Genomic DNA, 144,179 nt, shown 5'->3' with positions numbered 1-144,179 from the left:
TACACTGAGGAGCTCATTAACATGTAATTTTTTGATGAAATCCCCCGGAATTGCTTGGCAAATCATGGGTCATCCGTTCCTTATCCATGCAGCAAATCATAATGAATAATGATGTTACCGTATGTGTTCTGGCTCCGGTTCTATTTATCTTATAGAAGATGACCCTGACTGGTTACGCTCTTGATCAGATTTACAGCACAGCAGATCAAACACCAGCACCAACACACAAGAGAAATTCTTCATTTCCATTACAAGAAGACCAGAAACCACATGGGAGTACCTCTGCAGATGAGTCTTGCATCTTAATAAAATATATATATACTTGCACAGCCATCTGATAGCAATCTATATCAGTGGCTCTTAAACTTTTTGTCTGGCGAGCTCATCGTTACATCGGCCAAGTCTCACGAACCCCCCCCCCCCCCCCCCTCTCTCTCTCTCTCTCTAAGCGGCGGAGTTTGGTTTCAAAATGTTGCGAGATGGTAATGGGAAGCACAGGGTATCAAATGTCTTCTCTCATGGATTGGCTAAGTCAACACCAAAGGCATTCATTCCAACGGCAGCCTTTGACAAAGAAAAACTTTAGAAAAAAATGTCTTCAGACTGCAAATTATTACATGACCTCTCCAATATTTTTGGCGACCCCCGCGGAAGTCCTGACCCCCAGTTTAGATAAGGAGAGTTCTTAGATAGACACGATTCAAACTTCTGAGTGCCATGGGAAGGGTATGTTTTCATATCATGGAGAGAGAGAGAGAGAGAGAGAGAGAGAGAGAGAGAGAGAGGATCATCACTATAAGCCAAAACACATTAACGTGAAACTGAAAGCACATAAAAAGAACTTTGTCCTTACAGCAGTGTACATCCACGTCTGATTGAGTTTGCAAGACTAGTAAGATGTAGCCCTCTCAAGAGTTGTATTGAATTTTTCAAACTCACTATGCCTCAGATGAACTTCAAAACACAGTCTAAGAGCAGCACATTATATATTCCGGAACCGCCACTTCAAGCAACAAAGCCGGAGAGACAGCAGCGAGCTTCGATGGCCGTTATTGTAATTGCTGAAGGTGATATTGTTGGCATAGAAATCATCTCTGTGGGGATTCATCTCAGTAGAAGCATCTCCTTCCTCCAAGTGCTCAGAGACTGACAGAGCTGAGGAGATAGTGTATCAACCTCCAGCATCCATATCAGGAATCTGGAGGGAACAGTATAGCTGTGAAGAATAATGAATTTGACCTCAAGTGGTATATGATTTTTATTGACAATCAGCATTTTCATTATTCAACATGTAAACCCACAGCCTCAGTATTTTGTGTAACATAGCCTAATGTCAAAGTCTGAAGTGCCTTGTACTGTGTCAATGGCATTTTATCCAAAGTGCAAACCTATTGACAATGTGGGGAATTTTGGAAGTCAATTTCAATATAATACTTCATGAAACTTCATCTTTGATCTGTATCATCATCTGGATGCAGGAGGTGGTTATGTGTTTGCTTTAGCGGAGGTTTGCGCTCTCTGAGTGCTTGTTTCCTTATAAGGAGGCCTTAAGGTACTGCTGTAGTCTATGTATTTACAGTATGTTATTGTTATTACAGTATGGGGGGGGGGGGGGGGGGGGGGGGGTTGATGAGTACTATTTCCAGTGCACCATGACGAGTGCTATTTCCAGTGCACCATAACGAGTGCTATTTCCAGTGCAGAAGAATATTTTTGTTTAAGCTTACACAATTAATATGCTTACAGCTCATGGAGCTATTTAAAGAGATAGCCCTAACTGTTGCCTTTCCAGATGAATGTCAACAAAATATATTCATGTATTCTGCATTAACAGCCTAACAAATCTGTTGCTCTCTCATGCATCTTCTGTTTTGTACGTTGAGTTCAAATGCCACGTGAAAACCTCTTTCCTCCCACAATTGAACCATTTGGAGCATTTCAAGCAAACAAAAAAAGGTGACACCTTGGTTCGGAGTTCAGAGAAAATAGTTGTTTTTGCCTGTGAACCGGAGTGAGCCCGGTGAGGTGTCCACAACCATGGCAACCTTGACGTGGACAAGTAGGAGGCCTTCATTCCCAGCTGCACTCCCCCAACGGACAATTACACTCATTATTGAACTTATTGTGGTAAAATTGTTATAAAATTGTTGTTAGAATTTATCTTAAAAGCTTAAAAATGGTTTCACCATGTTGTAAGTCGCTCTGGTTAAAAAGCGTTAGCCAAATGTAATCTAATGTACTGTAACAGAGTGGATTTTCCCACACCTTATAGCATGTTGATGCACTTATTGTGGTTCTTGTTTATTGTTGTAAAATTGTAAGAGAATTGCTCTTATAGCTTAAAAATGTCAAATGTCAAATGCCAAATGTAATGTAATGTAATGTAACAGAGATGATTTACCCACACCTTATAGCATGTATATAGATAGATAAATAGATGGATAAATAAGATACTTTATTGATCCCCAAGGGGAAATGTGGGTCGTAGTAGGCTACTCACTGCTCTCGGTATGTCTTGTCCAAAGTGTCCAGGCTGCTATGGAGCAGACAGGGAGAACAAAGGTGGACTCACGTGGCATGACAGCAGATTAGGAGGACCACTGGTCTGGTTCACTCAGAGAGATCTGGCACGGCTCCAGTGAATAACTGGGGCAATGATGGGCGCTTAAGCCCCTGACCACCATCGTCGAGAGGCCTCACTGGGCAGATCAGGTGATCATGTGTGTGTATGTGTGTGTGTGCGTGTGTGTGCGTGTGTGTGCGTGTGTGTGCGTGTGTGTTTGTGTGTGCGTGTGTGCGCGCGCGTGTGTGTGTGTGTGTGTGTGTGTGTGTGTGTGTTGGGGGGTGGGCATACTGTACATGGTGCTGTTATAGTAAGGAGATAGTTATTGCATCTGGGGTTAGAATCTATATGCCCAATGAACAAGGCCTGTACACATACACACACACACACACACACACACACACACATACACGCACACGCACAAAATGTAACATATACAGTACAGAACCATAGAGAGAGAGGCCTTGTGATGGAAGAAAGAAAGAAAACTATTGTTTCAATACAAACACATTCATTCACAAGGCCGCTAACCTTGAGGAAAAAAGAAGAATAAAACACCTTGGACCGATCCAAAATCCAATTAAACAACGACTAGAGATACAGTATGAACAAATATATTGGGCTGGCCTTGACTGGACGTGTCTATAGAGATGCTAATTTCTTCCCCTCCTACTTTCCTGTGAGGCGCTGAACTGAGCTCTGAGAGCCCCACTGAAAATAAAAGACGAGAGCACATTTTAACCCTTTAGACTTGAAATCTTCATGAAAAGCCAATCTTCTTGTTCAATCAACTTTTTCACAAGTCACATCAGACCTTGGCGTAACTTTAGGTTGATGTGATGAATCACATACCCGTTAGGCTGGGTGAACCCTGCCTGAACTGTCGGCGAATTTGGATTTCGCCTGGCAGCTCAGGCTGGAAACCTGCACATCTACAGTATCTCCCCTGCTTCCTGTCCACAACCTTTGGATCCAATCACAAACTAGCTTATCCAAAGACGCACCCGGATCATTGGTCTGATTGGTTGAAGGACTGTCCAAGCGTACAGAGTCATTTGAACGATGGCTCTTGTGCAGTAGAAATACAGCAGCACAGCCTCCCCAGACTAATGTTCAATCTTAAAAGAGTGAGTTTAGTATGATAGCCAGACTACACACACTTGTGGCACATTTGAGAGCCCTCCACAGGGCATGACTACTCTTCTACGGGTGTGTTCTGACGACCACTGGGCCCGGCAAGGGGAGATGCAGAGGCACGAACTGATGCTCATCTCAGCGTCACTCTACGGTGCCGTGTCGTGACCTCTGCCGGAATGTTAATTAATTGGACCTTTTTTTTTCTCTCTCTCTCTCTTCAGGACGCTGAGATATTTCCACAGGGGGTAATGAGGAAAGACCATTGGTCACGGCCACTGTTAGCTTGGTTTAGCTTTACTAAATCCGCGTCCTTTCATCGCGGAGGGGGACATATTGAGTTCCACGGAAAGGATGATGCACTGGAAAAGAGACGAAAAAACATACCGTGAAATGATCAGAATGTGCAGGTCTACACAGAGAGCATGTGGGAAATCATTGCAATCATTTGCCCATAATCCAGTTGGGTGAGTAGAGATTTGAGAGCACCAGGCATCAGCGCCCGCCGCAGACTCTTTTCTGCGATGATGGACACATAAAGAAAGCACACATGGGCTTCGTTAGTAAACAGTATAAGGTCAGTTTGCACTCTGAAGGCCCTGAAATGGACTCCAGGTTTTTAATGAAGGTTGAGCTCTTGGAGGCTAAGGGACCTTGGCTATCAAGGTCCAACATATCATATTCATCACTTTCAAATGGTCATCATGAGAAATAAAAGGTCAAACTATCTACCAGTCTGCCAGATTAGTTTATTTTTTAAAATAATGAAATAAAGTGGCAATCAAAAACATACCAAACATACCTAAACTATGGTGGGGTAAAACCAATAAAGCTGGAGGGGTAAAGCCAATAATCCTTTGCTTTTTCTGTTGCATTTCAAGTATGTGTTCCGGAGCTTATCGACAGGTTGGTTTTTTATCTCCCATGGGCCCATTCTGTCACCATCTGGCCGTGAAGTTGAAGAGCTCATACCTAATCATTACTTCCTTGTTGCCTTTCCTCAGAGGTTCTGAGCTATAGCCTACTGATGGCTGCTTCGCTTTTTTGCTTTGTAATAAAAAGATCTCCTCTTAATGTGGATGTTTTTGATTTAGTTTTTAATATGCTGGCACCCCCTAAACAAATCTATTTCAATACCCTAGACCGGTTCAAAATGAGATTTTTTGAGTTAGTGTGTGCAATTACAGTCAACAACTATAAGTGGTGTAAGTGGTGTCAACTTGAAATTACAGCACTGAACAACCTCAGGAAATAGCCATGAAGGGCTTCCCTCAGAGCCAAGCCCATGCTGCCTGCATGTCCGCTTGTTTATACTCCAGGGGGTCCATTATGTTTTGTTCTACACCTCCTCCTGCTACTCCTTCTCTTCTTCATTCTCTACACCTCCCCCTGCTCCTCTTCCTCCTCATCTTCCTCATTCTCTGTGCTTTTCACCACCAGCTGCATCTGCAGCCTTTTTATTTATTTATTTATTTTTTACTTGTTTTTTATTCCATTTATCAAGTGCAGTCATACAGTATGTCACAGATGATACAGTAAAATGCCACAGGTAAGTCTACAGAATGGTGAATTGTCCACAGATATCCTTCCTCCTAATCATGATGTGAGCGCAGCCTTTTTTTTTAATTACATGTAAACATAAATCAGACGGTTTGGTCTTGTCTGACTTTGGACCTATAGGCTGGGTGAACCCTGCCTGAACTTCCGGGGAATTTGAATTTCAAGGCTCAGGGAGCTCAGGCTGGATCTTTGGCTCCAATCAGAAACGGCCATACTCTAGTCCTGGCACGCTGTTGGCCGGTGACGCGCCGAAAACGAAACTTAAGCGACGCGAAGTGCAGTAGAAACAAAGCGCAGCCTCGCCAGACTAATGTTCAATCTTAAAAGATTGAGTTTAGTGTGGTGAAAACCAGACTACTTTGGACCAGGAGGGTTGAACAAATTCTCATCTTGTCTCCCTCCACAACCTTTTCTTTTATATGGCATAAAACATTTATGCCACTGTCTGAAAGTACATCACTATTCAGTTTGAATGTAAAACCTATAGATATATATAATCTGTGCATACACCTGAGCAGAATTCTGATCTTTGACCCGTGACATGTCATATCCCCTTAATAATTAATTTCAAATTTGAGTGTCCAACAGTATTAAATGTTAAGGACAAGAAAAACATGTCCGTACACATATTCCTCTTAGCTTACAGTAACGAATGAGATCGAACTTGAAGAGAACAAATGGAATGAATACTGACAGTAGATACATTCCTTCAACACTAATTTGATACTTTTCAGTCCATAAGGAATTATGAGAAGCACAGTTATGTCTTCTGGTGGCCATTAAAGCTGTAGACTGTGCTGTATTTTCACTTTGAGTTCAACAGTCATATATTTCTATTTCTTCAAGTATTCTTGTTCAGCAGACAAGCAGTGGAGATGTACAGTATAGTACAGTGGTTGTTTGATTCCAAGTGTTTCATCTGAAAAGTAGTCAAATATTAATGAAACCACATTAAACACACAAACACTTCAGAAAGGATTTTGATCAGCTCAGTTTGATTCTGACAGCAGGGAGATGATTGATTCAGCTATGTTTGTTGATGTAATTTTCCCAGTGAATCTTCTAAAGTGAAATATTGAAATTCCCAAAACTCAAGAGACCATTCTGATCAGCTTTGAAAAGTTGTTAAAGTGCACTGATGTTTCATTTTCTTTCTCTCTTCTCTCTCTCTTTGTATCTGTGCATCTGTGTGTGTGTGTGTGTGTGTGTGTGTGTGTGTGTGTGTGTGTGTGTGCGTGTGCGCGAATAAGGAAAGGCTTTTTCAGGAGAGACTAGTTCACTGTTTTTTTAAAGGGGAACTATGCAGAATTTTAGCTTAATTTACCATAACTGAACAGCTTTGGAGTCACTGGAATGATTTTATGTCTTTTTTCAGGATGAATGGTCACTGTTTCACTTCCATCTAGCGTCTGTGAGCGGAAAAAAACACCCTTGCAAATTTGGGCTGCTAGGCTGGTGCACTGACAAACAGTCTCGCAGTCTCATGATCATGCTCATGAAAAGGCAAGACTGACTGATTGAGGAGTGTTGTAAAATATACACGCTAAAGCTGTAGGGGAAGCTCCGCAGAGAAACCTGCAAGCGTAACACAAGCAAAAAGCGAAATAAATTGCCAAGCCTGCATAGTTTCTCTTTAAGTGTTTGATTATGTTATACATTAAATTATGTTTTGCTCTTCTGCATTGCATTACATTTTCGGAGGTGAGCTACAGTTCCCCCAGGTGTGTGTGTGTGTGTGTGTGTGTGTGTGTGTGAGGAGTGGCGCATTGGGGGAGGGGGTGGGGGCTACTATAGCCTACTACAAAGAGGTTAAATCCTGGAGGGAATATGACTATGCGAATGAATAATGCATTCAGCATTACAACCACTGCATTGCTTGTGATCTTCCTTAAATGCAAATCTTATGGAAATAAGTTCTACAGGGAAACAAGTTGTGGTGAAACAAACTCAACTCATGATCATTCAGAACTCTTGTGACTCATGACTCTCTTTCACTCCTGGATGGACCGTAATTGTCACATGGTGGCATCTGGAAGTGACCCAAAACCTGTCCCAGTAGGACTGATTAGGTGTCACGTTTTTTTTTTTTGTTGTTGAATTGCCAACTGTTGGACATGCCAGCATGAGTCCCTCTGGACCAACAGTGCAAACCGAGTGTCAAAAACATGAGTAGTATCTCAGTGTAATCACATTCACTTAACTTCCTTTCCATGGTGCATGTGCATTTTAGAGTCAAGAGATCGAATCCATGGCTTGTTTGTTAGCTTACATGTATCATGAGGAGTAACCTGCCTGGCCAAGAACTTTTCAGGCATGAGAATATGAGACAATTTCAAGGCCACCGCTAGTTAATCATTCCTTGAGTGCAATGCATTATAATTTAACATAAATAGCCAAGAGGAATCAACTGCAAGATGGAGTTTTTACATATAACTTGCAAATAAATTCTTAACATCATCTCAAATGATGACAAAGAAAGAAACATGCCTCTGCCATCCATAACTTTAAAAAGCACTGGTGACACTTGGGAGTGAAAAATGAAATATGGATCAGATAAATCCAAATCCTTCAGCCCTTTACATAATTTACATGTCGTTTTAAGTTGTGCAAAAATGTGAATTATCCATAGCCATGACTCAGGCCAGCGGTAATGAGAGAGCATCGTCTGAGTCCAGCTGTGGCTGTCGGGGAGGAAAGGGAAGGAGAAGACGCTCGGCAACGGAACTAGTGCATCATGGGAACTAGAGGTTTCCCTCTGCAGGACGCTTCAGAATATATTTTCACATTTTCATTTTCTCTTATCACGAGGATTATCCCTTGTGGAAATGTGCTTTCCAGGGATTAACACAAGATCCCAATTTTCCCATTTTTTGTGGAATTTCAAAAAAGTATTTGCATGGCCGGTGTGCCCTTATCAGCGCATTGAGAGATTTGCCATGAGAAACATACAGTACAACCACGTTCTATAGGCAGTGCACTATGGCATAGCCTCTATACATCCTATAATGTGGATGTAATCTGCATGGTCTGTAAGTTGCTCATGGCTTTTGTGAGGATGTGTAGTTGATTGAAGACAGGATGCAGTAATGGTTGTAGTTGTGAGTGAATTTCCACATGTCCCCTAAAGGCTGGTAGCCTTGCTTATTAAACAGCATACAGTATTGCAGAGATAAGGAGGTTTCATGCGCATGTAAAGAATACCACATGTGTGTGTGTGTGTGTGTGTGTGTGTGTGTGAGAGAGAGAGAGAGAGAGAGAGAGAAAGAGAGAGAGGGAGAGAGTACACTTGCACAGTTCCCAAAATGATTTATATTCATGGTAATGGGCACATCTCACCATCAAAGTCTCTCAGTATGCTTACGGCACATTGGCAAGCCAGTTTTGAGAGTGTGTGGTCATCCACCCAATAGCAATTTCTTACTTCTGACCAATAGTGATTTGTTTTGACCTACATACATGTATATACAACACATCTGTTATGTTTTAAAACACTCAGGGTATGCCTTCAAAAAGCGAAACTAGTCTAGTCTCAACTCTTGTAGGCTACTCAAGTTTTTTCAGGCGGCATAGCACCGCGCAGCAGTAAATCTGCGGTGGATTAGAAAGTTGAAGATCTGAATACATGGAATATCTCGGACATAACATTCTTCCTGCATTTGTGTAGTGTAGCCTATTGTGTTGACACATTTGATGGCTTAGGATATAGATGATTACTTTCTCTTTGGCAAACACAACATTCATGAATTATATATTTGTTAATTATTTCAGTGTGCAAATGGCAGTGTCGTATGGTGTTGTATCAAATATATTTAGCCTATGATGTGTTCTCTCTGCGAAAATAAAGTCTGTTGTGCTTAAATCGCTCTTTCCCGCATTCCTTGATCACACTTCTAGCTGTCAAAATTAACAAGGTTCAGCTGGACGTCACTGTGGCTCGAGATCACAAAATTGATTTCTTCTGGACGTACAGTAGGCCTATAATTAGCCTGACTGTGAAAACATATGTTTTTTTGTTTTGTTTTGTTTTTTTTTCTCTATACTGCTGTTCCATGTTTGGGAATGTTTGGCAGTTCCATGAATGAACACTAATTTCAGATCTCTACATGAAATGATTTCACATCAATCATGAATCAGTGAATTTCACACAGCACAGCACACAGTGAATGAATACACAAGTGAGACACACTAACCCAGTATTGGCTGCCTGCTGCAACGCCTGGGGAGCAGTGAGGAGTTTGCTCAAAGCCACTTCAGCCATGGTCCATTGCTTGGGAATTGAACTGGTTACAAATCCAAATACGCACCACACACGTTTATATTTTATTTTATTTATCTATTTTCTTCGATTTTGGGGGTGTCCTCACTTTTGGGCATTTGTCCTCCCTTTTGGGTACAAGTGTCCTACTTTTCAGTGTCATGCCGGTGGTCACCCTAATTTGATCTGAGATGGAACTGGTAGCCAGTGGAGTAGATGGAGAATAGCAGTGATGTGTGCTGATCGTTCTGAATGGGTGAGGAGACTGGCTGCAGAGTTTTGAATGTACTGCAATCTGTGAGGAGATTTAGCGAGGAGACCAAGGAAAAGAGAGTTGCAGTAATCTAGTTGATCCCGCAAAGTCCACTCAGATGTGACGCACAGCAACACATTTTTTTTTAATTTATTAGTTTATTTGTCAGGGACAATGCAGCGCACATTATTACATACATAGCTATCACAGTCAATGCCATAACAATGTCTGTGTTACATAAAAGATTTCTAGCCAGTTGGCTAATTTGCAACCCCAGTCCCTGGTCATTTTCTGTTTGCAAATTAATCTGAATGGACATTGGATAGCTAAAAAAACAAACGCTTATGTCTTGACTGCCCCATTCAGAGAGGATCCACGGCTCTTACATCACCCCCTGAGATGGAGAATGAAGCTGGCTGAGGACTTCCTGTGTGTGGGTTATTGCTTTGTGTCAAAAGATGGGAAATGCACTGGCATTCCAGCCGTGCATCAGCTAAGCCAAATATAATCCACAGGCCTGTTTTTGAGGGGTGGAGGGGGGCAGATAATTGGTTTAGATTCTTTGAAATTTAGTGTCTTTAAAAATCCTTCAGAATAAATGGGTTTTCGTGGAAAGAAAGGGTTTGTCTGGAATGGTATGGCACTCATGGCCACTGTGGGTCCCGGAAGGAAATTGCGTTGTCACGCCTTATTTGGAGTCAATTTGAGGAAGAATAATGGAGTCAGGGAGAAGTGCAGTGATCCAAATGAATTGAAGTCAACCCTGTTTTCTTCTTTCATTACTGGGGAGGGAGGAAGCCCTCCATGGTTGGGACTGTATGTATCACACTTGTGTGGAAGGACAAAAGGCTCTGGAGGAACCTGGAACGCAGCCAAACCATCAGGTCCAATCGACCCCTGCTAGTTGAGGAGCAAAAGTCCCCGGCTTCAGAATGTAAAACTTATATTGACCTATTAAAACCTATATTGTCCCCTCAAACGGGTAATTATTAGCCTGGGTGTTCCCATCCTGCCTTACACGGTGATTTCATTCACGCTGCTAATTTTCACCTGATGTTGGCGACCAATCACAGAACAGGGGAGAAAGCAAGGTCATGATGAGCTATGCACAGACGCATTTGATAGACATCCGAGGCGCCCAATGAACAGATCTGGGCATTTTTTTCAAATACGAGAAAATGAACATCAGGTTGCCAGACCACGTCTCATTTGAGAAGTGGTAGGCGCTAGCCAGGCTAGGTAATTATAGTAATAGCTCATTCACCTGGCTGAGAAATTACGGCAATTGGGGATATTGTGGACAGTCTGGGTTGACTCAGTGATACCTTGGGCCGAGTCGATCTCCCCTGTCTGGCACGCAGCATTGGAATCCATCAGACAGAACAAACACAAGGTGGGATGTTTGCTTTCCATGGGTCCCCTTCTATGCTCACAGAGATTCAAAGTGGGTATAATTATAGAGGGCAAGAGGCTGTGCTCCATAGTCAATTGCTCTCTCTCTCTCCATCTCTCTCTCTCTGTGTGTGTGTGTGTGTGTGTGTGTGTGTGTGTGTGTGTGTGTGTGTGTGTGTGTGTGTGTGTGTGTGTGTGTGTGTGTGCGCGTGCATGCATGTGTGTGCACGCATGAGTGCGTGTGTGCGCAATGTGTGTGTGTATGTGAACACGTGTGTGCGCGCGCAATGTGCGTGTGTGTGTGAGAGAGAGAGAGAGAGTGAGTGAGCGAGATAGAGAGAGATTTTCACTATATTATTTCAATCAGGAAAGGTGTACGCTATCATGGGGTCAAGGAGGCACTGAGCCACCCAGCACATTTGTCTGCCCAGATCAAAGTGTAATCATACATGCTGGATGGAAATGGAGTGGACGGGAAGCACACCGAGGACAATCACTGAAACCATCACCCACACGTTACATTAGAGGACAGCACGGCAATGGAACTACCTTTGATAAAACTGCCTGTGTAGCCCAAATGCGCCATACTACGGACTGTACATTCAAATAGTGTACAACTCCCTCCGTTTTAAACAGTCACTAGCATATTATTATTTGGGTTAAACAAGAATTTTGGATTCCTTTGTCACATTGATATCTGTTTCTCGAGGTCACCGACTCATGTCAATATGTAAAAAAAAGTGAATAATCGGTTCCACCTAGCTCTAGTTGCTGCAGCTGACAGCCAGAGCTGCAAGGCAGTTTTTCCTCAGCTACAGTGCTACACTCTGGGGGCATGTTCACAAGGCCCCATGATCATGCCACCAGAGTGTAGCACCATAGCTGCCTACAGACAGAGAAGGTAAAGGAGAGGAGTGTAGAATAACTGGGAATAACTGATAATGGCCGGGTTTCCCAAAACCGTTAAGAAGCTCTTAAGTCCTAAGAACTTCTTAGGAGCGTTCTTAGAACATTCTTACAACGCTCCTAAGAAGTTCTTAGCACTTAAGAGCTTCTTAACAATTTTGGGAAACCCGACCAATGGCAGGTTTGACAATGGCAGGTTCTACAAGGACACATCCACACAGCCAAAGCTTGTTCAGCTAGTTATCCAGCTGTGGGTGGAGATGAGCTACAGTATGTGAATACTGTATACATGGTACTACTAATAGTGTTTGAACCATTTGCCTTTCGGCCATGTTCATTTTGTGGAAAATTACCCTGGAAATCCAGAGTTCTCCCGAGAGCACAATTTGAATTGTGTTCGCAAGATACTCTGGCAACGAGCAATGATGCACGCTATGTTTACCCCAACCATCTGGGGTAACCAAACAAATCGGTATATCTGATATAGGCAGGCCAGGGGCGAGCTAAACTGATGACCACAGCGCTACAACTTTTGAAATCAGTCAACATTGGTCGTAGTGTTATCCAATTGCGTCGAAGTCCAGAATCAGACAGAGTAAACATTGTTCGAAGTGTTATCCAATTGCGTGCCGTGAAATGTTCAAAAGCATGCTTTGTGCCGCCCCTCGAGTTGGGCAATTGTATTATTTGTGGCCAACCCCTTAATCTGAAAGATTACTAGGCGTCTGGATTTTCCAGGCTACTAGAAAATAGTTTAAAGGGTACAGTAGATGTGAAAAACAAGCCTTATAGGCTACAAGATGGGGAATGTTAGGCACCATGCTGTTTAATCCTTCAACAACCTGGATAGGTCATGCAAAACAGCTGTAGTCTGAAATATCACGCTTGACAAAGAAAGGACAAACAACACACACGCGCACACACACTCATTCACACAATGGTCTAATTCTATGCATGATGCTCTCAAGTAAGGGGAGAAAAGCAATCTCTCACATCAGTCAGTGTATTAAGAGCGAACAAAGCACCCTTAACCTCATTTGACATCAGACGCATGAAATAGGGGTAAGTAATCATGTCTGATCATCTGAAGAGAAACATATACACACACACACACACACACACACACACACACACACACACACACACACACCTCTGCCCCCATCTATTCAGCAACCCCCAGAACCCACCCACACAAACAGATCAGTCGTCCTCACTCATTCTGCAGTGTCGGTTGAAAGCGGTTGAAATTGCCTTTTTTGTTTATTTATTTATTTATTTACTTTGCAGTTGGAAGCCATCTTGAAGAGATGTAAATGTGAAATGTGTTTAGAATTTAAATGTCTTTGTCCATGATGACGTCATAGCACGTAATGGAGATCATCAGCCTGGATTGTGCAGTCACAACCCCTCACTCTCACTCCCCCCCTGAGCACTCCTCAAGGCCTGTCAATAGCCTGGTAACAACAACAATGACCGGACGATTGTGATGCCTACCAGCCCAAGCCTTTATGTAAAGTGGCCGACAGGTGCAAACGACGTGCAACTTTTGCCAACAATTGCAAATCAACAAAACACATGCAAATAGACAAAACACAAATTACTTAAGAAAACATCTTCATCTTAATTTGACTACACATGAACATTGTTTAAAAAACGTGCGACAGCATTTACATTTCAGAAACGAGCTGCCAATTTACAACACATCCACAATACAAAAATGCGCTCTGAAACTGAAAACGCATACAACTGTCAGAAACTCGCTCCGAAATTCAAAAACAAAAAGGAAGTGTTTGTTGTATGGGGCCCTTAACAGGGGCGCTTAGATCAAAATGACATCTTGTCAAAGAGGGACTGGCAGTCCTGCTGGGCAGGATTTGAGGACAGCAGTTCGGTGACTGCATTGGTAAATAGCTATTTACATCTTATTTGTAGGAAAAACCAACGCACAGGTGCTGGTCACAGGATGCATAAACTTGAGAAAAATGGAGAAGACTGCACACTCTTTTCCCCATGCCAGCTTTATTGGAACAACGGTTTGGCCTGAAGCCTTTTACCAGTTTGACAGCAATGTGGAACAGTTCTGAGGGGGAAAAGGCAACACCTCCAGGTTATGACGCATGTTTTATAAAGGCTATTCCTTTAAGGTGAACTGAGCAAGTGTTCTTTTAGCTTAATTTGCCTTAACTAATCAGCTTCGGAGTCATTGGAATGGTTATTTGATTATTTCAGGTTGAATGACAGCTGTCTCGCTTCCCCCTAGCGCCTCTGAAATTACAGTAATATAGCCCCACATCATCACATACCCTTCACCATAGCTAGAGATTGGCATGGTGTTTTTTCCAGGTAGCCTATTAGCCTGTTTGATGCTCATTGAGCTCTCTCTCTCTCTGTGTGTGTGTGTGTGTGTGTGTGTGTGTGTGTGTGTGTGTGTGTGTGTGTGTGTGTGTGTGTGTGTGTGTGTGTGTGTGTGTGTGTGTGTGTGTGTGCGTGTATGTGTGTGTGTGTGTGTGTGTGTGTGTGTGTGTGTGTGTGTGTGTGTGTGCGTGCAAAAATATATATATTTAAAGTCTATCTTCCTGTATAAAGAAACTGGGAGCAATCTGTCATTGATTTTTCGCATTATCTGTATGTCAGGCCTCCGCAGACAACAGGAACCTTTTCCTTTGGCTTTAAGCCTGGCGAGATCCCACCTGTGTCATAGCCTGATGATGAGAGTCAAGAGTGTGTGGTGTCTTAAGCTGCTGGGACCTTGAATTTCCCCTTGGGGATCAATAAAGTATCTATCTATCTATCTATCTATCTATCTATCTATCTATCTATTTATCTATCTATCCATCTACATAGGAATTAGAGATGCAGCGGAGGCTAACTGTGCGTTCAGACCAAGACCGTCAAAAGCGTGAAGAGCGCCGGAAATCATTCATTTTCTATGGAGAGTCGGCGTTACCGGCGTCAAAAGCGTTATGGGCGTGAGCGTGGCTTCATGAGCTTCACGGGCGTCAAAAAAAAGTTGAACCTCAGTTAACTTTATGGTAATGAGCTATGACACGGTTCGGCGTCAACTAATCAGAATGTCAAACTCGCAGGATTGCTGCTTGTGGTTTGTTCAAATGTTTCACGTCATGGCTTTGACGCTTTCGGCGCCGAACTGGGTTGAGCGTCGGGCTATGAGCTTCACCAGCGACTTTGACGCTTTTGACGGTTTTGGTCTGAACGCACAGTAAGCGCAAGTAAGTGCAAATATCCACCTCTGAAATTTAAGAAATAGAGTTTATCCACCTCTTATCCACCTTAACAGTTTATCCAGCTTTCAAAAGAGTTTATTCACCAATTGCAACTTTTAACATGAAAAAAATGCACTGTATTTTATCCACATTCATAAAATGTACACTCATCAACACTATAGGAACCATTTAAAACCATTGGAATTTCTATAAACAATTTTCAATAACCTCCACCATCATCAAACATGTTCTGAACACCTTTTTTAAAAATCCGCTATGGAATGGCGCAGTCCTCCCTGTGATCACAGAATGCATAGTTTACCAACCTCTTATTTAACCACTACAGTACATCCCTGAGATAGGACTGTCTTGTTTAGCCTTTAGCCATTTTGTCAACTACTACTAGACTGCTGCCATAATTGCTGCAGCACCAACTAGTTTCAATTTCAACTTTTGAAATTGTTCACTGTTGAATTACTAATTGTATTGTTTTTATTTGTATGACACTTTGGACAAAAGCGTCTGCCAAATCCCATAACCATATCCATAACCATAGTGATTTTTAGTTGAGGAGTCGAGTAGGGGCCTGTGTCCACCAATTAAATTGTTTTGCGCCGACGGCGACTATTTTCTACACAAATCATATGAAGTTCAGCATACTCAGCCCCTTCAGCTCCAAAAGACCCTCGTCGCTGACCTTTCTTTCTACAGCACTCATGCTGAAGACTTAGAACAGCGCTGGGCTCGTCAATGTCACTTCTCTTATGACAACTTCACCTAGCAACAATAAAGACTTGACCAAAGCCCTCTGAAAATGAGTTTGAGGGCTAGTCTGGCTATCACCATACTAAGCTCAATCTTTTAAGATGGAACATCAGGTCAGCCAGGGTTCACCCAGCCTAGTTGAGAGCACTATCAGCACAAAAAAAAAAAAAAAAAACGGAATTGGTGGACACAGTCCCTTGATGATGAAACCCCTGGCATGTATAAATAACGCCAGTGTAGGGGAAAAATCAGTATGGTGCCTTCCCTCCAATTTGCGATCACTTATTTTCTTCTGTCCTCTGACTTCACCGAGGCTCATTCAGTGGAGCGGGGCAAACTGATGACATTCAATCAGGTTTGAGGAGGGATGTAATGTAATGCCGTTTTTCTGGGGTACACAATTTGAGGGAAAATGTGCAAGTAGCCTAGCAGTAACCACCAATGCCAATCACTTGAGTGAGATTTAACAAGGGTGAAAATAGAGACGATAATGAGGTCAGAAACAATGCAAACAAATACATTGAATCTACTCATTGGGGTAAAAATGTAGTTTTTTGGACAGCACAAATATATCACGTAGGGTATCGTTTGGGTTTAATCCGATACCGGTGCTGAATCGATACTTTTAAAATGATGCCGATGCCAAAACCGTTACTTTGTTTTTCAAACAAAATGACCAAACCAATGGTCAAAAGCTTGACACTGCTTTTCTCATTGATAAAACAAATTTGAAAATCAAATTCACCCGTATATTCAATTTGTTATCAGTACCTGTCGTTTCATTGCTTTTAGGCATAATTATTATTGACTAAACTGCCATTTCGCTTGCATGGCAGATTTTTTTGTCTTATGAATATGTTTTTTCTGTCATCTTTTGTGTCCACAATTCCTGGGACACAGACAGACTGGGCTGCATGAAACTTGTGACCATATAGAGCACAAGGGTTACACTGAACCATTGATTTTTATTTTGATCTGTCGAAACGAAAATTGATCTGTAGGACCACTATGACAATCTCTGACTGCATGCCGAGTTTTGTGAAATTCCGCTCTTGGGGGCCATACAATAAATTGATATATGTGTACATTTAGTGACTGTACACAATTAGGCCTACAGACGGTAGTGTTGAGGGAAGGGTTGCTAGATGAAGTTGAAATGTACATACACACACACACACACACACACACACACACACACATCATACCAGCCAACACTCCCGTTTTTCCCGGGTTTCTCCCATATTTTAAGGTCATCTCCCGCTGCCCTCCCGTTTTGTTGTTTCTCTTGAGAAACTCCCGTTATATGCATGGCCATCAAACTTCATTTGAAAATCACTTCATCAATCAATCTGTTAGTCTGACATCTATCAGGTTGCCAGATTGTATATGATATACACCTACACATACACAATCAATAACTTTCAATTTTCAACCCTTTTGTCATAGGCTAAAACCTGGCAACCTAATAAGGAAACGGGTGCAGACCGCGCAGCCGAGTCTCGCAAGTAAGCAGGCTAGTTGAACATCCTGCTCCAGAACTAGTTTTGGAAATAGGCTGTAGTTGGATGCATAACTAGCATAGGCTGCGTAGGCAGGTAAAAGGTTAAAGCAACGACCAGAATGCAGTGCTGAAACAGGTGTATGAAACATGTTAAATATGCAAGCACTGAAAAAAAAAAAAATGTCGGCAGATATGACACACATACACACACAGGCACATAAACGCACACAGGCACATAAACACACACACACACACACACACACACACACACACACACACACACACACACACACACACACACACACACACACACACACACACACACACACACACACACACACACACACACACACACACACACACACACACACACCCCATTACCTACAGTAAATATACAAGTATACAATGTGAATCCTGTTTGATTTCCCCCACACGGTCATCCACTTTGTGCTAAAAAAATATGCCACACAAAAAAAGTTATGTACATTTTCAATCATTGTCAACAAAACCTTCCATTAAGTTCTTAACTTTTGGTTCTTTTAACTTGCATAAAACACTCCTGTGGCTTATACACAATGTGGCTTATATGCGGGAAATTACTGTAGTGTTGCTATTACCAGAGCAATGTCCTTTCCCTTTGCAGTGTGGGCTGTACACTAAGGTGACAAATGTAAATGATTTAACAATGCCCTTGACAAGAGGCCTCGGGCTTGAAATTGAATGGACCAGACAAAATCCTTTTCTATTAGAGTTAATTAAAAATGGAGCTTGATAATGTCAGTATCACCATGACACGCAGCAAAATTATCACGAGCGATGATAGCTTTTAATCTAATACTAAATGGGTCTTTTTCCGTATATGCAATCTACCCTTTACCCTTGCTGCAGACAATTAAATGTATGCTAATAGTTTTAATTGATCACATGATTGTGTCACATTGTATCATAAATATACAACATAAAATGTATATATATGAACATACTGTATATAATATGCAACCCAAATCAGAAAAAGTTGGGACATTGTGTAAAACACAAAAAAGAAAGAAAGAAAGAAAGAAAGAAAGAAAGAAAGAAAAGCAAACAGAACATGATCATCTGTAAATCTCGTAAACCCATAAAAGGACGGTCAAATGTAGGTCATTCCATGCACAATGATTATTTTAGACAGGTGATGGCTGAAGTGGGGGGTTGAAACCATGGCAGCAGGTGTCCAGGAGGTGAGGAGATTGTAGGTCAATTGAGCATGCTCAGATCGGTAAAGAGAGGTATAGCGGGTTTGGGGGGACAGACTTCTGTGTGACCAACGCCACTGTTTGTATCCAGGTCCAGGATACTAGTATTCATCATGTTATGGTTATGATCATGGGATTTGGCACATGCTTTTGTCCAAGGCCACATGCAAATAACAATTAATACAATAGTTTAATTTAACAATAAACGATTTTAAATCTTAAGCTTGATCTGACGTTTATGGTCTACACAACAGATGCTCATCAGAAGACCGCATTGGGCATTTGGGGATTTACATCTTGATCACTTACTGTAATAGCAGGGAGCAGATCCAGTCAGTGTCCTAAAGGCCAAAGTGAGAGGTTTATATTTCATTCTGGCCACTAGGGAGCCAGTAGAGAGTAACTAGGAGAGAAGTTACATCTGTCCTCTTTGGCTGAAAACCAGGCGTGCTGCAGCATTGTGAATCAGTTGCAACGATCTTACAACCAGGCCAGCCACCCCGGAATACAATAGTCCAGCTTGGAGATAAGTTAACCATGGGATGTTGAATACATGCCAAAGCACCTTCATGTTCAGTTATCCAGAATCAATTTCCAGTTAATCAATCCTGTGATGACTTGGCTGTGTAATACGCAGTGTTGTGACATTTAAACACAACCCACCATCATTTCAATTTCAAGAAATCAATTTCAAGAAAGTCAAAGAAGTGTTTCACAGTAGCTGCTTGCTAAGTGATGAGAGGCCAAGCATTGGCCCTCTTAAAAAATAAATATTCTGAGGCCTAAATGAAAGTACAAAGTCGATGGGCATGTCGAACATATTGTGGCGATTGATCCTAAGAGGATTGTGGACATAACAAGTTGCTGATTATAGATATCAAAGCGTTCAAACTCACACTCCGTCTCCGTGACCTCCCCAACCCCTCTGTCATTTCTGTGTGGATCTTTGTGAAAGAACACACTATATGGACTAGATTCTAGGCCAAGTGGTTCCCTCTTCTGATAATCAATCTCTCATTTAGTCTCTTTCTCACTCTCTCTCTCTCTCTGTATTATTTGGTGGTATTGTTCTTCTCTCCTGATGAACGCTCTCACCTCAGGTCCCACAAAATGGCATGTAATCATAGAATGATTACAAATAGAATTACAAAGTTGCGAGGTTGATGCATTTGCAGCAACAGATTGATTACTGGTAAACTCTCTCTCTCTCTCTCTTTTACAGATGACCTTCGGCTATGTTTAAACATCACTATCCTTCTCTCTCTCTCCTCTGATAATAAAACTGTCCTTCCTTCCTTTCTTCCTCCTTCTCTTTCTTTCGACATTGCCGGCTCCTCTCTTACTACCGCCCACACATGACATTGAGGACCCACAGGCCTCTCTGTGGGGCCACTTGGGAAGCATTCGGAGGTGACACTAATAGTGTTTGGGAAAAATGAACTGAGCAAATGAATGCTCTCTGGACAATAGTCGTTCTGGTAGATGGCGGACTTGATGCTGTCTGCTGTGACGTCTGTCAGCATAGATTCTTCACTGCCCTTTCTGATGAGCTTGAAATGATATTATGAAAAAGAGAAAGATGCTGCAATGTAATCATGTAACATAAAATGTAATCAAACAAGGCATTTAACATGTAAGGAATCAAATGTGGTCAGTTGTCTGTTGGAAAAAATGGAAAAAGGTTTGCACACTTGAAATCCTTCTTTTTAGTTTTCTTGTCTTTTCTTTAGCACAGAATAATGACGTTTCGACCGTGTGGTCTTCTTCAGATTCAGTTGTCTGTTGGAACCTGTACCAAGATATGTACCGATAACAAATTCCACCAGCCTGGCTGTGTGGTCATTAAAATCAAATCAAATCCAATGTGAAGGAAAGAATGACATAGCTGTGTGCCATACATCTGTTGATGGTTCTGTCCAATTCTTTCCACAAAACTTGCCAGAGGTCTTTAAGGGGTTATTTATTATGATTATTATTATTACTATTACAATTATTTGGGGAGGGGGAGGGTAGGGTTGTGCATGCCCCCGGACTCCTCTTGTATTACTGAGCTGGAGTGGTGGTCGAGTAGTGGGTAAGGAACTGGGCCAGAGCATGCAGTAGCCTGAAAAGTTGTGGGTTTCCACAGTCGTGCCCTTGAGCAAGGCACTTAACCCGAAGTTGTTCCGGGGACAATGTAGTCCCCTATAATGTAGTTGACCCATAGATACAGACGGTTAGAAGGTTGCCGCCCCCTCTGTGGGGGAAAACATGCTAAGATCACATATGAAAGTCAATGGGCTAACTTGCTAGCAGAACACAAATGTTTTCCCCCATGGGGAGTGTTTCAGCCATGGGGGCGGTAACCACAATTATGACGAGATGCCGTCTGTATGTATGAAAGTCACTTACATATGTACATTACATATGGCAAAAAAGTCAGGGGACAGACTTTTTTCAAATTCGGATAAGAAAAAAAAATGCTGTGTGCGCGCACTTTGACTTTGACTGAGCCAAACACCCAAAGTTGGCATTGCCAACCATGATGGCAGCTAATTGCTAATTTGCCGCTCCAACAACTTGAACTTTGACCGAGGCACACTGTAAATCAGGCCTTTTGCGCCGAGTCCGGCGGCTACCACAACAGCCTAGAGCGAGGGGCGAAGCGCACGCCAATGTGGCCCTTGTACTTTGCATCCCTACTCAACCACAGAGGTCTTTGGTGATGCTCGATTACAGAAAATCAATCATCACAAAAGCACACATTGTGATACCGCTCCGCTTCTTGTGTGATGCGAATCTGGTGGGATTTTCCACTCTTGTGAATCCGCCATTATTCCTCTCCTCATAATTAATTTCCTCCCCTCTTTAATTACTGTAATGCAGCTTGAATTGAATATTACCCGGTGCTAAGCTCAGGAGCTGGAAGAAAGAGAAACGCTTTACATAGATCTTTTTTGGGGGGGGTAGGGGGGGCAGTTAATGGGTTATCACACTGGGTTTAAGCTAACTGTGTCCTCTCTTTTGATCAGTAGTAGAATCAGAGGTGAAAGCTTTGCCTGGGGTTTGAGGTGAAGTAACAGTGCAATCTTAGTGTAAATGTACATCATCACCCAGCTGTGAAACAAGTAGCAGCACTAAATCACACGTGTGGGTCTCAGTACGTGTCTATGGGGACCTACAGTAGGTTCTCTCTCTCTCTCTCTCCAACTCGCATCCCGTGTCTCTCTTATCAATAGAAAGGCAAAAGCCCCCAAAATATTATGTAAAACATGTACTGAACATCTGAGGCCATTATCAAAACAGTTGAAGGATACTGTTTAAGATGAAGTTTCAGTTGTTTCATTGCTTTTTAGCATTTGATTATGAGTGTGTGCACACAGATGCACGCACGCACGCACGCACGCACGCACACATGCAAAGAGACACACACACACACACACACGCACACATGCAAAGAGACACACACACACACACACACACACACACACATACACACACTTCCCTCTCTAGTCTTCAAACTCTCTCTACTTGGCTTTCTCACTTTCAAAGACTATGACAGCTCTTCCACTTCCTCAAGGAAAACTTGTTAGGCCAAGGAGCTACTTTTAGAAATAAATAAATAAAGACTGACAGCAATACTCTGGGGTACAACAGCATCTGCTTTCAGAGAACGCTACCCTCCCCCCCCCCCCCACCCCCCCCATTTCAAAACGTCCAGCCTTCTGCACGCTCTTAACTGCTCTTCACACTTCTCGCCTGTCAGTAGTGGGCAACAACCTTTGGGTGACACACCATCGTGACCATAACTAATTGCTTGTGGTCAGGCATGCGGATATGGACGCAATGGGCAACCCTCTCTGGATCTTGTCCTTTCTTGTGACTCCTAGTTTTTGACTGACCCCAGGAAATGAAGGATATTCTTTTCACTTTGCCACCCCACCCCATTTCTGTCTCTGTAACAGACCAAACCTCGGGATGTTGTGCCCATACAATTAGGCCGGGCATCTTCCCACCCAAAACCACAAGGTTCTTTTCCACGTTCATTTCAATGCATTGTCATTGGCTAATCAGAGCACAGTTAACGTGTCATCCTCTCTTTCTCGGGCCTCCCCATCATGGAGGTATTATATATACTGTAACTGGAGGGCGTGACTAAGTCTTAGTAAATCCGGCCAATTCATAGTAAACACCATATTGAACACTGGAGCTCCGATCCAGCGCCAGTCGGCTCGGGAAAAAGTTGCTCGGGAACGCACACCTGAGTCCAGTGGAGTGTCGCACTGAGTAATGATTGGCTGTAGGTACCCGTCCACCAACATGTGCGCGCATGAGAGCTCGTGCCCAACACGGATTTTCGTGCACGGAGCTGGTTCTAAATGCTCCATGAGGCGCTATACTTGAAAATGGCACTCGCTAACTTGCCGAAGCTAATCTACACGGCCATGACCCCCTGCTCCCCATTCAGCTCTTGGAGAACTGGTGCCGGTTCTGAAACGCTGTTGGCTGGTCTCTATTCTATAGGCTGGACTTAGAGTGAGAAGGTGATTTTGGCAGGCAGGCAGGCAGGCAGGGAGCCAAAACATTACACATTACATGGCGCTTTACAGAGTGTTAAGCATTCAGAGAGAGCCCATGAGTGACAGGGGCCAGGAACAACTCCCTAGAGTTGGGGATACATATTGGAAGAAACCTCAGACAGATCCACGACTCAAGGGCCCAACCCATCTGCCTCGGGTCAGTTTCAGTACAGTAAGGTCATTTTTAGTGTCAGAAAGTTCAAATAGTCTAGTGCAGGGTATAATTTGTTCATAGGGATTAGGAATTGTCTTAAGGAAAGAACTGGGTTGCTAGGATGCATGGGCCAGGAATCCGGGCAAGGGGACAACAACAGGCGATGAGGCGTAGGGCAGTCCTAGGGATGCCTAGGGATGAATGATGAGGGCCAGGCACAGGGATGGCTGATGACTGGTAATGGTTTACCTCACAGGTGAGGTATGGGACAAGAGAGAGAGATATGTGAGTGGGTTATTACTACAGTATAAGTCATGAATCATGATGGTTAGTGGGTGGGCAGAAACTATTTGCACCCGGGTGTTGATAATCAACAATACTATTTACACCCGGGCGCAAATATGTCTATAATCAACAATACTATTTACATCCCGGGTGTAAATAGTGTCTATAATGAACAATACTATTTACACCCAGGTGTCTATAATCAACAACACTATTTACACCCAGTTGTCTATTCGTGGCTTTCATCCGGTCCCCTTCCACAGGTGTGTGAAATCAAGCACCAAGATTATGAATGAAGACTGCATGGTGCTTACAACGGGTAACTTACAATGTATGGAAGTGATTTAATATTAATTGCCTTTTGATCAAAGGCAAGCTAGTTCAAAGAATTGTCTTCCAAGCAGAGCTACCACTGTTGACTTAAAGGCACTTAATCCTACCCCTACCCCTAACCCTATATAACCTTAACCCATGCCATGCCTAACCCGTGCAGCACTGCCTTGAAGACAACGTTGGGGGCTCAAAACACCAAGAAACCTTTCTACTCACAACTACTGAAGCCTATACTTTTACTCAACTGTACTCATAACTGAAATAAAACTAGTAAATCTTTGACAGGTTCAAAAAGCACAAACTCTTTTTTTGCCGCAAGGTAACGTCATCAAAGAAAAGAGAGAGTCGTTCGTACTTTGGCATGCAAAAAAAGAATCAAGAACATTATCCTCTATGTATATTATTTATGTTCGGGGTGGGGTTTTGATCTTGAAAAGGGTTTTTAAAAAATACAGTTACAGTAAGCCCATTGTACCCCCACCCCCAGCTGTGAGAGAGATCACACACTGGTTACAGGGCACAGGGTAGAGTTGCTGGTGATAACTAGCTAAGAGAGATGAGCTTATTCACCAAGACAAAGATTTCATTTTGTATGCTGGTTAGCATGAGCAGACATGCATGATGCATTACTATTAGAAAGTACAATGCTTTATTGACTTTATTCGTTAGCCGTTTGCCCTGCATGCTGCTGCACATATTGGACACAGATTAATTTCATTTGATATCATCTGATCATTTTGTTCTACTGTAACTGAAGCCTAAGGCGATGGTGTTCATCCATTACAGTGTTTTCCCCCTTTGAAGACCTCGCTCCTCCTGACCACAGGAGACGTCTTTGAATTGGACTCTGCTGTAAAAAGAGAAACCACGGCCTTAAATAGATGGGTAAGTCAAGAGACTCGCTGAAATCCTCAAACAAGCTTTTGTTAGCTTCGCACCCTACACTGGACTATGATTCATAATATGATTATCATCTGTTTTTGCTTTCTTCAATGTCTCGTCATGGCACGTAAGGGTAATAACTTCTGATAACTGAAATAATGGTCTGCCCCTCACTTTGCATGTAGCTGCTTAGAATTCACCATGGGAGCTTATATAATATTTTGCAATTCATCACAGTCACACTTCCGAGGAATTCTGGGTCACCGTCCCTCACCGCCCTGTTACCACACCACATGCTACTACAGTACAACGCAGGCTGTTCACCAATCCAAACATATTCCAGCAAATCGACACCTCAGGAACTCCGAGGAAACAAATTCAAGTCATGTTGCTGGTTGCCTTTGGGTTAAAAATGCACATTTGGAGGTTGCAGGCAGCAGAACTTGATAACGACCAAAAAAAATGTAGGTATCTAATTGCAAAGGAACACTTCTGCTGTTATGCTGCTGTAATATTGCACATAATTCTGCAGTATTTTTAAATATTTACAATGTGTGCCTGTGTGTGGGTGTGTCTGTGTGTATCCTGTATGTCTGTGTGCGTGCATGTGTGGTTGTGTACACTGTCAGAATGCTTAAGTGTGTACGTGTGTGTGCGTGTGTGTGTGTGTGTGTGTGTATGCATTGTGTGTATGTGTGCATGTACTAGTAAGTGCACTGTCAGAGTGCTTGTGCATAGATGTTTATATGTGTGCAGTGCACTGTGCAGCATTTGTATGTTCCTTTGTTTAGTGTCTCTGTGTGCATGTGAGTCTGCATGTGGCATTGCTGTATGTGTGTATGCATGTGTGTGTGTGTGTGTGTGTGTGTGTGTGTGTGTGTGCGCGCACGCATGCACAGTAGATGCCTTTCCCAAACTGATTTCATGTACATATTCTTAAGCACACATCCATAATCATGAACTATGGTAAAGTATACGATGTCATGAGCATCTATTCCTCATCAGCCTAGTGGGGCTATACGCCCACCAATTTACATGAACCACGGTGCTTGTGGTGTCCCGGGAATCATCAAATAAATTCCTGGGGGGGGGGCTGAGGCGGTCATAGTAGCTGTCGTAGCCTCCGTTAGGGCTGAGGCGGTCATAGTAGCTGTCGAACAAAGTGAAAATAGTTTCTGAGGTGAAGAGTAAAAGTTAAAAGTTACATGTTTACTCTCCCCTGCCTTGTAGAAGCTCTGCATGTCCAGTATTCATTACATTTAATGGTCACAGTCTCTCTTCAGACCACAGTCTTGGCAGTTTGCCACTAAATATCCTTGTTAGCCTAACAAGTCAGCTGAGACTTCTAGGCTATTTCACTGGTCTTTGATTTTTTTTTTTTTTTTTTGACAAGCGGCATACCCACATTCACAACAAACAGCAAGCATAAATTAATAGAGATGAACAGAGAGTTGATCGACCCAGCAATTTACTGTCACCCTAAACTACTGACATTGCTGCTTTTGCCACTGATTATTTGGAATCTCAGACTGGTAGCCTAACAACGGGTCCTGCCAGGAGCCCTGTTAGAGTCCATAAGTGTTGATAGAATAATGGTAGAAATAAAACTAGCCTTGCATCGCATTGCAATATCCTTTGTACTGCTTAGAAGGGAATGCTTTTGGTTTCATCATCTAGACACATTGATGCCTAATGGACTAAACGAGGAATTGTTGTTGCATTGCTTTTTATGATTTTTTATGATTTATTTGTTGAATTCTTGTGATCTATTTTTTTTCATTTGTAGAATTTATTTATGTTCATGCTAATTAATGACATCATGTGGGTGGGTACGAGTGCAGTTTGCCTGACACTGAAGAAGGGAGAACCCCGAAACGTCTGTTCGCAGGCAACAATAAAGAGAAAAAGTTACATATATTACTAGGAGTGCTGTACTCTCATTTTCTTTAAAATATTCCTTGTGCTCCCTGTAGTTGGTAGTAGGCATAGGCTATGTTTGTTCGAGCAGCACTACTAACTGGAGCAAAGTAAAATTCCGCCGCTACTGAGAAACTAGTCTTTAAAAATGTAATGTGATCATGAGATGCAAGGCTAGTTAGTTTTATTTAAAACATTATCCTATCAACACAGACGTTTACATCGATAGTCTGGCGTGATCATTCATTGGACTTAATTGGGTATACTGTGAAGTGGGTTTTTAAGGCCCAGATACACTGCCCAGACTCGAGCCAACTCCCGACGTTGGCGTCGCCTGGCGTTGGCTGCGAAACACACCACTGCGACGTCAACAGATCCCGACACCGCTTAAACTTTGTGCGCCTGCGCAAATACTCCCTGGGATAGCACCAGGGGCGCTAAGGTGGCATAGTCTCGAGAGCAGCATATAAACAAAGCACACATCACACGTGTCCGATGTCCGCTAGCCAAGAAAGTATCTTGTTGTAGTCGTAGGCTAGTAGTAGCAAAACTAGCAAGTGCTAGACTAGCCATTTCGTTTTGCAACCAACACGGACAACTAGCCTAGTAGTAAACAAAACAAACCAAACCAGCCTGTGCTACACTAGCAAACAAAGCAAGCCAAGGGGTAGCCATTTCGAGGTGCAGCAACCGACACCTCCCACACCCCGACGCCGACGCTAGCCCCGACTGAGCAAGCTCAAACTCTCCCGACGAGATCCCGACGGGACAAAAGTCTCCCGACCACCTCCGACGAACTGGGACACACCAGACCGATTTCTTCCCAACCCCATCCAACTCCTCCAGACGTCCAACCGTCGGGTTGGTGTGTCTCGTGCTTTAGTGACAATTTCCAATGACAAGTATCACACTGACTAACATGGAAATGAGATCCTATGTCCAAAATCCCGAACTACCCCTTTAAAACCAACCAGAGGTAAAAAAAAATAATAATAATAAAAAAAATAAAATCCAACCTTGCACCAACCAGGTGACTGGATAGTGTGTTGCACACCAGCTGCATGTGCGTCACCCATGCACCGTCTCACTGAGCCTCTCAAGTAGGTCTACGGTGACACTCCAAATGAGCTCTGACTCCACAGTTGCCTGGTTACAGCACAGAAGACAACTCCAGGCCTCCTGGTGATCTAGGATGATGACCGAGGCATACCAATTATGGGTGACATCTCAGCTGAGTGGACGGCCCATCAGCCTTGCAGCTAGCTGCCTTCGCTCCCGCCAGCCTGGACACCTCAAAGAGGGGCCCAATCTAAAGAGCGCAATGGAGTTCTGGGTGCCTAAGTGTCATGCTCAAACTCCCTGGATTATATTATGGTCTGGGCCTTGAGTTGTTGTATCTACATCTGATTGGGAGTGTGCTTTCAGGCGCGGATCAACGCATAAGCTAGATATGGCTGCATATGGGGCGGAGGGCTGTCCAGTGTGAAAACCCTGATGTTAGAAAATCTGTTGATAATAATAATAATAATAATACATTTTATTCAAAGGCGCCTTTCTTGGCACTCAAGGTCACCATACAGTACATACATTGAAATGGGGGAATGAATCAATGTTTCTGAGTTGGGGTGGTAGTGAATTCCAGAGACGGGGAGACGGGCAGTGGGGACAGACAGGTGTATGGAGGAAGAAGATCTTAGAGAGCCGATAGGGAGTGGGAACATGGAGGAGATCAGACAGAAATGGGGGGGGCAAGGTTGTGAATGACCTCGAAAGTAAACAGGAGGCCTTTAAATTGGATGTGGAACTGAACTGGGAGCCAGTAGAGCTGATGGAGGATAGGAGTGATGTGGTGAATGGAGGGGGTTTGGGTTCGATGTGAAGGAAGGAATTTTTCTCCTTGAAAGTGTCAGGGAGTTTTTTTTTTTTTATCTTTCTCTGTGTTCAGAGTGCCAGCAAATTAAAGCCTGGCAGACCTCGTGTGTAGCTCTGCTCCATTCCTTGGATTCCCTTCTAATAATTTATGCTGCTCACCACTTCTCTTTGCTGTAAGCCACTGCAGTTAGCCACAGTATTTTGATTGCTTCCTGGCTTCTTCAAACTTATGCACTAGACTGCATCTAAGATCATTGGGGCTGACCTCCCTCAGCTTCAAATGATCTACTGCACACGCTGTCAGAGGATGGCTGCGTCCATCATCAAAGATGCCAGCCATCCAGCTCATTCCCTCTTCCTTAAACTATTGCAACTGTGGTACAAGAATTTCACAATATAGCAAAGTACATGTGACAGTAACAATTGGAACTTGAAACTATTGTCACTATTTTATCTAAATGCATGCATGCACGCTCTGGTGTGACGGGAATGTTGGGAAAATAACATATCATTTTAGAACCTTGTTTTTGTTGCGGAATGGAATCTTATCTAGACTCCCCAGATTAATGTTCAACAGCGGCACATTCAATCACACCTGGCTCCACAAATTAAGTACCTGAACAGCCTTCCATGCATATACTGTAGCCTCTTAAGGTGTTGCCTATGGTGTTAAAATTGACTTTGCCACATCAGCTTTACCTATGATGTTGCCAATTGCTCATCAGTCAAATTAGGGCCCCATAGGCTACACATAATGAGGTTTGAATTTGCATACCTGAGTTATAAGTGGCCCCAAGGGTCAATTAGTCAAATGTGACTCTTCACTCCTGTTGAAGTGCTGGTCCTCACTCTTCAACAATGGGCTCCCAATATGCATGGTATTGGTAAGGGGATGTCATCATATGTCATCAAGATTACAACTGGTTAAGAGGGGGGGAAAAATTGAGAAACATTTTTTAACATAATAGGGTGCCGTCTATAAATGAAGAATAATGTCATAGCTCTTTCATTGTAGGGCTATGTACAACTTTACCAAAGTAGAAGTAGGTCCACACAGCCTATCTTTGCCCAGCTATAGGACTATATAGTGACGGCTTGTTGTAACAACACATAACTTTTGGTATGATGCAACTTCCTTGTCATGATCATGAGAACTCGCGGAGAACTGGGGTCCTTTCATTTGCATGAGATCACTTCTCATCAGACGAGTATAGATGGGCGCGCCGTCGCGTCATTTTGCATAACTTCTTGTTTTTCAGTCTTACTACTTGTAAAAAAGAGCCCTTTGGGCAAATAGAGTGCACGATCAATCCAAACATTGACAGACGACCGGCTAAATTGCTATTAAATCCGTTTAGCATCATTAGCATGCTACGCAAATATTTTCAAAACTGTTGCATTGAAGTTGCCTGCCAATTTCTTATTGTCTCATTAGTGGGAAAGTATTTTCCTAGACTCAAAAGGGCCTGTCCCAAGAGGAAAAAGTAGGCCTATTACTTTGAAACTCAAACACAAGTGGGGAAACCAGGCTATGATAAACTTTTTCACTTTTCTCGGCCGTCTGGCTTGGATAGATAGATAGATTGATAGATAGATAGATACTTTATTGATCCCCAAGGTGAAATTCAGGATGCAGTCAATTGGACTAGATTGGCGTGGACTTGTCTGGTTTTGTTTGTTTTTATTATATGCTTGATTTTTGTTTGTGTTGTATGTCTTGGTGTCACGGGTACGCTGGCGATTACGTCGCTCCGTCCGTCATCTTTTGTCTTGTCCCATCTTGTTTTTTTGTAAATTTGTTTGTTTCATGTCTTGTTGTCACAGGTAAGTTGGCGACTCTACCGCTCCGTTCGGCAGTGTCTTATGTATCAGTCTTGTGTGTAAAGCGCTTTGGGTTGCACTCTGTGCACGTTAAATGCGCTATACAAATAAACATTACTTACTTACTTGCTACTTACTAAACTGGCCAATGTTTAGGCTACAATATGTCCAGGCTTCAACGAGTGCTGAAGACCGCTGAAGCAGCTGACAGAAAGAGGTAGAACAATTGGAGTCTAATGTAGCCTAGCCTACAGTATGACAGTAACAATAGGCTATATTATTTACATTATTAGTGTGCTTGCAAAAGCACACTATTGTTCTTCCTATTATTATTATTATCAAATTTATTTATCTTGCAGAACATTTTTGTCTCCCTATCTTGTCCTAGGGATTTGGAGCTAGAGACGCCGTTCCACTTCTCACGCGTGCGTCCTGATGCGAGGATGGTGGCTTGTATAAAGCTTTTCGATACGCCTTGTCGTTCTCCCGTTATTCCAGTTTTTCCGGTCGATTTTTCCCCATAGGAATGAATGGAAAAGCGACTTTTGAGCGCTGATGCCCACACATTTTTCCACCTGTAGCCCAAACCGTAAGACATAAAGTCATGAAATTTGGTATGCTGATAGAGGAGACTACCCTGATTGACACCACCAGGTTTCATGCTCGCCACTCTCACGCTCTAGCGCCACCAACTGGTCAAAGATGGAAAACATGTTCATGCCCGTAACTTTTGATCCGTATGGCCGATATTGATAAAACTTATACCATTGGAATCCTCTGACTCAGCTGATTCCAACGCACCATGTGATGTAATTTTCCGCCATGATGGATTTTCCGCCATTTTGAATTTTGTTCAAAGTCAAAGTAAAGCTACCCTGGCCGCATAGTTTATCCGATCGTCATGAAACTTGGCACGCGTAATCTACAGACCAAGGTGGATCAACCGCTTTGATTTCGTCTTCATACGTCTAAGCGTTCGCCTGTGATAACCAATTAAATTCAGCGAGCGAAGCCGCCAAACAGGAAGTGCGCCTATCTTGGATATGCTGTGACGTATGAAAGCCATATTTGGTGGGATGACTTGAGACCCCATTCAAAGCACCCCCAATAAATTTGGTGTTATTTGGTCTGTCGATGGCTCTATAATTAGCAAAAACGTGAGTGTTGGTGAATGTATACTATTAATCGGAATAGCTCATCTTAAATTGCTTTAGGTCATGCCAAAAGGACATTTCAGAGTGATTTAAGATACAATGTTGATATTTTAAAAAAAAAATCTATTTATTGCCATTCTTGTAAAATGTACTGATGTGTATGCCACAGCACAGCATTGTTCTAAGTCTGAAGCATACAGTTCAATGACATCATGATTCCAAATTTGATATTATTCAATCCTCGATTGACTGACATGGGATGGTCCGCAACGGTACACCAATTGTGTAATTCTAGGCTTGTCCGCATCGTTGTCTCACCTTGAGACTGGGTAATTCTTAGAGATGCCATGGTCCCGAGGGACAAGTACGGACTTACTCGCTGTTGAATTCAATGTGTGTTCAGTTGTTATATATAGTAGACAATCACACGATGTTTCTCAGTGACGGTGTGTTTTGGATCATTTGTATTGACCTGAGCATTCTGGGTATTTCACTCAGAGGATCATATGACACCCCCACAAAGCAGGCGAAATACCGGAAGTAGAGTGGTGTGCGTGAGGCAACGAGGATTTTAATTAGAATGTAGTCCTATGGAAATCGCAGTTACACTTTCAACAGTAAGTGTGTTTAGACTTCGAATTTCGTCACATAATTTATATCATAGCCACCTAAGAGTTTACCAAAGATAACGTTGTTGTCCATTTCAATTTAATAAATGTTTCTGAATTTGGGGAGGTCTCCTTATGGAGGTTATGGGGTTATGTTTTCCATGTGTTCCTGTAGGAAAAGGTTGTGGCTTACACTTTCATAAAGTTTGTATATTTACACTTCAAATTTCGTTACACCATTTATATCATAGCCACCCTAAGGTTTAACAAAAATAACAACGTAGTCCAATGTTATTTTAATGCATTTTTCGGAATTTGAGAGGTCTAGTTATGAGGGTAGGTTAGCTAACTGCAGTTCAAATGCTAATCGCGACTAGCATCGCTAGTTGGTTTTAACTTTACCGAGGCTGTTTATACTGAATTGCAACTGCTGTTATGAAGACAGTTTGGAGCCTGGCAGACGTGAAGGCAGTGAAAGGTAATGAAATGCATGGTCCAAGTAGCCTGGGAAGCCGTCTAGTTATGAGGGTAGGTTACCTAACTGCAGTTCAAATGCTAATCGCGACTAGCATCGCTAGTTGGTTTTAACTTTACCGAGGCTGTTTATACTGATTTGCAACTGCTGTTATGAAGACAGTTTGGAGCCTGGCAGACGTGAAGGCAGTGAAAGGTAATTAAATGCATGGTCCAAGTAGCCTGGAAAGCCAAACTATGTTAACTGTAGCCTAAGTTTAATATGGAACGAGTACATGTTGCTGATATCATTTCGCAACTCATCGAGCTAGCAAGTCAAGCTAGTCTACATCAGGCAGTGCATAGATAATATTATTACACTTTTTTACAGTCAATGAAGCACCAAGTGAAAGTCAATGTTTGCTTTATATCCAGTGGCAGTGGTGCTGATGTCGTTTGAACAAGTACAGTAAACTTAGTCAGAAGATCTAAAAATATTTGCATTCATGCTAGCTGTATGGTCAATGTGCCACCTATGAATCCCCCTGTTGCAAGCTGCTGCCAAGTAGGCTGGTCATGTCTAAAGCGTGATTATTTTCAATAACTACTCCTCCTGATTGATTGTCATTGACACCGTCAGGGTATGGCTTACCAAGACAGGGAGAAAGTAAGCTGTGTATGGCAGGTGCGTGTGGTAGGCTAGGCAAGGCAGTGCTATTCCATGTAAACTGCAGTGGTGGACTGCGTGATCGCTGGTCAGGCCACCCCCAACCAGCAAAATGTGACGTGATATATATCTATATGTCTATATACTGTATCTATCTAGGATATCTGTATATATCTATGTATCTATCTATAATCTGCACTTTTTACTGCTGAACCGTGTCTTGCCCGTTTCTCTTTACTCCTCTCTCATGTCAATCTCAAGGGGGCTTGTTCAGTGGTCCCCAACGTGACGCAATAGAGTACATTGAGGGGGAAAGAAGAATCATTGCAAACCTCAAATCATTGCAACATCAAATAGGCCTACAATGGATAACAGTTTAGATGAGTAGTACCTAATGCAAATTTGTTTAATAATGCAAACCTTGCAATACGGCCTTTAACATATGTGATATTTTGGATACCCATTTCATTGCAGAGGATAGGGTAATTGTGTTTGAAGGGGACGTGACTTAACATAGGCTATAATTAACTATTTTTACGACTTGATTCAAAGCAAGGTCGGGGGCATATATTTTTTTTTTTACAGTTAAGAGTTTTCCGACACTCAATGTGTCGCTACCATGGCAGGATTTTTCTGCTTGGCTTTCGTTATGAAGCTTGACTTGACCTGTCATCGATGCTGCCCCGTCAGTGCAAACTACGCATATCCCTGCTAACTTAACTGGAAAGCTATACTGGACGCGTAACTGAAGCGTTCCGTTCGCGACGCGTACAATTCATTTTAGATGACTGGTCCATCTCCCACATCTGTTATAGCTACTTTAATAGTGGAAGCTAATTCAACACTTCAGTTCTGCACCGGATGTAGCTCCCCTGTACGCTCATGATTTGTAAAGCAGGCAACAATTCTGTTACCCTGAACATCTCATCTCCGGTAGCATTGTCCAGTTCTTTGCCAAATAAAATGATCTGAAATCTCATCATCCACGTATCTCACGTTAGCGATCAACTGGCAAGGCCAACTGGTCAGTGGAGTTTTTCCATTTCTTATGCAGCATCTGGCCCTAGCATCACTTTAACCATTTGCAGGCTAGAATGAGCGACTCTGTTAAATTGTGTGGCTTTTTTAAATTTAGCAAACAAATCTGAAAAACGAGCCACACGCACGATAGAAAGCATAGCATTCAGTGTCTTTGTTCTGGTGCAGCACATTCCGAGGTTCATGTGGAAGCGAATGCTGTCTCTTTAAAAACATATCCATTGCGTGCACCTGCATTCTGCCGTCTGCTGTCAATACAGAACAACAAACAAACAAACTTAATGTTAACGAAGTTGTTAACATTACGCCCTGAAGTAAAGTAAACTGTAGCCTATTGTTGTTTGTGCTGCAAAGAAAACTTGAATTGATATAATTGCAATATAATTATTATGGCCAAATTTCTTTTTATGAAATGATATATCAAAGCAGGTAGAAGTAACTGTAGTCACTTGACATTTCTGAGGATTTACATATTTCCATCAGGGCAGTGGTATAGAAATTCTTCAGTGGAGGGACCACACTAGTTAATCACGCCATCAACACCTTCTTACCTTTTCTTCTGTTATTACTATTCTTTAACTTTATGGTAGAAAGTGAGTCCAGCAAATTGAGAACCTAGGATCCTGTTTATGTTTATGAATGTGACTCCAGTATATGTTGAGACATAAGAGTGGAAAAGGGGGTTACATTTATATAATGCAAATGATTATGTTAACAATGTCATCGAATATGTTGTACAAACAAGAAGAGCGAAATGGTAAACTTTTAAGAAATCATCATCCACATCATAGTATGATGCTGTGTGGGGTTATGGACTTGACAGTTTTGCATGGAATTGCCCATGCAGTATATACATATTTAAGCAATATAGCACGAGTGGGAGTGGGTTGTTGCTAGATATTCCCACGGGTGTTGTTCGGCCGTAGCCTCCGGCCTCGAGGCTACGGCCGAACAACACCCGTGGGAATATCCAACAACAACCCACGATTACGAGTGCTATATTGCTTTTATACAACAATTCTACCACTTCTTTTTTGTGCTAATTTCCCATTATCATGTAAACGTTTAAATCGCTAAAACTGTCTTGTTTGTAGAACTAACTTCTCTCCGCCACAAATTTCTACTTCATGCAGGACAAACTGCCGTTACTAGTTCTAAATGGATGGTTGCTATGGCCAAAGGCCAGTCGTTAGTTCTAAAAGCACGTTGCTATGGCCAAAAGCCAGTCGTTAGTTCTATCTCTCCCGTTGTCAAGCAATGTAGAATCTAGCCTAATAAACGTTAGCTCGCATTGCGTCTGGTTAGGACATGCTTTTAGCTTTGAAACATCACTATTTTACTTAGCCTACATGCCATCCAACTAGCTAATATCCACCTCCGTCATATTCTATGTTCTGAGCGTCTGTATTTCAGCTTGGATGCAACGTGACAGTTCGGTTTACACTTGACAATTTGACATTGTATCGCGGAGTGATTTATTATTAGCTGTGAAAAGTCCGAGTGGATTATCGTGGGATATCTCAACTCATGGAACGTCTCTCGGCCAATCAGAAACAAAGAAACCGCTTCATAGAACCCAATTGTTGTATAATAAGATTTGACACATTGCAGTTTTTTAATGGTGGGGTTATTTATAAATCAAAGAATTGTGGGTAGATGTGGGTGAACTGTGCAACATGCAGTTTGTGGACATGAGGCAGACGTAACAGACAGATATTTGTGTTTGAGGGGGTGATGTGTATGTGTGTGTGTAAGTGTGTGTGTGTGTGTGTGTTTATGTGAAAGTCTTCGTTGCTGGTCAACTCAGCGACATGCAGTTTGTGGACAAGAGGCAGATGTAACGGACTGACGTTTCTGTTTGAAAGAGTTGTTTGTGTGTGTGTGTGTGTGTGTGTGTCTTTGTTGCCGTTGTACAGTATTTCTGAATATGAATGCTGTCTGGACAGGAAATGGCACAGCTTTTATCACATGCAACCAATCCAAAATCGATTTCATATTCAGAAACGTTAACCAGTAACAGCCTGGTTGCTTTGACATATCAAAACCAAATTTTATCCTATTACATCATTTGAACAGGTGAGTCGTCCTGTTTATTTTACCATCCATTTGAGGCTATAACACATTGCAACTTATTTAACAGTGAGTAAACTGCGGATGTTCCCGCATAACAGAATAGCTATAACATTAGGCTACTCGTATTTGTTCTAGAAACATGCCTAGTTCCTTAGGCTCCCTCCTTCCTTCAGTGGTTACGTGTTTCATGCTGGCTACACGAGAACAACTCATACTTAATTCAACACAAGGTCTACAGACCTTAGAGGTGTACATTTCATTTTCATACATCAAAGCGTTAGCCCTTGACAGCCAATCAAATTCTATGTTGAAGCGTCCAAACAGGAAGTGAGGTCAAATCTCGGAGACGCTTTGAGGTATTGAGACCATATTTGGCGGCATGATTTTGGACACCATCCAAAGTAGCCTCAGTAAATGTGTTGTAATTTGGCCACTAGGGGGCGCCGCAATTAGCAAAAATGCATTTTGGCTCATATCTCTTTACGTCTTTGGGATGACATCTACATTTTTACATTGGAGGTGCTCTGGGCCATACCACTGATGAATCTAGGCAACTTGTCAGGTCAGTGTAAGAATTCGGCAATCGAGGGCAACGCCGCCAAACTCGAAGCAGCTTCGCGTCTTGGCCAAACTTTGGCGCTTTGACCTGAGGACAAGCGGTCGTGTCTCCTACCGGGCGCTGTCGTGGCGCGTCTGAGCAAGCACACTTCGCACTTTCCCACCGGGAAATGCATTCTAGTTTATATGCTGTGAGCTGTCATGAATACATAATCAAAAATACAATATTTTTCTAGGCTATGTTAATATCATATTATAGTAACAATATCATAATAGTATCCATAGCCTGTGCGTGTGTCTGTGTGTGTGTGTGTGTGTGTGTGTGTGTGTGTGTGTGTGTGTGTGTGTGTGTGTGTGTGTGTGTGTAAGCCTATACGCTCCCTTCCCTGCAGGAAACAATGCTGCAGCTTATTAAGCTAAAACAAATCAGTGCTCATTCATTGAGTGCTTAATAATGCCAATGTCAATGTCAATGTCACATTTAAAAAACAACCAGTTGACCAAAGTGCTGTTTTGACTTTGGCCCCTTGTGAAACATCACATTTCCACTTCTACTGCAAGTGTCTAAAATTATGCACATGCTAATAGTATGCTGGAGAATGAAACTTACCAGTTTTATTGCATCAACTGATTCCTGTTCCCTGCTTCCCATACATTTCTCACTGCGTAATTATGGAGTGCTAGAAGCATTCTTTAGAAATGTTGGCCCATATTGATATAGCATCTTGCAGTTGATGGAGATTTGCACATATTGGGCAAGAAGCTCCCGTTCCACCGCATCCCAAGGATCTGGTGACTGTGGGGCCCTTTTTAGTACAGTAAACTCATTGTCATGTTCAAGAAACCAATTTGAAATGATTCGAGCTTTGTGATATGGTGCATTATCCTGCTTGAAGTACCCATCAGAGGATGGGTACATGGTGGTTATAAAGGGATGGACATGGCCAAGGAAACATCCCGCACACCATTACACCACCAGCAGCAGCCTGCACAGTGGTACCAAGGCATGACAGATTCATGTTCTCATTCTGTTTACTCCAAAGTCTGACTACCATCTGAATGTTCCAACAGAAATCGAGACTAATCAGACCAGGCAACATGTTTCCAGTCTTCAACTGTCCATTGTTGGTGAGCTTGTGCAAATTGTAGCCTCATTTTCCCCTTTTAAGTGGAGATGAGTGGTACCCGGTGTGGTCCATCCGCCTCAAGGTTGTGCATGTTGTGGCATCACAAATGCTTTGCTGAATACCTCGGTTGTAAACAAGGGGTTCTTTGAGTCAAGGTTGATCTTCTATATCAGCTTGAGCCAGTTGGCCCATTCTTCCCTCACCTCTGGGCATTTTCGCCCACAAGACTTGCCCCGTACCGGATGTTTTTTTCCTTTCCTAGACCATTCTTTGTAAACCCGAGAAATGGTTTTGTGTGGAAAATCCCAAAAACGGAGCAGATTGTGAAATACCCAGACTAGCCCGTCTGGCACCAACAACCATGCCACTCAAAGTTGCTTAGATCACCTTTCTTTCCCATTCTAACATTCAGTCTGGAGTTCAGGAGATTGGCTTGACCAGGGCCACACCCCTAAATGCATTGAAGCAGCTGCTACAGTATGTCTTTGGTTGATTGCATAATTGCATTAACAAGAAATTGAACAGGTGTTCCTAATTATATTTTAGGTGAGTGTATATTACTCACACATAAGTAAAAATGAAATAGAATTTAGGATATGAAGTTAGTGCAACTGAGTGTAAACTGTGCATTGTCTCCCAGAATATGATTCTCGTCTCCTGGTACAAAGGGGAATTGTTATAGCAGTCAACAGGAAGCACTTTTTTATAACGATCCTTATTACAGTGAAGTTGAAGCAACTTCCAGCTGAAAACCCTGTTGTCTGACCAATGGCAGTTAATGCAGCTGCGGTGTTGTGTTATCCATAATGGTAAGCATAAGGCTTCAGTGTACATCTAAGCACAGAGCCAGCTCTTTTAATTGGCTTGTTTAGTTTGGTGGTGGTGTTTCGTTTTCTGATGCTACTGCCCTAACAGATGGCTGCTAAGAAAGTTGCACTAGAAACAAAGGACTGATAAAACATTATCAAACAACATGTTGTTTATCTAATTATGGAAATGGGGGGAATAGGGGGGAAAACATGGCACAGAAATGTAATTCCAGCAATGGCTAAAAATAGTTCTCCTGTTTCAGCTGATTACATTCAAAGCAATTACACACACAGACACACACACACACACACATACAGTACACACCAAATAATGAGGAATCAAGACATGCATTAATTGATCCATCTGCCAAAGCTATTTGCATAAATTAGTCATAACTCTACTTAATCAAACTTAACAGAATTGCATTAAACCACACTTCTGGGTGTGTTTCATCTGCATGCATTACATGCTTCAGGCAAAGAATCAAGTAGCTTGGATGCCATTCTTGCACTGCAAAACACAGGACTCGTGTCTTTTCACACAGTTACACACACACTGGTGCCGACATGAGTGCGGTGCCCTCCGCTTTCCACATTCGATTCCATTGTTTTCAATACAACTCTGGGCACCAGTATTAAACTCTGCCGCCAGAGTGGCGCAGTGTAGATTGCGCTTGAGTTCTGTTTAGCTGGCGCCGCTAAATAAAACCAATTGTTTATCTTGTGCTTGCCAGTGGAAAATATTGGCGCTAAGATGCCTGGCAAGCGACAGCGCACTCATTTCTGATTGCGTTGATTGTGGAGTGCTTTGATGTTCCAGATCACTAGGCATCTTTGTCTTCTGTCTGTTGGCAAGTGTCTCATGGAGGTGGGCTTCAGGTACTAATTGCCTATAAGCTGCGCCTGTGTGCGTCATTATTGTCATCACTGCATTCCAATTACTTTACATTCTTTTTTACATTTTCATTATTTGTTCATTTGTTTTATTGTCTGTCTTATATGTCTTGGCGTCATGGGTACGCTGGCGATTATGCCGCTCCGTCCAGCATCTTTCGTCTTGCGTCATTTGTTATTTTCTAAATTTGTTTGTTCACGTTTTTATGTCATGGGTATGCTGGCGACTACGTGGCTCCGTTTAGCATCAATGTCTTGTGTATAAAGCACTTTGGTTGACAAATAAATTGACGTGACTTGACATTTCAGTGTCCCAACTTTTTGGTACTGTAAATGGGAAACGTTATCCAAAAGGACATTTGGAGTGCATAACATTTTCTTCTTATCTTCAAGTTTATCATCATAGGTCAAAACTCAGAGTTTTGGTGTACGTTATTTGTCTATACACATCTTTTGTTGATCAATCAAATATATGTATTTTTATTACACGTAACTTTTCAGAAGATGCTTTTATCTGGAAATGTCAACCTCAGTAGCAACCTGTTCAAAAGAAGCCTAAAATTAACTCTCTGTCTTTGGTTATATTTTGACTTAGTATTCCATATGGAACCCATCATACAGACCCGACAAAATCCTTTAGCCAAAGACATCTCTGCCAATATGGCGAGGATATCCAGCAGGAACCAATTCCTTTGACTTATCAAACAACAACATTCCCCGAAGTTTGTTTTCCTGTCCCACCTCACCTCTGATTTAACCCTGCTGCTCTCTGTTTGACCTTAGATTAGCAGAGTTAATCTCATTGTGTGTGTACGTTTGGCTATTAAGAAGCCAGATTAAATGGCTACAGATCTTTCTAGATGACTGGATAAGATTATTTCAAATATTGGCACGTAGAGGAAGTGAGGTTCTCCTGTCAAAGGAGGACTCCTAATAAATCCCGCATGCCCCACAAGTTTGTGATGGCTGACTGAATCTTCTACATTTGGAGCTGAAGCACATCACCTTGGCTCTCTAAATCTTCTAAGTCTGCGCCATGAGCGCAGTGCACTTTCAACATTAGATTACTTGGACCCCCTTTTCTCAATACATACACCAGCGGATGTGGCGGCACAGTTCAAGAGAATAGGGTTCGGGCACACGCCTTGCATTCTAGGAATATAGCCGCCATGTTGGTAGCGCACTGAACGTAATATCCATTCATTCAGATGCAGAAGACAAGAAGCAGAAATATAATATTAGCAATTCTTTTCCTCTTGCTATCGTGGGTTGCGCTGTTACACCCCACTACACAGCAACATTCAACCAAGAAGGCAAAAAATGAAGCAGCAGGAACACGCTAATAGGCAGGAGTAAATCCATAGTAAACTAAGGAGTGAGGCTGCCAATATGGCTGTGCCCGCGAAGTTTTCACGTCATGATCCCGAGCCCTATACATACACCAGCGGATGTGGCGGCACAGTTCAAGAGAATTGAATGTCAAAAGCGGAGTGCCTCGCTCATGCCAGCATTGGTGTCTGCAACCTTTGACCCTTGACAAGACTTTCAGTACACAATTAACTTTCCCATTAGCATCAAATGAGTATGCTTCTCTTGAACTACATTGTGAACTACAGAGTGTATGAACCGGCCGATGTGTCATGTGCTTTTTTAGATTAAGGCTTAAACTCAGGCATGCGTGTGGCTTGTTTTTAAAGGCCATATCTCCAGACACACTCCATGCTGTTGTTGAAGGACTTACAAAAAATAACTGCACTACTTCAAGTGTGAAAACCACAGTTTTTTGAGAATCGAAATTGCAGTTTTGGATAAATTATTTGCAGTTCATGTGCAGGAAATGCAATATTTTGGACAGGAAAATATGAATGTACTGGCATTTATCCCATAACTGCAGTGATTTTTTGTAAGGGACGGTTGCTTAGAGACATTGTTTTGTGCCCCTGAGTAGGACCACAGCAGCGAAACGACATTCTAATCCCTGCTCCATTGACGCTTGAACACGCACAAGTTCCATGAAGTGCATTGCAGTGGAATATGGCACTTGAGTCTGGGAGCAGGTGGCATCCGTTCATTTTTGAGCACATCACTTTCATGCCACTCCTACCCCCAGCGTGTCTCTGAAGAAGCCACAGTTGAAGCAGCGTGAAAATGCCACAGCTCAAAGTCAGCACAGGGGAAGGGACGCATCAAAGGGTTTGGCCAAAGACAACAGGCAGAAATACACAAACAACACAACAAAAATCCAGAAGATCGGAAGAATCGGGGTCATGAATAGGAAATTCATCCATCTAGTGCATCTGCAACATAAAAGCCTCACCAGGTTTATCGTGTTTATTGCATTTGTCTCCCAAGGCAAATTTACACCAACGAGAGGACAGGTGAGTATACAGTACATTTCCTAGAAATCAAAACCCATAATCTTGTTCTCATTACCGCCAATAGCAGATGAGGTACATGCACAGGACTGGACTAATGAAATGACCTGATTGGCAGATTGCGAGTGCCTCACAGATTCCGCCTCTGTTTATTGCCTTGTGCTTCATGAACTGACCTCTATGAGGGCCAGACGCAGGCAAACACTTTCCGTTTTCCACAGCTTCTTAATCCATGTGCAAAATGCAAATAATTACCAGGGCTATTAGCATAATGTGATCTATATCAGAGTTGCCAAATGGCTTTGTAGTGGTAATTAATGATATCATTTGGCCTATATATTCTCATTTATGATGAGCTGAGCTCAGATAAACAACTGGTCAAAAAGTCTGTGATTTTAATTGACTGGAACATACAAGAGCCTGTTGTTATGTGGAGGTTATCAGTCAAGGTCACAGAGGAGAAGATGTTTGTTTATAAATATTCTTTTTCTGTAGGTCTTGGAAAATATGTTCCTCAAATGAAAATGTGTACAAATCCAAATGCTTTCAGATGTATTGGCATGAAACTTGACTTTACACTTCTCTTTCCAGTAATAACATGCCCATGCAGTTCAACTTCCAAAGCATGGAATAAGGGTGGATATTGCTTTGGCCGAAGTTGACAGTCATCTCACACATTTGAATGACAGTACTGTGAACTACTTTCAAGACCCCCCACTGTTGTAGACAGACCCCCCCCTAAAGCCAAGCTTCTCCCCTACTGTCAGCTGATCCATACTAGAGAGGCAAAGGATGTCAATCAAACCAACGTTTCCAATCTTGTTTGGTCTGCGCTCTCATCTAAGTCTCTGACACGAATAAACACAAATTACCCCACTCATATACTGCAATACAATCGTGGCAGTGGTAGTGTACTGGTTAGGGAGCTGGGATAGCATGTAGTAGCCTGAAAGTTGTGGGTTCAATTCCCAGCTTCCACCCTTGTACCCTTGAGCATAAAAAGCCCAAGTTGCTCTGGGTACAGTGTAATACCTTGTAAAATATATGACATATGTAAGACACTTTGGACCACAGTGATGAATAAATGTGAAATGTACTGTAGAAGGGGAAACTGTATGTAACAATCCCCCAAATCCCAGTGCCTTTTTAATACATAATATTCTGTACCTTAAGCACTCTTCTTAACGGTGTTGTATTTTATAAATATTTGAATCATGTGAATGATAAATTACATTTGAAAGGAGAATTTATATTTTTAGAATGACAAGCAAAAAAAGACGGACCCATCACATCAACTCTTTATCCTCCTCATCATTATTATCTGTTATTTACGGTCCTATCAAGCATTCCACAAGCCATCTGATAAAAAAAAGCCTGTAACTACTGTCTTTAAACGAAACAACTTGCCATTGATTTACAATTGTTCACCTGTTTCTTTGAAATAGCAAGAAATGACTGGGAATAAGAATATTTCTTTTTTTTTTCACCCCGAAGGGTTGGGAAAAATCCATACTACTCTGAATTCATGGAACTCATAACTCCATGTGGTCATTAGTGAACTAAGGGAGCAGAACATGTCTAATCATTACTGATGGACTCTCAGGGCTTAGTGTTACAAGGAGAATGGAAACACTGACGCAGTGAAGAGGTAATTATGCTGGTCATAGAGACAAAGAGGTGGCTGGAAGGAGCTGCTGTGTATTTGAGAGGATGCTCTTCTCCAGTCTTTGCTGCTGAACCTAAATGACATAGGATTCCAGTGGTAATGAGGAAGCAAGCACACACACACACACACACACACACACACACACACAATCTTTATAGAACTGGACTCGTGTCTGTTTCAGTCAAAAACAAGCATGAGGTTGCTCTGCCCTGAAGAAGACCACTCTTGGTTGAAACATGTTGGCTTGTGTAATTTTTAAAAACGGACTTAAAGCCATATAAAATAAAGGCCTTTTAATTAATACCTTCTCTTTTTTATGTCTGACTGAGTGCTTGGGACCTGTGTTTTTTGTTTAGGTCATTGGATTTTTCCCTACCCCAAGAGCACCTATCACAGACTATATCTACGTGAGCGCCGAACAGAATTGATTTGCCGGAATCTGTTGTCAGAACACCTGATTGGGTCCTGCGGTTCTGCTGAAAAGAGAGGGCTGTGTGGCAAATACTGATAGGAAAGACCATGCCGTCGCACACAGCATGTGTGCAAGCGACAGCACAAGACAGGGATGTCTCTACACTGCTTTTTGTGTATGAGTGTCCTGTCCATATGTGTGTGTGCAGGTGTGCATGTGTCCACTTTTAAGCGCCAAATAATGCCCTTATCTCAGACGTTATCGTGAAGCCATCATACTACAACGAGAGCGGAAATTGAGATCTCAAGGTCGCGGTCCTAAGCAGTGACGTGTGTCTGTGCGACACAGATGCCGAGGCACATGGTACCTCTTCTTAGGGATCGACGTGTATGCAACAACACTCCCATGAGGCATCTGGCTTGTCTCTTGGCTGACAGGCACGCTGAGATACATGGGCGAGACCAAGCTCAGAACATAGAGTGCCATCTAGTCACGTTTGATTTGATTTGCCAAGACAGAACAGGACATTCTGTCAGTGCAGCATAAAATATGAGTATTTACATGGCATACAACACCCTCCACATCCAATGTATCTATAGTCTCACAATGATAGCGATGAGGTAAAAATCCAACCTTGAAGGAAAGTGTGTTTATTTAGTATTTATAGTTTGCCTCGAGTGTGTCCCTTCCTGGAAGACCCCTTGCCTTGCCATGGCTTTTGGGTAGCTCGAAGGCAGGTTTATTGATCAATCTGTCTTCACAGCCGTAGCAGTCTTTCAGAGTAAAATGTCAACAGCTATTCAAAGTGCACCATAAAGGTTGTATGTCATCCATGTGTGTGTGTGTGTGTGTGTGTGAGGGGGGAGGGGGGTGTTGTTCAGAGAGAGTGTCCACACAGCCATTGTTCCACACAGATGTTGTTCCAACACCTGTGTGGTTTATCAATACATCGACCAGTGGTCTCATTTGACAGGGGAGGCTATTAGCTACAACCTCATTTCCTAAAAAGATGGCTGAACTGTGTAAAATAAAAACAAAATAACGTGACGACCTGCAATCATGGGAACTCATGGCTAGATAGACAATGTGTCAAATGATGAAACTGGGAAATGTTACTATTTTGTGAAAGATATAGGCTTATTTTAAATCTGATGTCTGCAAAACATCTCAAAAAGTTGGGACAGTCCAAACAAGGCTGGAAAAGTTGTGTAATTGTTGGCAAGTATGGAATAAGTATGTCCTCAATTGTACTGCGAAATAACTTTTATTTTTTTTAATAAAGAGAATTGACTGTAGAATTGAATTCATCTCAGCGCCCGATCCGTACCGCCTGCCCGAAGTGCTCTATGCACGTGCACACCTGTTTAGTAGGCAACGTACGCAGAACCAACAGGTAGTTTATGTATAAAGTTCCCTGCAAAACTGTTTAATGAACCGCATACTGTACATAAAATGCCAGTTGTTCTGCCCCTCTGTCTCTGTTGGTTAATGTCCAGATGTTATTAATATGTTATGCCGATTGTAAAGCATTTTTTATGTGACAGTGGAGTGTTCTGTCTCTTGCTCCGTTACGCACACTCTCTCTCTCTCAAGCGGGACAACAGGCAATTTATGAATGCAGTTCCTAACACAGACTCTTGATGTGAGCTGCCAGTTGTTTCACTTGGCCACCAAGTATTTTACTATGGTTTAGACGCCGCACCTGTGGTAGAAATCAAGTAGGCAAATTGTTGGGCATCCTGATACATTATTATGCGCATACACAGAACCATTCGGACCGGTGTGCCAGTTTAGATGGTGAGAATATCAGATTGTGATATTTGCATAAAATCAGTGGATATCCAACAAGGGCCTGCCTACTTGTTAACACCGCTCTCTGCTCTGCCTCTGCCTCTCGAGTGCTGGAGATTCACATTTTCACCAAGCCCAGTGAGCTACAGAATTATGAATAAAGATCTTGCTGAAAACATGGACATTACCAGTTCATGTAGCCTATGCATGTCTGCTTAAGCATTATCCACGAAAATGCTCTACAAACAGGAACATTGCCCAAGTAAAACAACAAAGGTTTTGTTGGGTTTCGAACATGAGCCGAGTCGCATAGGCAAAATGTTCCCTGCAAGCAGAGAAGGAAAAGTCCAGCTTCAGAAAGTAAATGTCCTACCACATATCGGTGCCAACCATTCACTTAAACCAGCTGATTCTAGCACAACTCTTCAACCAGGTAGAGCAGCTAATTGACAAAATCACCTGTGTAAAGTGCACAGGTAGAACCAATACATATTGGATTTTTACTTTTTGAACCTGGAGTTTTCCACCTCTGGTATCAAACATCATTACCACTGCACTATGCAAAACATAAGGCTAATGTAGGCTACAGCCTTGTGGGCTTGTGGGCCTCAAACTGCTCACTAAAACTGCAGCTCGCAGTGATACACACATATCTTTACCAAATGCACCACCATTCTATTTAGCGTAGCCATTAAATTAATGTGTGTATTGTCTTGTGATGTTGTTTTGTCAGCTGATCAAGATCTACATTAACAATAGCAATATCTGAAATGAACATTTTGCAAGACCCTAAATGAGCAGTTGCCTTTTATAAAATCTAATTTAGGCTATGTGGGCTTCATAAAAGCTTCATATGTTCGTCGCAAGATAACATTAAGTCACCCGATCCATATCATTGATTGTATTTAGAGAAAACGATCAGCACCTTGCTGTAAAATATTCAATTGTTGCAATGGTAATATGGCTATAGCCTAACAATATGCGTAATGGGTTAGGCTGCGGCATAAGACAAAAATCACGATTCTGGGTTGACAGAGACATCGCCTAACCCAATATGGATCTAATGAAATTAAATCAAAGTGTTGTTGACTTGAAGCACAGGTTGAAAGTGACTGTTTGTGCTGAGATAAGCCTGCCCATTCGTTGTGTGAGATGGCCCTCAATAACAATGATAAATGATTACGTTCAATGGAAATTAACCTGTGTTAATAAAGTCCAATATATAGATAGAAATCACAACCTCATATCAGCTAATCCGTCAACATTTTCGTCCATGACATCCAAGGTTCAAATCCTACCTCTTTAGTGAAATGTTTCATTAAAAAAAAAAAAAAAAAAAAAAAAAAAACATTCATACAGCATTGTATGTATTTGTGTGGAGTATGCTTAAACGGACATGTATTAGACACGGGTGATGTTTTTAGCAATATCCATGTTGTCTCACTTGCAAACATGTCGTGAAAATGTGAATCCGGCACACCAGGGGCGGAGGCAGAGCAGAACGCTCTTAAGAAGTATACGGCAAGGCCTTAGGCTTGAATATTCACCGAATTTATGCAAATGTCAACAGTTAACCTGCTCACCATCTAAACTGGCACACCGGCAATATGGATCGGGCACTGACAGCATCCCTTCGTACCCACAGGACATCTTTCCTGTGACGGCCGCGACAGCTTGATCTTCAAGGAGCAGAAAAGTGTGCTACAGGACAGAGATGATACTGAATTCCACATTGACAAACATAACATTCTTTACTACTTACAGACAGTTAATCGTGAGTGTGATGATCAGTGCAATGGGTGTTATGACATGCAGACATGGCACAAGATTTGAGGCCATTCTAATTATGATGAGGTGCAAACATTGCAGAATGTAGTTGATGGCTGGTTGGACGTTCAACAATAAGCGTATTGTCATGCCATCAACTACATTCTGCAATGTTTGCACATCATCATAATTAGAATGGCCTCAAATCTTGTGCCATGTCTGCATGTCATAACACCCATTATGGGAAAGGTGGACGAGTCTTTCTAATGTTGTGATGTGTGCACTCAGGGAAAATCCATTCAGACTAGGAACAGAGAGACTGATGCAAGAGCAAAAGCAGCTTTACAGTTAGTACACCCAGATCTAGCAGGGCCAATGAATAGAATAGAATAGAATACTTTTTTGATCCCGTATAACCGAATTAGTGAACACACACAGCACACAGTGAACACACAGTGAGGTGAAACACACATTAACCCGGAGCAGTGAGCTGCCTGCCCAACCAGCTCGGGGAGCAGTGAGGGGTTAGGTGCCTTGCTCAAGGGCACTTCAGCCGTGGACTGCTCGGGGATCGAACCAGCAATCCTCCGGTCACAAGCCCGAAACCCTAACCAGTAGGCCACGGCTGCCCCCAATGGACCAGAGATGGGTATAGGTGGGTCTAATCATTCACTGATGATTATCCCAGTGTACTGATTGCGTGCTCTCTAGAACGGCGTTTCTCAAACTGTGGGGCATGCCCCACTACTGGGGCGCAGAGACATGCCGGGTGGGGCGAGAGCTGACTAGCCTGACCAGCGTCTGGATTTCTAGGCTACGAGCTGACGTGAGAAACGGGAGATTTTTCTTTCTGTAGCCTAAGCCTTCCTTTATTGATAATTATGAGCATGCACCTCTATCTCACAAAACACACACACACAAGGTAATCTAGACTCTTGTATGATTGATCAGATGAAAATAGTCTATCCCCATAGTCCGAAAAAAATAAATAATGACTGACGTCGGTATTTTAATTGCAGCGGAAACAAAACAAACGTTCATGATCGGCGAGATGAGCGCAGTGAAATTGGCCCTTTTTCTTTATTTTTGGATATTGGCCTTTGTTTGAGGCAAAGATTGACACTTTGTCAATGACAAATAACTGATGTTATTTGTAATAACTAATGTTTTTTGTAATAACTGATGTTATTTGTCACAATTTTTGGACTGATATGTATCTGTAGCATCCAGACACTAGACAGAGCCTAGCCGATACCCTCCTAGAGAAAGGAAGAAACCAAGCTATCTGACTGAATATATCACTGAAGGTAAGAAAGAACTCTGATGAACATATTACTGTTGACACTAAAAATGACCTTACTGTATTGTAACTGACCCTAGGCCGATGGGTTTGGCCCTTGAGTCGTGGATCTGTTTGAGGTTTCTTCCTATATGTATCTCCAATTCTAGGGAGTTTTCCCTCGCCCCTGTCACTCATGGGCTCTCTCTGAATGTTTAACACTCTGTAAAGCGCCATGAGACATGTGTAATGTTTTGGCGCTCTATAAGTGAAATTAAATTGAAGAAAATTGAAACAGACTGATGTGTAATGTACCCCTATCATTCAGGGAGGCAGTACCTCAACTGAATCGAAAGAATGGGTTAGTGTAATGGATCAGATGCAATAAGAATGACTAATTTACCCTGACCAGTTTACCTGAGGAAAGGACTGCAATGCAGGACAGATTGGTGTATGTAATTAAGAGTGATTGTGATGGATCAGACAGATAGAAGGCACATTATGTAGCCAAAGGGTACAGTCAAACGATAGGCATAGATCACAAGGAGACTTTTTCTCCTTCTGCAAACTTGATTAGTATCAGGGTGTTAATGCAAAAAGTACAGTATAGCACAGGAGAATTTGATTTTGCACCAGATGGACGTCAAAACGACCTATCTACATGCACCAATAGATTGTGAGATTTCTATCGAGCGGCCTGAAGGGTTATGAGACTAATCCCAGTACAAATGCAAAGTTGGTGTGCAAGCTGAAAAAGTCACTTTATGGATTAAACAGTCAGGCAGAAATGATGATCATGATAACATTGATGATGTGATCATCGCTGACAGTGATGAAAATGCACTGACGTTTGTGAAAGTTGTGAATTCAAAATGAAAGATATGGGTCAACTGGAACATTTCCTTGGTATCAATTTTGACCAGTGTGATGAATGTGGGAAAATGTCACAATGGGAGATATGTTGAACAATTACTTGAAAGGTTTAGCATGCAAGATTGTAAGCCTAGAGCCTCTGGTCTCATGGAAAACAAAAAAGCAGTCCACTGTTGCATTGTCAACTGGTGAAAAAGAGTACATGGCATGCAACTATACAACTAGGCCTACTAATTGTACAACTGCTGGAAGGTACTGATGTCAATATGTGCCACCAAGGGTATTTGAGGATAAACGTGGCACAAATAGCAATCCTGTAAGCAGACATATGCAAACATGTTGACATAAAGTATCATTTAGTGAGGTCAACTGTGAATGATGGTAATGTGAGTCTGGAATGTTGCCCAACCGATGAACTGGTTGCAGATGCATTGACAAAATTGAGGTTGGTGAAGTTTGCCAAGTTCACGTTTGGAGAATAAATGTAGAATGTTAGATGGCACACAGATGAAATTGGTGTTTTCGGTTATTTTAAGTTAACAATGTGAGTGCAAGTGGAGGCGTTGACATGTATGGAATATGTAACTCAGTTGTACAATGAGAGAACATATAATTGGTTACAAAACGTGTTGGCAGGTAAGAGCCAATGAAGTGTGTTAATAAGGGCACGTGATGCCCGAGTATAAAGTCGTGTGTTACGCCACAATATATATTCTTTTCCTGAATTTCCCACAAAGTGTATATCGAGTGCAATTCCTCTGTCAGCTTATTAAGTCAATGACAGAAAAATCGGGGATGTGCACGAGTCTACGTTCGTGTGAACTCTGACAACAGTACAGACAACAGACGGAGGAACATTTTTTATAACTAAGATTAATCAGAAACATCAGTGGTTTTTAGAAGAGACTCCGAGAGAGGCAGTCTGTCAGAAGTAAACATGGGAAGGTATTCATAACTCTGTTGAAAGATGTATGTGCAATTCATAATAAATGGAACATTATACGCTATTATTCCACCCTTCCTTCCTAACACTTTCTCCTCCAAGCACATTTTAAGTTAGCCTACTTACAACTCGTTGACACCAGACCCCTCTCAATTGAGTGCGGGTCTGGGAACGGTTTACTGACTTACGACGTCCAGCAGGAGCGTTACAAGCAATGAAAGCTGAAATTGATGCATTAAACCTTACCAAATCTTTTCAGAAGTGTAGCAATCTTGTAAACTAAGGTTTTATATGCAGTTGTTTGCTAATTGCCAAAGAAATATACGGCTACTCTCTATGTAAGTCGCTTTGGATAAAAGCGTCGGCCAAATGAATGAATGTAGCCTAATGTAATGAATTTGATGGTCCCCATTCCAAACCTATGTTAAGATTAGGGAGGTTCTCCATATCCCACCATAGGCTGAGCAGACCAATAGAGGCTACGTCAGTTTTATGGTTAGCGGAGGGCACTATAAGTGGCGGTTGGAGTTTATCAGTGGAGCAGACCTCTAAAAGATAAGGATACGATGATCATCTGAATTGGCTTAGTATAGGCAGAACGCTCACACACGCATAGACTACTCCAGCTGATCCTTCCTGTCGGTGCAGAGCACTCCGGCACTTCGGTCAAGTCAGATGTTTCTGACAAAAGCTGTACGAGAGATGCGCCTCGGAGCTTCTGTGCGCTTTGGTGATTTCTTTCCATTTCTGCTTATGTGACACACTCGACAGACTTTCGGGAACGACTTTTGCGAACTTTACCTCTCCATTTGGATATTGTAGGAACAGTCCAATATAAAAGATTTTTTTTTTTTCAAATGGATGTCTACTCGTCAAAACTGTCACATGCTGTGGATGTCGGAGTTAGCGCGTATCTACTTCTCATTGGTAAGTACGATGCGAATTCAGTTATTTAAATTATTGGAAAATTGAAGCCTAAAACAAAGCTGTCATCTATAATAAGTGGTTCTATTCAGCGAGGTTACTACTGATCACTCCTGAGGCAAATTCCATGGTCAGTTTGGCTGTACTGAGACAGCCGTTAGCTGATGAATTAGTTTAATAAGCAATGGCGGTAAAATCAGTCAAATCTGAGTAAGTTTGCCGCGGTGGCTTGTATGAAGTAGTGGACAACAGCCAGTCAACTGTGAATAGCATTAATGTTAATGCCGTAGCAAAGAATGGCTCAAGCTGGTTCGACTGGTAGCAGTGAAGGTAAAAACAGGTGCTTAGATTCATTACAGTTACGCACGCACGCACTCTCTCTCTCTCTTTCTCTCTCTCTCTCTCTCTCTCTAATTTCTCACACACTCTCCCACTCCCACTGTTTCTCTGAGGTTGATGCAAAGGTTAGATTTAACATCCAAGGTAACAGGGTGGACGCTGTGAAATTAATAACAAATGGTCACAATAGTAAGTTACAACAACCTAGAAAATGTCAGGTTTGAGTCGCATCAAAACTGCAACTGGCACTCTTCCTGCGTTCAGGGAAATGTCATCCGTTCCATCATTTTCGAGACCTTTGGTTATTACTCTACACTTCAAGGCGCACGGCTCTATGGACTGACCTTTGATGATATAGCACGGTATCCTAGAGTCGATTGCAACTAAATGGACACAGTTCTCAACTTAATGAGTCCCATTTTCTGTCCACAACTAATGTCGTATCGATAAGCTTTAAAGATATGCTCTTGTCAAAGCATAGATATATAATTGCAAAGGCAGGGATGGTACGTTGCACAACCACCCCCTTGTCAAAGTTACTTAACACGATCTGCCTGTCATCTTGCCACGAAAGGTGATTTGTTTGCAACTGTAAAAAGGCTAGAATAAATAATGGGTTGACATGGTCTTTTCTTTTGCGCTCCAATCTTTCCATCTACAGTAGATCTGCTGAAATTGATAATATGCCACGTGTTATTAATTTGTGTGCATAGTTGCATGTTTAATGCATTTGTCATGACCAGATTGTAGTTCAGTGTTCTCATTATAATCCACTGTATAGAATACAAACTCTGTGACTTCGCATTTTGTTGTTATTACCATGCCTAACACATGCCAGCTGTAACATAGACAAACTAGGACAAAAGGAGCATTTACTAAAAGTGGTTATGCAAGGAGAGCTCTCAACCTCATAAGGAGCATTAAATGTGTGTGTGCATACCAAAAGTTGTGACAAGAAGACTGCTGTTTGTTTTGTTTGTCCCTTTAAGAGTTTGTACAAACATTTCAGTCAAAGCTTTTTCCCCCCCTCTGGACCACACAGTGATAGAGAGGAAAGAAGTTTTAAAAATCCAAACAATCGATCTTGCCTTTTGTGATTGGCTCATAATGTCACTCTCTCAATGGGCACTGCGGCGAGACGTGTGGTCAGCCCAGGGGCATCAGAGGATGTGGGCTCCGTCCCCTCCATGCAGGTCAATAGATGCATCTGTAAAGGCCAGAGTAGAATTACTTATAACCCCCAACAACACTCCAGCCACGGAGCGTCTAATAAGCTGTGTGCCGTCTGGCTAGTGCCATCACAGTCTCAAGGCCCGGACCTGCAGGCTCAGTGACCGCTCTCTCCTCATGCAGGCAAACAGCCAGAATGACACCATGCAGGTAATCATGCTGAATGACAATGGGCTATGAAAGCCTCTTTTCTCTCTCACACTCACACACACACACACGCGCACGCGCACACGCACGCACGCACGCACGCACGCACGCACGCACGCACGCACGCACTCACGCACTCACGCACGCACGCACGCACGCACACACACACACACACACACACACACACACACACACACACACACACACACACAATTTCCAGGAAAATCGATGGCTGTTCGTAGTCAGTACTACTACTAGGGTAGATCAACCTAGTGGAGGAAAGGGTGGAACATCATACGTGATCTGCAGATCAAAGGCTAAGGAGTGCAGAATTGGAATGGTCCGCTCTATGCAGGAATGGGCCTATGATAAAAATGCCCTTTGTGTTCAGTTCATCTGGCTTGGCTTTCTAGATACACACAATCGACAAATCTCACACTACCTCCTGCCCCACACGCCTTTTTCAGGCTAACTCTTTGACTTTCTCTGATGTAACGTTAAGATTTGATTTTGTACATGTAGTTTGCAGGTTATGTACGCATGTAGCCTATAAGCTCAAAACAAGCACGCAAGTATATAACCAAGTGATTAAACTAATTAACTAACATACCATGTTGCTTTCTGCCTGATGTATTGATACCTGAAGCCTGTATACATCAGAGACTGACTGAAACAAAGCAACCTAAACAAAGATAGTGCTGGGAACTGGGACTGGGAAGAAGGGGATAACAACCTTTACAGTCTTTAAATTTACTTTAAATGAATGCCATATCAACGATCACTATGCACAAATGCAATAACGGATGGATCACCTTTTTCATGAACATAAAATATCGTATTATCAAAGTTTTACACTGCAAGAGGGAGACCATAGAGAGAAGGGCTTTCACAAGAGGTCAAGAAAAGAAAAGAGTTTGTGGTCCTCTCTTGAAGAGGCAGTCAAGTTGTAGACCAGATAGCAGATCCTGATAAAGGTTCCAATTGACCCTCGTTTACCTCTCCTTAAAGTCCTTGTATACAGAGTCTACACAGTATCTTTTCTTTGTCTCTCTCCCTGTCCCTGTCAATCACACACACACACACACACACACACACACACACACACACACATACACACACACACACACACACACACACACACACACACACACACACACACACACACACACACACACACACACACACACACACACACACACACAATTTCCAAGATGTATGAGCATGTATGTATGTTATCAGGTCAGTGGCAGACATGGCGTCTTGACCATTGTTGACCATCACTGGCTACATTAACCTCTATGCACAACCTGTTTGAGTCTTTTCTGGTATTTGATTATAGAATCATCAAGATTCTACTAGTTTTGTTTGTTTTTGTTGCTGTCTGCAAGTGTACTATTTGTATATTTTGTATACAGTATACGTGGATCACTTTGCACTGCATAGCATTTACAACTACCTCCAGGACATACACTGACTTGTGTCTGTCTGTCTGTCTGTCTATCCATCCAACTATTAATCCATCAATCCATCCATCTAACAAAGTATGTTGTTTACCCTGGACAATTAAGGCACTATAGCTCTGTACATAATAACACATAATTTGTCTGACAACAACAAACAAGCTGCACTGCTGGGATTTGCAAAATACTTCATAATAGAGATTTTATCTTCAAGCATATTCATGCATTAGTGTGAGTTCATGCTTCTCCTTATGAGAATAATAAACAGTAATCTCCACAGGGAGGCTAGGTATGATATTAGGGCCTTAGTTAGAGTTGGCTTTGAACTTGATCATTTTATACAGAAGCATGATTACAGTTTTCTCAGTCGCTTTGGTACATTTCTCAGATCAGAATTGAAATTCTCAAAACCCCCCCCCCCCCCCAAAAAAAAACATTTAGGCATTAGTTCATATCATACTAGTATAAGTCTTTACATGAAAAATGGTGAACATGTTGTCATATGAGAACTTGTGGCCCAAAAGACAGGAACATCAGGAGGTGTGCTGGGGAAGTTTGCACTGTAATTCCTACAACGCTGCATTTACAGTTTTCCCTAACGAGATTGTCCTACTGTATGGTCAAATTTCGACTTAATTTCATTATTATATTATATTTATATTATGCAGTGCTGTCTTTTCCTTTCTGTGGCACAATGACTGGGTCTGTCAACAAATTACAATAATAAAAAAAAAAAAGTAAAAGCGTAAATGTGAATATTGTCGATCCAACTCCCTTACACTAAGGTGTAACCTACAATCTACAAAAACTGTCATACAGTACATACATTAGCCTTGGTTTACATCAGAACATCCCTCCAGAGTACACTGTTCTACTGACATGACGACTAAGCCATTTGACTGTCTTATCCGTACACGATGACACAAGGACTTGACATTCTAATGCACTGACATGTTCATTGACACAAATATTTAGTTTTGAGAGATGGACTAAGGATTCTGAGCAAGAAACTGGCTTTTGCTAGCCTGGTCCTGACCATCCCATAATACTACCATTTCATTTCGTATTATGGTCTGGAATTTCTTTGCTCTGAAGCGCTTGCAGGAAGCGGGAAGTAACGCCCAGTTCTGGTTTGAATTGATTGGACAGCTCTCACCCAATCGGCGATAGTTACTCATAACAACATAGCGCAGGCGTTTAACGTCATCGTCACGAGCGCCCTCCCCCTTTCGCCCCCACCAACCCGTCTCTTCGTTTATTGGCTGCTTTCTGGAGGGGGGGCGTTCTGTTACAATTCTACCGAGCAGAATGCTCCACAGAGGAGCACGGCCAGACTCGTAGTGGAGGCAATCCTTGGCCGGAAGTACGTGGATGGCTCGCGAGGCTAGGCTTTTGCGGGTAATCCATGGTGTTTTGCTATTTGAACAAATAGTTTTGAGAAATGCACTTACTGTTCAGCAAATCTCAAGGATGATTCGAGAAATGTACCAAAGCGACTGAGAGAAACTGTAAACAAATAATGTGTGTTTTACACAGCACTTTCCATACAAGCACATGATTATATTGATAAAACATGATATAACACATGCAGAAATGTTAATAATAAATCCAAGGCCTGCATCAAGGTTTTTTCCACTGTGTCATATCACACTATGTGGCAGCCACAAGGACTGGAACTACCATGGTTAAAAAGACTGAATTTGCCCTTTAGAAATGTCTGACATGTATTGATTACATGAAAGATGCTGCCATTAAAAAAAACAATTCAAACTAACATGACATAAGGTTAACTTCTAAATCATTCTTGATATTGTGAAAGATCAGTAACTGACTATTGCTGTGCCTGTATCATGTACTCTCCAGTCTGTGTATAAAAATGCATTCCATGGGCTTTGATGTAGGTTAAATGGGAATGTCACCACCACCTCAAAAGCTCTACTGTACATAAGGCATAAAGCGCTGGTTTTAAAGGGATCCACGTGAGGCATTCACCAGAACCTCCTACTCACGCACTTACAGTTGTGCTCATAAGTTTATGAATCCATGCCATGCAAGATGACTAAAAAGAGGGAATAAAAAAAGAAAACATCTTTCGGAAATGTTTAATAAAAAATGAAGAAAAATCAAAAATAAATGATCCTCCTTAACATACTGTGCACATCCCTATGTTGAGTTTTATAAGGACAGTTATTTCATGGATCTAGGATACTATACATCCTGATAAAGTCTTTGGAATTAAAATAGCTCCATATCATCATCACATACTTAGAGATTTGTATGGTTTTGTTTCAGTTAGCCTAACAGCTAGTTTGACTTGCATGGAGAGATGAAACATAGGGAAAGTATCCCATTTGTATTCCTCTCTTTAGTCAACTTTTAGTCAACAATCTTAATCTTCTCTTGTACATACATACATGTGATAGATTGTTCAGGCAGCAGTGCAGCTTTTCCATGGACATTTCTTAACTGTGTAGCAAGCTACACAATCTCTCTCTCTCTCTCTCGCTTTCTCTCTCTCTGTGGTCAATGTTGGCAAAATGGCCATGTGTGATCAAGGTACTACTCCTTGTCTTGACCACCCTGCTTGCACAAGATATACGCATATACAAGATGCACTACTCCTTGTCTTGACCACCCTGCTTGCACAAGACTGGGAGATGATTACTCCTTTGGACATAAACTCAAAGACATGTTGTGTTCTTCTGCCTGGCGCCACAATGTGCCGGGGCATAAGGTACTGTAAGGTCCTCTGTGACTGTCTCTGATGGTCTCTCTCTCTGTCAAATTCAAATTCAAGTTGCTTTCTTTCTATTAATGAATACAGTAAACTTAAGAACATCACAGTAATAAAGTGAACAATACGAATAGGAGGAAGATGTGCTCTCTCTCTCTCTCTCTCTCTCTCTCTCTCTCTGTCAAAAAAATATATTTTAAAATATATATTTTTTAAAAAGACGGAAAGTGTTCAGACACATTCAGACTCTGTTTGTGCCCAAGTCAGTTGCATACCTCCACTAGGAAGCTTTATGGCGCTGAGATTCATATCGAGGGAAATCACTACCATATGACCCCAAACGTCTGGTGGTGTGTGTGTGGACTCCAGGGCTGGATATCTGTAGCTTAGCAATGGCTGACAGTTTGATAATGGACGAAAGGCAAGAAGAGGCAGAGAGAACGTGTGAAAAAGAGCAAACGGCTTATCTTATCAGAACACAAAATCTCTCCCTATATCAGCACGTGACAGCCATACCATACTGTACATGTTCCTTTTTTCCTCTTTCAGTCATCAGCTTCTTATTTTTAGTGCTGCTTTTTAGAAATGTTGGGGTCTGTAAAAGAGCAAGAATATTCAGGCTGCTAGCTCTGCTTAGAACTTGCTAAAGAAGCCTTGAATTGCTCACAAAGGCTGCTTTATCACCTTCAGCAGGGGTCAAGCTTTCACTGTGGTTTATCTGTCCATCTCAGTTTCATATCAAACTGATTACCTAAAGGTGAAGTACGTCTTATGATTATTATTGGATGGCGTTTATTTCGCTATAGGGTATGAAAAATCAATTACACACTGAGATTTTGTCTTTGAATGGCAAAGACGAGCTATAGTATTATAACCTGGGTGGATGTCTCTCCACACTGTGTGCCCTCTATGCCTTTGGTTGGGCATTCAGTTTACTGGCTGCAGATGTTGGACTGTGAAGGAGAGCCATACAGCACAAGGGAATATAAAGTAAATTGGACTTGCATTTAATTAGAAATGAAGTGGAAAGAATAGCATTCTTCATTTCACGTGAGGCTCAGACAGGAACCGTCATTTTTTTAAAAAAAAATTTCGACCAGGAAAGCAAGATGATGAACCATGGACAATGAGGGCCTGTTATGTGTCTGTCTGTGGTCACACACACACACACACACACACACACACAAGCTTAATCAGACATGCACACACACACACTCTCTCTCTCTCTCTCTCTCTCTCTTTCTCTCTCTCCCTTCCTCCCTCACTCACACACTCACACAGATGTTACAACATTCACACAACATAAACAGCATTTACAATTACAGTTTTTTCTCAGTCGCGTTGGTACATTTCTCAAATCATCCTTGAGATTTGCTAACCGTAAGTGTATTTCTCAAAACACTTGTACAAATAGCAAAACACCATGGATTACCTGCAAAAGCCAGTTTCTTGCTCAACATCCTTAGTCCATCTCTCAAAAATAAATATTTGTGTCAATGAACATGTCAGTGTATCAGAATGTCAAGTCCTTGTGTCATCGTGAACGGATAAGACAGTCAAATGGCTTAGTCATGTTGTCAGCATAGTGTACTCTGGAGGGATGTTCTGATGTAAACTATGGCTAAAATTTGTATTACATTTTTTGTAAATTGTTAGGTTTCACCTTAGTGTATGTGGGAGTTGGATCGACAATATTCACATTTACGCTTTTACTGTTTTTTACTGTAATTTGTTGACAGACCCAGTCATTGTGCTACAGAAAGGAAAAGACAGCACTGCATAGTATAAAGGGGAAAAAATGAAATAAAGTAGAAATTTGACCATACTGTAGGACAATCTCGTTAGGGAAAACTGTAAATGCAGTGTTGTAGGAATTACAGTGCAAACTTCCTACACCTCCTGATGTTCCTGTTTTTTGGGCCACAAGCTCTCATATGACAACATGTTCAACCATTTTGCATGTAAAGACTTTTAGGCAATGTCGTGGGGGGGGGGGGGGGGGGGGGTGAGACTATTTAGCTGAGAATTGCACATGATAATTTGCATGGATGTACCAAAACATTTGCAACTTGATCAAAGGAATGAGAAACTGCTTTTTTGATATGCACAAGTGACACAATGATCTGAAGATTGAACAGGTAGTTTTGAGAATTTCAATTCTGATCTGAGAAATGTACCAAAGCGACTGAGAAAAACTGTATTATACAATGATTTTTAACTTAGATTGATTTTTAGATGATTTTTGAAGTATAATAAAATGACTCTTTAAACTTGAAACTAGCCTAGTTCCGGAATTGGGTGGGTGGGTCTGAATGGGTCATCTGGTCAGATGTGCCAAAGACCCTGATTACATTTGTTTTTAAAAGGCATCTTGGGCGATTCTATCCGTTTTAAATAGCACATACACAATCACCAAGACGCTTGTCATTTGTAGTCGAAAATGCAGATGGGTTTTGGTGCGTCCCACACCCACATAATGGGAGTTCAGCAACGTCTGGTTTAACGCCTTGGGTACAGGTAATCTGTGACAATCTGTGTAATCTGTGTAATCTGCTGACCACTTGACCGGCTGATAGGACTGCGCATTCTAATAGCAAATGTCAACAGCCCCAACAATTGGTGACTGAAGAATGCAGGCCTTACTTCATGGCCATGTGGTTTTAGTTAAGTGAGCAGCATATTAGATGCCCCTTCTTCATCTTCTGGTCCGTATTTGTTTCACTAAAACCTGAATAATGATCGAAGTGAGTCAATTGATTTGCAAATAAGGGAGAACGAACTACTATCATTTGAAATTGAGTGATGCGCTTGCGAATTTAAACGCACCTCAGGTCTCCAGCAGGCTTGTCACGAACAGCTCATCTTGTCACAGCTCCTCACAATCTGCTAGCCATCCATGCCATGATTACACTGTAAACAAAACAGGTGTTGTAATGCATGTTAACTGGAGATTATCACGCCACCACGGGCAGGCGTATAGCCTACTTTAAAGGGAGAACGAACTACTATCATTTGAAATTGAGTGCTGCACTTGCGAATTCAAACGCACCTCAGGTAGCGTGGTAAAGTTGGTTTTATATTGGATGTTGGATATTCGACACATTCGAAAAACCTATTCAGCACTGGCTACAAGGGACAAATTTGTGTCAAACCAACGTGCACGTGTTCCTACAAGGCTTGCCTACATAACACAAAGCTCCATTTGTCAAAAAAACTTATTTTGATTTTTAATGTTGATACATGCTTTTTAATCTATTCTGCGACTTCATTTTTTGACTTACCCATGTCAAACCACATAGGGTGAATTCAGCTAACTGCCCCACACATAACACAAAGCTTCTTTTCTCCAAAAAACAACCTTTGATTTTATACAACTTTTAATTGTTCAAATGCTATAAATCTATTGTGCGGTCTGACCTTTTGACCTACACATGTCAAAACACATATGGTGAACTCGGCTAACTCTCCTACACATAACACAAAGCTTAATTTCTAAAAAAAAAAAAAACACTGTTTGATTTTATATATTTTTTAATGTAAAAACCATGCTTGAAATGCTTTAAATCTATTCTGCGGCTTGACCTTTTCGCCTACCCATGTCAAAACTCATCTGATGATCTCAAATGACTGCCCCACACATAACACAAAGCTTTTTAAAAAAAAAAAAAAACACCCTTTGATTTTATACCATTTTTTAATGTGAAAGAAAGGCTATAAATCTATTCAGCGGCTTGACCTTTTCACCTACCCATGTCAAAACACATCTGATTATCTCAACTAACTGCCCCACACATAACACAAAGCTTTTTTTTTTTTTTAAAAAAAACACCCTTTGATTTTATACCATTTTTTAATGTGAAAAAAAGGCTATAAATCTATTCAGCGGCTTGAACTTTTCACCTACCCATGTCAAAACACATCTGATGATCTCAACTAACTGCCCACACATAACACAAAGCTATTTTTCCCCAAAAACCCACCCTTTGATTTTATAACATTTTTTATAAGTGAAAAAAGGCTATAAATCTATCCTGTGGCTTGACCTTTTCGCCTACCCATGTCAAAACACATCTGATTACCTCAACTAACTGCCCCACACATAACACAAAGCTTTTTTCCCCCAAAAACCCACCCTTTGATTTTATAAAAAAATTTATAAGTGAAAAAAGGCTATAAATCTATTCAGCGGCTTGACCTTTTCACCTACCCATGTCAAACACATCTGATTATCTCAACTAACTGTCCCACACATAACACAAAGCTTTTTTTTTTAAAAAAAACACCCTTTGATTTTATACCATTTTTTTATGTGAAAAAAAGGCTATAAATCTATTCAGCGGCTGGACCTTTTCACCTACCCATGTCAAAACACATCTGATTATCTCAACTAACTGCCCCACACATAACACAAAGCTTTTTTTCCCAAAAAACCCACCCTTTGATTTTATACCATTTTTTAAAGTGAAAAAAAGGCTATAAATCTATTCAACGGCTTGACCTTTTCACCTACCCATGTCAAACACATCTGATTATCTCAACTAACTGTCCCACACATAACACAAAGCTTTTTTTCCCCAAAAACCCACCCTTTGATTTTATACCATTTTTTAATGTGAAAAAAAGGCTATAAATCTATTCAGCGGCTTCACCTTTTCACCTACCCATGTCAAAACACATCTGATTATCTCAACTAACTGCCCCACACATAACACAAAGCTTTTTTTCCCCAAAAACCCACCCTTTGATTTTATAACATTTTTATAAGGGAAAAAGGCTATAAATCTATCCTGTGGCTTGACCTTTTCGCCTACCCATATCAAAACACATCTGATTACCTCAAGTAACTGCCCCACACATAACACAAAGCTTTTTTTCCCAAAAAACCCACCCTTTGATTTTATAAAAAAAATGTATAATTGAAAAAAGGCTATAAATCTATCCTGTGGCTTGACCTTTTCGTCTACCCATGTCAAAACACATCTGATTACCTCAACTAACTGGCCCACACATAACACAAAGCTTTTTTTCCAAAAAAAAACACCCTTTGATTTTATACCATTTTTTAATGTGAAAAAAAGGCTATGAATCTATTCAGCGGCTTGACATTGTCACCTACCCATGTCAAAACACATCTGATGATCTCAACTAACTGCCCCACACATAACAAAGTTTTTTTTCCCAAAAAACCCATCCTTTGATTTTATACCATTTTTTATAAGTGAAAAAAGGCTATAAATCTATCCTGTGGCTTGACCTTTTCGCCTACCCATGTCAAAACACATCTGATTATCTCAACTAACTGCCCCACACATAACACAAAGCTTTTTTCCCCCAAAAACCCACCCTTTGATTTTATACCATTTTTTAATGTGGTTAAAAAAGGCTATACATCTATTCTGAGGCTTGACCTTTGAGTTTATACCATTTTTTATGAAAAAAAGCTTTGTGTTATGTGTGGGGCAGTCAGTTGAGGTAATCAGATGAGTTTTGATATCGGTAGGAGAGAGGGTCAAGCCGCAGAATAGATTCATAGCCTTTTTTTCACATAACAAATGGTATAAAATCAAAGGGTGTTTTTTTAGGGGAAAAAAGCTTTGTGCTATGTGTGGGGCAGTTAGTTGAGGTAATCAGATGTGTTTTGACATGGGTAGACGAAAAGGTCAAGCCACAGGATAGATTTATAGCCTTTTTTAACCACATTAAAAAATGTTATAAAATCAAAGGGTGGGTTTTTGGGGAAAAAAAGCTTTGTGTTATGTGTGGGGCAGTTAGTTGAGATAATCAGATGTGTTTTGACATGGGTAGGTGAAAAAAGGTCAAGCCGCTGAATAGATTTATAGCCTTTTTTTCACATTAAAAAATGGTATAAAATCAAAGGGTTGTTTTCTTTGGAAAAAAAAGCTTTGTGTTATGTGTGGGGCAGTTAGTTGAGATAATCAGATGCTTTTTGACATGGGTAGGTGAAAAGGTCAAGCCGCTGAATAGATTTATAGCCTTTTTTTCCACTTTAAAACATTTTATAAAATCAAAGGGTGGGTTTTTGGGGAAAAAAAGCTTTGTGTTATGTGTGGGGCAGTTAGTTGAGATCATCAGATGTGTTTTGACATGGGTAGGTGAAAAGGTCAAGCCGCTGAATAGATTTATAGCCTTTTTTTCACATTAAAAAATGGTATAAAATCAAGGGGTGGGTTTTTGGGGAAAAAAAGCTTTGTGTTATGTGTGGGACAGTTAGTTGAGATCATCAGATGTGTTTTGACATGGGTAGGTGAAAAAAGGTCAAGCCGCTGAATAGATTTATAGCCTTTTTTTCACATTAAAAAATGGTATAAAATCAAAGGGTGTTTTTTTTTTGAAAAAAAGCTTTGTGTTATGTGTGGGGCAGTTAGTTGAGATCATCAGATGTGTTTTGACATGGGTAGGTGAAAAGGTCAAGCCGCTGAATAGATTTATAGCCTTTTTTTCACATTAAAAAATGGTATAAAATCAAAGGGTGTTTTTTTTTTTTTTTTTTTAAAAAGCTTTGTGTTAAGTGTGGGGCAGTTAGTTGAGATCATCAGATGTGTTTTGACATGGGTAGGTGAAAAGGTCAAGCCGCTGAATAGATTTATAGCCTTTTTTTCACATAAAAAAATGGTATAAAATCAAAGGGTGTTTTTTTTTTTTTTTTTTTTTAAAAAAGCTTTGTGTTAAGTGTGGGGCAGTTAGTTGAGATCATCAGATGTGTTTTGACATGGGTAGGTGAAAAGGTCAAGCCGCTGAATAGATTTATAGCCTTTTTTTCACATTAAAAAATGGTATAAAATCAAAGGGTGCTCATTTTTTGAAAAAAAGCTTTGTGTTATGTGTAGGGCAGTTAGTTGAGATAATCAGATGCTTTTTGACATGGGTAGGTGAAAAGGTCAAGCCACAGGATAGATTTATAGCCTTTTTTCACTTATAAAAAATGTTATAAAATCAAAGGGTGGGTTTTTGGGGGAAAAAAGCTTTGTGTTATGTGTGGGCCAGTTAGTTGAGGTAATCAGATGTGTTTTGACATGGGTAGACGAAAAGATCAAGCCACAGGATAGATTTATAGCCTTTTTTCAATTGTAAAAAATGGTATAAAATCAAAGGGTGGTTTTTTTGGGGAAAAAAAGCTTTGTGTTATGTGTGGGGCAGTTAGTTGAGATCATCAGATGTGTTTTGACATGGGTAGGTGAAAAGGTCAAGCCGCTGAATAGATTTATAGCCTTTTTTTCACATTAAAAAATGGTATAAAATCAAAGGGTGCTCATTTTTTGAAAAAAAGCTTTGTGTTATGTGTAGGGCAGTTAGTTGAGATAATCAGATGCTTTTTGACATGGGTAGGTGAAAAGGTCAAGCCACAGGATAGATTTATAGCCTTTTTTCACTTATAAAATTTTTTATAAAATCAAAGGGTGGATTTTTGGGGGAAAAAAGCTTTGTGTTATGTGTGGGCCAGTTAGTTGAGGTAATCAGATGTGTTTTGACATGGGTAGACGAAAAGATCAAGCCACAGGATAGATTTATAGCCTTTTTTCAATTGTAAAACATGTTATAAAATCAAAGGGTGGGTTTTTTGGGGAAAAAAGCTTTGTGTTATGTGTGGGGCAGTTAGTTGAGGTAATCAGATGTGTTTTGACATGGGTAGGCGAAAAGGTCAAGCCACAGGATAGATTTATAGCCTTTTTTCACTTATAAAATTTTTTATAAAATCAAAGGGTGAGTTTTTGGGGGAAAATAGCTTTGTGTTATGTGTGGGGCAGTTAGTTGAGATCATCAGATGTGTTTTGACATGGGTAGGTGAAAAGGTCAAGCCACAGGATAGATTTATAGCCTTTTTTCACATATAAAAAATGGTATAAAATCAAAGGGTGGGTTTTTTGGGGAAAAAAAGCTTTGTGTTATGTGTGGGGCAGTTAGTTGAGGTAATCAGATGTGTTTTGACATGGGTAGGCGAAAAGGTCAAGCCACAGGATAGATTTATAGCCTTTTTTCACTTATAAAAATTTTTATAAAATCAAAGGGTGAGTTTTTGGGGAAAAATAGCTTTGTGTTATGTGTGGGGCAGTTAGTTGAGATCATCAGATGTGTTTTGACATGGGTAGGTGAAAAGGTCAAGCCGCTGAATAGATTTATAGCCTTTTTTTCACATTAAAAAATGGTATAAAATCAAAGGGTGTTTTTTTTTGTTGAAAAAAAGCTTTGTGTTATGTGTGGGGCAGTTAGTTGAGATAATCAGATGTGTTTTGACATGGGTAGGTGAAAAGGTCAAGCCGCTGAATAGATTTATAGCCTTTTTTCACATTAAAAAATTGTATAAAATCAAAGGGTGTTTTTTTTAAAAAAAAAGCTTTGTGTTATGTGTGGGGCAGTCAGTTGAGATCATCAGATGAGTTTTGACATGGGTAGGCGAAAAGGTCAAGCCGCAGAATAGATTTAAAGCATTTCAAGCATGGTTTTTACATTAAGAAATATATAAAATCAAACAGTGTTTTTTTTTTTTAGAAATTAAGCTTTGTGTTATGTGTAGGAGAGTTAGCCGAGTTCACCATATGTGTTTTGACATGTGTAGGTCAAAAGGTCAGACCGCACAATAGATTTATAGCATTTGAACAATTAAAAGTTGTATAAAATCAAAGGTTGTTTTTTTGGAGAAAAGAAGCTTTGTGTTATGTGTGGGGCAGTTAGCTGAATTCACCCTATGTGGTTTGACATGGGTAAGTCAAAAAATGAAGTCGCAGAATAGATTAAAAAGCATGTATCAACATTAAAAATCAAAATAAGTTTTTTTGACAAATGAAGCTTTGTGTTATGTAGGCAAGCCTTGTAGGAACACGTGCACGTTGGTTTGACACAAATTTGTCCCTTGTAGCCAGTGCTGAATAGGTTTTTCGAATGTGTCGAATATCCAACATCCAATATAAAACCAACTTTACCACGCTCAAATAGTCACCATATACTTCAGTGCCAGAATACGTGAACAAATATGGTCTTGACGTGTTCATACAAAATGTAAATTAGCTAACTTTATTTATCCAATTAGATGAGAAACTAGTTGCTCCACAGATAAGTACAATGTTTATTGGGACAATGCAGCCTGATGAACAGCTCATGCTAATTTGGGGAGGTGAAGAGATACGCTTATACGCTTAAACGTATACTTTTGAATGGCTGCTTTAGAGTATGTTTGTATGTTAAACCAACCAGGAAGGGTCTAAATTACAAGGAACAGGTGTAGCCTACTGAAACACCCTTCTATCCCTTGTTGACATAGCAAGGTAGATTGAGTGCGCGTTTGTTAGCGCGTCAGTCTCTCAATCGTGTCAGTGGTGCGCGGCTTCAAATCTAGGGATAGTAGGGGTAGTATATACTGTATATGCATTTGCAAAGGTTCTTTGCTTTGTTTGCTTTTTTTCGAAAACCAAAAGATTTATTTAGGCCTATGACGTTTTATTTTATATGAAAAGAAATAAAGGGAACATTTTTGTTTTTCGTAACCCATTTCCTCTTGGCATAGAATTGGCCTAGGTTCATTTGGCTCAACGCAGTCAGTGTATAGTGTGGTTAAGGTCACATCTGCAGTAAATAAGGGAAAACTACCTGCTTTTGACGTCGTGCTAATTGTTTATCCCCAGTAAACATGGATCCCTAGTCTGGCTATCACCACACTGGACCAGATTGAACATTAGTCTGGGGAGTCTGCACTTTATTACTGCAAAAGGGGCGTGATCAATGGGCACAGTTAAATGACTCCATGCGCTTGGATAGTCCTTCAACCAATCAGACCAACGATCCAGGTGCGCCTGGTGGATAAGCTAGTTGTGATTGGACCCAGCAAACGTGGACAGGAAGCAGGAGAGATAGAAGTGCAGGTTTCCCAGTCTGAGCTGCAGGACAAAATCCAAATCACAGGTAGATCTGGCTGAGTTTACCCAAAGGAGTCAACCTAGCAACCACCTTAGCAACACCTTAACAACCACTTCAAATACCCTAGCAACAACTTTGCATGCGCTGGTATGTCCCTCAGGAAATGCTTTTCTCGTTTCACTTTGCTCTGCTTGCTGTTCAGGCTGAGAGGGTTTTAAGATAGATGGTGTGAGCACCCATTTCAATCAGGCATTGTTCATCCTGGGTAGTTATCAGTACTCACCATCGTTTTCGGTTCGGTGTGTCCAAACCATGTGAGGGCTGTTCATGCTGTTTTCCCACTCATCTGCCTGTCTGCTTCTGTTGCCCCCTCAGGTCCTGGCGCGCGTCTTCTTTAGACCTCTCGTTTTCATTCTGTCATGTTGTTTGTTTTTGCAAACTGAATATCTAGAGTTATAGGGATGAAGGTCTTTCTTTAACATGCTTATTCATCCATGGGATGAGCCCTTTCCACTTTTAATGTCAGAGTCAGACCGTAGACATCATGAGTGCACCTAACTTAACTGACAGGTCGTCTTTGTATCACATAGCTTTTCCTTATTAGAACAAGATGACTTGTACTGGGTTATGTTGAGCGCATTCATATTTTTTTGATGCATTCCGTGGGTAATGTACCTCATATACAGCTCTGTGTGGCTATTGGATAATTGTCATTGTGTCACAGCTTTGGTCGTTATGCTACATACCCTGTAAAGTTAACCCAGTCCTATTTCCTCGTTATGGGGCTTATGGAACTGTTTACAGCCAATCTATTGGTATAGTCAATGAGTTAATTGAATACACCTTCCAGCATCAGAAGTACATCCCACCCCCCTGCGAATCAGCCGTTCAGCACAGGTTTTTTTGGAACTTTTGATCGTGGTGGCAACATCAAAGAGTGTCGCAACTCTCTCTTTCTATGGCTCTGACCCAGTCGCCATGTTGTTTTGACTGTGATGTGTAGCGTAGTTTATTACAAGTTAATTAAACATAAGCGCACATTGGTTCTTCAAATTAATACTTTATTGAACTAGGAGGACTCCCACAACCATGTTTAGAATATAGCTGCACTCTGCCCCTTTGATAGGCCCACCACAACCAAGTCTATTTGTCTGATCTTCCACATCTCTCATGTCCACGTCTTTGTGTGTCAGATGCAGGTTCAGAGCAGGATTGTCCATTTATCTCTTTCAGGCATCTTTCAGGCCATTACAGTAAGAAGTTTACCTGAAGGAGTAAAAAGCAGTGAAGATACTTTTCTGTATAGTCAACCAGCAGTCCCTCTACAGTATGTTTTTGTTTGTATTTCATCCTTTTTATGAAGCTGTTCAGTCACAAGCAAGTAAACAACTGAAGAGTGAAGGATAACTTACATAAGGAAACGTAAACGCAGATAAAGACATAAAAACATCACCACACTGAAGACATGACAAGACATGAAGACATACAGTACATCAGATGTGAACACAGGAGAAAAAAAGAAAGCAGAAGATCTTCAGCCATGGGGGTCCTTCCTCTCATGCTGTGAGTTTCTCTCAGTCCAGCTGCTGGGTTGCTGTGGAACGTGCCTACGCACGTGTATGAGCTGGCTTTGTACGTTGCCTGTAGAAAACTGAGGGCGCAGCGTTTTTATGCTGGTTAAGATGAGAGGTTTTCCCATCATTCAGCTGAACACAAGGCCGAGTAGGGGTCAAAAATCTAACCAACAGTCTTCCGTCAAGTGAAAGATTTACTGCTGAGATTTATTGTTCAAGGATGACTACGTGATGACAAGAAGGCATAGACATCTGCAAGCTCTGTTTTCATGATTATTCAAACTGTAAACAAGGGATAAACATCAACAGACAGCATATAAATAATCATCTTTCGGAGCTATTAGAGAAAAGCGACTGTTTGAAAACAGTTATTGTGTTTCACTGTCTCCCACACTCTCTCCCATTTAACATACTGTAACTGTGCTGTCCATCATAGGGAACCAGGCGTCTTGGGAGCTTAGCATTTTATGCTGACTAAGATGAAATGTTTTTGCATCACTAAACACACACAAGGCGTTAAAGTGTAACCTTACAGTTTGCAGGGTTAAAGTCAAATCTTACAGTTTGAAGGGTTAAAGTCAAACCTTACAGTGAAAGGAGCTTTTACAACTGAAATTTGTGTTCACAAGTCGGTCCAATGAAAGAAGACATATTCTAATCATATATCATATATGATCATTCCAATCAGCAATCAGATTTGCGTAACCTGACATGTTTAGCAACATGGGATGGTATAGAGTAGACGGAGCATAAGTAAACAGTTCTTACCAGGTGGAAAGGTGACTGACTGTATTGCAAAACACAGACTGTGCCAGTAAGGTCTCTATCTCTCTTGTGTCCTTGTCTCCCTGTCCATCTTGTTTTGGCATTAGCTGTTCTGTCCATCGTAGGGAACCTGCTTCTTACCAGGTGGAAAGGTGACTGACTGTATTGCAAAACACAGACTGTGCCAGTAAGGTCTCTATCTCTCTTGTGTCCTTGTCTCCCTGTCCATCTTGTTTTGGCATTAGCTGTTCTGTCCATCGTAGGGAACCTGCTTCTTACCAGGTGGAAAGTTGACTGACTGTATTGAACAACACAGACTGTGCCAGTAAGGTCTCTATCTCTCTTGTGTCCTTGTCTCCCCTGTCCATCTTGTTTTGGCATTAGCTGTTCTGTCCATCGTAGGGAACCTGCTTCTTACCAGGTGGAAAGTTGACTGACTGTATTGAACAACACAGACTGTGCCAGTAAGGTCTCTATCTCTCTTGTGTCCTTGTCTCCCCTGTCCATCTTGTTTTGGCATTAGCTGTTCTGTCCATCGTAGGGAACCTGCTTCTTACCAGGTGGAAAGGTGACTGACTGTATTGAACAACACAGACTGTGCCAGTAAGGTCTCTATCTCTCTTGTGTCCTTGTCTCCCCTGTCCATCTTGTTTTGGCATTAGCTGTTCTGTCCATCGTAGGGAACCTGCTTCTTACCAGGTGGAAAGGTGACTGACTGTATTGAACAACACAGACTGTGCCAGTAAGGTCTCTATCTCTCTTGTGTCCTTGTCTCCCCTGTCCATCTTGTTTTGGCATTAGCTGTTCTGTCCATCGTAGGGAACCTGCTTCTTACCAGGTGGAAAGGTGACTGACTGTATTATAAAAACACAGACTGTGCCAGTAAGGTCTCTATCTCTCTTGTGTCTCCCTGTCCATCTTGTTTTGGCATTAGCTGTTCTGTCCATCGTAGGGAACCTGCTGGTGCTTATCATGGCCAGGAAGCGCTCCAAGCACATGAAGCCGGCGGAGCTGCTGAGCGTGAGCCTGGCCGTGACGGACCTCGGCGCGGCCGTCACCATGTACCCGCTGGCCGCCGCCTCGGCCTGGAACCACCGCTGGATCGGCGGCGACGTCACGTGCCGCTACTACGGCTTCATGGGGTTCTTCTTCGGATTGGCCAGCATCGCCACGCTGACGGTGATGGCCGTCGTCCGATTCATCGTGTCCACCAACCTGCAGTCACCCAGTGAGTAGGACATTACAAGTGTACAAAATTTAAAACGGTGTAATACCCCCAAAAAATTCCAAACACACCATAATTTCCTGACTATTAGCCGTGGCTTAGATAGAGTCTTTATTGTCCTATAAGGATATTCTATAAGGATATTCTTCTTCATACATCATCAATCAGTACATATACAGTAGGCGTTACATTGTGATGGCCGTTTCTTGATTTCTTGTAGATTGATTTTGATACATTTATTTGGCTATGAGGTTATTAATACACAGGTGCAGTTAATATGGTATTAATATGATTTCATTTCTTTTAACTTGCATAAAACACTGCCCTGCGGCTTATACACAATGTCACAATGTCCTGTCTGAGTAGTCTTAACATTTAAGTTACACTCATACAATGGGGCGGTTCATATGTACCATGCCAGAGCAAGATCCTACCACCCCCCCCTTGGCCTACACTCACACTTCACGCTTATCGATCCTTATCGCAGCATGGTTGAGATGAAGTGCTTTATAATCTTTTTGTGAACTGGTCTTTTATTCCCATAACAGCCTTGCCCATAGGCTGGGAGAACCCTGCCTGACCTGCCAGCGAATATTGGATTTAGCCCGGCAGCTCAGACTGTAAATCTGCACCCTGCTCCCTGTCCACAACCTTTGGGTCCAATCACAAACTAGCTCATCCAAAAGCAGTAGGAAAAAAGGGCAGATTCGCGGCCCTTTTTGAAAACTATGTACTGTATGTTATGCTATTTGACTCCCGAAAGACTTTTAATTTTTTTTTTTTTTTATGACTTCAAATTCCAAATTTGCGAAAAGAGAAGCAGTTTTCTCTAGTCAGGGTTATGAATTGCTTTGCAGGGATCGTGCAGGAGGCTACTGTGCAAGATCCATGCAGGCGCCCCGATGCATTTTGCCAGTGGCCATTGGCCTTTTAAATAACTTAAAATGATTTTAATTTCTTTTAACCCCTGCAGATTTGGTTTATTGATGTTTTTGCATTTTATATTTTAGATGTCATTGTTATTGTCCATCTTTGTGTCAAGTGTGATTTGAGTGGCTGAGGAATGAGTGGACACGGACACATTAACATATCCTTGATCCTTGAAGCTAGTGTAATGGGTGTGTAGCGAGGTTGTCATGAACAGTGATGTGGTCATGAGTCATTTCATATCTAGTAGCCATTCAGCTGGCCAGTGAGTGGGCTACCATAAGGAATGTGGGGATCATGGACGCCGACAGTGACCAACAGTGCGTTCATGTATACATGCTCTACACAGCATGACCTTAGCAAGGTCACGCACGGGGCAAGGTTATGCAAGGCAATAGCAAGACATTTGAAAATTATTTTTCAGATGAGAAATGTAGATTTCTCATATCATGTCCTTTTTAATTTAGCTCGGACTGCAGTTATTATTATTATTATTATTATTATTTATGTGTTTTTTCAAATATTTTTGTATCCCAGCTGCACAGCAGACTCTTCTGCCAATTTCTTGCCATTTGTCAAGAGATGTTTCAGTTGGGAATATGAATTTCCATCAACATCAGTACACTGCGGACAGTGATTATTAATATCCAGGGTACACTGCCAGATAACAGACTACATACTACTATTATTGAGCACAGAAGTGTACACAATAATACTTTAATATGTTGCTTTGACAACTCATCTTTGAAAGAGTAATGCCAAAGCCCCTCTGAATTTATTTGAATTGACAGAGGGGCTATGCATAAACATGAACTCTAAGAGCTATAACAGAAGCTCAGCCATTGTATTTACTGTCTTGTTGCTCTGTGTCCCAGCCTCCTTCTGATTCAACATTAGGCTACTGTTCTGTCCATCGTAGGACACCAGCTGATTGGTCTAGATTTAGATGTAGATTTGAATTGAGTTGTTCTCCCCTGAGGATCGGGTAAACTTTCAGCCACACTGCTTGGAAAAAGAGTCCAATCTGACTTGTCAATCTAGGTGACCAGATGTCCGAGACCAAAACCGGGGACATAATGTGGACAATTTCTTTTAGTTTGTCCATCAATCTGATTGAAATACATAGAAGTTTTATTTTCAAAAAACGGGGACATTGTTTTTTTTTTGTATTTTCCTGGGGACAGGCAACCAAAAACGGGGACTGTCCCCTGAAAACTGACATCTGGTCTCCTTAATCTAAATTGAATTGAGCTGAATTGAACTGAGTTGAATTGAACTGAGCTGAATTGAACTGAGCTGAATTGAATTGAATTGAATTGAATTGAATTGAATTGAATTGAATTGAATTGAATTGAATTGAATTGAATTGAATTGAATTGAATTGGACTGGACTGGACTGGACTGGACTGGACTGGACTGGACTGGACTGGACTGGACTGGACTGGACTGGACTGGACTGGACTGGACTGGACTGGACTGAACTGAACTGAACTGAACTGAACTGAACTGAACTGAACTGAATTGAATTGAATTGAATTGAATTGAATTGAATTGAATTGAATTGAATTGAACTGAACTGAACTGAACTGAACTGAACTGACCTGTTCTGACCTGTTCTCCCTCAGAGGAACGGGTGAGCATGCGAAACGCGAAGCAGCTGGTGTTGGGGACGTGGCTGTACGCGCTGCTCTGGTCCGTCTTCCCCTTCGTCGGCTGGGGCGAGTACGGGCCCGAGCCTTTCGGCCTGTCCTGCACGCTGGCCTGGGCCAACATGCGCCACATCCACAACGGCTTCTCCTTCGTCATCAGCATGTTCTCCATGAACCTGGCCACGCCCGCGGTGGTCATCATCACCTGCTACGCCGGCATCGCCCTGCGCCTTCGGGTCACCTTCAAGTCCATCAACAGCTTCAACCAGCTGCCTAACGCCGTCAAGATGCAGAAGAGACTCGTACTGGTGAGAAACATCATCTTCCTTTGTATATATCTACAACCCCAATTCCAAAAAAGTTGGGATGTTGTGTAAGATGTAAATAAAAACTCACGCAACTTTACAAATCTTGTAAATGCATGATTAGCTACAAAAGGGACATCTACAACATGCCAAATGTTGAAAAGTGCAAATTCGACTATTTCCTAGAAAATATATGCACATTTTAGATTTAATGCCATACCAGTAACACATCTCAAAAAAATTGGGACAGGGGCAACAAAAGGCCTTAATTAAAAGCCAATCGGTTATAGCGTTCATTTAAACAGTTTGGTTGAAATCTTTAATCAGATTGGTTTCAATCTGGTTGAAAGAAAAAAATTTTAACGTAAATGTGGCTGAAAGTAATGTGCCACGAACCAAAGTATGTTTCAGTTTAGACTGAAGTACTAGATAGACACACACACACACACACACACACACACACACACACACACACACACACACACACACACACACACAGACATACACACATGGGTGCACACACAGACAAAGCTGTCTTCAGTCTGCCTCCATTTGCCTTGGAGGCACTACAGTTAAAAGCAATAAATTGTTGCAACTCACCATAAATCTCCCTCCTGGAAATGAATAGGGCGAGGTTAATTGACACAGTGACACATGACGTAAATGTGAAGAGTAGGCCACTTGGTACCTCCCGAGGCAGCTACTTCTCCACACACATAGCCTAGCCCAGCCCAGTCCTACACCCCACACCCCGCCTTTGTCAGTGCAATGGGCTGCACTGCCATTTGAAAGAAGCACAGGCAAAAGCAATGATGTTCAGCACTTTTACATGTCATTGCATAAAGCAGTAACACGCACACACGCACGCACGCACGCACGCACGCACGCACACACACACACACACACACACACATGTGAATAAAAAATGCTATGATCTACAAATCATATAAAACCCGTTCAAAATAGTTGGGACAAGGGCATTTTTACCACTCTGGTGCTTCAACTCTTAAAAGGTCAAAACATGTTGCCATATTTAATGATCATTCATGATTAAGCCTATGAATTAAATCTTTTTAAACTTTGGCCAATTCACCTGTTAGGCTTCAACTCTTCATTTAATAACATTCTGTAAATGTTTAGGAACTGAGGAGACCAGTTGCTAGTTTTGTGGTCCCATTTTGAAATGCAATATACAGTACGATTTCAGCTGCTCGACAGTCTGGGGTATTTTTCCTCATGTTCTTCATTCCATGATGCAGGTCTAGTTTGACCGGTCTAGACTGCAGACAGGTTGTTTTTATCACCTGGACTCATTGGACTCTTCATTTAAAAAAGTGCGGAATTTGTTTGGTCATCATGTTTCTGAAATATTCAAAGTCTTCCCTGAAAGAACATTGTCTGGATGACAGCATATGTTGCTCAAAACCTGTGTTCATCAATCAGAATTGATTGTGCCTTGTGAGATGTGCAAAATGTCCATGCCACAGGCACTCATGCACCTCCACACCACCATGGATGCTGGGTTTTGAACGGCGCACTATAACAAGTTGGGTAGTTGAATAGTCCCTTTCGTCTTTAGCCCAGAGGAGTCCATTATTTCTTAAAAAGAATAGCACATGTTAATTGCTCTAACCACAGGAGGACCCTTTCCCACTTCACATCAGTTCATTCTAAATGAGTTCAAGCTCAGATAAGATGGTAGCATGTCTGTATCAAGTCTAAATAAAATCTCTTCTTTGCATGGTAGAGTTTACACTCGCAATTATGACTGGATCATTAAACTACAGTGTGCAGCTCATAAACCCATACAATGTATGTTTTGTTTTACAGAAAAATATCTAATTTTAATGCAGTGCCATCTGAGGTCCAAAAGACGACAGTCATCCAATATATTTTGTTCAGCCCTGCCCGTTGTTTTAAATGTTTCTCTGGATTCTCTGAATATCTTCATGATATGATGTTCTGTAGATGAAGTCCTCAAATCTTTTGCTCTTGTATCTTTTTTTAATCCCTATCCATGGTTCCAGTTCACTTATCTCCTTTTGTTTCCTTTATCATTACAAACCTTTTCCAGCCTTTTCTTGCCCCCATTCCAACTTTTCTGAGGTGTGTTGCAGGCATCATATTCAACATGTGCTTATATATTCCTTGACATGTCTCTCCTCCAGTAGTTGATATGTTGTCCTTGATCTATTCTCAATTGAACATTGGGTTGACATTCATTCTTTTTTATTCACATTTTACAAAGTGTCCCAACCCTTTTGGATTTCAGGTTGTAGAAGAAAAACAACCATATAGGCTGTGAATTTCACAAGATGACCAGGTTGAAATGATCACAGTTTTCCCCCCGGGGGGACAAGGCTCCTTCCTTATTGTGTTCTTATGTCTGAGAACATGTCTTGTCTGCTGCTGTACTACATGATCAACCATTTCCTGAAACATATTCCTTTGAATTATAGTGAATAAGAACAGGAAGTGTGTCTGAAACTTCCTCTTGTACCGAGAAGGATCACTATTGCAACAACAGCACATCATCATTAGGATAAAACGAACCTGTCTCTCTCTGTCTAAATCCAGCTCATGTTCCCTATTAATGGGGTAAACAATCCAACGCTTGGTGAATTCTGATTCACAATGATAGGAAAACCAGAATATCAAAGTAATTGTGAATAGGAAGTATGATTGCTTTGAAATTCACAGAAAACGACAGTTGGAATTGCACTTGTACAACGAGCAGGATATTAATATTCATAGAGCATGCTGACTTAAGCACTGCAATAGCCTACAATTCTTGATGGAACTCATCACGCTCCTCTTTTTCTTATGTTTTTTGTCTCTCACTTTCCCTTCAGTGTTGTTTTTTTTCATTTCTTATTATGTGGGCTGCCATTGTAAGCACAGCATGTGATTCACTTTCCATCAAATTCCTTTTCTGCCTGCATTTGAGTGACCTTGCATATCACTTAGCTAAGCATAACAGTTCATTGTTGAGCAGAAATATATGTAACCCCCCTCCCTCAGACTATGGGGGACCTTTAACAGACATGCTGTACCTGCATACGCTAGCAGAACTAAGCTATGCTATTTCATCGCAGCATTTGCAACAGTCACCTGCTTCAGACCGAGACTTATTTTTTAACTGACATACAGTAGAGATGATTAAAAACTGGTACCTGGTACTATTTTTGGTACCACCTCCGTTGAGGTTCCAAGGAAGCTGAGCCGGTACCAAAAGGTGACGTAAATGACTGTACAGTTGTTTTCTCCAACCTTGCTATGGAAATCGGCTAGCTTTGTTGCAGTGGAAAACGAACACCCGGTACCAAAATCTGAAGCATTAAGAGTTATTTTTCACTGGAACTAAGAGACCAAGCCCAGCTTGGGGATGGGCCCTTCCTGTTCCAACATGAGCAAGGTCCGTAAAGACATGGACAACAGAGTTTGGTGTGGATAAAGTTGACTGGCCTGCCTCAACCCAATACATCTGTCATCTTTTATCAGGGATTTTCGAAATCCCGGAAGTACGTTTTCAGATACCTCACAACCGTGTGTGCCTAATATAACACAACAGAATTTGAATTTCTCTGCGAAACTTGCTATAGAAGATCGTTGAAGACCAGTAACCACTCGGTGAGCTGCACATTTTTAAAAACGTTTAGGGGTGTTTTCAGGACAGAATAGTCCATGCACAAAGCGAGCAATGTTAAAGGCATACAGAGCTCCACTCTAAAGCTGCCAAATTCCACAAACAGGCTCAATCGTCGAGATTTCGGTGTCAGACACTCGTTTTCATGCAATGCAATACAGAAAACGGGCTTAAAGTGTAAAATACCAAATTATTCCTTTAAGCCCTTTGGATTAAGAATAGGATGTGACTGAAGTTCATATGGGGGTCAAGGTCAGGTGACCCAGTACTTTTGCGTATATCACCTTTAGACAGATGCTCCAAAACTACACAGTATGATATGATAGTTGCCGCCATGGTGCTCCTGAGCAAGGGCTTTAACCCCAAGATACTCTAGGGGCAGTGGTTCTCAAAGTGGGGTCCGTGACCCAAAGCCAAAGGGGTCCGCGAAATAATTTGCTTGAAATTATAAAGTTAACATTTTAAAAAGATGATGCTCTTTTCACCCATAAAACAAGCAAATTGTGTCTATTTGGTCCTACCCACATTAACTTGGGATAGTGGACCCGGCCACAACTTCAGAGAATACGAATGGTTAACTGTTACGGTTACAAGGGGGTCCTCGGAAAATGTTATCCCCTAAAAGAAGTCCTTGGAACCAAAAACATTGAGAACCCCTGCTCTAGGGAGCCGGCCCCTGTAGTAATTGCAGGTCACTGTAAGCTGCTCTTGAAACGAGTCCCTCTAGGTCGTTCATAGTCGATCAATGTAACGTGACGTAAGGTGATGTCTAATTGTGTTCCTCCTTTCACAGATCGCCGTTTTCATCAGCATGGGTTTCCTGGGTAGCTGGACACCCTACGGCATGATGAGTCTGTGGTCTGCGTACAATGACAGCTCTTCCATCCCGCCGATAGTGAGCTTGTTGCCCTGCTTGTTCGCCAAGACCTCCACCGTCTACAACCCCCTCATCTATTACACCTTCAGCAAGACCTTCAAGATGCAAGTCAAACAGCTGTGTTGTCCGTGCAGATGGTCCAATGCCTGCAAACCAGAAATGGACAACAACAGGGACATCGAGAACACCGTCTACCTGGTGTGCAATGACACCAAGCCTCCGCAGCCAAGGCCCCGCGTGGACGACAAGGACCTCGGTATGGCGGGGCAGATGGAGATGCGGCTGACTCTGGAATACCAATAGAGTTTGTTTATCGGGGGGAGGGGGGGGGCAGAGCCTAGGGTTGGGGAGGCAGAAGTGGAGAATAGAGGAGAGGGTGACAAAAAGAAGAAACATGTACTGCTATGGAAAAGTATCTGCTTTTCAAATGATTTTTTTCCTCAAGGGGAGTTTGAATTCTTTCTCTCAGTCCAGGTAAAAAAAAAAAAAAAGGTTGGCAAAGGACATCTGGGCAGATTCATTTTTCCAGTCTAGAGCTCTGCAGCTTCCAAAGGCAACCATCCTTGCCACTTGTCACGTCCTGACAGAGGCCTTGTTTGAATGCAAGGGGAAAGAATGCATGTCAATTCATCTCTCTGAAACTCGCAAATGAACTCACTGTGACGATAATTTAGGGTGAGGTTGCTGTTGTGTGTCTGAGACGGAGTGCAATGAAAGACGCTCACAAAGTTAGTGTAAGAATGTGGTTACCGTCAAAGAGAGGATTAAAAAAAAATATATATATTAAAATGTTGACTGGAACAGATGTTCTGGATAATGTGCGTTCTTTTTTCCAGGATATCTGTGAAAATAGTTTTTACACAGCTTTAAACAACAGTTCAGAGGTTTGAGAGAGAAAGAGAGAGTAGGGGACTAGTGAACGCACAAAAGGAAAAGAAGAGACTTTTTGACCAAGCAAAACATCATAGAAAATGATCGCTACTTTTTGCTTCGCTAAAGAATCACAAAATGATCATTTCTACTCTTATTTATCAAGTGGATGATAATAATGTTTTGATTATTCAATATGTAACATGTTCAGTCCAGTGACAGTGTTTGGCTAACCTCATAGATAATTGTCATGGCCGCCACAAAGCAGCCACAGCACCAAATTGTCATGAAAATGACAGAATGTGACAGCAGAAACATAATAATAGGGTTCACACCGAGAACGAGAACGATAAAAGCGTCCACACTGGCCAACGATAAGAAAATTCGGTAACACTTTATATTAGCACACACATATTCACCAGTAATTAGCTGCTTACTAACATGTATATTAGTAGCATACTAGCCATTTGTTAGTCATTATAAGTCACTAATTAATACCTTATTCAGCAAGACCTTATTCTACCCTTACTAGACCCTTAATTAAGAATTTCCCATATGTAAGCTCCTAATTACCCCTTATTCATAGTTATGAAATAAGTTGTTGCATATGAATTATGACTTAAATATACATGGCTCAGTATGGGGCTTGTAAGGTGGTAGTACAACAAGAACAGTTATTCACCCCTAATAATACTTATCAAAGATGGTCTATTCAAACTGAACTAGACACTAAACCACATGTGCTAATAGTGTACAAACAACTTATAATTAAGTCTTTGTAATGCCAAATATGTTCCCTATTCTAAAGTTGGATCTTTGTTCACTAGTAATTCACAAATAATTTGGCACTATTAACCCCCATGTATGTATACTGCCTCATACTAAAGGAGAAATCTGGTGTGATTCAATCCTCAGCTCTGCTGTTTGAGGTCAGTAGGGAAGAATAAGATGCTGTCCGTAAGGAAAAGAACAGAGAATTTGATACAACATACAGTAGACCAAATAGCAAACCCACAACTTATTCACACCGGAAGTCTTGTGACCCTTCACACTTAAAAAAATAGTTTTGAGTTTGAGACTTTTGAGTACTCAGGAGCCAAGAAAGTTAGCATACAAATATATCCAGGTTCGCCTTTCTCGCTATCTCGTATTCATTATATATTTTGTATTTGTGCTAACTTAGCTGTCTGCTTCTTGTGTAGCCTACTATGTGCTGTAATACAGTTAATAAGTGTGAATAGGAGGCAACTTTAGTTTAGGGAACACATGGGGGTTAATAAGTGCCAAATGAATTGTGAATTAAATGTGAACAAAGACACAACTTTAGAATAGGGAACATATTTGGCATTACAAAGACTTAATTATTAGTTATTTGTACACTATTAGCACTGGTGGTTTAGTGTCTAGTTCCATTTGAATAGACCATCTTTGATAAGTACTATTCGGTGCGAATAACTGTTCTTGTGGTACTACCACCTTACAAGCCCCATACTGAGCCATGCATATTTAGGTCATAATTCATATGCAGCAACTTATTTAATAACTATGAATAAGGGGTAATTAGGAGCTTACATAGGGGAAATTCTTAATTAAGGGTCTAGTAAGGGTAGAATAAGGTCTTGCTGAATAAGGTATTAATTAGTGACTTATAATGACTAACAAATGGCTAGTATGCTACTAATATACATGTTAGTAAGCAGCTAATTACTGGTGAATATGTGTGTGCTAATATAAAGTGTTACCGAAAATTCTCTCCTCGTTTTAATGAGGGTCCTGATTGGCTGTTAGCTTTTTATCATTCTTAAAATCGCTCTGACAGTGATCAACAACGATATCGTTCTTCATGTCGTTATCATTATAGTGTTAACGTTATCATTCATATTAACGCGAACGATATTTGTTTATAGTTATTGTTATAGTTATCGTTCTTGGTGTGAATGGCTCTTTAAAAGGAGCCGTGGGAGAGCTTCTAGAAGTGGTTTGATTCAAAAAGAAATGTCAAAGCGGTGTACACATAACAGTGTATGTAGGTGCTGGACAAAAGGTGGTGCAATATGAAAAAGTTTATGGAAGTCTGCATTTTCTGCTCACTTTACTTCAACTTTTTATCATAAGTATTTATGGCACTAACTGTAGTAGTTACTGTATGTCATGATATGATTGTCTTATGAAGCAGCATTCAAGTTAAGTTCTCCTAGGGACCTGTCTCACTCATATGTCAAGTGGACAGAGATGACAAGGAGCATGGTGAAACAGAATGCCACTGTCAAATCATCCCACAGTCTGTTTACAACACAATTTTGACAATTTAATAACAATTAACAAAAGATTCATTCGAGTCAAGAATTTCTCTTTTGTCACCCTTGAATAGAAATGTAAAGATGGGACTAGAAAAGTTGTCCACTGCGTTCTTGAATTTGTTTTCAGCATTCCAGTTCAGATTGCTTTGATATTATGATTTATGGTCATTTGGTCACAGATTCTCTCTTAAAGGCTTTGTATTGGATTTGGCAATTCAATGCCGAGGGAATATTTAATCTCCAGTCATTGTCATTTGTCCTTGTTGGCAGTGCAAAATTAGTTCTGTATATTTTTTCTTTTGTTTCATACAAAATCAGGTGAACTGCAGCTTAATGATTTAGCTACCTCCTAGTAAGATCAAAGAAAAGACAATAGACCATCTGATCCATTCAATTCAGTGACATTAACTCCTTATCCTTCTAGGGAATTAATTATTAGACCTCAGATCCCCCTTACATTCATTAACTGAAACCCTGAACCCGCTTATTGTATGGTCGCCACATTTTACTGTAAAGGAACTTCACCATTTTTTCATATTAAACTACGTTATTCCCTTAACTAAGATACAGTTACACGAGTAGTCACACGACCAAGTATGGTGAGACAAAATAAAACGTGGTGCATTTCTAAGCAGGTAAAAGGGATAACTATTTTGTGTGGCGGAATAACTTTGAGAGCACTTAGGAGTGAGGATATTACTGCGCAGAGTCTAAGTGAAACTGAAGGTGCAAGAGCACTTTTTCAAGCAAAAAAGCTTTTACCTGCTTATAAATGCACCACGTTTTATTTTGTCTCACCATACTTGGTCGTGTGACTACTCGTGTAACTGTATTTTAATAGGGAAAACATGGAGGTGTTTGGTCGCTTCTAACTTCATCTCTGTTTGGATCCTAATGAATGCATTGGGCTAACTAAGTGCTATCAAAGTTGCGCCGCGCGCTAGAGCCAGTGAGTGCACACATTGAAACGTGAGAGGTATGTATCAACTCGTCTTAGTTAAGCGAATAACATAGTTTAATATGAAAAAACGGTGAAGTGTTCCTTTAAGGATATCACTTTGTGTATCCGTGCGTGTGTGTGCGCGCTGCTGGTGTTAAAGTTACTATAGTCTCATCTTCACATTTCTAAATGTTTTGATTTTTTTTTTAATTCTACATTATCTTAAACAGCTAAGGTATATATGAACATGAAGGATTTTTATTCCATCAGTATTATTTTATATCTGCACAATTCAGTGTCTAACAGCAAAATCTCTACACCTTTTGCTCTCAACATATGAGTAAATATTGTAAGATAATCGGGGACCGGCGTTTGTTTGTCTGTCTGTTTGTTTGTCTGTCTATCTGTCTGTTTGTTAGCAAGATAACTCAAAAACGTTATGGATGGATTTCCATTAATTTTTCAGGAAAGGTCTGAAATGACCCAAGGAAGACACCATTACATTTTGGGAGTGATCTGGAGGCAGGATTATTTTTAATTAAAGGACTAATTAACAACATTACGCTATAAGGCTGTTATGTTTTTCCCCCATGCACTTGAATGGAGGTTGTGATGTCGCAATGGCCTAGGCCAGCTGCGCTCGTTAAGCTCCCAGAGTAGTTCTCGGGCTAATCAGAACACCAGTGAATCCAATGGTCTCAGGTTCTAAGCATACAATCTGACTCTCCCTGAACTACACATCCTGTTGAAGTGTTTCCTGTGTGTCAAAATAAAAGTCACAGCCATATCTCTAATGCTTTGCGCATTATATTATCTCTAGAACGGCTTGACGCACATGCTTCAAATACATGCTTGATACGAGTGTTTGTATGGACTCAATAAGGCGCTTGGCGGAGGTCTGCGCTCTTAGAGTGCTTTTCTAGTTTTCTTTATAATGTTCTTCTCTTGAATAATAATCTACCTTATGTCTGTTTAACTGGATTAGGTCATGAGCTAGGCTATATTAAGGCCTCTAAGAAGGCATTCTCAGATAATTCAAACGTGACATTCGCAACTGTAATGCAATACACCCAAGTCAAATACAGCTGCATTGTTTATTCATAGTCCATTATCTTTCTGAGACGTGCACTATTCCATCCAATCAACATGTTGCTTGGGACCATGAAGAGATGTAATTTGATTGGCTGGTTAGCCAAAATAACAATTGTAAATTGTACCTTTGATGGGGCTATGTGTAAAATTATGTAAGATTTGAGTTGTTCTGAACAATTACGTTCGTGCTAGTTCACATTCAATTGACTTGAGTTGTATTGCATTGAAGTTAAAATGGTATTACAACAGATTGTGATATGAACTGGGTCCAAAGCCAGCTGGATTATATGCCAACTTTGGTCAATATCTGAGCAACACAAGGCATAGGTGATTCTGACATTATGTTATAACGGATATTTATTCACATTTGGTTGTTAGTTCAAGATAATGAGTGGATAAGTGAGTAATCTGATAAGTTGAAGTTCGACCCAAAACAGGCCTCAGGATGTTAACATCATTCTTAAAGAGAAAATTATTCCTATATACAAGTGCCAAAGCTCCGAAATAGGTGATCTTTAGTCAAGATTGTTATGAATAAATTGATCTAGCATATGCACATTCCAACTACTGTATGCTATGATCATAGTATTTATAAGTATTGAAGTTGTCCAAAAGAGCTCAAAAGTCTTTAATAAGACATCCTATTTTGTGTATGGTGTTTTGTTTTCAGTGTCAGAAAAATGTTTGTGACCTTGTCTTGATTTTTTTTCGCACAGAATGTGGATTGAGTATCATATAGTTCTTTAAGAAGTAGAACATACACGGGTATATCAACCACCCTGTCTCCCCTTTATCCCTGAGAGTTTAACATGTTGTAAATTTAGGGTAAAACCCCTCAAGTGTGTGTGTGTGTGTGTGTGTGTGTGTGTGTGTGTGTGTGTGTGTGTGTGTGTGTGAGTGAGTGTGAGTGTGTGTGTGTGTGTGTGTGTGTGTGTGTGTGTGTGTGATTCCCCATCTGTAATTGACTAAAATGGTATCAGACAAGTATACTCAGGGTTGTTGGCCTGCATGGTACAGTATGAAGGCATATTCATGTGCTTTGATGAAATGTTGTCACATAAAAAGTGTCTTGGCTTCTTTGTTTTCCTTAATAGGGGAGAACTGGGTAACATAAACATAACATTGTAGTGTATCATTGTTTTTTTGTTTGTTTGTTTGTTTGTTTTTTTCTGAAAGGAGTGGGCAGGAGGCATGATTTTCAATAAAGTACACCTGTCAGGCTCGGCGCCAGGGGGGGGCCATAGGGGTCCAGGCCCCCCCAAACAGGTCTCTGTGCCCCCCCAAACAGAGTGCTCTGTAGTAGATATTTGCAGTATTTTGCCCCCTCCCCCCGACAGGTGCCCCCCCCGTCGATGCTCATAGCCCCCCCACTCGTTGCTCTCTGGCTCCGAGCCTGACACCTGTAGCTTCCTGCACACTCGCTCGTCTATTTCATTGTGTGTGGCCTCACCATTGAAGGATATGTCTCAGCAGAGCACAGCTCTACCAAGCACGAATCCTCGACTTTGAGAAATAGCCCAAGACTCATCAGACTTGTATGGGCTCAGAGAAAATCAATGTTTCTTTGAACCCTGTTCTACCCTTCCGAATGTGTTCTTCTCAGAGCAACGTGTCCGGAGAATTTGTACACAGTATGATATACTTCTCTTTGACCATTTCATTTTCTTTTTGAAAGAAAGCTCCAGTGCTTCCTACATGGTCTGTCAAACAAATATGCGTTTGCAAAGTGTCCCTGGTGTGATGTCTGCTGAACGATGGAGAAGTGAATGTATCATTTGCCGTGAACAAATAAAAAACGGTGGATAAACCACTTGGTTTACATGGTGGCATTTGCTTGGAATTATGTGGTCAAAAAAAGTTATTTTAAAGGTGAACTCTTCAGAGTGTCACCCTGTCTCCTGGTTCTCAGTAGCATGACATACAATGTATAGCCTACTGATATTCTGACATACAGCACCACATTATCCAGAATTAACGTAAGCTGTAAGTGTATTTCAAGATGTGTGCTGATTAGTATGTGGCCTTGGTAAAAAAAGAAATAGTAATAAAAAAAGAATTCTCATTAACTTAGAATGAGTCCTTAAGTCTATAGCTACATAATTGGGAAGTAACCTCATTATGACCGGCCATGTTGTGCCACCATATTGATAGTGGCCTCAATCACATATACAGTATTCCACCATGAGTTCTGCATTTAAGTAGCAGCGAGGCCAGAAGACAAAAAAACAACTAAAATTCAAAAACCCAAAATCAACTGCTAGAAAGTTGTTAGATCAGGCTAACATGTTTTAGACTAGAGGAAGAATTTTGTGAAATGGAAGATTGTGAGTAATGTGTATTATTCAGCCTACCACAAGACAAAGTTAATTAGGGTTTAATCACACCAAGGACCCTACAATTGTGACAGCAGAAAAGAAGGATACATTCCCAAAGGAAAATTTCTGGTCTCAAAAATGTATTTTTTTTGTGTGTCACCAAAAAAAAATCAGCTCTTATTGAAATCTCACTTAAACTGGACATAGACTGAGACAATAGGAAGGACGTTTCTTAGCTGTAAAATAGTTGACTTTCCGTCATGGTTTTCGTGCAGGCTGGACTGAGCTTCTTATCCAAACATTACAGCTTAGGGTTACATTCGAACATTAGCTTCCCTTCAACGGACTTGCTAACTTGCTTTCTTTACGGTAAACCAACGTTATTTACAAGGAAGTTGTGTATTTGTTGTGCCTTCTATTTTTATGTAGAAAATACAGAAGCAACAACGGCGACACAGGACACATGTTACATGAAATTATGGGATTTTTAAAAAAAATGGGTGAGATGACATATCAAACTTTGCTTTCCTGAGTTATGGCATTGCTCAGATGAAGACCAGATTTGTTCATACTGGAGGTCTTCTTTACCTAATGAAAAATAATGCAGCAGAATTGCAGATCTGAGAGTCATGTTTGAGGAAATATTTGAAAATATATGATATTCACATGAAATACAGCCATCATTTGATACCACATTTCATGTAACCATGGGATTCCGCTTTTTTCATTGTTTACTATTCAATTTAAAAATCTGCTCCAAGTTTTCTCATACCTACAATGGGATTGATATAATATTTCATATTATCAGTGAAATTGACTGAAAAAAAACAACGTTATTAATTTTTTTTATTAATTTCCTCTGACAAAGTTCAAGGCTTCAAACAATCAACATTCTAGTCATGTGGAAACATGAGGATGCATGATGATATTTCCCTCCAGCAAAAACCTACAAATCAGTCTTTTTCCACACACAATGCCCTGACTCATCATGAATCATTCACAGTCCTGACCAAATCTAAGTAAATTATGTACATGCGCACACGCACACACACACACACGCACACACGCACACACGCTCACACGCTCACACAACCAAAACAGAATCCTTGGGTCTTCGCTAAGAGCTAAGTCAATGGCTGCCATCATTTTTACACTAATTAGAGAAGACACTCCATAATTGAGACATTTAAGAAAATTAAGGTAATTAAAGAGGCTGTTATTTTAAATATGGCATTGTTCTTCCACCACTAGCATGTTCTCATTCTCTACTAGCTTGTCAACGTCTCTTGATCTTACAACAAGCAGTGGGAATCTTACAGAAAGCCTTGTCTGCATGGACACCTGTGGTTTTGCCATTCAGTGACAAATCAATGCATTACAGTTTGTAGGCCATGTCAATGGAGGTGCCTCTAAAAGCTTTTCAAAGACAGCGAAGATTATTAGTGATATTGATGTTTTTGAGAGGTTACTTGATTGATCTTTAAATCCCTAAGATTCCTTAACCCCCCCCCCCACACCAACAATGCTAAACTGTCAATTGAGATCCACTAAATATGTGTCCCGATTAGATCAATGTGTCAGTGGAAGAGGAAGAGGAAGAGGCAGCTTAGGCAAGAGGCACAGGCAAACAGACCCTCCTGACAGGTTACTGTTACAAAGGCAGAATTAGTGCTCTCTCAGTTGCCAAAGAGACCACACAATGGAAAGTAGGGGCTGATAAGTGCTGTTGACACAGTCTCTAGCTGACCAATCACGGGCCTCTGCAAGGGAGTCTGACTTGGATCCGGCCTAATGTGGATTACACCTCAAGCCTTTATGGTTATTATCCGTTTTGGATGCGTTATAGTGGTCACGAGGGTTTGTTTTTTTATGATGAGGGTTTTTTTTTATGATGATGAAGAGATGAAAATGGGTAGAAAGAAGAAAGAAGAAATGAAGGAAGCACACGCAAGAAACAGAAGATGAGGAAAGAGGGAAACATAGGAGAAAAGCACGACAACAGGAATAACCATGACAACAACAACAACAGGGGAGTAATGCTAAGCCAATGAATGTGTGCGACTGGGTCTAGGCCTGCAAACACACACACACACACACACACACACACACACACACACACACACACACACACACACACACACACACACACAAGAAGTAGACTCCACTGTTGCAGTAGACTCCACTGTGGTGTAGGATGTATAAAAGTTCGTACCACCAATGGGGTGAGACACAGAAAAGAAAGTAAGTGTGTGTGTGTGTGTGTGTGTGTGTGTGCGCGCGCGTGTGTGTGTGTGAGAGTGAGAGCGAGCGAGAGGGAGGGGGGGAGGGATGGAGTGTGAGAGAGTGTGGAGATTAGAGACAGAAGGAAAGGAAGCAAGTGAGTGAGGGAGGGAGGGAGAGAGGGTTGGGAAGAAGACAGCACTGAGTGAAGAACGCGATGGGAACATCGCGGGAGGAAAAGGGAGAGAGACGGAGGGAGAAACCTGCCTCCCATCATCACACTTTCATCCGCCGAGCGGACCTACTGTACAGTACGCCAGGGCAGGGTCAAGGGGTCAAGAGGACAAAAGGTTCTGATCCCGTCCCCAGGGTGGGGCTGTGAGTTGAGGGGTGTTTGAGCAATCGCAGATCTGACATTATACACAAAAGATCCTCAATTGAAACAGGGTATTTTTGAGTGCAGTACAATACTGATTAAGGATGGACAAAATTAAATGTCAATGAGGAAGTTGAAAATTAACCAACATTTTGGTATTTCAGAATGATGCCAAGATTTGGTTCAGTGGAAAGTTGACAGGGCTACACTATACTGTAGCTTCATTGACATCACACATAGAAAATAGCTAAATGTCACCAAAATCATGTTCAACCCAAAAAACTTAAACAAAGTCCCCATACGTAAGTATCAACTGATCTGATATTTCAGTGTTTTACAATGACGGCTGCCGAGTCAGAAATCCACTTCGATCCATGGACAGAACTACACATTAGCCTATGAACAATTTATCTTCCCTTGTTACTTCAAACAAACAGCCATTAAAGTGTTCAGAGTGATGGCAATGAGGAGTACGCTTTCAGAGCAGTTCAGACCAGCGAAACGAGGCAAGTCTATTCCGGCTTCTGTATTAAATCTCAACCCCTGCTGCTACAAAACATACAAAAACATTTTTCTCTCTAAACACTAGTGTCAGAAGGCCACAGCAAATTCCAGCAGTCTAAATATAGCCTGTGTGTTTACATGGCCTGCCGATTCTTCTCCAGACTCTTCTCGATGCTGTCGACGACCTCCACAGCTGCCTGTGGGATTCTGGTCCCAGGCCCGAAGATACAGCACACCCCACTCTCGTACAGGAACTCATAGTCCTAATGAGAGAGAGAGAGAGAGAGAATGAGAGAGAGAGAGAATGAGAGAGAGAAAGAGAGAATGAGAGAGAGAATGAGAATGAATGAGAGAATGAGAGAATGAGAGAATGAGAGAGAGAGAGAGAATGAGAGAGAGAGAGAAAGAGAGAATGAGCGAGGGAGAATAGTAGAGAGGGTGTTATGTTAGAACATGAGCGCTACTTAAGAACAGAGAAAGGGATTTGGTGATTTTAAAAGGTTATTATTTTGACACTTTTGCCTACATCAGGATGGGACTGTGAATAGCAGTTCATAGAAAGTTGGTTGCGATACTGCTGCTTGCAAACATGCCTTCCTAAAATGATGCATTCCACGTCTAGGATCAAATTTACCATTTTAAGAGTCAGTTTTAGGTCAAATGAAAGGGACAAAAATAATTTTGAGCTTTGGAAAGAATAAATCCAGTTCTTAACACTGCTGTTCCCACCTTCACTTGTGTATTACTGTACCACTCACTAAAAGGATCAGCCCATTTTATATATATATATATTTTTTTTTTTTTACTTTTGCTGAGTCATGTGTTCATGTACGCCTGTGCTTGAAGAGTGACATTCTACATTCTAGACCTCAACCTCAACAAACCCGAGAAGCTTTGAAAATGCACCACATTTTCAATCAATCCGCTTGTTGACAGTGGACAGCTGACAAGTAGTGATAGCTTCAAAACCTTAGTAGAAATTGGATTGCACTAGGGCAGCGCGATCCTGTACAAAATGAGAATTGCAATTTACTGCCTTAGAATTAAGATCACGATCTTATGCTATGTAGAATTCCATCATTCCATTATCAGAATTCCATTATTTCTTCCCCTAGGGCAGGGCTCTTCAATTAGCGGCCCGCGGGCCGGATCCGGCCCCCGAGATACTTTGTAGTGGCCCTTGAAGTGTTGGCTGATGTTATATATGAGCAAATCCTTATGATCGGTAGCAGACGTAAATAGCTGGTGGAAAACACGATAATGGAGGTGCAGTGATAGGCTACACTGCGAGTAGCGCCTATAAATAATGTTATGTGTGGTGCGTTGACGTTGTAGGCTACTTTGTTACTGGATATTATATGTACAAAGAGGTGCCTTAATTGGCATGTTGACGTGCGCCAAATCCAAGCTGTTTTCCTCAAAGCATGAAGCATTTTTGGTGCATGAAATCTCAGCGGTAGTGTGCCTCTCCAGTCCAAGCAGATCTTCGCGAAAATATTCGCCACTCGTAATGTAGCTATTGGAGCAAATAGGAGTCGGTTTAAAAGTTTAACTTTGGTGGCATCAGTTCTGTTGCATGCTCTCACTCGCTCTGAAGTCCTGCAGCCACTGCACCTCAGCCAATTGCACGTAACGTTTTGACCGAGTTGAACATAAGTTCCATTTTAGCTCAGTTTCAACGTAAATTGCCACTACGTTGGAGTATTATAATAACATTTAGCGGGTTGCACCACGCAAATAGTTTCAGTGTGAAACTAATACACATCCATCGCCTTGATGTCAAGTCCACTGTAAGTAACATTGATTTGTGAACACGTTCATCCAATTTAAATGGTGGGAACGTTAAATGTGTTGAGAAGAGTTACATATGCGACCGATTACGCACATTTAATTCATTTAAACACTGTTTGAAACCTGTTTGTGCCCATTGGAAATTGTAAGGACCTAGCAGTTAGCCTACTGCGCAAAGCTCAGATTCCATTGTTGTTAATGTTAGGCCTATCACAGATTTCATATTAGCCATAGCAATGCAGATCCAGTGTCACCTTCCCAATGCCTACCACTGTGGTAGTCTGGGCCTGTGGCAGAAATATTCCCAAAACACAAATACAACAAAATAACCACAAAATAATTATGCTTTTACAAAATGCAACATATTAGCAATATAGATCCAGTGTCACCTTCCCAATGTTGGCCTACCACTGTGGTAGTCTGGGCCTGTGGCAGAAATATTCCCAAAACACAATAACCACCAAAAAACGATATTATCAGAGAATGTCTAATAAGGGACGGGCTCTGATATTATGCATTTACAAAATGCAACATTTGAACACCCATATTGGTGCTATTGTAGTTTATTGTATCTACATTTGTACGTAATTACTCATATTTCAAGCGGTATTTCTCCGGCCCCTCAGTTGTGATACTTTTCATAAACTGGCCCCTATTACAAACTAATTGAATAGCCCTGCCCTAGGGGATCAATAAAGTATCTATCTATCTATCCATCTATCTATCTATCTATCTATCCACTAAGCTGTAGGAACGCAACCAGTAGGGGGCGATGAGATTACCTTCCCTCCCTTTTGCAACTATAGGCGGTTTTCCACCGACAGTGGACCTGGTGTTGGACCTGGTGTTGAACCGGTGCCGTTCAGAATCCTTTGAACCATGGTGTTATCTAGTGAACCAGCCCGCATGTTCACCAGTTTTGACTACTACTAACGACCTCTCCACTTCCACAGCGAGACTGCGCACACTGACACACATAACCGGGTTAGCACCTCTCGTCAGTGCCTCCACACACTCTGTCTTGCCAGCAAACACTCAATACACTCAATAATGAGGGCAAAGGCACGCACTCCAAGGGTCACACAGGCCAAGCAGCTAGATCGGAGGCAGAGCGCCGAGGAATTTCGCAAACCACACACACAGAAAGCATGAGAGAGGCGGCTGCTATTTATGCCCTTGAGAGATAATGAGCACATTACCACTCACAGGGCACGGATCTCTGATCTTAGATCAAGACCATAATCTTGCACCACAACTCAAACAATATGCCCTCCTATCCATTAGCAGAATTGAGGCGGCCAACCTCCACCGCTATTGCATCCCATCATTCTCAGGAGGCTGCTATAGTGGCAACGCCAGTTGACAGTCTGGTTTGGCATCTACCATTATGAAATGTGAGGGTAGACGACCTATCATCAAGTTCATAAAGCTTTCAGCTAGAGGCAGAACTGCTACTATGTGCATCTGTGTTGTCAGTGTTTGTAGAAGGGTCATTCCGTGTCAAATCAGATGAGGCTGTTGCCTGACTGTCTCCGATTTTTAATCAAACCTTGGCTACAGTATATCATGAATGGAACCCTAATCCAAGGCCGTTTAAATATTTCTGTTCAAATCCTATGTCTACCTTTTGACTATGTTTCTTGCGTATGTTTTCAGCCCTTGGTATTATTTTAGTCTCTTTGCTGCCAGATAACACATATTAGTATTATGAAAAGTATTATTCATAGCCAACCCAAACCTTGTAGGGTAGAAGGCTAACAAGTTCTCAGTATGACTAAACCATTAAAAGGTTGTTTTCTATTTTCCATTAAGTCCTAGACTTGCAAAAAGTGGGACATAGAGAGTATCAGTCTTTCATTTCCTTTTTTTTTTTTTTGATTGAATGTCAACAGACGTGATGTTACCCAACATCGCTTCTTAGAGCACCTTTATGAATGCCCAAACATGGCCTTGAGGTGGATCAAAGTAAGGTAACAAACACTAAACACATTCAATTGCTGTCCAGATTTGACAGGGCACTGTCGGATAGGCACTGCGGTATTCTTATGACAAAATAGCATTCTCAAGAGATCAGGGGCCTCTTCCATCAGACTGATAAATTATTCAAAAGAAATATGCAAATTCTGCAAATACATATCCATAAAAGGATGCAGTGACCTTGAAAAGATGCATTCAATTTTTTTTAATTTTTTTTTTGCATTGACTCCTGTTAGCTAAATGCCTATAGACATCAATTACAACAACTGTATGCTTTACATCAGCATGTAAGAGAATATTGGTGCAGCAAAACACCTGCATACCATAAAGCACTCCATCTGTTGCTGTATTTTCAATCGAAAATCATGTCATTGTCATCTATGTTTGCTGTCAGTTGTTTTGTTGCTTGCGGTCATTACATCTAATTGCGTTCGCACACACGCACACACACATACGCACGCACACATGCAAGCACTCACACCACAGGGTCTTGTTAACCCTGCCTCTCACTCAAGGGGCTGCTTGATGGCCCTGGAGCTGAAAAGAGCTGTATAAATGCTAATGCTATTTGCCTGGCCTTCACATTAGCGTCTGCTAGTGCATGTGTGCACGTGCTTTGGTGTGTGAGGCTGTGTGGGGCAGCCGTGGCCTACTGGGTAGGGCTTCGAGCTGGTAACTGAAGGGTTGCCGGATTGATCCCAGACCAGTAGGAAAAATGTGGGCTCTGCTCTCCCACACAGAGATCCACGGCTGAAGTGCCCTTGAGCAAGGCACTGACCTAACCCCTCACTGCTCCCCGAGCGCTTCTGTTGAGCGGGCAGCTCACTGCTCTGGGTTAGAGACCGAATTTCCCTCACGGGATCAAAAGAGTAGGAACTCAAGTTTGGTAACCAAGCTCCATAGCAAACATCTAAAGTCTAAATGTTGCCCAAACCGTAGTCCTTAACCTGCGTGTGTGACAAAACATGTTGGGGAATTGGTACAATTATGTGCATGTGCGACTAATGCAAACTAATGCACCAAGGTGACTTAAAGTGTGAGTGTGTGCAATCGGATGCACTTTTAATTTATTTTCTGTAAAACTTTTAAAGCATTTTTTTTTTGAACTCTTGCCCTTTTTACGCTTTTATTTACTAGCATTCTTTGCTTTTGTTGAATTACCCCTGTGTATGAAATACAACATGTAAACAAACGTGTGTGTGCGGGTCTTTGGGTGAGGCAGGGGCACCTGGGGTGGGATGACTCCGCCGCAGATGACCAGGATGTCGGGGCGGCCCATGTTCCTCAGCTCCTTGATGAGCTCGGGAACCAGCGTCTTGTGGCCGGCCGCCAGCGTGCTGACCCCGACGCAGTGCACGTCCGCGTCCACCGCCTGCTGAGCCACCTCCACGGGCGTCTGTTGCCACGGTAACGGCGCGCGCAGCAGCCCAGGTGCAGCATCCATTCCAGATGTCAACAGTCCAGAGCAAGAACAGAAGAACAAGCAAGGAGGACAAATGAGGTGAGGAGAGAAAATTGAGAGAGGGATGGAGAGAGAGAGGGTGGGGGTGGTGGTGGTGGAGGAGGAGGAGAGGAGGGGTGGAGAGAGCACGGAGGGGTGAGATGGTGGGAAAGAATGAGATAAAGAAGGAAGGAGGGAGGGAGACGGAGGGCGGGAGAGAGAGAATGAGAAAGAAATGTGGGAGAGAGATAGAAGACGAAACATAATGGACAAAGAGAAAGAGATGGGATAGGGAGGAGAGCGGAGGGAGGGAGGGAGAGAGATACAAAGAGATGGGACAAATATAGAGAAATAGAGGACAGACGAGGACAGAGAGAGAAGGGAGAAAGGGGACATTGGTGAGATTGGCAGTCACATGTGAGTTAAGATGCAAACAAACTGTTTGATGTTTGATTTTTGTTTGTGGCTTGTTGCATCATGCTTAGGACTTGTTTAATCCAGTTTATTTTAGATACTAGAATTCCCACACAGCGGGAATTAATCTGCATTCCCTTAGCAGAAATTATTCCAAAGAAATGTGCCAAAGGATCTACAATACTACTCAATTTATATTACACTGGTATGTTCCAAGTCTAATCAATTATTTCAGTTACAGTTCAAAATAATAATAAAAAAGAGAGAGTTGAGGATTGAGGCCAGATAAGGACTGGGTCTGATCCACAGCTCCATGTTTAATGTGTTTTTCTAACTCTGGCACACTGCTCCTCCCCTGAAAGACGTAATTAATCTTCTCACCTGACAGGAGAGAAGTTTAATAAAGTACTTCAAGGGAGGATCAGCATGCTAGATTCTCAGAGTTAGAAAAACACATTGAACACTAGGGCCTGGATCACACTCAGTCCTCCTGATCTGGCCTCAATCCAACCCTGCTCTGGTGAAGTAAAACCTGCCCGTTCACATTTCAATCTGCATGTTTTTCTGCTAAAACACAGAGACAATGAGCCCCAATTCAAATGATGGGCAAAAGATGTTCAGGATGTTGTGCGAAAGAGATGGTCTGTGGTTGACTCATCTCATTCTGCTACTTCCATTCACCCCTACATAAACCTTTTTCTTTCCTGGCATGTCAATCAATCTCATCCAAACACATATTTGTGCTAAAATGTCCTAGCATGCACAATTGTTATGTGATCAGTATGGCTATCCGTCACATCCTGTTATCTGCTATCTGTCTTCTGTGATCCAAGATGACTCACACTAATACTGGATTTGAACAACAGAGTTTTCAGTGTCAGAGTGACAGCACAGACATGTACTCTTTAAAGCTAATGGCGCCTGCTAAACAGCGCCCAGCTGCATTCCCCTCTGCTGTCATCTCTACCCCCAACCTGTCAACTCCGTCACATTCACATACTGATTTTCATTGACAACCAATGTTCTTCCATTATAAATGTGTGCTAGCGCATACCAAGACAGGAAGAGACAATTGCTTTTTCTTCTGCTTATAGACAGACAAAAATATAAAACAGGAGCACAAATATAACCTCCTAGGCTAGAGCAATAATCTGTCATCAGTTATAGAGTTGTTTTGGCATCCACCTCTTCTTCACTCCTACTATTTGAAATATAATTGAAATCGATGATGTGTGGGTGGTATTAACTACCCTAAGTGTACATAGGAATAAGAGTCTGCCTATAGTCAAGTCTTACCAACAAAATCAAGATTTTTCATTATCGATTTATCTAATTATTGTTACGGATTTTGACACAGAGTAGCATGTGAAAGAGAAAAATATCAGAAAAGTTCAAGAATCTGGAATCAGATCATTTTAAGGACTTTCATTCCCTAAAATGACTCCAACCCATTAATCCATCACCATAATAGCTTTGTTTTTTTGAAGAATGTAATAATTGACAACTAATTGAACAATTGTTGCATACCTTAAAAACCCTAGGTAACCTCTACTTATTTATTTTATCCCCTCCCGTTGTTAATACAAGGATACAAGGATACAAGGAGGTTTATTTGTCACATGTATATCATTACTAAAGTAAAGAATGTCATTCCAACATGGCAATCAAAGTTTCTATTCTATTCTATTCGACTCTAATTTAGCATGAATGTACAGTCACCTGATTTGCACACAATTTGACCTGTAGAACTGATAGACTTAATTAACACAGAGGTGATGAATGAGTGGCAGGCAGTGTTGGCTTTTATGCTCAACACTCTCGTCTTAATGTATCCCTCTGAATGCCTCAGTTCCACAGCTGTTGTTCCCATCACCACATTCAAGCACTCCTCTTAATGGCAAGTTGTCCATTTTCGTCTCATCACATATTTGTTATATTTATTGTTAATATTTTATGTATTTTTATGTTTCCCTTCCTCCTCTATAATGTAATGTATGTTATCTTATTATGTATTTATTTCACTTTGTTTTTTTTTATAGGCCTAGACCTATACTCCTTTTTTGCATCTCTTGTTACTTAATTGTTTCTGTCATCTCGGCTTTATTGAAAATGAGGGCTACCCTCAATGACCCTCCGAGAATAAATGAAGGTTGAATGAATAAATGAATTTGTGACGGAAATTGCCTGTGGTCTGCCACCTTATGTGTTTTTTTTTTCATTCAGCCACTCTATCACCACATGAGCCTTCTTTCTGTCTCCTGAGATTGGAGAATGATCACAATGTAATTTTGCAAGGTTCAAGGAGCCACTGCACTACCACTACCTTTCATGCCCTTCAACCTTTTTAACAATGCGATTATATATGTCGTTTGGATTACACAGATCACACGGCAGTCAAATCACTTGTTCAGGCCATTTGCCTGTGGTTGGTGCTCTGCTGGGTAGCATGGAGGAGAAATCCTTTGAGGGCGAGCCGTATTTTGTAAACATGCAGCAGGGGGGATGAGGCTTAGCCCATCCAGATACATTTTAATCTGCACAACTATGGGAGGAATTTTTGGATTCATCTGGTCTCATGGTGTGCAGACAGCGAACAGCTACCAGTTTTATCTCCCAGATGGTGTGTGTGTGTGTGTGTGTGTGTGTAGGTGTGTGAGTGTTTGTGTGTGTGTGTGTGTGTGTGTGTGTGTGTGTGTGTGTGAGCGAGAGATTAGGAGAGGACAAGTCTGGCTGCCGGGTTTGCAGGCTTGACCTCAGAAGATGAGGCTCATGACAGACAAAGCACAAAAGAAAGGTATAGAAAAAAGAACATCATTCTTTTTGTGACCGAACAGTGAGGACATTTCTTGAACAGAACTGGATGACTCATTTGGCCTAGCAAATGATAACCTGATAGAGGGTCAGATAACAGGAAAGCTAAAGAAAGAGAATAATTGAATAAAACACAGAAAATGGAAATAATTTGAAAAAGAAAAAAAGTCATGCCATTAGACCAAGTCTGAATTCCTGGAATCGGTCAGACCTCCAGGAATATGTGCTTAAAGTTAATATATGGACGCCCAACGGAAATGGAATTGTTAATGGAAAGGGTAATGCTCAGCATAATTGAATCTTCAGCAGGCAATATCAAGCTGGTGTTATGTGTGACGTGTGGAATGCTGTAGAATCAACATTCTAAAGAACACTAGGAGGGCAAAGGAAGATACAGAAGGATCGTGCGTCCATACTCTGCATTGATTTTGTCTGTCCTTTTGTCTAGTAAAGCTGGGTGATATAGCACAATATACCCTATACTGTACAGTATATACTCGATATTTAGAAATTTACTCAAAAAGAATTCATAAATTCTCACTTTCACCCTGTGATGTTTTAAATCATACCAGTACGATGCAGTAGGCTGGGCTAAACCATACCAGTCCAATCCCTGCAAATAATTTCAATAATTAAAATATTCTTGATTAGTCACAGGCGGTTTCTATTCTTCCGGTACATTTGCATGACATTTTATATTTGTATGAAAAGGCATGGGCGAAACTAGTTTTGAATTCTTGCCAGTAGCTTACTATGAATATTTCTCATAGGGAAAAGTGTGCACGCAAAATTTCAACACACACAAATAGGGTACATCAATTGATTTATTTTAGCCTATTTGCAGAGCATTCATCAGGGCCTGTTATTTAGCTTGATCATTCTCTCTTCTTTGGCCCCTCTGCCTGTCCACTCTTAAAAACTCATCTCAATCTCCTTCAATACGCAGATCTTATAAGTTAAATTTAAAAATCAAACTGGAGGAAACATAAACATTTAGCACGAGAAAAGCATGTGTGGAGAGTGAGATGTGCGCATTTGCGCTGTCGTTTTAAAACAGTCAGACGTGGATATACAGTAGGTAGCCCTTTTGCCTTAATGCACGGATATCATTGTGAGCTTAATTTCAAAATCCTTTGCTATTTCGTTTTCGAAACGTGTTTTGTTCACGTTGAAAGACAACGCTTGAAACAACGATGATGGTGAAATAATATTTACGATATAGCACTTCAATGTATCTCACCTACCGGAAATTGCGATATATCGAGTATATTTGGTATATCACCCAGCCCTTGTCGTAAGTTATATTAGATAAAGCTGGTAGGTTGGTACTCAAATGCTTTCATTCCTTAAACTGTTCACCTGGAAGAGGGGTCCAATGTCAACATCGAAGCCCAGATCAGCGAATCCTGTGGCGATGACCTTTGCCCCCCGGTCATGGCCGTCTTGTCCCATCTTAGCCACCAGGAGACGTGGGTTTCTGCCCTCATGACTTTTGAACTCCACCACCCTGAGGAGCAGGCACCACAATAGCATAAGAACAAACAAAATCCATATGAAACAAACAAACAAACAAACAAACAAACAGATAAACTGAAATCACTTATGACCACTCAATGCACAGATTGATGTAAAAATGCAGTATGGTATTCAGTACTAATTAAAATAAATGACAAAAAGTTCAAATCTCTACACACATGAAGAGCACGGTCACCATGTCACCATTGGAGTGATCATTTACATTTACAAAAATTAATTTTCCTTTCATTCCTTTATTCATTCCTTCGCCACTTTTCCCCTGACTTGCAATTAAGCACAGACATACTGTGCCTTTTCTTATCAAACTGATAATCTGCAAGCACCTGTGTATTTCATATGAGCATCACTACCCCAAACTCCGCTTCATGCCATACTTAAAAATGTCCCCTAGCCTTTCACTGTAGACTGTAGTTCACTTTTTTTGTTAAATCAGTGTGTGATCTTCCTCGGATTTGAACATCTAACGTTGGCACTGTTAGTGCGTTCCTCTACCTGTTAAGTTACTGGAGGGTGGAAAACAAGGAGCTACATAAAGATACTAAGAGTTCCTGGCTGACAGGCAGCTAAGAGATAATTTACCACACTATAAAGAGGAAAATCCAGGCATACCTTACAGCAAGCTTTTACTGTACACCCAACAAAAGAAGCCTGTCATAATGGGCAACCATCCCTTGAACATGGCCCATTTTTTCCTGTACGAGGGAACTAATTTGCGCTAATATGACTGACATTTTATAAAATTCATACTGACAGTTTAATTAACACACGTTAAGAAATAACAGGAAGAGGGGGGGGCAAGGATTGCATTTGGCGTTATCTTAATATCTCCTGTCGCCGCTCGTTCTTTAGCTGTCCACCATACTATCACATATACTCATATAAGGCTTTATATTTTAATGCAGCACGCATGTTCACTGGAGCAGGCAGGAGTGGCTGTGTCCTGTGTCGGCTTCTACCTTACAGGCTTTTGGTGGGCAGGAGCATGGCTATAGATAATACTGCTTTACATCATTGTGCATTAATTCTTTTTCATCTACACTGTAGCTGTCCCCATTGCTGATATTGAGTTGTCAGCAGCACAGTCACATGCACTCATGTCACCTTTCACGACAACTCCTGCTGTTCTTGGTGCAGGCTCAAGGTTTTAATGCGGTGTAAGAACAGGCAGTACAGTAGTAGTACTGAAAAATAGTGTTCAAATGCAATGATGTAAATCTACAGCTAAATACTTTTTATGTTTACATCACGTTATCTGTCATTTCACAGATGCCCTTATCCACACGGAGTTGAGCTGGGACAGTCTGGGACCTGCTGATTCCAGGTAAGTGAGCACACAGTTGCAGGAAAAGCACACATAATAACATAATCTTGCGCAGGCATCTGGTGCCAATCTCTGATTTTTAGTGTCCATCTTCACTCGTACTCATGCACTCGTCCCACTTCATCGCATTTATTCTTCAATCTTGTTCCACAGCCGACCTTCACTCTCAGAATCTTGCATAAGGGCAAACTTCCCTGAACACATTGGACTTCACTTTCAATAACTCTGCCTTGGTAATCAAAACTTTGTGGCTCTTTGTGGCATGGATAGGATGGATAGCATGGATAGGATATGAAATAGGTCTTTCTCAGAAGCATGCTACGGTTGGCTTAAGAGTTAGGCTACACAATAAGCATGATAAACCACAAGAAACTCAATATTCCATCTTATCACCTTCTTGGTTTGCTGTCCATGCCAAAATAAATGAAACAATTTAATAATGCATCAGTTACTATGGAAACATCAGATCCATGTCAAATATTACGTATAGTGTCCAGATGCCCAAAATAAACATCTAGACTCAGTCACTGACTCTCTACACAGGCAGACTGCTTGATTCATAGCCAAACGGTATGTTTGTGTAGTTTTACTGGACTGTGCTGCAAATGTTCAGCTGGCTAGGTGCATAATCTCTACATTAAACACTAAACGTGTTTTTCATAACAGCATAAAAGTCTAAAATTCACATTCTTAGAACCTGACTTGAAGAGAGTAGAATTAAATATCTTATGAACAAGCTGTTCTACAAATGTTCATGAAATTCATTGTGTCATTTTATAGTGAAGTTAAAAGAAATGAGTAATTCATTCATGCATTCATCTGTATATTTTGAACTCTGAGAAGTAACACACAGCACACGTGTTCACTATTGCCACTGACAGTGGAAATTTTGCAGATTTACTGGACCTCTGAACGTTGGAAAGGCTTATTGATGTTATTGGAGCAATTTGCAGCACGCTGATGAACAGTATAATAGCTCATTATCAAGCCACACAACAACATCTAGACAAAAGAGCTTCTTGCTTTCTTCGTTTTCTTTGTTGACGTGGCAACAAGCCACAATGGCTTCCGTGGAGCACTCTTGGGGTTGCTGCTCTCTCCCCCTCACCTGTTTTTGTCACGTTTCCTTTCAGCATGTGATCAAACTTACATATACACGCCATTCTTTAACGGACACATCTATCTCTGTATAATATTATATGTACATGTAGCCTACATATAAAATAGCAATGCATAATGGCAAGTTCACACTATAGAATTTCAGTGATGATTTTGAGGATGCAGACTATAAATATAGACAGAAAAAAGACTATAAACAGCTCTCCGTGGCAGGTTCCAGTTTTAAACACGGACATTATACTGGAGTTTTACGTTTTTAGTACATTCGAATCAGATGGCACACACGGCCTATCAGTAGAAATCCTTTTCAAATTGACCTTCCCTGAAAATTTCATCGAAATCCATCCATTACTAGAGTTATCTTGCTAACAAAAAAACAGACAGACAGACAGACAAACAAACAAGCCCCGATGAAAACATAACCTCCTTGGCGGAGGTAATAATAAAAGCAATGCAATCAAAGTCTATTTAGTGATGGAGAGTGCAGTTAAGTTGCACATACACATTTTGTGTCTGTGCTCCATTGATATCCAAACATGTGACGTAGGTGTCTCTTGTATCCTAGTCTAAGTATTGAGGGACAGATGGCAATTTATTTCATTAGTTAATTTAATTTAATGATTAAAGATGTCTTACTATACGGCTCTTCACAATGCAAGTAGAACGCTCCCTTCACTTGAATGGGATTTCCCAACGTTCTACCGGTCATTAAATCTGTTTATTATACGGCTCTCTAGAATGTTGAGGGAGCTCCCATTCACTTTGAATGGGCCTCTCAACGTTCTACCGGTCCGTTATATTTGCATAATGACCGCTCCGAAGGTATAATGACCGCTGCCAATGGCAACGGGTTCACTCCGCTAGTTGTTGCGGAAGCCACGAAACGGTAGCCAAGTCATTGCTAAAGACACATTGAGATGAGTTTATTTTCTCGTTTTGGCAAGTAGCCGTATAATAAGCGCGATAATGTATAGAACGCCGGTCATTATTGGAAAATAATTCCCTTCAGGACGAAGCAAAACCCCTCCGCTGCGCGTCGGGGTTCAGTTCATCCTGTCGGGAATTATTTTCCGATAATGACCGGCGTTCTATACATTATCCCTTACTTAATGACCGGTAGAACGTTGGGAAATCCCATTATATAACACCGCTCCGAAGGTATAATGACAGCTGCCGCTGCCTCCGCTGCGCGTCGGGGTTCTGTTCATCCTGTCGGGAATTATTTTCCAATAATGACCGGCGTTCTATACATTATCCCTTACTCGTGGAAGTAGTCAGGCAATAGGTGGAGTTGGACTGCTTGTATCACTCTTACAGCTGGGCTACAGCGTACCCACAACTGAATCGTTCCTGTTCATGGAGGAGCATATGCTGCAACATTTGGCTTCAATCAACAATCAATGGAACTGTTCTTCTAAAACAAATTACCGGTATACGTTGTGCGAATAGAGAGCTTCGGCTGTTAGTGTTCTCTTACCGTTTGTGGCACACGGAAATCTCCTCCAGCTCGCCGAACTCACTGCGGTAAGCTCCGCTCACCATGCGCGTGCTTGCCTTGTGCTCCCCGAACACGGCCTTCATGGCATCAGTGATCTCTCCCACCGAGCACCTGTGGAATGCACAGCGACCTAGCAGTCAGTAAAATTCACTGAACAAAGTACCTACAGTACGTGTCTCGTTGAAGGACATACAGTATTCATACATACATATTCATTGAAAATGAGGGTTACCATCAATGACTCTCCGAGAATAAATAAAGGTTGAATGAATGAATATATACAGTCATTGACAAAAGTGTTGTCACCCCATGCTAAAGTTTACTAAAAGAGGAATATAAAATCATCTTTTGGAAATTGATTTTAATGGCTTATGTAATAAAATGAGGAAAAATCCAACCTTTAAGGACACACCAATTTTCTATGTGAATGAATAATGTATCATAAATAAATAAATGTTCTTCCCAAAATACTGGGGTCAAAAGTCTTGTCACCCCTATGTAACCCTATGGGAATTTAACACATAGGGTTAACATAGGGGCAGGCAGTTTTTTATTTTTAAAGGCTACTTATTTCATGGATCCAGGATACTATGCATCCTGATAAAGTTCCCTTGGTCTTTAGAACTAAAATTGACCCACATCATCACACACCCTTCACCATACCTAGAGATAGGCATGGTGTTTTGTTCAGTTTTGTTCAGTTAGCCTATTAGCTTGTTTGATTTGCATTGAGTTCAATGAGCATCAAACAGGCTAATAGGCTAACTGAACGAAACTGAACAAAACACCATGCCTATCTCTAGGTATGGTGAAGGGTGTGTGATGATGTGGGTCAATTTTAGTTCTAAAGACCAAGGGAACTTTATCAGGATGCATTGTATCCTGGATCCATGAAATAAGTAGCCTTTAAAAATAAAAAACTGCCTGCCCCTATGTTAACCCTATGTGTTAAATTCCCATAGGGTTACATAGGGGTGACAAGACTTTTGACCCCAGTATTTTGGGAAGAACATTTATTTATTTATGATACATTATTCATTCACATAGAAAATTGGTGTGTCCTTAAAGGTTGGATTTTTCCTCATTTTATTACATAAGCCATTAAAATCAATTTCCAAAAGATGATTTTATATTCCTCTTTTTAGTAAACTTTAGCATGGGGTGACAAAACTTTTGTCAATGACTGTATATATCTTTCTCACCCAATAACAACTGAAATGGTCTCAAGGCTTTTAACCTAACAAAATGGGGATGTGGACAGATAGGGACATCTAGGGACATAGTCCTTGTCCTGGTAAAGCCTTCTGCTTCATGCACCTCTCAATTATAATCCCCTTAAGACCTTGAGGTCCTCCAGCTTCCTTTGTGATGCCGGTGGACTCGTACAAACCTTGCCCGGGACGCCTCCACTGCCAACGCCAAGAGGTTGCCTTCTCTGGTGCGAGAGCACTCTTCGATGGCCGCCAGGCATCTCGTCACAGCCTCAGGATCACGAGTCTCTCTCACCTGCATGCACACAAGGACAAGGACACACACACACACACACACACACACACACACACACACACACACACACACACACACACACACACACACACACACACACACACACACACACACACACACACACACACACACACACACACACACACACACACACACACACACACACACACACACACACACACACCATCAGCTGCATACTAGTGCACCTACAGCTTAGCTTTGGCTATTTTTCCTAAGATGAAAATGGACATACAGTTCCAACAGGTGTCTTTCTGAGACGGATTATGAAATTAATTTCAATTTCACATAGGCTAAATTCAATCGTCGTTGAGGAAATCAACTTGAGTTTGACTCACAGCCTCAACTCTTTGAGGGAACATCAGCAGACTGCATAACACATAAGAAACTAAATTGTGTGTGTGTGTGTGTGTGTGTGTGTGTGTGTGTGTGTGCGAATCAACACACTTCACCTTGCCATCTGTTTTCAATTAGAGGCTACTTAAACAGCAAGAGACAGCTGCAGTGTAATGGCCTCACACAATATGGCCTGTGTGCATGGTGGGCCATCAGAAGACATCGCTCATGGAATCAAACGAGTCACTAAGGCTCTGTCCGTCACACAGAAGTCCAGAGGTGCGTTCAAATGTGGCAAACAGTGGCGAACGTTAGTGGTGAACATGTTTTCTTTGAACAGTTAAATTTGAACGATTTTGGTGTTAACATTCCATTCTAACAGTAATTGCATTATTGCGTTTGTCAAACTCACGTCCAGTTTCACTGTATGTTCGCGGCGCGATTGTTAGCAAACGTTCGCCTAAAACTCAAGGCTAACGGAATACTGTTTGCGAAGGTTCGCAAACGTTCGCCTATGTTCGCCTAAGTTCGGTGAGCTTGAACGCACCTCAGATAAGAGTGCAGGGAGAGACAGTGATGATGTTGAAGATGGAGTGGGGAGGAGCACGTTAAAGTCGTCCTAAAATAAATATGTGATCTGATTTTGTCACGCACACAGAAAAGGGTGTCACTAACCACCCAGACAAATCATGATTTGGTAACACTATACAATAAGGGTCCTTAATAAATAGCAAACTAGTTAATATTTGGCAAGTTCACACTATAGAATTTCAGTGATGATTTTGAGGATATAATATTGTTAATATTTTTTAATTGTTGCTAAAATATCTATTTGCCACAAGTTAATATTTTTTTCATCATTAATAAGTTAATTACCTCCCCCAAGGAGGTTAGGCTATGTTTTCACCGGGGTTTGTTTGTTTGTCTGTTTGTCTGTCTGTCTGTTAGCAAGATAAATCAAAAAGTGATGGATGGATTTTTATGAAATTTTCAGGGAAGGGCAGAAATGTCCCAAGGAAGAAACGGTTACATTCCGGAGTGATCCGGAACACTATTGGGATTCCGGAGCCATTTATGTGTTTTGCTTAATGGTATAATGGCATGGCATGGCCACGTGGTGGCGATCTGAATACCGGTAGTTTAGGTTCAAATGTATGACAACCTAGGAAGAACAATACAGGCGGAGGTCTGCACTCTCTGAGTGCTTTTCTAGTTACCGTAATTTCCAGACTATTAGCCGCGGCTTATACATTGATTTTGCAATTTCTTCAGCTATGAGGTTAATATACGGGGACAGTTAATATGGTATCAATATGGTTTCTTTTCACTAACATAAAACACTGTCCTGCGGCTTATTCACAATGCGGCTTATATGGGGGAAATTACTGTAGTCATCTATTTTTGTCTGAACCTGACCATCACCTTTAGTGTAGTTTTCACATAAATTTGCTACATCTCGAGGACCTTTGTGAACGTTGTGATCATTCATTTCAAGTGTGAGAGACCCATACTGATAGTTATATATTAATAATATTAATGCTGAAAAAACATTAACTTGTGGCAAATAGATATTTTGGTAACAATTAACAAATATTAACAAAGGGTTTGTTAATGTTTGTAAATTGTTTTTTAATTGTTAGTGTGTGTGTGTGTGTGTGTGTGTGTGTGTGTGTGTGTGTGTGTGTGTGCATGTGTATGTGTATGTGTATGTGTATGTGTGTGTGTGTGTGTGTGTGTGTGTGTGTGTGTGTGTGTGTGTGCGCGCATGTATACTTCTGAACTCTTGGTAATAGTACTGGGGGAAAAAATGGGCAACACAGCATAACACAATCTCATTTAGGACTGATTTACAGTTCACTGGAGGAACTCAGGTAATGAGATAATAAGCACAAGATCAGTAAGTAAATAAGTAAGTAAAAGATTCCACAATCCTACGGGCTTTTAGGACCATGGCAGCAACACATACTGCATCCTGTGTTCGTTTGGTGCCCCAGTTGCGCACTCAAAAATAAATGTGACATGTCCACGAGATGCAATATTTACATGATAACTAGGGGCAGTAGCTTAGGCACAGTGCATGACCATTACATGGATATGTAAGACTACAATACTGTATTGTCATTGTCATTTAAAACATAAATAAAAAGAATGCAAAAGCAATATAGTGTCTAGCCTTTATCAACCACCTCCTCACATACCCAACACTGTGTTCTTCTCCAGTGCATACTATTATGTATGTACTGTACTGTATGTACTGTATATACACACACACACACACACACACACACACACACACACACACACACACACACACACACACACACACACACACACACACACACACACACACACACACACACACACACACACACACACACACACACCTCTCTCATGTATATGTATATATATATATATATATATATATGCCATTCTGTACTTACTACACAGGGAATCTCTCTCTCTCTAGCTACAGTAACTGTCTTTCCCTTGCTATCTAGAGCGAGGAGTGAGAGACAGAGAGAGAGAGAGAGAGGAAGAGAGAGATCATTAGATGTGAGTGGTGCCTCTGAAGTGGGTGCAGGTAGAAAAGGACCGGAGGATAATGGCTCACGGCATCACGGCTCCCCTTGGGCCGTCTTATAATCAGTGAAACAGAGAGAGAGAGAGAGAGAGAGAGAGAATAAAAGGTGATGGAGAGAGCAAAGATGGATGCATGAGTCTTGTGGGGTTCTAGTGGAAGATTGTAGGTAATAAGGAGGATTCACCAAACTGGCTACTGGCACAGAAAATACAGAAGCCCATCACAATGACAGGCGAATAAGATGGACAACGGAAGGAGTTGTGCTTTTTCCTCACTGTGCATCAAAAGCAAGCCAGGCAGAACTGAATAATGTCCTAAAATAGCTACTTGACCAGATGAGGCTTTTTAAATTGATTAAACTGGGTTCAATCTCACACAATCCAGCAGATCAAACATTTAGAATGGACCGAGACTTTCATATTGTTTACTGACTTCAGTGCTGAAATGGATTGGGGAGATAAAAAAATAAAAAGGGCGACCTATACCTTCATGCTTTAACAGGCCTATCGGACCACACCACACATTCAAACTAATAACATTGTGAAAACTTCAGCAAATCCCTGACCCAGGTTCGGCCCGGAAGTTCAGGCAAGAGCGGGATCTTGCAAAAAGGACGAGGGCAGGAGGCAATAAATGGCCGCATAGGCAGCAACCCACAGGCTTTCATCGAACAGGAAATGAGGGCTGTTGCCATAGCATCACTCAAAGCTTTAACATCAATGGCAGCCAAAGGCAACACTCGAAGCGAAATGATCCCTTTAGTGGCTTCGTCTTTGAATGACACCGATCTCTTACTCTTCACCACGGTGCACTTGTACAACATTCATATATATTCACTTTAATTCAAAAGACTTTATAAATATGGCAGTTGAAAAGGAAATAGAACATTTCATTCACTCATGAATTAAGGCACTGACTTCAGCGCTATTTCCACACAACTTTATCAGCTGAACTACTATGTTGTGTACAGTGCAGAGCACATGCATATGATACCATACTAAAGTTGACTAAAAAGAGGAATATAAAATCATTTGAAAATTGATCTTAATGCCTTAATTCAAAAACAATCAAACCGCTAAGGACACCAATTTTCTTTGTGATTGAAAAATGTACATGCACCGTAAATAAATAAATGTTCTTCCTTAAATACAGGGGGCATAAGTATTTGACCCCTATGTTAAATTCCCATAGGAGCAGGAGGATTTTTTTTATATGTTTTTGTTTTTAAAGGCCAGCTATTTCATGGATCCAGGATATTATGCATCCTGATGAAGTTACCTTGGCCTTTGGAATTAAAATAGCCCCACATCATCACATACCCTTCACCATAGCTAGAGATTGGCATGGTGTTTTTTCTAGTTAACCTATGTTTGATTTGCATTGAGCTCGATGAGCATCAAACAGGCTACTCTTCAATCATAAAGAAAATTGGTGTCCTTAGCGGTTTGATTTTTACTCAATTTTAGAATTAAGGCACTAAGATCAATTGTCAAATGATGATCTTATATTCCTCTTTTTAGTACACTTTAGCATGGTATCAAATACATCTGCTCCACACTGTATATGATGTGTATCTATAGTGTGTATTTTCTTTTAGCAGCTGCCCTTTACTTAAAATGACAATACAATGCAAGTATACTGTGCTGCTCCTAGGTACAGTAGCAAACACACAACTAAATCTGTTCAACCTTTTTGTACTCCAGAAAAAGAAGAGAAGTCACACACAAAAGCTGAATTATATGAAAGAACTTAACATAAACCAATATATGTAATGAGCCAAAGACAGAACTAATGGTAGGCAAATGTTTCGGGTCTAGCCCATCATCAGCGTTCCCAATTGATCGATGGAGCTAAGCACCAAGCGAAACACAAGGCAAGACAAAGGCGCGGACGCCACTTTTACTAACTTTACTCAACCTTTTTGTACTAAAATGCTCAATTGATATTCCTGCCGACAGGCTTCTTCTGAGTTCATACAAATGTCTTGTTTACCAAGAGCTTCATAATTCCACAATAAGTGAACAAACAATAAGTACTTTGGCTCATCATGTACCATCTCCATTGAACTTAACAAGTACATTATCTAATTCTAGGGTGAATGAAAAAGGGATATTTTGAAATCTCACTCGGTCTTAGTGGTGCCCTGCGGTGGGTAAGTAAGGTTCGCCTCATGACACCAATGTCTGCATCAGCTCACGCAAAAGGCAAATACCTTTTGCCTTCTGCTGTTGTGAGAGACATCAGAACACCCTTGGAAAGGAGGCAATGCCTTGGAGCTATCCAGCCTATTTCCGAGCTCAACCTCCGTGATTTGAGCCTAGAGTGCAGTCTCAAACCTGTGTTGAACCTGGGAAGAGCCTGGTTGTGATAAAGCAGGCACTGTGTGCTGGGCACTCCTGGGAACAAGCGGTGTCTGTCTGTGTGGGTTTGCTGTGGTGGCGGAGCGGAGCGGACATCTCTTCTCTCTCTCACTCTCACTCTCTCACCCTTAGCCACACAGCGCAAATATGCCAGGCCCCTCATTTATAAGGCATTCAAAATGCAATGTCTGTCATGTATTATACAGTAGCTATCGAGTTGCATGTACTGTAGGACCATTGAGCAGACTCAACAGTATCTGGGTAGGTCTTACTCGTGGTGACTTTTGCTTTGATTTTTAAATTGATTTTACAAAGACTTTGTACTTAGCCCATCCTTCAAGTTAGGGCTCAACTGTAGATCACACATAGATGCACAGATAGATAAGAACATCAAGTCTACTGAACATTTCACACAGACTGCAAAAAGGGAGCTAAAACTCTCTTTCTGAAGAGTTTTTTAATATTATTATTTGAAGTACCATTATTTAATGGGCAAACAACACAGAGAGCCTTGAGAAATCTTTCTTATGTATCCGACACAGACAACACTGACTATAAAAAGCTCCCCTCAGTAATGAGGGCATTGCACTCTCAAAGTGGAGGCACACACAGTCAAGTTGAAGCAGATTGCGCCAATGGTCCAACAGTAAATAAAGCAGATTGCTTACGGTCTGTTTAGTGCATCCACGAAAAAAAAAAGAAAAAAGGCAGATGGAAAACAAACACACGATTGAACAGGTGGCGTGAACAGACGAGTTACCAAAGGCAACTGATTAAATGTGATGACCAGCAAATTGTTGACTTGGTACCAATTGTTTGATTAGTGCTCCTTTTGTCATATTTGGAAAGGGGGGGATTTTGATATTTGACATTTTTGATATTGGCCTTTGGAAATAAAATAGCTCCACATCATCAAATACCCTTCACCATAGCTAGAGATTGGCATGGTGTTTTTTCAATCAATTGTCAAATGATGATATATTCCTCTTTTTAGGCAACTTTAGCATGGTATCAAATACATATGCTCCCCACTGTAACAAGTTGATTCTTGAACAAGAATAGAATGAAAAGCCTACACCTGTGCCTTCTGGAAAGACATCCCCATGCACAAGCGCACACACACACACACACACACACACACACACACACACACACACACACACACACACACACACACACACACACACACACACACACACACACAGCGAAGCAACTGACCTTTTTAAGTTTGTCAATCTGCTTGTTGCGCACAATGGTGTTATCGATTGCCAACACTTCCACCGTCTCCTCTTTCTCCAGGCGGTACTTATTTACTCCGACAATGACCTCTGACCCTGGAAGGAATTAAGAAACAAAAGAGGAGACGCTGTGACATCATCAATACTCTGCAACTCTGCAAAAATAAAGGACCTTTCATCAATGTGATTCCCAAATAACAGCATCAAATTAATTTTTTTCAAAAAATTTTTTTTTGCCTTTATTTGTATAGGACAGTGAAGGGTGAGACAGGAAGTAAGTGGGAGAGAGAGAGAGAGATGTGGGTGGGGTCGGGAAATGACCGCAGGCCGGATTCGAACATGGGTCCCCGTGGGCACACAGACCTCTACACGCTACAGGCAGCACCCCCAAATTCAGCAACAATTTTCAGCAAATTCAGCAACATTCTCATGCCGATCATTGAGCCGTCTGTCCAGGGCACGCTTTAAAATAATAATAATAATTTTTTAAAAATATCTACAACTCAACCCAAGAAATGCCACCTACAAAACCTACAACTCTACTCCAAACAATCCGTGACAAGAGGCACATGTTCCAGTATTATTTCAGAAAGAAAGCAAATTAGGGGTGTATGATCTGAGTCACTGTTGAGCGAAAATATCAACAATGTTTTTCTAGGATGCTCCTATTCCTGACACTTCCAAATTGTTTGTTTATTTAAAAGGGACAATGCACATCAATTGACATAATTTGTTTACACTCGAAATGTAAACGTGCCAGAGTTAGCAAAAAAGCTTGGCAAGAAGAACCACTATGATCAGTTGTGCCTTTGTCCTTGAGTAACTTGCTATCCATTTTGACGTCATAAAAAAGTGCAATGCCTACTCCTTCCCAACTCTTTGAAACTACTTCATAGCCTGAGGTAGCAGATGTAGGCTATGTTTTCCACTTCCTCTACTTTTGGTTCAACAACTGGAGAGGTTCAGAAGATGAATGGTTTCTTCTTCTGTCAGTGGATTCACTCCTTCTCCTTCTCCTTCTCCTGAGGGAAAAAAATCTTACTTACCAGTTTGTCATACTTTGAGGGCTGACAATTCTATGTGATAAAAGGTTTACTTGGGCAGATATATTCTTAAAAGACAGATTGCAAGACACATCAAGCAAGTTCCTTTTTTTTGTTTTCTTCTTCGTTTTAGTTTTACACCAAGAGCATTTATTTATCTCAAGGACATGATGTTAGTCATACAAGTGTGACAACATAACAGTCTGCTGCCAATTTCATAGTCAAAGTCTCCCACTGGTATGTCAAAAGCAGCCGTATCGCAACTCAACACATTTGACTGATGGCACAGGAAATGAGCCTACCTGGAGTGAGTTCAATTAACCTGGGTTTGATTCAACATAAACAGTGCTGCATTGAACACCCTGTTGTTAACACAAGCACGGCCAAGAAAAATTTCTTTTCATTCTTAAAAAGAAAAAAATCTCTGTTTGTTTCCTGTTATCGTTTTTGCACTTTGAACCGTTTTTAATCCCTGCATACCATTGCGACCAAACAACTTGCCAGACATTTTCAGATTGAACTTGCTGTTCTCCCATTCCTTTCCCTATGGCAGCAAATTCTAAAGCAGTCCATTTTTTCCTTCAACCCAACAGTCCAACTTCCAACAAACGCTCCAAAAACACTTAGATTTAGACAGAGACAGACAGACAGACAGACAGACAGACAGACAGACACACACACACACACACTCTTCCTGAATACCAGGCCCATTGCTGTGCCTCAGATGTGCGATAAGGTAGCATCTCTGCAGGACCCAGAGGGAAATCAAATTCTCATCCTGGGTGAAATGATTCAACAGACTCAGAGAGTGTGTGTGTGTGTGTGTGTGTGTGTGAGTGTGTGTGTGTGTGTTTGCTGAGCAGGACAGCCAGTGTGTGTCTGTCTTTGTCTGAGCCTGTGCTCATGTGTGAAGACTAGGCATGTTGACTGACGCATTGTGTGTGCAAGGGGGAAGCAGACGGCAGGTGACTATAGGAACTGCTAGCAAAAGAATAATGAGGTCAGGTGGTATGTGTTTTTGTGTGTGTGTGTGTGTGTGTGTGTGTGTTCGCAGAACATCCAGTCAATTAAAGGTGCATGTGTGTGTGTGTGTGTGTGTGTGTGTGAGAGAGAGAGAGATGGAGTGAGAAAGATGTGAGGAGTGAGAGAGTGTGCAAGTGTGTGTGTGTGTGTGTGTGTGTGTGGCGTCTGTGCTCTGAAGCATAAACTGACATCAAAGGCCGATACGCCTCAGTAAGTCCATCGCTCTAGCAGTTGTCTCTCTCTCCTTTTTATCAACATGATGGGAGTCTTTGTGGCCAACAGCCAGAGTGCATATGTGTACATTGTGTGTGTGTGTGTGTGTGTGTGTATGTGTGTGTGCCCCATTAAAGGGACACTTCAGCGATTAGCATTAAGCTTTGTATCTTTAGAAAACCAGTCATGTTTTTGAATGGTAGTGCATCATTCCTTCAGTTTGCCTTGAGATAGGAGAAATACGGATTTCAATGTTGGACTTCCTGCTTTGATTGAAAGCAGGAAGTCCTATTAATGGGTTTCATTGAAATCTGTATTTCTCCCATCTCAAGGCAGACTGAGGGAATGATGCACGACCATTCAAAAACATGACTGCATTTTCACTGAATCGCTGATGGAGGTTCGCCCTCAGTCCAAGGGGCGAAGCAATTTATTAGGGGCCAAGCAGCGAAGCTGCGGAGGCACCTATTGTGTTTCTATGATTTTTTTCTTCTGCCATTGAAGTCAATGGCAGCCCATAGAACCGACTGGTCGAAAGTTGTGAAATTTTGCACACTGATTGGGGACAGTCTCTTGAGTCATGTGACCAAGTTTCATGTTGGCAGCTCAAGCGCTCTAGCGCCACCAACAGGTCAAAGTTGGACGTGCGTTCACGCACGTAACTTTTGAACCGTTGGTCCGATTTTCAGGAAACAGGTGTTGTTGGAATCCTTTGACTTGCCCGAGTTCAACGCGCCCTATGACGTCATTTTCCGCCATGATGGATTTTCCGCCATCTTGGATTTTAGCCAAAGTGAAACTAACGTATCAGAGGTCACAAATTTTGTCCGATGGACACCAAATTTGACAAACATCATCATCAGACCATGCCTTACTAACGCATTGCTTTTTGTCTTCGGAACTATCACCGTTAGCCCCTAGCCGCCAATCAAAATTGGCGGCGAAGCCGCCAAACAGGAAGTGAGCTCATATCTCAGCAACCCTTGCATGTATCAAAAGCAAACTTAATAGATGGACTGATGACCTAATCAGGAGGACGCTCAAGAAATTTAGTGACCTTTGACCTCTAGGGGGCGCTGTAATTCAGAAGCATGCCTTTTGGCCTATAACTGCCGTTGTGCTTAGAATTGCAATATACTAGTGATGTCTAGTAATACTGTGGAAGATCCTTATGCGGACAGATGGCAATTTCTGACTTCAACGTAATTGATTCGGCCGCCATATTGTATTTAATCGAAAACACTAATACGTTTTCGGAGGTCACAAATTTCATCTAATCCTCACCAAAATTGGCACAGACCATCTTCAGACCATGCCTTGTTAGTGTGTTGATTTCTGTAACAATTGACATAAGCGTTTTCCCGTCGCAGCCAATCGAAATTCGTGGCGAAGCCGCCAAACAGGAAGTGAGCTCAGATCTCAGCAGCCTTTGCGTCTATCAAAACCAAACTTGGCATATGGACTTGTGATCCCATCGGGAGGACGTCCAAGCAGTTTGGTGACCTTTGACCTCTGGGGTGCGAAGCCGCCAAACAGGAAGTTAGCTCATATCTCAGCAACCTTTGAACCTATCAAAACCAAACTTGGACTTATGGACTCGTGAACCGATCATGAGGACGCCCAAGACATTTGGTGACCTTTGACCTTTAGGATACCTGCAATTAGCAAAAATGCAAGTTGGCCTGTAACTTTTCACGTGTTAGACATGAAACTTGCTCTGACTGCTTACGGCCATAATGTCTCATTGAGCTAACAGCGTCGAGTTGCCGTGGTTGCTCTGGCCTACTGCTTGGCCCCTTCATTGCTGCTTGCAGCTATATTTATTATTATTATTATTATTATTATTAAGGTTTATTTAGATAGGGACAGATACAAAAACATAGACAAGCTTAAAAAGTCATCTGATGCATGCATCATAGCATTTTTAGCTGACGCTAATTTACAACACTTGTCCCTAGTAGGGCTTTTTGAGTCAAAAATAAAATACAGATTGGCAACATTAAAAAATAGTAAATAAATGGAGTAAAACAGAGTAAATGGAAAAAGGAAAAAAGTGTACAAGAGAAAACAAAGTGTAAGAACTAAAAATGATTGCATTGTTGTTCCTGAAATAGCCACAATTTGGTGTTTTTTTTGAAGGTGGCTAATGTTGGAATTGATTTCAGGTTGTCTGGCAGAGAATTCCATAATTTTGCCCCTTTCACAGAAAAGGCAGTTTGGGCAAATGATGTTCTACGGAAAGGGATGCTACAATTGCCTTTTGATGCTGCTCGGGTAGATATACTACTTTGCTGTTTTATTGTTTTGCAAAGGGGTAGAGGGGCAGTGTTGTTCAGGAATTTGAAGACCAGTTTAACAAAGTGCAGGGATATGAAATTAGCAAAACTTAAAATTTACCTCAACCGACATTCACTGGGTTATTTCAGAAGTTGAGATTAAAAGAATATAGTCTAAATCACATTTTATAACCAGCCAGCAGGACAAACTACTTAGCAAAGACTACACCAGGGTGCTTCTTAGAGGTGGTAGGGGTAGAGAGAACCAAATACTTTGGATATTTGGTGGTTATTTTTAGAGGTGGTTGAGAAAGCAGGTTATTTTCTAATTTATCTGATTTATCTGATTAATCAGCGAGAAAGAGTAAAAAAAAAAAGCTCTTAGGGAAACTCAATTCATCGAGGTCAAGATGGGGTGGGATATTTTGACGCACTCAATCTTTTTCACTCTGACAAACAGTCAATCAGTCAGTCAGTTGACTAATGAAGGCATCAATAAAGGTCATAGGTCATATCATATCAACACCTGACGAAGGCCAACATTGGTCAAAACGTGCAAATAAATCACTTCGGGAACAGCAGCAACAGGAACAGTCCCGAATCACCTCCCAATCATATGTGTCAATTTCAACTCACCATCTTGGCCTAGGCAGACCAAGGAAGAGACATAATTACGAGCAGAAAGGGCAAATCCTCCTTGGCATTAGCTCAGAAATAGAGCATCAAATTATTTCCATTTCAAGAGTGTTAAGCGTATGCCCTGTCAGCTGCCTGGTATTGTCTGGGAGCGTCCAATCATTTCCATTTTCAGAATATGGTGTGTATGACATTTTTTTTTAATTCAACTAATTGCAATAATATTGCTAAAACAAGATCAATTCACCTGTAAACTCCACTCTTTTTTTACATCTTCTGGCTGTCACACATTTACAAAGGTGCTGAATGGCTAAAGCACAGCTAACAAGGACTACATTTACACTCTCTCTCTCTCACACAGAGTAGTAAGTAACAACTTGACAGACCCTCCACCATAATTATCATGAGGTATGGGGTAGTTTTCAGTCTCATTCAGTGCCATTATTCTATGAAATTGCCGGGTACATGGTTGATTCGGACAAATAAAAGCGGGGCCCCAAACACAACACTAGACAGGTAATAATTGCCTACCAGTAGGGCTATCAGTCCACGAGCACTAGAAGACATTGTTTAGATTTAACTAAATTAATTAAAGAGCTCTTGATACATGTATTATAGAAGTCGTTGCCCTACTACTCCATGGGTCTCCAACACGTTGCTCTCAAGCTAATTGTCGCTTGCCGTCCCCTTGCGGAGGGCACCCCTGACATAGAGTGCCATTGGAGATTCTAATACGATTTACTATTAAGTCGACTTTTTGCCAAAATATTGTTAAAACAAGAGCAATTCACCTGTAAACTCTCACATGTTAGCAAAGAAGCTTTGGCATACCCAACATAAACAAATATGCCTTTTTTAAAAAAAAAAATCTGACAACAGCTGCAGGGCAAATATAATTAAACACATCCATTTCACGAGACAGGAAGGTGACCCCATTTTGAAAGCAGTCCTTACACCACACAAGTGCAGATCACCCTTCAATCCCATGATGTGAAACATTTTATCCCATTATGCCTTTATGCCTCTGGGTACATCTGATGTTATTCAACGGCTCCTAACTCAGCAATTCTCATTAGAATGAGGGCCTTTGCATAACGACAACAGTCAATGTACGCTGGTGTGTGCAATTATATGTACTGTATGGGGGGAGTTTGCGTCACTAACAGCATGTTAGGACTGAGGAGGAACAATACCCGACCCCCACACACACTGTACATAGGCTCTGACATGCGTGTGGGGCACTCAGTGTGTCTGCTTCAGACCTATGATTACTTTTAGATTCCACGGCTTTCGTTACAACACTGCAGTGCACACCACTGCCAAACCCTTTCGCTACCCCCTTGTACTGTAGATTAAGATTCAGTCCTATTTTTTGTCATAGCCGCTCAATAAAATCCTTTTATTATTGACTAATTGTCAGCTAATAATATAGACAGGGTCCGTGGGCAGGTAACAGAAAGGGTCGGACACTCAGGTCGGCACCTGTGTGGTGCGCTTGAGCCTTTTCATTTGCTATTTTTGAGAGTAATTTTGTTCTCTCGTTTGTTCTTTTGTTTGTTCTTTTGTTCTGTGTGTGTGTGTGTGTGTGTGTGTTCTCTTATTCTGTGGGTGTCAAATAGGAACAAACAGCATTGTAAGATCATTCAACAGATAATGGCAAGGGACACTGAAGGACAAGCGACTTCACGGTGGACTGATTCGTCTGTATGGAACTCTGAATCAGACAGCTATTCACGTGCAAAAATGTGTGCAGGAATGACGTCCACTGCAAAAGCTATCAGGAGCCTGGGTCTTGTGCACAATGTCTTTGTGACTCTTTGTCTCGGTATAAGTGATTTATGCCAGGCTGACAAAACTATAATGATCAAAACAGACCTTTCTATGAGATTGTGTGTTGAACAGCATCACATGTCAGTCAACACATCAGGATTATTCATCCACACATTTACACAAAATTGAGACATTTTAGTTAGGGGCAGACTAAAGATATATTACACAATTCAAATGTAAATAACAACCATCTTTCAAAATGACGTTTCATAATGAGTATGTGTCAACCAACTCTGCTAGCATCTCCTAATTAAAGGCTCTCGGTTCATTCAACAAATTCTGGCATTTCGTACTCCACAATTAGAGCATCCTGTGGCATTTCCAACTCTGATCTGACTAAAAACTAAACTCAACTCAATCTTATTTATATGGTGCCATAACTTATGAATAGCCTACTGTATGTCTCAAGGTGCATACTACGTCCCAGCTTGAACTGAGCACACAGTGGGACTAAACGAGCACTTAAATAACTGAATGAACGTCCCACTGGACCTACTGTAACTTTACGATGCTTCACTTTCAATGCTTTCTAACATGCAGTCATAACATACTGTAGCAAAGGGGAGTTCCCCAAACTTTTCCCAAACTAGTTTTAGATTGCCAAACTATTTATCACCAGGAGAGCACTTGGAGAGCACAAATTTCCAGGCGAGGTCAAAACGCAAGATTACTGACAGAATACCTTAGCTGAGCAACTGTAATATCAGAGTGAGAGTCAATTTTCATCAAAATCAGGCTAATTGTTTTTACACAATCCTGCACACAGTCAAACAGATGAACCACATTGAAAACATTACCATCTTTGTGAGGCAATGTTGAGAGTACATAACACAAGCAGGTCTCTCCCTTCTACATATTCTACACTCTTGCATGATAAGTCTCCAGTGGCATGTGTGATACAAGTGGTAGAGGGTCAAACTGTGTGTGTGTGTGTGTGTGTGTGTGTGTGTGTGTGTGTTTGTGTGTGTGTGTGTGTGTGTGTGTGGATGGCACTGTAAATGTAAAGCAAAGCACATATAGAAAAATAACCTTTTTCTCACCTTTAACTGTTCTCCATCATATATTGCCAAACGTATTGGGTCACCTGCCTTGACCCCTATATGAACTTCAATCACTTATCATTATCTTATTCTTAATCCATAGGGCTTAATATGACATTGGTCCACCCTTTGCAGCTATAACAGCTTTAACTCGTCTGGAAAGGCTTTTCACAAGGTTTAGGAGTGTGTTTATGGGCATTTTTTACCATTCTTCCATTCTTCCACACTGATGTTGGACGAGGCGACTGGCTCTCAGTCTGTGCTCTAATTCAGCCAAAAGTTGTTCTACTGGGTTGAGGTCAGGACTCTGCAGGCCAGTCAAGATCATCCGCACCAAACTCTGTCATCCATGTCTGTATAGACCTCCTTGCTTGGTGCACTGGTACACAAGTCATGTTGGAACAGGAAGTGGCCATCCCAAAACTGTTCCCACAAAGTTGGGAGCATGGAATTGTCCAAAATCTCTTGGTTAATGCTGAAGCATTCAGAGTTCCTTTCACTGGAACTAAGTGGCCAAGCCCAGCTCAGGGATGGCCCCTTCCTGTTCCAACATTCCAAGTAAGGTCCATAAAGACATGGATGACAGAGTTTGGTGTGGATGAACTTGACTGGCCTGCACAGACTCCTGACCTCAACCCAAAAGAACACCTTTGGGATGAATTAGAGCACAGACTCGCCACAGAGGCGCCACGTCTAACGCTTCTGGAAGAATGGTCAAAAACTCCCATAAACACACTCCTAAACCTTGTGGAAAATCTTCCCAGAAGAGTAGAAGCTGTTACAGTATATCTCCGAAGAGTTGACCAACGTCATATTATACCCTATGGATTAAGAATGGGATGTAACCAAAGCTCATATGGGGGTCAAGACAGATGACCCAATACTTTTGGCAGTATATCTCACAGCAATACTGCGACACTGTCCATTAATGGCACATTTATAATCACATACAGTATATACACTACCACTTATGGTGTTGAATGTTCTACCTTTACCATATAAACTGATGTGTTTGTGGGTGTGTTTGTGGGTGTAGGTGTTTTTGTGTGTGTGTGTGTGTGTGTGTGTAGGTGTTTTTGTGAGTGTGAATGTGAATGTGAGTGTGAGTGTGAGTGTGACTGTGAATGAATAAACCCAGCCTCAGTACCTGAGTCAATGCGTGCCTGTCTCCGAGCAGCACACTCCTCGATGCGCAGTTTGGGGATACCCTCAGCCACTGCCCGCGCCATTCCCCCCATCTCCTCGATCTCATTGATGAACTGTCAAACACCCAATAGAACCCATACAGAGAGAATGTTGGATGAAAAATCATTCCTTCTAGAGCGGCTTGAAACTGCACCGAAGTACACAAAGATGGTTCTGCTTTTTCCCCATGACTACTATATTTGGCATAATCTGGTTAAGTGCTTAGTATGTTATTTGCCTTCACGCCCCTGAGCGTTCGAATTTAAAACCTGATATCTAAATGGAACTGACAACAATGCCCAAAATATCAGGGCCTCACAGGCAATGGTTAATAGACAAAAATACATTATTGAAAATTCCTGGTACAGCATCGACCGTCTTCTCAGAATTTTCTGCAGGTGTTAAAAACTGAGGTGTCAGAGTCAGCCACATGGAAAAGTATATGCTGACATGTTGGTAGTGTTGACAGGACATTGGCCATCTCTAATGCTCTGGCTGGACATCTCAAATTTGCTGATAGTATTTAAGGGTTGTTCTGGGCCCGGACACTTGAACCAGATTAAAATTTGATCGGTCTTTAGACAACTTCTAGGTTATTACTGAAAGCACATAATAAACACTACTGACGAGCCGAATTAGCCGTCAGTTATTTAAAGGAAAACGCCACAAACTGACTAATTTCTCAACTTACAGGACAAACTGTTCTAAATGGATGGTTGCTACGGCCAAAAGCATAGTCATAAATACCATCTCTCTCGTTGCTAAGCTAACATATCCCAAGATATTGACATTAATGTATACTAGTGACCTTGAGTGCCAAGAAAGGCGCCTTTAAATAAAATGTATCATTATTATTATCATTATTAGTGCAGTGCTGATTCTAACATGCTATTCCTGTCGAAAACCCATAGCAACTGCATGTCCATTTCTTCTCCATCCTCACACTATATCCCCTTTACAACTGCACAAAGAAAAAAGTAATTATCATAGCATTAATGAGCGCAGAGCAAAATGGAGCAATGAATCAAAAGTTCAAACATACTGTATGGTTGAGAAGCCAGCAGCTTCTCTGTTTGACGCCCTAATTATCATAACTTTATCGTCCCTTATGCAAACCGCAAACCAGAGACATTGCCAGGGCATAAATGTTGATGGAATTAGTTTTAGTTTCAGCTAATAGCTACAGCTACAGCTACACAGCCATCTTTTTAGATAGATAGATACTTTACTGATGCCTAAGGGGTCATTCAAGGTCCCTGCAGCTCATTCAAGGGCCCAACACCACACACAACAACATACACTGCAATGTAAACAGGATGAGAAAAGGCAAATAAACATGATCTTTGCAGCTGGTGCAGACTAGATCTACAGAACATGTGTTTGTTGAGGTTTAAAAGAGAGAAAGGCCTCTTATCTCTCACCTTCAGCGCAGCATCATGGACATCGTTAGTCAGCGTCTCCATCATGTGCGAGCCACCCCAGGGGTCTGCCACCTTGGGGATGCCTGACTCCTCCTGGATGATGATCTGGGTGTTGCGGGCGATGCGGGCACTCTTGATGGTGGGCAGGCCTAGCGCCTCGTCAAACGAGTTGGTGTGGAGAGACTGGGTGCCGCCGAACACGGCCGCCATGGCCTCGATGACTGTGCGGACCACATTGTTGTATGGGTCCTGCGGAGGGACAAAGGGAGTTGAAATTCAAGGCAAGCTATTCAAAAGAGGTTTTTCTTTGCAGCTGTCACACTGTGCTAGCCCTGACCATTCAATGTTTAGGTTACAGTTTCAACAAAGCAAGTACACAATCATCTTAATGCAACCCTCTTTTTCAAAATGAAAAAATCACATCTAGTGGTCACATGTGGAGGCGGTGGTAGCGTAGTGGTTAAGGAGCTGGTCTAGCATGCAGTAGCCTGAAAGTTGTGGGTTCAATTCAATTGCCACCGCTGTGCCCTTGAGCAAGGTACTTAACCTCCAGTCGCTCCAGGGACAATGTACTGTAGTCTTGTCATAAAATTGATATACTGTATGTAAGTCACTTTGGATGAAAAGGGTGCTAAATGAATACTGTAGATGCAATTGCAAATGTCAGTTTCCCTATTTGCAAAGGTTACTGGGTAATATGCAGGGGTGGGAGAGTCCTCCTGTAACTATAACAAGGCGTATGAGGAGGAACATAAAGGCTCACACCGTCTTTCCCTCTGTCATGCAAAACATGTTCCTTAAGGATACAACTCTCCAAGGTTTCATCTACCTCAAGCACATTCCCAATAGTAACCAGGGCAACAGGCTATTTTAATAACAAGACAAAAGTAAAAAGTGTTTTTGATCTTCAAATAAATAAATAAATGCATGAACAGCCCTGGTACTGCACTGGTACTCTTCTATCAACTTCATGCAAATGTTTCAAAAGGGGTGTCAAATGTTTCAAAACTGAGGTGCCAACAAACCAGTGTCAGAAGCAGTCTTGTGTTTCACAATGAATGCATACCGGTAAATGCAAGCATGGAAACCATGGGCCTAGCCGGTGCTGAGCTAACGCAATTCAAGGTAACATCCAGCCTGCCACTAAAAATACTGTGGAGTGGTCTTAACCCACTCCACAGAACACCCGAAAACAAATAAATTACAACGTCAGATCATCAATGCACATGACCGTGTCGATAGAATAATGTTAGAAATAAAACTAACCTTGTATCGCATTACAATAGCCTATACTTTGTTCCCTGTATGGCAGTAGCGGATTGATATCCAGGCTTCAGAGGAAGCCAATTTCGTGACAATCACACAAGTTTATTTACTTGCCGCTCCAACTAATTCCACTCTGCCAGGCTACATCACATAACGTCAGCGGTACAAGTAGCACAGTCTCAATCTAAAGTTATCAGAAGCAGCAAGGCTAACAGTAGCTATTGGTGCATGTTGGTGCTGTTGGTATCAGTAGCTGTTGGTGCATCTGGAAAGATGGATGGAACGGCATTTGTTTTCAGTAAATTGTGGTCCCTCGACTGTGGGGTTTTTCAAAGTCCTCTGGTCTAAAATGATCACTAGCCTACCATACATATTCGCAACTTCAGTACAGTCTCTGCCGCAGCAAGAAGCCACAGTTGGTTCCTTTCTGGTTCTTTTAAGTGAAATTGGCGGAAACTCTGTGGTGTCCATCTGTAGAATTTATTTTCACAATTTTTGAATGCACACTGAATCACCATATTTATAATATAAGGTGGCTACTACTAGATGTCCCGACTGGATAAATCATTGAGAATCATTGAGAAGCAAGGTTAGTTTTATTTCTCAACATCATTCTATCAACACGGACAAGTACATCGACAAAATTCCGAACTATTCCTTTATTGTAGACCAGGTGGTTGTGCTCATTGTTACCTCAGGGTTCATACACATTTCCACCAAAGAATTTCCATTACTTTTCCATGATTTTTTCACAAATTTCCATGACCATATATTTCTCAAAACCTCACATCAACTAGTGCTACATTAATAATAGATATGACGCGTGAGATAACGGGATGGTTACCTAGAAGGAATGCTCTCAAAACATAAAAGTTTGCCAATCGGTTGTGACACAAGTGTGAGACATGACCTGCCTAAATGAGATATGTTGAATTGGGTGAAGCAAATTTCCATGACTTTTCCAAAACTTTTGGGATGTTTTTTTTGTTTTCCAAAACCTTTGAAAATGGTTTGGCATTTTCAATTTCCATAACTTTTCCAGGTTTTTTAAAAACGTATGAACCCTGTTACCTGTTCAGTTAGGGACCATCCCGAGGTCTGGCAGTGGGTCCGCAGCAACAGGGACTTGGCGTTCTTGGCCTGGAAGTTCTCCTTGATCAGTGTAGCCCACAGGCGTCTGGCAGCCCGCAACTTGGCAATCTCCATGTAGAAGTTCATGCCAATGCCCCAGAAGAAGGACAACCTGTATGGAAAAAAACCATCAGAGTCAGACATGTTATTCTTTTATGTTACTGACACTGATCAGAAAACATTTCTTTAACTGACACTGTTTTACCCAAAATGTTTTTTTGAGATGAGTATGCCAAGACACTCTTATGTGTGACACAATTAAATACAATGAAAACTGATTAAACTGCCTTCCCTTGTTGTTTGAATTAAATATAATTATGTATATTTTTTATGATTGCAACCATAATTATGTCTTTTGTTATTTTGTTATCCTTTTGTATATGCAGCAATTTAGCAGGATATCTGTTGATTTAAGTGTTGATTTCACCAACTGACTTTTCTGCATTTCAACATTTTTGAGAATCTCTCTGACACTGACCTGGGAGCAAACTCATCAATGGTCAGGCCAGCTTTGAGGCCAGTTCTGCAGTACTCCAGTCCGTTGGCAATGGTGTAGGCCAGCTCCAGGATAGCATCAGCTCCAGCCTCTTGCAAGTGGTAACCACTGATCGAGATGGAGTTGAACTTGGGCATGTTCTATTTGCAGAGTTTTATACAAAATGAACCATTAACAGAAATATCCTTAGGCCATGCAATATGATAATAATACAAACACCAACAAATAGCTACAGCAACCTAAATGATCTATGCTCATTTATTTAATTAAGCCAAGTTCTAAACAAATAGTATTTGACAACTTATGATTACAAACCTATGATGCGGAGAAAGTGAACCAAGGTTACTGAAACAGTACATCTACAAGTCATTCATCTCTAGCTATACATATACAGCAACAACATACTATAGTATAATATACTCTTTTGATCCTGTGAGGAAAATTCAGGGTAGCGAACACACACAGCAGCACTGAACACACAGTGAGGTGAAGCACACACTAACCCGGAGCAGTGAGCTGCCTGCTCAACAGCAGCACTCAGCGAGCAGTGAGGGGTTAGGAGCCTCTCTCAAGGGCACTTCAGCCCTGGATGTGGATGGGGGGAGAGCAGTGCTTAACCACTCCCCCCATCCACATTTTTTCTACTGGTCAGGCATCGAACAGGCAACCCTTCGGTTACAAGCTCGAAGCCCTAACCAGTAGGCCACGGCTGCCCCAATCTGTCTACTGTCGCCAGTCTAAAAGGGTATGGAGCACACAGTATTCGTACCTTAGAGGTGTAGGCGAATATGTCAGCAATGGCGTGCATGGAGGGCTCCGGAGGAAAGATGTAGGTGTTGCGCACCATGAACTCCTTGAGGATGTCGTTCTGAATGGTGCCGGTCAACTTCTCCTTGCCCACACCCTGCTCCTCGCCCGTCACAATGAACATGGCTAACACCGGGATGACCGCGCCATTCATCGTCATGGAGACGGACATCTTCTCCAGGGGAATGCCGTCGAAGAGCAATTTCATGTCCTCCACTGTATCGATAGCCACACCGGCCATGCCCACGTCGCCATGGACACGGGGATTGTCAGAGTCGTATCCACGGTGAGTGGGTAGGTCAAAGGCCACAGAAAGACCCTGCTGGCCAGCTAAACACAAGGAGAGGAACTACATATTTTAAATAGTGGAGACTTGACATAAGGTGCATACAATTTTCAAAGTCATGGGTCCAATCAGGCAGTGAAGCAAAGATAAAAAAATATCTGCACAGTTATCACACATTTTCATATCGAGATGGATGCACCATCCTTTAGAAATTAGTGTGTGTCAATACCTTTAATGTTGTCTCTGTAAAACTTGTTACTCTCTTCCACTGTGCTGAAACCTGCATACTGTCTAATTGTCCAGGGCCTGGACGTGTACATAGTGGGGTAAGGACCCCGAGTATAGGGGAACACCCCTGGAATTTCATCAGCACCAGCTGCTGAGTCGACTTTAGTGTACACTGGCTTGATGGAGATGCCCTCCGGCGTGCGCCAGATCAGGTCCTCAGGATTCTTCCCTTTCAGCTGTTTCTTGGCCAGGTTAGCCCAGCTTTCGTGCAGCTTGATCTCATCGCGCCGTGCTGTCGCGGTCCAGAAACGTCTGCGCTGGTAGGTGTCTAGACAGGGAGCGGTGCGGGCAGCCACTAATAACCGCTGGGCAGCCAAGGACGCACACGCTTTCTGTGCTGTCAACATGGTGCTGCGTTATCACACCTGAAAGCGAGGTGCACAATTCAGGATTTAAGTACAGTGTAAACAGGAATATGCTAAGAGGTACAAACATAGCCTGGCAAGCCAAACTGTACTTCTAGGCTAGTACAAACATGCAACAAGCAGACATCCTGTAACCAGTGGACACTCAAACTTGATTTTGACGCAAGTCAAGGGCAGCTTGTTGGTACATTTTAGCAAGTATCTCATTAACGTCACAGTAGCAGTGCTGGCTGTTGTTTTCGATCACTATAACACTGATCGATAGTTCTGATAATTTATTTGAGTTACGACAGTTGACCTACCACACAATTAGGTTAGTTTACGAAGATAAGTAACGTCCACCCCTAATGGCACGGAAGTAAGTGCTACACAACAACAGGTCCCCGATCTCGCTGTTATATGACAGGAACAGAATTACCCAAATACTACACATACTTGGTGGGAAGCTTTACTAACAAACACGATTGGACAAAAGGAATTTTTTGGAGTGTTTTCCTAAATATGCATGCGTTATCTAAGTTAGCCAACTAAGCAACGTTAGCTTTGCTAGCTTGTAGTGTGCACATTACCCAACCTTGACAGCGCTTTGGACATTTTTAATAACTTATAATGGAGGAGGATACAACACTAATGGTTAAATTCAGCTAATTCTATCATCCGCTATCTGTTCAAAGGCATTTCGTTTATATAAAAGCAACAATTCTGACCTTGCGTTTGTTATGCTCCTGGTATGTGTTCTGAACAGGCGTGGACAGATTTATCCAATCACAATTCATAACATAGGATACAGCCAATCATATTCGTCCATTTCTTCATCGTGAGTTTCAGTGGTGTGGTGTGTGCGCAAGACTGACCTCTTCTGCAGAGGAGTAGGTAGTGAAGAAAGTCAAAGAGTTCCTGAGACACTAAACGTGAGAAATTTTAAGACAACGAACGATAGGATCTTTAAAGTTTTGTTTATCAAGTTTCTAATTTAATTTACATACAACTTTGTCAATAAAAAGATGAAAATAAACACTTTCACAGAAATCAACCACATTAACTTAATAGTTTAAAACAACTACAACTCATTTGCTCAACAATATAGTGACATTTTTAATTTAAAAAAAGCCATGTGTTCACACTAAACTGCTGTTTCTCGCACAATCATTTCTCAATGCTGACAAACCTAAAAATCGGTTTGAACAAATGTAGCATTTGTTACCTAAAATAAATCGATTACAGGAAAATAAAACTTTTGAGTTCACTTTCAGCTTTACATGAAGAGATTTTAGTCAACTTCTTCCATTCTTGAAGCGTCGTCATCATCAACCTCAAGAACAGGCATGTCTTCTTCAGGCAGAGGGAGGTCATCCTCAGGGGAGCCGTCATCATCAATGCCAAGGCCCAGCTTGATCATCCTGTAGATGCGGTTTGCGTGTGTCTGAGGGTCCTCCAGTGTGAAGCCGGACGAGAGCAGCGATGTCTCAAACAGCAGGATCACCAGGTCCTTCACTGCTTTGTCGTTCGTGTCAGCCTCTGCCTTTTCTCTGAGGGTTTCGATGATGGGGTGTGCAGGGTTGATCTCCAGATGCTTCTTGGCTGTCATGTAGCCCATGGTGGAGTGGTCCCGCAGGGCCTGGGACTTCATGATCCTCTCCATGTTGGCCGTCCACCCATATGTACTGGTAACAATGCAGCAGGGGGAAGAAACCAGGCGGTTGGATACAGCAACCTGTTAGAGTGAAAAAAGATATGAAATACTGTACTTCCTATAATGTCTAAACATCTAAATACCTTCAGCATTTGTAAAGTGTGTTTTTTCTGCACACTACCTTCTCCACTTTTTTGTCCAGGATGTCTTTCATGATCTTGCACAGACTTTCAAATTTGGTCTTGAGCTCCTCTTGTTTCTTCTTCTCTTCCTCATCCTCTGGAAGCTCCAAGCCTTCCTTGGTTACCGACACAAGAGTCTTCCCATCATACTCCTTCAGCTGCTGGACACAGTACTCATCAATTGGCTCAATCATATAGATGACCTCCAGGCCAGCCTTACGAAGACGCTCCACAAAGGCTGAATTGGCCACCTGCTCCTTGGTCTCGCCGGTGATGTAGTAAATGTGCTTCTGGTTTTCCTTCATGCGGGACACGTAGTCCTTCAGAGACACCATCTCGTCCGCGGAGTTGGAGGTGTAGTAGCGCAGCAGCTCTGAGAGCTTCTTGCGGTTCTGGGCATCCTCGTGAATGCCCAACTTGATGTTCTTGGAGAAATGCTCATAGAACTTCTTGAAGTTTTCCTTGTCCTCAGAGATTTCGGCGAAGAGCTCCAGGCACTTCTTGACAAGGTTTTTGCGGATGACCTTCAGGATCTTGCTCTGTTGCAGCATCTCCCTAGAGATGTTCAGGGGAAGGTCCTCAGAGTCCACCACACCACGGATGAAGGTCAGGTACTCTGGAATCAGTTCTTCACAGTTGTCCATGATGAAAACCCTGCGCACATACAGTTTGATGTTGTTTCGCTTACTCTTGTTCTCAAACAGGTCAAAGGGCGTTCTCCTAGGGGTGAAAAGCAGGGCTCTGAACTCAAGCTGACCCTCAACTGAGAAGTGTTTGACCGCCAGATGGTCCTCCCAATCATTAGTGAGGCTTTTGTAGAACTCTCCGTACTCCTCGCTGGTGATATCGTCAGGGTTACGTGTCCAGATGGGCTTGGTCTTATTCAGCTCCTGGACGTCAATGTACTTCTCCTTCACCTTCTTCTTCCTCTTATTTTTGCCCTCTTTGGTGTCCTCGTCTTCATCAGCTCCAATGTCCTCAATCTGAAGCTTGTCTTTGTCCCCTTCTGTGTCCACCTCCTCAATGATCTCCCCCTCCTCCAGGTCGACCTCCTTCTCCCTCTGTTTCTCAACATAGAGTGTGAGGATAACCAATGAACTGGGAGTGTTTCTTCACAACCTCCTTGACTCTCTTCTCCTCTGTGTATTCTGACTGGTCCTCCTTCAGGTGAAGAATGACTTTGGTACCACGCCCAATGGATTCACCTAAGTTCACAAAACAACACGAAGGACCTTGTTATTGAAACAATGTCGGACCGCACAAACATGTTAAATGTTTTTTGATAGAGTATTATAACATACTGTACCTAAATCAGGCCTCACTGTGAAAGAACCACCAGCTGCAGACTCCCATATGTACTGCTCGTCATCGTTGTGTTTGGTGATCACTGTCACTTTTTCGGACACTAGGTAAGCGGAGTAGAAGCCCACACCGAACTGCCCGATCATGGAGATGTCTGCTCCAGCTTGCAGAGCCTCCATGAAGGCCTTTGTACCCGACTTAGCGATGGTGCCCAGGTTGTTGATGAGGTCAGCCTTGGTCATGCCAATACCAGTGTCAGTGATGGTCAGAGTGCGAGCATGCTGGTCTGGAGTGATGTCAATCTTCAGATCCTTGCAGGATTCGAGTCGGCTGGGGTCTGTCAAACTCTCGTATCTGATCTTGTCCAAGGCGTCAGATGAATTGGAGACCAGCTCTCTGAGGAAGATCTCTTTGTTGGAGTAGAAAGTGTTGATGATCAGGGACATCAACTGTGCAATCTCTGCCTGGAAATGTCTCCACATCCTCCATAGTGTTTGCTGTGTTTCCCGCAGGCATTTTGAATGTTGGTGCAATAAAATCACTTCAAAGACAGTTTCTCAGTTTAAAGGGATATTCCGCCATTTTTGGAAATACGCTCATTTTCCACCTCCCCTCGAGCAAAACAATCGATATTTACCTTGTTCCCGTTCATCCAGCCATTCTGTGAGTCTGGCGATACAACTTTTAGCTTCAGCCTAGCATAGATCATTGAATCGGATTAGACCATTAGCTTCTCGCCTGCTAGCTTAATATTTAAAAGTGACTAAGATTTCTGGTAATTTTCCCATTTAAAACGTGTCTCCTCTCAAGTTAGAAAGTGCAATAAGACCAACTGAAAATGAAACCTGGCGTTTTTCTAGGCTGATTTGACATGGAACTACACTCTCATCTGGCGTAATAATCAAGGCAACTTGCAAACGTACTGAAGGCGCAGTGATATCGTACGCAGCATCTGAAAATAGTCCCCATAGACAACAAGCAGTAGTAGTGCCAGTAGGTTGCAAGTTGCCTTGATTATTACGCCAGATGAGAGTGTAGTTCCATGTCAAATCAGCCTAGAAAAACGCCAGGTTTCATTTTCAGTTGGTCTTATTGCACTTTCTAACTTGAGAGGAGACACGTTTTAAATGGGAAAATTACCAGAAATCTTAGTCACTTTTAAATATTAAGCTAGCAGGCGAGAAGCTAATGGTCTAATCCGATTCAATGATCTATGCTAGGCTGAAGCTAAAAGTTGTATCGCCAGACTCACAGAATGGCTGGATGAACGGGAACAAGGTAAATATCGATTGTTTTGCTCGAGGGGAGGTGGAAAATGAGCGTATTTCCAAAAATGGCGGAATATCCCTTTAAGTGATTTGCCTGTGTGGCCTATTGGGATATGTCCTTCCTATGGACTGTTGAACGTTTCACTTGGCTCAGTGTCTCTGTGGAGCTGCCATCCTGCTGCAGCTTTATTAATACTTAAGTTTAAGTTTCTAGAAGTTTCTCCCTCTGCACAGACACATCTAGACTGTGCCGTGTGCTTCACTTCCTTCTCTATGGGAGGGTCAGCTACACGCTGCCAGGTTGTGGGGGTCACAGGGGTGTCTGATTTCTTACGTGCTTCCTCTGCCGTGAGATTACAGGGTGTGCCTGTCACTCATGGCAAGTATCTCAAAGAGATTACAGGCACATGCAATGCAACAGACAGACATACATACAAGGAACATAACAACAGATTTCAAAATTCAAAAGATACAAAATTCATTGTGACTTGATCATTTTTGCTCACCAATATGACTGATACATTTTGATGTCCAATAAGCTCATTGAGCAATGGCAAGTCTTAAAAATAGGTTAAGCCCACCATGTCTTAATATTAGCAAGCTGCATTGAACTTTCCTAGGTGAGCTATCTGTTTCCTATCTTTGAATTGACAACTATTAGCCAGAACCACATTACTAATCATATTCTAAGTCATACTATCAATGATTTAGAATCAAGACTAAAACAGAATCTTTCCATGAATATGTGCAATGAGTCTGCACATGTTTTTGTGTCATGTGATTAAATGTGATTATGATGAAAAATGGCTCATACTTAATGTCATTGTTGCACTATTGGGTGTTTTGTCATTTGTCATAAGTTATTTTATGACTAAAATATTAAATGTTTGGCCCCAGTCATGGCGCGACTGGCTGGGGCACCTGCATCGCACGCCGGCGACCCAGGTTAGATTCCTGCCCCGTGGTCCTTTCCGGATCCCATCCCTACTCTCTCTCCCATCCACTTCCTGTCTCTCTTCACTGTCCTGTCTTATTAAAGGCGTTTATTCTTTACATTTTCCATCATTTTAAGTGAAAGTAAAAGTGAAAAACATCTACTGAAATTTCAAATATGCTTTCACAATGTAATATTCTGTTTATAAACAGCTCATTTCTAAATAAACTAGAAAACACTAGGATATTTCACACAGCTATATAATTAACACAGCTGTTGTTTCATTTATCATTAAATTATGAATGGAACAAATGACTGGTTGATCCCAAGCCTAATAGTCTGAAGTAGTGGAGCATATTGTGCATTTGGTGTAGGTCATCTGTGACATTGATATAGGCCCAGAGTACTCGTAGTATCTGGAAGGTTCTCTCCATAAGCAACACTTGCCTGCGTGGCCTCACAGCCATAGAAGGAAGATGGTAATAAGACACCCGCACAACGCAGCTCTGTGAGATCTTTTCAAGCCACTCATATGCATGTGTGAGTGAGAGCACTCCTTCTGAATGGGAGCTTCCAGAAAAGTCCACCAAGTATAAAAAGACAGGGTGTCTGCAGCATGTGGTGTGAGAAGATATCAAGTCAAAGGGAAGCACATTGATTGGGAACAGCAGAGAAGTAATAATATATTGGTCTTTTTTCTATTGGTTAGCATTTTATTCATATTTTCCAAAATGCCAGCAAACACTATGGAGGATGTGGAGACATTTGCCTTTCAGGCAGAGATTGCACAGTTGATGTCCTTGATCATCAACACTTTCTACTCCAACAAAGAGATCTTCCTCAGAGAGCTGGTCTCCAATTCATCTGACGCCTTGGACAAGATCAGATACGAGAGTTTGACAGACCCCAGCCGACTCGAATCCTGCAAGGATCTGAAGATTGACATCACTCCAGACCAGCATGCTCGCACTCTGACCCTCACTGACACTGGTATTGGCATGACCAAGGCTGACCTCATCAACAACCTGGGCACCATCGCTAAGTCTGGCACCAAAGCCTTTATGGAGGCTCTGCAAGCTGGAGCAGACATCTCCATGATCGGGCAGTTCGGTGTGGGCTTCTACTCCGCTTACCTAGTGTCAGAGAAAGTGACAGTGATCACCAAACACAACGATGACGAGCAGTACATTTGGGAGTCTGCTGCTGGAGGCTCTTTTACAGTGAAACCTGATTTGGGTATGTCATTGCCTTTGAAAATAGATTCAAAATACATTTAAAACTATCAAAAATGTGTTTTTCCGGTCCAACATTGTTCCTACAACTAAGTCCTTAATGTTGTTTTGTGAACTTAGGTGAATCCATTGGGCGTGGTACCAAAGTCATTCTCCATCTGAAGGAAGACCAGTCAGAATACACAGAGGAGAAGAGAGTCAAGGAGGTTGTGAAGAAACACTCCCAGTTCATTGGTTATCCCATAACACTCTATGTTGAGAAACAGAGGGAGAAGGAGGTCGACCTGGAGGAGGGGGAGACCATTGAGGAGGTTGACACAGCAGAAGACAAAGACAAGCCTCAGATTGAGGACATTGGAGCTGATGAAGACGAGGACACCAAAGAGGGCAAAAATAAGAGGACGAAGAAGGTGAAGGAGAAGTACATTGATGCTCAGGAGCTGAACAAGACCAAGCCCATCTGGACACGTAACCCTGACGATATCACCAACGACGAGTACGGAGAGTTCTACAAAAGCCTCACTAATGATTGGGAGGACCATCTGGCGGTCAAACACTTCTCAGTTGAGGGTCAGCTTGAGTTCAGAGCCCTGCTTTTCGTCCCTAGGAGAATGCCCTTTGACCTGTTTGAGAACAAGAGGAAGCGAAACAACATCAAACTGTATGTGCGCAGGGTTTTCATCATGGACAACTGTGAAGAACTGATTCCAGAGTACCTGACCTTCATCCGTGGTGTGGTGGACTCTGAGGACCTTCCCCTGAACATCTCTAGGGAGATGCTGCAACAGAGCAAGATCCTGAAGGTCATCCGCAAAAACCTGGTCAAGAAGTGCCTGGAGCTCTTCGCCGAAATCTCTGAGGACAAGGAAAACTTCAAGAAGTTCTATGAGCATTTCTCCAAGAACATCAAGTTGGGCATTCACGAGGATGCCCAGAACCGCAAGAAGCTCTCAGAGCTGCTGCGCTACTACACCTCCAACTCCGCGGACGAGATGGTGTCTCTGAAGGACTACGTGTCCCGCATGAAGGAAAACCAGAAGCACATTTACTACATCACCGGCGAGACCAAGGAGCAGGTGGCCAATTCAGCCTTTGTGGAGCGTCTTCGTAAGGCTGGCCTGGAGGTCATCTATATGATTGAGCCAATTGATGAGTACTGTGTCCAGCAGCTGAAGGAGTATGATGGGAAGACTCTTGTGTCGGTAACCAAGGAAGGCTTGGAGCTTCCAGAGGATGAGGAAGAGAAGAAGAAACAAGAGGAGCTCAAGACCAAATTTGAAAGTCTGTGCAAGATTATGAAAGACATCCTGGACAAAAAAGTGGAGAAGGTAGTGTGCAGACTAACACTGTACAGATGCTGAAGGTATTTCGATATACTTTAAAGAAAGTACAGATGTAACTAATATCTTTTTTCACTCTAACAGGTTGCTGTATCCAACCGCCTGGTTTCTTCCCCCTGCTGCATTGTTACCAGTACATATGGGTGGACGGCCAACATGGAGAGGATCATGAAGTCCCAGGCCCTGCGGGACCACTCCACCATGGGCTACATGACAGCCAAGAAGCATCTGGAGATCAACCCTGCACACCCCATCATCGAAACCCTCAGAGAAAAGGCAGAGGCTGACAAGAACGACAAAGCAGTGAAGGACCTGGTGATCCTGCTGTTTGAGACATCGCTGCTCTCGTCCGGCTTCACACTGGACGACCCTCAGACACACGCAAACCGCATCTACAGGATGATCAAGCTGGGCCTTGGCATTGATGATGACGGCTCCCCTGAGGACGACCTCCCTATTCCTGAGGAAGACATGCCTGTTCTTGAGGGTGATGATGATGATACTTCAAGAATGGAGGAAGTAGATTAAGAAACTGTTTAAGGCACTACTTAATGTTTAACAGTTTTATACTTGTCTCTTAAATTTGAGTACCAGTACACACAGATTGTCTTAGGTTTTAATGTTGGCTTCAGTAAATATTCTATTTTTGTGTTTTTTTTGGTGAAATGACGAATTTCATTTGTACTGAAAATACTTATTTATTGTATGGCATTTTTGCCACTCAGCACTATTTTTGTATTATAATTTGTGATAAAAAATGAATGATCAAAATCAAGTCCATGTGTACTATTTGTGTAATATGCAAACCACCACTGAACCACAAAATGCATAGAGCAAAGTGCTATGACATTTCCACTATCAGGTCCCTATTAAATGTCACATTTATGACATCTGACAATATGACCTTTTCTAGATCCATAGTCAGCTTTTTTGTCACATACAGTTCATGATTGTTGACAAAAAAGTATTCAGCCTAAAACAATAATAATAATTCTAGCCTTTAAGAAATAGTTTCAGGCTTTCAGCCTAATACTATTTTAGTAGACTACAGAAGCGGTCTAAATTCATATTCTAATATGCCTAATGCTAATAGAAGCTGTGAGGAATATAAATGGTTTCCTGTGATCAAAGGCTAAAAGTTTAACATACTGTAGCACAGATATGTAAGGCAACATCGGAAGAGACAGACATCCTCGTCTGTCAGACATTTTGCACCATACTGTAGTGCCTGAACATGTCTGGCTTCATAAGATTCAGACATGCCCATTACAAAGCTCAATGATTTCTTCTCCAAATTATATTTTACTGAAATATCATTTGGATATTTTTTACTTCACAATTCATGTGTTTGGTAAGGTTAGGTAACGTTATATATCAGCTAATATCATTTTGCCATTTGTGCTGGTTGACACACTGACCACTAGATGGTGGTAAATGACTGGCTTGACCCAGACGGGTGAAGCCAATCCTTCAGTCTGAGTTGCTATTCACTGCAACCCCTAGGGAAAATTCTAGAAACATCTCATGCGCCCCATGTCTGGTGCGTCTAAAATTAATTTATGCAATACGACATGCCTTTTGGTAGTGATATTGGTCCATACAGCCAACATGAGCTTAGTACATGCTATCATGTCTCCATTACACGTCACGGTTTTACAGCATTTTGTAGCTATTTTTATTATTATTTTTTTTTAAATGGTATGTAAAAATATTATCATGTCATTATTATTATTATATATCTGGTCTAGACAATAATTGACCCTTTGGAAAAACCTACCTCTCTACGTCCGTAGTGCCCCCTCGCTGGATGTTAAAAAAATCACCTCAAAGCACACCTGTCTAGCCTTTAACCCCCCTTCCCTACACCTCTTTTGGCAAGCAGCATTGGGCGCCTTGGAAGGCCTTATATAAAACTAAGATAGTATTATTATTTTTATTATTATTATTATTATTATCATTATTATTACTACGGTATTATACACGTACCCCATATGGTGCATCCAATATAATAATAATAATAATAATAATAATGATACAATTTATTTATAGCAATTTTAAAGTACAGAGCGCAAAGTGCTTTACATACAAACAAACAAACAAAACACAAACACCTTGAAAGGGACAAGTAGGAGGCCCTCTTTCCCAGCTGCACTCCCCCTACTGACAATTGCACTCATTGATGCACTTATTGTGGTTCTTGTTTATTGTTGTAAAATTGTTGTTAGAATTGCTCTTAAAGCAACACTAAAGAGTTTTTCGTACCTTAAAATAATGTTTCCAAAATCATTTCAGCGGTTCATCAACTCGGAACAGGGTGAACGGCACTTCTGCTTTCGCTTCATGGCCCTCTATCGGCTATAACCGCACTATGTGACTAAGATCGGGTCGCATATCTGTAGTTCGATGAAATGAGACATAAGAAACTACAAATTTGACTTGCTTCGATGTTGCAATACATCATACTTTCATAAAATCATGCAAATAATCTACCTCGTCTGTGGACATTGTTATTTTCTGGATAAACAAATAGCATGTGTGCGACAGAAGAAAAGTGCTTTAGTGTTACTTTAAAAGCTTCAAAATGTTTTTACCATGTTGTAGGTCTCTTTTGTTAAAGAGCGTCAGCCAAATGTAATGTAATGTAAAATGAACAGCAAGGCACACAAGTTTCAAAGTTCCAGGCATCTTTATTCAGAGTCGATCAATAAAACATAATTTAGCCAAAGCTTTCCATGTTACAGTAAAGGACTTGTTCCTGGCATTAACTCATTATGCAATCCTATGTGCATTTGCAGTGAGAGTATATGTGGGATGTACAGTATATATATATGTATAGATATATATATAGAGAGATATAAAATATATTATAGGTCACATAGAGATATTATCATACTCTTTCAGCAGGACGTAGTAGTTCTTTTTTTTATCAAAAGTGGCAATGCAAAGAGTGGTTGTTAATGCCCCCTACAAGACAGTATATTGGTTTATATTGTCATACCCTATGTTCACTTCAAATATGGTATTGAGATTTCTTTAAATAGATTATGGTGTTAATTTTTTTCCTTATTAGGATCATTTGCATATTTTTCTTAAAAATACAACCTGTTACATTTAAAAAAAAAAACATTGATGCTGGCCAAACATATCATAAACAAAGTAGCTGAACTAGAATATTTGTGTGTACAAAGTTTAGGCAGCACCTATGATGATGTTGGCAATGAAGCAGAATATCCTAATTTTAAAATGCTAGAAACCAACGTCTGTGATTCCTTGGTGGTTTTTGGTTGAGGGTAGATTGAGGATGAGAGGGAGGCTAGGGGGCCCTGGGGCTCGAGTTTAGTCTTGTTCATGACCCCCTCCCCACAACCTTGACCCTGCAACAGCAGAAACAAACAAATAGGAAAAAAAAAAAAAAAACGACGAAAGAACCTCACTCGAGCTTGAGGAGCTCCACATCAAAGATGAGGGTGGCGTTGGGCGGGATGACACCTGGGTGACCTGTGGCGCCGTACGCCATGTCTGGGGTACAGGTGATCTTCGCTCGCTGACCCAAGCTCATCTGCAGTGGGACGGAGATCAGTGTGAAACAACAACAACAACAAAACTGTCAATCAAATAGCATAATAAATCCTGCATGTAGAATACAGTAGTCTTGGATAATCTTCAGTAATCTTCTACTGACTTTTTGGCAACCTAATCATGAGTTTTCTACAAATTATTCATAGCTCATAATTTGTATAATTAAAAGGTTTCATAGCCACACTCCATAATTCTAAATCTACATGTACCAACATGTGTCTCTGGCCTGGGTCATACCACCCCAGGTGTTTACAAACAGACTCTGTAAACAGGAAATAAACAGCTGATCGGACCCATAAACAATCGCAGCCCATCAAGGGTGAGGGATGTAATTTGGTTCACTCTTGTACTCAAATATAAGCAATCTTTAAACGATCCAGAACTAAACTATGGAATGCATTTGTAAGGCTGGTAAAAAAAATGAATAAATAAATAAAGGTGAAAATGACATTTCCACACAAACAAGGAAAACATAACAACAGCCTGTTTGTGGTTTGAGTGGCAAGAGACTAGAGATAGGGGCAGAAACAATGGAAAAACAGATAAACCTGCGCGACTCCTTCCTCCCAGCCTTTGATAACCTCCTGTCGGCCGATCTTGAACTTGAAGGGCTTGTTTCTGTCTCGAGAAGAGTCAAACTTCTTTCCATTCTGCAGCATACCTGCGAATACAAAAACAGATTGCCACGGGAGTGAATACTTCACATGTCCTTCTCCTTTAGGCCATACAATTGCAAGTCAATTAAAGCCATTTGAATGATTTTATCCAGTGATAAGAAAAAAAACAATTACAGGTATTAAATAATAAACACAAACCATAAAATTGAAAAATTATTCTGGATTTGTATTATTTCTTTTCAGAGCATAATTAATAGTTGATGTCAGCTGTTTTTCATTACATCAACCTGTATTGCTAATCAAGTTATTGTGTAGTGGGCACCGTACTGTTAAGGGCCTTCACATTTTACATGCAACATTGTTCATTTTCTTACCAGTTCTGCAGAGAAAGAGCGAGGTACACACAGTTAAAACGTTTGTTTTTTTTGAGTGAAAACTATAACTAATTTCCTGTGTACTAAAGGAGCCTTTACATTGGTATTCAAAGACAAAAACAGCAGAACAGACCACTGTCCGTGCACTAGGAACAGCACAGATGAGGTTGCCCATTGTGTGATTTAAACTGAACTCAAAGGCATGGCTGGTTTCCTCTTTTAGACCTACATCTTCACAAGATGCCACAGCAAAGACTGCAAAAAGAAAGTAGTTGTGCGCACATCCCATCTTTTGGCAGGTGCAGGACAAATGCAACTAGCTTCTATACAAAGAATGCAATGTCTGCCACACTGCTTTAAGGCCTGATGAAGACCCAGTAGGGTCGAAACTTGTATTTTAAGCATTAAATGGGAGCTAAAAGCAGTGTTGCGGACATTACATACAACCACAGACCTCGGATGTAACTCACACGTAAATCGCTGCCAGTGTAAATTGATACACTGATTCTAATGGAATTTCATAGGAAACAATAGAGCAAACCGGACACTGAAAAACACTTCTAATGGATGGTGCACAGCACACGTAAGTGTTCAGATTGGTTGTCTATCCATTCATGTGGATTTCACTGGAGCAGATCTTGCAACTTCGGTGCTGACACTGAAATCGCGATACAAACATCCACAATCTCGTATCCAATCTGAAAAGGCAGCACGATGATACACACCTCTCTCCAAACCCCTGCAGCACACTATAAGGTATATCAATCACAAAATTACTGATCTATTTCACTGTTTAATCTAATGCAATGATACAGCATTAACTGAACCATGGTATATTGTTACAACTCTATAACAGTGTCCAGGCACAAATTGGCAATGTTAGAAACTTAATTCTCTGTGTAGCATCATATTGAGTTAAAAGGCGTTATTTTAAGGTAAAATAACTGCACTGTGTCACTTTGAACAAAGAGACATGTCTGACGTGTGCACAATCACATGTAATTGTAAACTCCTTCTCCACATGCTTTGCTTCTGATACACGTACTGTATGTGCATGTAGAACTTACGAAGGGGAATCAAGACACATACACACATTTAGCCTCTCTCTGGTGTGTGTCTGTCTCGTTCATGTTTGGAGCTACATTCTCCATCTCTCCTCTAACATTATGGTGGCTATCATGTGGAAAGTATTAGCATTTTATGCACAACTGCATCCACACTTAGCCTACTGGTTGCCTATCCACAGAACTACATAAACATAAGTCATCTGAGGGAGAAGGATACCATGGTAGCGGCACTATTTTGGTCTCTTTGAATATGGGCACGTGATGTACCCGCACACCGGTTTAAATGTGCTAAAACATGTTGCAAAAAAATCCTTTTTTTTGAGAACCACAGGAATACTGCTAAGTGCTTGCATCCTTTCACATGACTGACACAGTAAGAGTTTGCTGAAAACAACACACACACACACACACACACACACAAATCCGATGACGTAACTTTACATGCCCTTTGGCTACACCGATCAGACTATTGTTCCCCTTTTCCCATTTCCCTCTCAAACTAGTCCAGGAAATTTACTTGCGTGTCTGACAAACCTTCAAACACCAGGAAGCAGACAGGACAGTACTAACAAGAGGTCCAACTCCAGACGGGCCTGGCCGAGGGGAGAACAACGGTCCGGGTCTGTTTTCTTTTTTTTTTTTCAGAATCAAAATCGGTGGCTGCTTCTGAGCCTCCGTGACCCAAATGAACAAAAGGAATGTGAAACATGAAACATTGGCCTAATTCGCCGGATTATTCTAGAGGTTTTAACTAGGTCGCCTCTCGCCTCCATCAACACTACAGGGAGAAGGAGAGAAAAAGAGAGTGTGAGGGAAAGAGAATGAGAGAGAGAGAGAGAGAGAGAGAGCATGGTGTGAAGGGGGGGTTGGGACATCAACGAATGCCCACTTGCAAAGTCTACTTAAGGATGCTGGGCTCAGAAGCTTGGAATAAATAGGGCCGGCACTTGTACCCCTTAGCAACCACTTTCGCATCTTCAATCTGAGTCGGAGCATCAAAACTACTCAAGGACACCGGGCTCGTGCAAAATTCAGAAGTTGAATTGCAATTGGAACTAGAAATGCAATTCCAAGGAATTACCAGTGCATGAAAATGCAAAAATAGATAGATAATGTAGATATGGTTACTAAGGTGTAGCTAGGGTAAACATGGTGGTTGCGTAGTTTACAGAGAGTTGATAGTGTGAAGGTAGACAGTTTAAAGATGAAAAATTCCAGTTCTAACTTAACTAATGATTTCTATTCATGTTAAAATGTTGATTAGCTAACTTAGCTAATGATTTCTAGCAGTTACGCTAAAAATGCTAATTATGCTAGCAATGCTAACTTTACTAACAATGCTAACCAGGTTGATTAGCTAACTTAACCGATGATTTCTAGCAGTAATGCTAAAAATGCTAACTATGCTAACAATGCTAAATTTGCTAACAATGCTAACCAGGTTGATTAGCTAACTTAGTTGATGATTTTTTGCAGTTATGTTAAAAATGCTAACTATGCTAACAATGCTAACTATGCTAACTAGCTAACTTGCTAGTGAGGACTTTTATTTTGAAACATTTGTTGCTAGGGTATCCATGGTGGCCACTATCAGGAAACAAGAAGTTACTGCAGTATAATCATGTTGGTTGCTATGGAAACAGTCATAAACACTTAATTTTAATGGTTGCTATGTTGGTTGGATGGTACATGGAGGTTTCATGTAGTTGACTGGAGGCATAGTGGATGATAACTGACAGTTGGAATGGTTGAACAGTTCAATAGTTGAGTAGTTTCAATGGTTAAATGATTTAATAGTGTATTATTGCAGTGAGGACCTTTATTTTGAAACAGTTGTGGACAGAGGAAGTAGTGAAACAGGATCTGTAGTCTTAATGAGATTGTATGCTTAAAGCCTGAGACAGAAGGTGCCTCTCATAGCGTTTACGCGTCCTCTCTCGCTCCTCACTGATCTACATAAAGAATGATGGAGCGGCAACAATGGGATAGTCTAGCCCTTCTTCTATCTTTCTTTATGTAGATCATTGAGGATCGAGGAGCGAGGGAGGACATATAAACGCTGCTTGAGAGGGACCCACAGTAAATACTTTAAAAGTTGTATGTAGATAGTCTAATTAATGTTGATAGACAGAATGTTTAATGGATGTTGATAGGCAGATTGTTTAATAGATAATGATTGACAGTTTAATGGGTGGATGAGTGAATGGTCTGAAGAAGATGAATGGATAGAAGGTTGGATGGAATGTGCCTTATATTCTTGTTAAGAGAGACACTGATACAGCTCTCTGAGAGTAGTTGACACAGGTGTAATCAATTTAACTGGCTAGTCTTAAGAGAGCCAGTGTACTCTTAAAGCCTGAGACAGAGTAAATAATTTAAAAGTTGAATGTAGATAGTCTAATTAATGTTGATAGACAGAGAGTTTAATGGATGTTGATAGACAGATTGTTTAATAGATGTTGATAGACAGTTTAATGGGTGGATGAGTGAATGGTCTGAAGAAGATGAATGGATAGAATGTTGGATGGAATGTGCCTTATATTCTTGTAGAATGGAGAGACACAGCTCTCTACTGAGAGTAGTGGATACAGATACAGGTGTAATCAATTTAACTGGCTAGTCTTAAGAGAGCCAGCCTGAGACAGAGTAGATTGTTTAAAAGTTCAATGTAGAGCGTCTAATTGATGTTGTTGATAGGCAGACTGTTTAGAATGGGTGGATGAGTGAATGGTTTGAAGAAGATGAATGGATATAAAGTTGGATGGAATTAGGAGGACTTATTTTGATACTGTTGTGCGCAGAGGATACAGGGGAACAGAATATGTAGTCTTCAGAGAGGAGCCTGAGAGAAACTGACAGTTGGTGCCCAGGTGGCTGACCAGCTGGGGTAACATTCTAATTGCTGCCGTGATGTCATAATGAGCAATGTTAAGTCTATGGGAAAATTGTTAATAGTTTTTAATTTATAGTTTAAAAAGTATAAAAGTTACAAAGTTAAAAAATACATTGCGCTGATGTCCTAAGCAAGACCTTCGTAACACAGTTTGAATGAAGTTTCTACGTTAAACGGTTCAAGCTGAATTGCGTGCGTTAGAAGAAGAACTAGAAATGCAATTCCAAGGAATTACCAGTGCATGAAAATGCAAAAATAGATAGATAATGTAGATATGGTTACTAAGGTGTAGCTAGGGTAAACATGGTGGTTGCATAGTTTACAGAGAGTTGATAGTGTGAAGGTAGACAGTTTAAAGATGAAACGTTCCAGTTCTAACTTAACTAATGATTTCCATTCATGTTAAAATGTTGATTAGCTAACTTAGCTAATGATTTCTAGCAGTTACGCTAAAAATGCTTATTATGCTAGCAATGCTAACTTTACTAACAATGCTAACCAGGTTGATTAGCTAACTTAACCGATGATTTCTAGCAGTAATGCTAAAAATGCTAACTATGCTAACAATGCTAACAATGCTAACCAGGTTGATTAGCTAACTTAGTTGATGATTTTTTGCAGTAATGCTAAAAATGCTAACTATGCTAACAATGCTAACTATGCTAACCATGCTAACTAGCTAACTTGCTAGTGAGGACTTTTATTTTGAAACATTTGTTGCTAGGGTATCCATGGTGGCCACTATCAGGAAACAAGAAGTTACTGCAGTATAATCATGTTGGTTGCTATGGAAACGGTCATAAACACTTAATTTTAATGGTTGCTATGTTGGTTGCTAGGTACATGGAGGTTTCATGTAGTTGACTGGAGGCATAGTGGATGATAACTGACAGTTGGAATGGTTGAACAGTTCAATAGTTGAGTAGTTTCAATGGTTAAATTATTTAATAGTGTATTATTGCAGTGAGGACCTTTATTTTGAAACAGTTTTGGACAGAGGAAGTAGTGAAACAGGATCTGTAGTCTTAATGAGTTTGTATGCTTAAAGCCTGAGACAGAAGGTGCCTCTCATATAGCGTTTACGCGTCCTCTCTCGCTCCTCACTGATCTACATAAAG

The 144,179-nt window shown here is 41.4% G+C and overlaps 4 protein-coding genes and 1 pseudogene across 5 annotated transcripts in view; 2 read left to right on the top strand and 3 right to left on the bottom strand.

Moving 5' to 3' along the window:
- Positions 1-51,951: 51,951 nt before the first annotated feature.
- opn8b (opsin 8, group member b) lies at positions 51,952-79,073 on the top strand. Its single transcript, XM_062550281.1, has 4 exons — positions 51,952-52,025; positions 71,076-71,369; positions 73,919-74,250; positions 78,687-79,073. Exons 1-4 carry the CDS (start codon positions 51,956-51,958, stop codon positions 79,071-79,073), a joined length of 1,083 nt encoding a protein of 360 aa, XP_062406265.1. The 5' UTR covers positions 51,952-51,955.
- Positions 79,074-87,116: 8,043 nt separating this feature from the next.
- mmut (methylmalonyl CoA mutase) lies at positions 87,117-127,443 on the bottom strand. Of its 2 annotated transcripts, none has more exons than XM_062550232.1 (13): positions 127,348-127,443; positions 126,217-126,640; positions 125,664-126,031; positions 124,877-125,034; positions 124,339-124,510; positions 122,002-122,250; positions 120,543-120,654; positions 111,315-111,430; positions 104,686-104,801; positions 103,275-103,406; positions 99,181-99,328; positions 94,384-94,551; positions 87,117-89,650 (listed from the first exon to the last, which is right to left on the bottom strand). In XM_062550232.1, exons 2-13 carry the CDS (start codon positions 126,620-126,622, stop codon positions 89,522-89,524), a joined length of 2,274 nt encoding a protein of 757 aa, XP_062406216.1. In that variant the 5' UTR covers positions 126,623-126,640; positions 127,348-127,443; the 3' UTR covers positions 87,117-89,521. The 2 variants fall into 2 exon arrangements, with proteins under 2 accessions (XP_062406216.1, XP_062406215.1); XM_062550231.1 differs by lacking the exon at positions 127,348-127,443 and adding an exon at positions 126,943-127,066.
- Positions 127,444-127,910: 467 nt separating this feature from the next.
- LOC134097731 (heat shock protein HSP 90-alpha 1-like) lies at positions 127,911-130,237 on the bottom strand (annotated as a pseudogene).
- Positions 130,238-132,592: 2,355 nt separating this feature from the next.
- LOC134097479 (heat shock protein HSP 90-alpha 1-like) lies at positions 132,593-135,300 on the top strand. The gene is made up of 3 exons (XM_062550346.1): positions 132,593-133,195; positions 133,312-134,519; positions 134,616-135,300. Exons 1-3 carry the CDS (start codon positions 132,691-132,693, stop codon positions 135,057-135,059), a joined length of 2,157 nt encoding a protein of 718 aa, XP_062406330.1. The 5' UTR covers positions 132,593-132,690; the 3' UTR covers positions 135,060-135,300.
- Positions 135,301-137,198: 1,898 nt separating this feature from the next.
- Positions 137,199-144,179, bottom strand: part of fkbp1b (FKBP prolyl isomerase 1B) — a 34,493-nt gene continuing 27,512 nt past the window's right edge. The window contains exons 3-4 of the mRNA XM_062550347.1: positions 138,659-138,771; positions 137,199-138,090 (exon numbers count right to left, since the gene is read on the bottom strand). Coding sequence (XP_062406331.1) covers positions 137,962-138,090; positions 138,659-138,771 — 242 coding nt within the window. The 3' untranslated portion in view covers positions 137,199-137,961. The remainder of the gene's footprint in view (positions 138,091-138,658; positions 138,772-144,179) is intronic.

This window comes from Sardina pilchardus, chromosome 12 (genome assembly GCF_963854185.1).
Source record: "Sardina pilchardus chromosome 12, fSarPil1.1, whole genome shotgun sequence".
Classification (NCBI taxonomy): Eukaryota; Metazoa; Chordata; class Actinopteri; order Clupeiformes; family Clupeidae; genus Sardina; species Sardina pilchardus.
This window is presented reverse-complemented; position numbering and strand designations above follow the sequence as displayed.

Excerpts from the sequence above, each read along its gene's own strand:
- opn8b (XM_062550281.1), top strand. The coding sequence starts at position 51,956 with ATGGATGTCTACTCGTCAAAACTGTCACATGCTGTGGATGTCGGAGTT. Across the intron at positions 52,026-71,075 it reads CGCGTATCTACTTCTCATTG|CTGTTCTGTCCATCGTAGGG; the intron begins GTAAGTACGATG and ends TTTTGGCATTAG. Across the intron at positions 71,370-73,918 it reads CACCAACCTGCAGTCACCCA|AGGAACGGGTGAGCATGCGA; the intron begins GTGAGTAGGACA and ends GTTCTCCCTCAG.
- mmut (XM_062550232.1), bottom strand. The coding sequence starts at position 126,622 with ATGTTGACAGCACAGAAAGCGTGTGCGTCCTTGGCTGCCCAGCGGTTA. Across the intron at positions 122,251-124,338 it reads GATGGTCCCTAACTGAACAG|GACCCATACAACAATGTGGT; the intron begins GTAACAGGGTTC and ends GTCCCTCCGCAG. Across the intron at positions 103,407-104,685 it reads GTGGAGGCGTCCCGGGCAAG|GTGCTCGGTGGGAGAGATCA; the intron begins GTTTGTACGAGT and ends TGCATTCCACAG.
- LOC134097479 (XM_062550346.1), top strand. The coding sequence starts at position 132,691 with ATGCCAGCAAACACTATGGAGGATGTGGAGACATTTGCCTTTCAGGCA. Across the intron at positions 133,196-133,311 it reads TACAGTGAAACCTGATTTGG|GTGAATCCATTGGGCGTGGT; the intron begins GTATGTCATTGC and ends TTGTGAACTTAG. Across the intron at positions 134,520-134,615 it reads TGGACAAAAAAGTGGAGAAG|GTTGCTGTATCCAACCGCCT; the intron begins GTAGTGTGCAGA and ends TCACTCTAACAG.